The sequence below is a fragment of the Eurosta solidaginis genome, chromosome 1 (assembly GCF_040869045.1).
Source record: "Eurosta solidaginis isolate ZX-2024a chromosome 1, ASM4086904v1, whole genome shotgun sequence".
Taxonomy (NCBI): Eukaryota; Metazoa; Arthropoda; class Insecta; order Diptera; family Tephritidae; genus Eurosta; species Eurosta solidaginis.
The window spans coordinates 336,235,436-336,378,293 of record NC_090319.1 but is presented as its reverse complement, the minus strand read 5'-3'; the positions used below and the strand labels follow the sequence as shown (position 1 = coordinate 336,378,293).

The 142,858-nt window shown below is 37.3% G+C and overlaps 4 protein-coding genes and 1 pseudogene across 7 annotated transcripts in view; 4 read left to right on the top strand and 1 right to left on the bottom strand.

The window, feature by feature from the left end:
• Positions 1 to 21,918: 21,918 nt before the first annotated feature.
• DNAlig3 (DNA ligase 3) lies at positions 21,919 to 86,482 on the bottom strand. 2 transcript variants are annotated; one of them, XM_067762242.1, is made up of 9 exons: positions 86,289 to 86,482; positions 33,452 to 33,775; positions 32,776 to 32,969; positions 32,495 to 32,713; positions 29,336 to 29,575; positions 29,102 to 29,283; positions 28,922 to 29,042; positions 27,767 to 28,851; positions 21,919 to 27,710 (listed from the first exon to the last, which is right to left on the bottom strand). In XM_067762242.1, exons 1-9 carry the CDS (start codon positions 86,335 to 86,337, stop codon positions 27,602 to 27,604), a joined length of 2,523 nt encoding a protein of 840 aa, XP_067618343.1. In that variant the 5' UTR covers positions 86,338 to 86,482; the 3' UTR covers positions 21,919 to 27,601. The 2 variants fall into 2 exon arrangements, with proteins under 2 accessions (XP_067618343.1, XP_067618344.1); XM_067762243.1 differs by lacking the exon at positions 86,289 to 86,482 and adding an exon at positions 33,863 to 33,928 and having other exon boundaries at positions 21,920 to 27,710.
• Sol1 lies at positions 33,816 to 39,865 on the top strand (the record flags this gene model as incomplete). The annotated part of the gene is made up of 4 exons (XM_067784711.1): positions 33,816 to 34,031; positions 38,420 to 38,672; positions 39,240 to 39,444; positions 39,508 to 39,865. Coding segments are annotated over 4 exons (1,032 nt in total), but the record flags the coding sequence as incomplete, so codon positions are not given.
• Positions 46,406 to 121,146, top strand: Men-b (Malic enzyme b). 3 transcript variants are annotated; one of them, XM_067762244.1, is made up of 10 exons: positions 46,406 to 46,696; positions 86,432 to 86,612; positions 88,017 to 88,357; positions 88,417 to 88,972; positions 89,074 to 89,226; positions 89,292 to 89,444; positions 92,567 to 92,861; positions 92,923 to 93,087; positions 101,022 to 101,181; positions 120,698 to 121,146. In XM_067762244.1, exons 1-9 carry the CDS (start codon positions 46,680 to 46,682, stop codon positions 101,081 to 101,083), a joined length of 1,923 nt encoding a protein of 640 aa, XP_067618345.1. In that variant the 5' UTR covers positions 46,406 to 46,679; the 3' UTR covers positions 101,084 to 101,181; positions 120,698 to 121,146. The 3 variants fall into 3 exon arrangements, with proteins under 3 accessions (XP_067618345.1, XP_067618346.1, XP_067618347.1); XM_067762245.1 differs by having other exon boundaries at positions 101,022 to 101,214; XM_067762246.1 differs by lacking the exon at positions 101,022 to 101,181.
• LOC137237894 (zinc finger BED domain-containing protein 6-like) lies at positions 46,656 to 56,122 on the top strand (annotated as a pseudogene).
• Positions 121,147 to 141,674: 20,528 nt separating the features above from the next.
• LOC137244402 (serine protease grass-like) overlaps positions 141,675 to 142,858 on the top strand; it is a 17,342-nt gene continuing 16,158 nt past the window's right edge. Inside the window, exon 1 of the mRNA XM_067773369.1 lies at positions 141,675 to 142,112. Coding sequence (XP_067629470.1) covers positions 142,037 to 142,112 — 76 coding nt within the window. The 5' untranslated portion in view covers positions 141,675 to 142,036. The remainder of the gene's footprint in view (positions 142,113 to 142,858) is intronic.

Genomic DNA, 142,858 nt, shown 5'->3' with positions numbered 1-142,858 from the left:
CAGATATTGTGCTCATCACTGTCTGCGGTGTTTTGTTTTTTTCTTCCATTTTTGTTGTTGTTCTGTTGCTATCATAATGAAAGACATACTCCTCAGCATTGATTCTTTCAAATACCATAGCTACACTTAGTCGTCTTTGTAACTGGGATTTATCGCTAAAAGGAGCCAATCCACGGACTTCCAACTCCTCCTTCAGTTGCTGGACCGTCAATTCACTCAACTTCGCCATGTCCAAGTTGTATTCCCAATCATCAGAATTTATTCAACAATTCCTCTTTTGACACCAATCGTAACGAATTTAGTGCAATTCCCCTTATTTGCAATCTTTTGCTAACGTTCGAATCACTAACTGTTGAATAAATAACTCCACTATTCAATAATGCAAAATGGCCTTTATTAAAATACTTCACAATAACACTTATAATTCGCAACGGTAGCTTTCTTAAACCAAACTGATTCTCTACTGTTGCGGCCTTTTATAGTCTGTGGTTTCTCGGTGCATCTTCTAGGCGCTTCCAGAATTTACTTAGTTACTGCTATAAAATTATAACTACAGATGCACGTGTATAGCTGCTCTTAAACCCCATGCCCTTGTATGTGTGAGCAACATTTGCACAACCATTGCATACTCTCAGGAGTATCTCAAACATATGCATGTCGTTGTGCGTTGCTTCTCCGCTGCGTGTACGTACATATGTGTAGACATAATGATTGATCTATTGATGTGCATACAAGTCAATGCTTAGCATCGCTTAGAGATGACAGTACCCCTTAGTGTTGCTAATATTCGTAACAGTGCATTTGGTTCCAGCCACTTATTTCTTACTTCAAACATTTTCTCTTTCATGTTAATAATTCAAAATAATCATATAAATGGAAATAATTAGATAATTAAAAATAATTAAGTAATTGAATTGGGAGTGTTCGAGAGAAAAGTTCTTCGAAAGATTTATGGACCTCTACGCGTTGGCGATGACGAGTACCGAAGAAGATTTAATGATGAGCTGTACGAGCTATACGCAGACATCAACATAGTCCAGCGAATTAAAACGCAGCGGGTGCGCTGGCTAGGCCATGCTATGCGAATTAATGATGATGCTCCTGCCAAGAAAGTGCTTCTATCGGAACCCGACTATGGAAGCAAAGGTAGAGGGTGGCCCCCACTCCGTTGGAAGGAACAGGTGGAAAACGATTTAAACTCCCTTGGTGTGACCAATTGGCGCCGGTTGGCGGAGCGAAGGAGCGACTGACGCGCCTTATTGGACGGCCATAACCGTTTAGACGGTTAAGCGCCAATTAAGTAAGTAAGTAAGTAATTGACATTAATCAAATAATTAAATTTAATTATTAATTGTTTGATTAATTTTAATTGTTTCATTATTTTTAATTACTTAATTGTTCTTAATCATATGATTGTCTTTAATTTAAAACAATAGAAACATTTTTTAATTATTTTTTAATGGCCAATAATCATGATTATTTTTAATTATTTTTTTAATTAATTAATTATTAATTGCTAGGTGCTGTGCAGAAAATTATTTAATCATTAAAATTAACAAGAGTAACGATTATTAATGATTATTAATGTTAATGGAAATTTAACAAACTTACCATTTTACTACTGGTTGGTACTATTATCGCATGTTTAAGATCTAGACGCATACGAAGTTTTATAAAAATGAAATTAAAAAAAATTATAATTAAATAATTAATTTATAAATATTTACTTACTTACTTAATTGTGTTAAACTGTGTGAACGGTTTTGACCATCGAACAAATTGCGCTAGTCGTTGCCTTGTTTCACCTACTAGCGCGAATGAGAAACACCGAATGATTGCAAAACATTATTCAAGAAAAAGTTCTCTGTCTCTTTCACCTTCTTGATTATCAATGGTTAATTATGAGCATAAAATGATTGAGAAAAGAAAAGCCGCCGTACTTAAGCTTGCTGGGCTATTTCGTTGTGCGGATCAAATGCTTAATAAATACTTTGCGCGATTTACCGTCGAGGAGACTTATCTCGAGCTTTTCTTCCAACTTACCGCGAGCTTCTTTTTAATTTTTCTCACAAATTGGCTGGGCGGGACCAACATGTTTTATGCATACTCCGAACGGCAGCAAGGTAGATTAATGTTCACTGAATTCCTTTTCAAGGAAAAAATACACTCAGAATGTTTGCCACCGAGGGGCGAATTTTCTAATTGAACCCAGGACGGCGGAGCACGCTACCTCCACACCACGCGGCCGCCTTCCCTACTGTTTCTAAAAGCCAAAAGAGCTGAAAATCGTCTAGACGTTAGGGAGCCAATTAATAAATGAATAAAGTAAATTAAATAGTGACGTAAAAATAGCCAAATTTGTTATGTTTTTCTTATTTCCTGTTTTCTTTTATTTCATGTAAAAAAGTTACTCATACGCGACGCCATCCCCTACCAATAGGCGATACATTTAGCGTAATATTTTATTCAATACATTCAATGGTTTATTTTCAAATGTGATTCGCCTATCGACATTATAATATATTAACATATTGTGTTATGTACATACATATGTACCTGCGTAAAATAGTTCATGAATCACATTAAATCCACAGAGATTGCGCTAAATGAAGTGATCCTAATCGTGGAAAAGTCTCTTATGCTGAAACTGTTTACTCTGGATGAGTTTGTGGACATTGAAAGACGCCTTCAATAGCGTAAAGGCGGATTTACACAACCGCTTTGATCGCGTTATTTCGCTTTGAGGCTCTAACATCACCATAAGCTAGAAGTGAAACGCCTTATCGCTTCTTCGTTTTAAAGTGTTCAAAGCATTAACGTATATCCGCCTCAAGAGCTAACTCACTGCGAGATATCTGCAGAGCTAGGAGGAACAATAGTTAGCAAGCAAAAATGTAGACGGATCTCAGCTGTACCTCAGTGCTATAAATGTAAGATATCACAAACATAGTGGTGTGTTTATTATAGCTGACAATTTTGCGATCTTGATTTCGGGTCTCTTCTAAAACAACCTATCTCAGAATTTGTTGAATGCCGTATCTCACGTAAAATGTACTGAAATTGTGATGATAGAGAAACAAGTAAGGAGTTCTTCAACCAATATCTCATATAGGACGTTTTTCAAAACTTTCCTGAGTTTAGTCGTTTTCAAATTATCAGCTCTGAAGTCCAGCGAAGAATCACTCTTGCCAATAAATGGTACTTTGGACTATGTAGGCAACTGAATGTAAAGTCCTCTCTCAGCAAACGAAAATCATGCTCTACAAGTCACTTATCTTATCAGTCCTACTATATGGTGCAGAAGTATGGACCGTGACAGCAGACGAAGCGGCTTTGGAGTGTTCGAGAGAAAAGTTCATCGAAAAATTTACGGGCCTCTTTGCGTTGGTGGTGGCACGTACCGAAGAAGATTTAATGATAAGCTATACGAGCTTACGCAGACATCAACATAGCGAATTGAAAAACAGCGGCTACGCTGGCTAGGCCATGTTTTGAGAATGAAAGATGAAATGGAAAGATTTTCCACCTTTCCAGTCAATGCTATCGATAGTTTGCGATAGTTTTGAACTGACCATATATAGACTGTCGATAGTTTTTTTTTTAATAAGTTAACTGAACTGAGTCACTAGTTTGCAGTTATTACGGAAAAGCAAAGAAACTTCGTTAGGAACAAAAAAGACGATCAGTGTACTGATGGTACACTAAACGTTGCTTCTGTGGTTTCCGGAGGCAAGTACAATCGAAAGGAATTGAAGGTAAAATCCGGTCAGAACACTACTCTACAGACTTAAGTGTCTGTTTTTTTAACCTAACGATGGACGTACTAGTACTATCCGTCATTTTAGCAACTGGCTCGGTGTGGAATTAAAGTACTCATCTCCTATAAAGAACGCAGCATGCTCCAAGAGGCCCTGGCACATTTGGACCTCTTGACCCTAAAAGCTGATATCTATGTCGACAGTCAATTGTTGCTAGGTTATCAGTTTGCTCCTTTTTTTCTCAAACACAAGCCAATATGGCTGCCAGCCAATTAGATATATTTTGGGAACTCAGTGTACCATGCCTCGCTCTGGATGCAAGGCACAAAACAAAATAAAATAACAAAGCACAATGACAGAAAATGGAAAAATTAACAACAAAATTCTTACCAAAAATATTTGCTTGCCCATATAAACAACAAAAAACCATCGATGGTCACACAAAACTATCGACGACGTCGATAGCGCCGGACTGCTATTACTATCGATAGCGTTATCAATACTTTGCCAACACTAGTAAGAGCTCCAAAATATCTGAAGTTATTTAACATTTCACAGCAGCTATGGTTTTCAGTACTTTTGGTAATCTACACACAAATACTCCTCAATTTGAAGAATTTTTCCTCATTTTGAAGAAATTTGGCCATGCGAATGAGGAAAAAATTTCTTAAGCTGCAGACATTGGTGCTTTATCCCTAACCGTATCGGTAACCTTATAACAGCTGATTCGACCAACCTTTTGGAAATCAATGCAATCGATTATTGGTGCCGCTAAGGTCGTAACCGTATCGTAACCAACCAATTTGTTTTTGGTTTACCGTCGTAACGATAAACAGCTGATTACGTGAGGGATACGACTACAGCGATACGACATACGGCACCAATGACTCCCGCTTTAAGTGCCATTTCATTCCCATTTTTCTTCAATCGCGAGACATTTTTTTCTGAGTGTATAAACTTACATAAGTATTTGAACTTGACGAATGCAAAAAAAGTGCAGACACAAAACGCCAAATAATCGATCAGATCTCAGACCAGTTTCTTTTTGTTGTTGCCAGTATATCGACACATAACATATTGTTGACAGCTTCAATTACTTGGCTGACTAATGCGCACTTAAGCGTGGGGAGGAGTGCGCCTTTTATTGATGAGATCAAACCGAACGTATGTCATTTACCAATAAACCAGTTTCAGTAATTACTATTTATAAGTTCTTTAATTATATATTTACCTACTAATATGTTTTATCTTTCGATATTTATGAATATGAACTTTAAGATGATCTTTATCTTTATCGGCGGAATCTTTCTTGACTCCTTCGAACTTTGGTCTATCTGATCTGCTTTCGAAAGCATTTTTGGCTCGCTATGACTATTTAGAAAAGGGAGAAACGTTGGGTCTTCTGGGAACTGTGCGTGATCATGATTGCAAAATTAGACCTAAATACCAAGTATGTACACGTAAAGTTAGATGTATAAGCATACATACATATATACGTCTAGAAGACTGTTCCCGAGTTAACTACAGCTCGCCCAGAGGTTGGTTGGAGTTAAACGACGACAGAGGTAAATTTACCAGCAACAAGCAATGTAGGACTTCTTATTGTTTTATGATCGGCTTATTACACAGCCCCACCGAACAAAAAGTGGGATGTTCAACGGACTAGGTAGTTTACGTTTTTTTTTGGCAAAAACCCATTTTTTGAGGTTAGGAATGAAGTATAAGCTAACTTTTGAATCCTGGCTACTGATTCGTGTTCAGCGACCAGAGGTCCATCAGAACGGACTTATCCTGTTGGACATTCCAGATTTTTTCTGTGAGGATGTGTTATCCATAGTGAATAATTATCGTCGAGTTATAGGTTTGTTATCAAGGAGTCATCGGCTTTTTACTGCTTTCTTATCGGTTTGTTGTCGACGGGTTGCATATGTGAGGTCGATTACATATATCGGTATCTGTTTCATAACAAATCGATGGCTTTCCGATAACAAGACGAATTTTTGAAAACAAATCGATAGCTTTTCTATTACAAATCAATAAAAAATTGGTAACACTCTGATAACAAATCGATAACTTTTCCAAAATAGGCGATAATTCTTTTACAACATATCGATGCATTTTCTATAATGAATCGACTACTTTTCGAAAACATATCGACAATAAATCGGTAACATTTTGATAAAACATCAATAGCAACCGGGTGATAATAAATCGGTAACTTTTCGATAACAAACACTTCGACAACAAATCGATCACTTTATCATAAAACTTCGATAGCAAATCGGTAACTCGTAGATGAAAATTGATAACGTGCCAATCAGATGTCGATAAGAAACCATTAACACTTCGAAAACAAGCCTTTCGGTTTTGATTCCTCTCTTTTTCTTTTTTCTTTTCTTTTTCTTTCCTTTCCGGTCCTTTCCTTTCCCTTCCTTTCCTTGTCTTAAATTTCCTTGATTTTCAACATTCTACATACATATATCCCCCACATACGCTACCATCTACAAAGACTAAGCCTACGCTTACATTTATGATTCCCCCTTACCTCGAGCAAAGGCTCTTGTACATCTTATTGACTGTTTTAAAGGTCACTTACCTGACAGAAGTATATGCGAGTAGGTTTTACATGTCAACATTCATAAGCGAGTTTTAAACCTAAACTTAAGAACAGTAAACAACTTCAAAACAATTTTACGCAATCAACTAAGTTATATAAACAAACAAATATTTAAGTTAAAATTAGATACTTTTTTATTATTCGCCGTAAGCAACTTCAAAATTTACTGGTTATATTCTGACAGCTGACGCTACCGACGCTAGGTTATCAGTTTGCTCCTTTTTTTCTCAAACACAAGCCAATATGGCTGCCAGCCAATTAGATATATTTTGGGAACTCAGTGTACCATGCCTCGCTCTGGATGCAAGGCACAAAACAAAATAAAATAACAAAGCACAATGACAGAAAATGGAAAAATTAACAACAAAATTCTTACCAAAAATATTTGCTTGCCCATATAAACAACAAAAAACCATCGATGGTCACACAAAACTATCGACGACGTCGATAGCGCCGGACTGCTATTACTATCGATAGCGTTATCAATACTTTGCCAACACTAGTAAGAGCTCCAAAATATCTGAAGTTATTTAACATTTCACAGCAGCTATGGTTTTCAGTACTTTTGGTAATCTACACACAAATACTCCTCAATTTGAAGAATTTTTCCTCATTTTGAAGAAATTTGGCCATGCGAATGAGGAAAAAATTTCTTAAGCTGCAGACATTGGTGCTTTATCCCTAACCGTATCGGTAACCTTATAACAGCTGATTCGACCAACCTTTTGGAAATCAATGCAATCGATTATTGGTGCCGCTAAGGTCGTAACCGTATCGTAACCAACCAATTTGTTTTTGGTTTACCGTCGTAACGATAAACAGCTGATTACGTGAGGGATACGACTACAGCGATACGACATACGGCACCAATGACTCCCGCTTTAAGTGCCATTTCATTCCCATTTTTCTTCAATCGCGAGACATTTTTTTCTGAGTGTATAAACTTACATAAGTATTTGAACTTGACGAATGCAAAAAAAGTGCAGACACAAAACGCCAAATAATCGATCAGATCTCAGACCAGTTTCTTTTTGTTGTTGCCAGTATATCGACACATAACATATTGTTGACAGCTTCAATTACTTGGCTGACTAATGCGCACTTAAGCGTGGGGAGGAGTGCGCCTTTTATTGATGAGATCAAACCGAACGTATGTCATTTACCAATAAACCAGTTTCAGTAATTACTATTTATAAGTTCTTTAATTATATATTTACCTACTAATATGTTTTATCTTTCGATATTTATGAATATGAACTTTAAGATGATCTTTATCTTTATCGGCGGAATCTTTCTTGACTCCTTCGAACTTTGGTCTATCTGATCTGCTTTCGAAAGCATTTTTGGCTCGCTATGACTATTTAGAAAAGGGAGAAACGTTGGGTCTTCTGGGAACTGTGCGTGATCATGATTGCAAAATTAGACCTAAATACCAAGTATGTACACGTAAAGTTAGATGTATAAGCATACATACATATATACGTCTAGAAGACTGTTCCCGAGTTAACTACAGCTCGCCCAGAGGTTGGTTGGAGTTAAACGACGACAGAGGTAAATTTACCAGCAACAAGCAATGTAGGACTTCTTATTGTTTTATGATCGGCTTATTACACAGCCCCACCGAACAAAAAGTGGGATGTTCAACGGACTAGGTAGTTTACGTTTTTTTTTGGCAAAAACCCATTTTTTGAGGTTAGGAATGAAGTATAAGCTAACTTTTGAATCCTGGCTACTGATTCGTGTTCAGCGACCAGAGGTCCATCAGAACGGACTTATCCTGTTGGACATTCCAGATTTTTTCTGTGAGGATGTGTTATCCATAGTGAATAATTATCGTCGAGTTATAGGTTTGTTATCAAGGAGTCATCGGCTTTTTACTGCTTTCTTATCGGTTTGTTGTCGACGGGTTGCATATGTGAGGTCGATTACATATATCGGTATCTGTTTCATAACAAATCGATGGCTTTCCGATAACAAGACGAATTTTTGAAAACAAATCGATAGCTTTTCTATTACAAATCAATAAAAAATTGGTAACACTCCGATAACAAATCGATAACTTTTCCAAAATAGGCGATAATTCTTTTACAACATATCGATGCATTTTCTATAATGAATCGACTACTTTTCGAAAACATATCGACAATAAATCGGTAACATTTTGATAAAACATCAATAGCAACCGGGTGATAATAAATCGGTAACTTTTCGATAACAAACACTTCGACAACAAATCGATCACTTTATCATAAAACTTCGATAGCAAATCGGTAACTCGTAGATGAAAATTGATAACGTGCCAATCAGATGTCGATAAGAAACCATTAACACTTCGAAAACAAGCCTTTCGGTTTTGATTCCTCTCTTTTTCTTTTTTCTTTTCTTTTTCTTTCCTTTCCGGTCCTTTCCTTTCCCTTCCTTTCCTTGTCTTAAATTTCCTTGATTTTCAACATTCTACATACATATATCCCCCACATACGCTACCATCTACAAAGACTAAGCCTACGCTTACATTTATGATTCCCCCTTACCTCGAGCAAAGGCTCTTGTACATCTTATTGACTGTTTTAAAGGTCACTTACCTGACAGAAGTATATGCGAGTAGGTTTTACATGTCAACATTCATAAGCGAGTTTTAAACCTAAACTTAAGAACAGTAAACAACTTCAAAACAATTTTACGCAATCAACTAAGTTATATAAACAAACAAATATTTAAGTTAAAATTAGATACTTTTTTATTATTCGCCGTAAGCAACTTCAAAATTTACTGGTTATATTCTGACAGCTGACGCTACCGAAAATTGTCTCTGCCTCTTGTTACCACAGGGACGATTTTCGTAGCCGTAACACTACCATGACTATAGGGCGAATTAATGGTTACTTAGAACCATAAAACCATAACCGGATAAAACAGCTGATCGAACCTACCTTATGGAAATCAATGTAATCGATGAATGGTGCCAAACCATAACGCTAACGCCATAACCATACCATAGCCAACCAATTGGTTTTTGGTTTCTCGCCATATCCATAACTTAAAAATATTTGAGTTGGTGAATTTATAAACTTTTTGTATATTTTGTTTATTCTTTTGGATACGTTTTGACTAAGAGACTTATTGTTTGTGGAATATGTTTGTAATTTTTTGCGTTTTCTTCATTTTTATGAAATTTTCCGATTCTTAGGTTAAGGCACCATTAATCGATCACTCTGGAGATGGATATGGGTATGGTTACGACTATGGCGTTAGGGTTAAGGAAGTTTAATTTGCCGTAGCCGCATTGAAACCTGAAACCTTAGCATAATCGTAACGATAACCCTTGCCGTAATCATAGCTGGAGTATTAGCCATAAGAAACATTATCCAAAAAATATTATGTAAACGAAAAATATTTCCGTAAGTTGAATAAATGAAATTGAGTTTGATTATGATTCCGAAACACTGCGTTCAAAAAGTGTTAACCAGCTAGTTGATCAATAGTTATGTTCTCTGAATGCGCCAATTGTTATGACCTGCCTTAGTTGGTCACGAAGATTGACGAAAAGTTTCTTGTCATTTCTTCAGCGGTAATCAGAATATTATTAACAGGCCAGAATAGGCGCGTTACTTTACTATGCACATATTTTGGAGCTTTCAGCCAACACAACTTTTTTTATACCTTGCAAATATGTTGCCATCAATTTAGCAATGGACGTTCAGTGAATAAAAAATATTCAACAGCGCGTCCACAATGCGACCACTCAACGTTTAATTAGCAGTTGTGTGTACTGAAAGCGCCCATTGACGTTATTTTCCATAAAAAACTTGATTTTGTTAACACAAACAATAACAAGTAAGGAAGTCTAAGTTCGGGTGAAACCGAACATTACATACCCAGCTGTACACTTGAAATGCTGTTGTTGTTTGTTTTGTGTGATTGTCATATGGTTCTATTTTGACCTAATTTTTCTTCGAGTTATGGCTCCCGAAACATAGAAAATTGCTTAGTCATAAAAGGGGGTGCCACGCCCATTTTTTTAAATTTGAAGTTTTTCCTATTTGTTGTTATAAATCCACTTGGGGAAATGAAATATCATTGATATAAAGGTATTTTTTGCAAAGATATAGCTTATTTTATTCGTCCACGACCTTTTTAAAAATCTTTTATTCAAAAGTGGGCGTGGCCCTTAACCGATTTCGTTAATTTTTCTTCAAAGCATTCCTTATAGCAAAGGCAACCTCTCTGCCAAATTTTGTTACGATAGGTTTAACGATTTTTGATTTATGATCAATAATATTTGTTAAATTGATTTTATCACAAGTGGGCGATGCCACGCCCATTTTAAAATTGTTTTCAAATTTGTATCAAAAGTCTCAATATCAGTCCACACGTCAAATTTCAACATTCTAGGTGTATTATTTACTAAATAACCAGGTTTTTTGTGTTTTCTAAAATGTTATATAGGATAGATCTATCTACCAGTAACCGGACACCCCCCAATAACCGGACATTTTTCACTCTAATCGTTTGAAATAAGCAAACCGTTGACTTATTTTAAAATTCGAAAAATTCATTGGAAGAAGCTTCTCATTTATGACCGTTTCGCAATTTGCCTTTTTCTTTATTTTCAAAAGAAGTTTTGTTGTTTCACTTTTAGTTTACGTATGTGAAGTGAAGTGTTAAGACGTGCTACTTTTAAATTTTTTTGCTAGTTGTACTTCAGGTGAGTTTTTACTAATAATTTGGTGACAAAATTTTTTCAAATGACTGTTATTCTATAAATTGATAACAGTTTAAAATTAGTGAAAATATGTATATATTTTTGTAAATGCACCTGTCCGGATACTGGAATAAAAATAATAGTGTTTTCCAGAATCCGGATAAAGTGTCCGGTTACTAGAAATAGTTAACAACCGCACAATTCTAGTATCCGGATATGTTGTTACTTCAGCCCTTTTTTTAATAATATTTGTTTATATTAAAATTGATTATAGTATGTGTGATCATCCCAATTAGACTGGGCGAAATTAAGCGAAGGCGAGAGTTGCACATGATCGACCAAGCAGGAAAGGCGTGGGTTCAAACGCGATGGGCTGTAAAGTGTCGAAGATTATTGTAGGTCTTACAACCTTAGACTAATAAAGTTGCTTCTATCATTAAAAAGGGAAGACTGTAGACTCATGACGGGTATTCTGACTAGACCCTGCCTTCTGGCGTCACATGCCTTTAAATTAGGCTTGGTCAGTGATAGCAGATGTAGGAAGTGCGGGTTGGAGGAGGAAACGTGCTCGTGCCCTGCGCTTGCCAGGCTAAGACTCCAGCTATTAGGAATGATACAGCTGCCAGATATAGAAGCAGCAAGTGGCTTGAGTCCTAGGATGATTCTAGAATTTGCCAAGAGGACGGAGTTATTTTATAACATAGGTACTGGTTTTGATAGGGTTTTTCAGTTTGGTCGTTAAAACAAACTTCTGGTAACACTACGGACTCATTCAGTCTATGTGAGATCCTCATGGACTAGCCAGTTCAACCTAACCTAACCTATGTGTGAAAATCCCTAATCCAGGGTGCAATGCGGACCGTGCCTATTGGACGATTTGCAGCCAGGGGATATATTCGGCTGTATTTGAAAGGAGCCTTCCCGATACTGGGCCGCCTCGGGAAGTAATGATGGCCTTACCACAGCAAGGGGCGCTGTTGTGGCGAACGGTTTTTATCCTCATTTTTAACATTAGACCTCTGAGCCTGTCTTGTGGGCAGGTGGTCGTACGACCAAGATGAAGCCAAAAACTTTAAGAGAGAGTAGGGATGCGAAGGAAAAGGCGATGGCGTCGCAAGCCGGGAAAAACGAAATGTTGTTGTTGTTGTTGTTGCTATCAGCGATGACTAGGATGCGGATAGCGATGATAGTGTGCAGTGAGTGCGCTCGGTAAAGGAGCGGCATACTAGCCTGGACAAAGAATTAAGGTTAGAACGGGAACAACGAGATAGGGAGCTTAAGAGAACCCTCTCAAAATATCGGGCTGCATTAAGAATTATGCACCGCCTGGACCCGTGAGACAGTGGAAGAATGTCGAAGAAAATTCACAGACGAAAGCTTTGCTGCGAACAACCCTCAATTTTGCAACCGCATCGAAGAGGAAGGAGCCCCTAGAGACAAGAGGCAGCTATCGGCTGAACCTGACAAGCATGCTTTTAAGAGGCGTTTACCCTCCCCGTAAACGCTCTAGTGCAAGAAGCAGGAGGCGAATTAGCCAGAATGACAGGAACCAAACCAAAATCTGCAAAGCGGATCGAAGAGGGAAATATAAATACTGGAAAGCCATGTACCTCAAAAGCTATAATACAGGAAGAGGAAGAAAATAATGGCTTGAGAAGCAAAGGCACAAGGTAGATAACAATCAGACTCCAGCTTATTCGATGATACTAAACTTTTTTTTATTTTTTATTAGTTGATTTTGAAATCCCAAATCGTTTCGTTTTTATCTAAGTACTAGAAGAACCGGCAGACGTTGTCCTGCCCTAAATTTGCCCTATCTGCATAAATTTTAATAAGCTTTTTCCGTCTGACTCTGCCCCCCCTCTTCACTTTTTCCTAATCCTTTCACTCCTCCCTCCGTCTTTTTCGCTTCATCTATCTCCATCTTCGTCTCATTCTATCTCTTTTTCAATCTCCTTCTCTCTTTTCTCTTCTCTCAATTTCTTCTCATTCTTCTGTATCCCTTATTGCCTGTCCCAGAGGGTGGTATGTATTTTATTCCAGTCGTAATCCCAGTCCCAGTCCGTCTCTGGATAATATGTTACTCTGTACTAAAGCACTCATCAACAGGTTTCATTAGATATCCATATTTTATAAACACATTCTAGGGGTACTCGGGTCCACGTTTCGGCCTATATCTCGAGACCCTGTACGTTGATCGCAACCAAACCTATGTAGTAACCACCGCGTGAGGTTTACGCAACTTGTGTGAAAGTTTGAACAAAATCGACCGACACATCTCTTCAAACACCGGCGACCAACTAACACACATTTTAACCTTTCTTTTTATATACATATATGATGGTTAGTTGATTTTGAAATCCCAAATCGGTTTAGCCATTCTTGAATTATGATTTTTTTTAGAAAAAATTCAAAATTTGAAAAAAAAATCATAACTCAAGAATGGTTAAACCGATTTGGGATTTCAAACTCAACTAACCATCATCTCTCCTTCCTGTACCTTTCCTAAAAATTTCATGGCAATCTGTCGAGCCGTTCTCGAGTTATGGAGTGACAATCAAAATGTACAGTTCTTTTTATATACATAGATATTTTAACTGAAAATGAAAGAACGTTTTCGTTTGTTTTTCTTAATGTTTAAATAATAAGTACTTATGCAAGATCAATGAAATTAATGAAGAATGTACAAAAGTTTATTTTTTGTTGTTGTATTTATTTATTTGGTTTAAATATTAAATAAAAATAAAAAGAACGTTACCAAACAATTATTTTTATTTTAGATCATAAGCGTCCGGTAACTGGAATTTTACTGTCCGGTTTCTGAAAAAAAATTACGGTTACTGGCAAATTCTGACTTGTATCAAACAATAATTTTTACAAAAAAATAGAGAACTTTCTGTCGAAGTGGCTGATTTTATTAGATTTAGAATTAAGCAAAAGTCATTTGAAAATTCAAAGTTTTGGTGGTTCAAACCGCCCCCCCCCTCCCCATGGGCTTACAACGACTGAATTTTTTTCATAAAAACTGGTAGAGGAAGAGGCCGTTTGTTGACTGATAACTGATAACCAATAACTATGTTATTTTTTGCTTTTTTTCATTTCAGTCAAAAGTAAAGACGTATGCAATTTTTTAATAATAAAAGTTTTTGATTATCCGATTGCTTTTTATCGGTAAATATCATAAATTCTACACAAAAAGCCAATAAATATGGTAAATTTTTCTCTTTACTTAACAGTGAATAAATACGCAATTTCTTACTTCATCTACTTTTTTATTCTTTTATATATGTTTTTCGCTTTATATAGTATATTTTTAAATGAACTTTATGTAATTATTACTTTTCTTGTACTATACAAGATTGCATTGTAATAATGCGTTGCCAATGAAAAATGAAATAAATATAATAATCTTTCATTATCGGATTGCTTCCTGTTTCTATTAAATTTTATCGCAAAGCTAGTCTTGGCAATAACGAATGCTTACTATGAGCTTCCATATGTTGAAAGTACAAAGCCGTGCTGTTGCTGTTGCAGCAGCTCTGGTCCGAGTTTGGCACTACGTTTCTACAAGAATTGCCTTTGAAAGTGCAAAGAAAAAGCACTCCCGTATGAATGGGGCTGTTTCAAAATTTGTATATTGAAGTTCAAATCACAATACGTATACAAAATTATATGTACACTGAAACTTTTTTTAATTGAAAAAAAAATAAAATTTATTTTAAATATTTAAAGAATTCGGATGGTCCCCTTAATGAATAAATTTTGAACTAAAATTTTACTGAGTGCTACAATATTTTTGAAAATTTTTTTACAGTCAATTTGAATATCATTCCGAAGTGCCTTGGCTTCATATGGAAGTGCTTTTCCTTGCACTGAAATTCAGGTACATACTTTCATATGAATCGAATTTTTATGTATGGCCATATGGGAGTGCTATCCAAACTTTTTTTTATATTCAAAGTGTAATTTGTATCTGTGACTACTCTTTAGCGCAAAATAAAAACAAAAGTTCTATAAGTGTATAGGGGTCGAGCAGCTCTGCGTTAGAAGCTCAGGCACTTGTGTATGATAAAAAAATGTACAGTAACAATTTGACAACTAAAAATGATTCAAAAATATAGCACTGAAAACATTTTTTATCAAAATTGATTCATAAATAAGATTCAAATAGATAACTGACCGTCGAGCTGAAATACATATATGGGGCATATGACCAAAGAATGTCAGCAAAGCTGTACCAAAATGAGAGGACCCTACTCAAACTTCATATGATATTAGTTATTTACCCGCAAGGGAGTCAGTAACTAGCGATACAAATTTCTGGTTCGGAACTAGACTTAGGCAAGGTGCACACGAGGCTACGCGTCATAGACGCGTACAAGATATTTTATGTAGCTACAATTCCTCTACGCTTCAAGATCTGCATCGTAGCTACTTACATACAAGCGTCGCTACAAAAATTTATTTATGCTGTATAATTGCCATTATACAAAAGTTGATGTTGTATAAAATTAAAAACAAAAGTTTTCACCACCGCGCATAAGAGAAAAAAAAGAATTTTCAATTCAAAACGGGTTTCAATAACAATTTTTGTTTGTATCGGTCAACATAAACATGTCCAGCGACGAAGAATTGGTATTGCTAAATTTCCTTCGTCGCAGAAAGGAAAAGAAAGCAAAGAGAAAATATTGGGCACATCCATATAATCAGAAAAATGTTAATTGTAGACTGTTTGTATGTGCAAAGGAGTTGTCTCAGGATGATACAAAGTTCCGGACATTTTATCGCATGTCAAAAGCTACATTCAAGGATTTGGTTATGCTCGTTGGTGCTTCCATACAGAAAGAAAACACCAATATGCGTGAAAGTGTGCGGGACCACGTTGGCCATTTTCCATTTTTCGGGTATGACAAAGGTGGAAAGAGACAGGTTGAAGACATGCACTAAATATTTAAAACCCTCTTTCCCTAGGCTTTTAAGCATCGGCATGCCTATGCCGTCTGAGCCCACTGCTTTGGATGGTTTAGCATGACCGATGACATCGCCAACCTTTTTGGCGGTGATGGTAATTGGTGGCGCGCTGAATTTATGTTTATGTGCGTGTCTGTTGGCTCTCCGTCTATCTATGTCGACCGTAGAATGCATTATATATTGTCGGCAGAAAGCGCTCGCGCATTTTTTCGCATCCGACAGCACTTTATCACCAAAGGCGATGGAAACTTTGTCATTGTGCCTAGACGGATTCGACAGGAACTTTACGGTGGACTAAAGTTTACCTACAACGGCAGAGAGGTTACAGCCGCTTAAATGCTCCTCCCATTTCGTCCGCTTGTGTTCATCCACAAGCAATCTGATGCGTTGGTTTATATCCCTTAATTGGTGGTCGCCGGGACCGAGCTGTCTTATAAGGTCACGTTCTCTCGCTAAACTTGCGGCCTCCGCCGGGAAATGGGGCCAAATTTCGGGAATTCTACCGGCGGGAGTTAAACGAGCCGAGGCGGGCATCAGTCGGGATAGGAAGGGCAACAAAGCGGTTGTCTGTAAAGGATTTGTATTCGTCCCACTTTCCTTTTTTAAAGTTAATGAAAGTGCGTTTTTCTGTGACGATGAAGTCAGCTGAACGCTCGAGCGATATAAGTATAGGCAGGTGGTCGGATGCCAATGTTACCATCGGCTACCAGTTGACGCAGTTTACTAATCCTGCGCTCACGATTGATATGTCCGACGAACTGAGACAGCTTCCTACTATACGTGTGGGGGCGTCTCCGTTTATTGTGCAGAACGTCGTTTCTTCTATTTGATCCACCAACATCTCACCCCTACTGTCCACCCGCAAGTTTGAACACTATAGATCGTGATGGGCATTGAAATCGCATAAGATAATGCGATTGTTGCCAGTGAGTAAGTCGCTGATATTAGGGCGGTATCCACTGGGGCAACAGGTGGCAGGAGGTATATAGATGTTGATGATTTCTAGGTTTGCATCGCCTGACCGGACAAATAAGCCTTGGCGTTCTAAGACACTGTCCCTGCGGTCGATTCCGCGATCAAATATATGACATTGCACAGAGTGGTGTATGATAAACTCGAGGCCGCCTCCATTTCCGCTCTCACGATCTTTTCTGTGGACATTATACCCAGAAAACGTCTGCAGTGCAGATCGTCGCGGAGACCAGAACATCTAGGAAAGTGGCACCGTCCATGGCAGGAGCTGCATTGGGCGGATGTCGCAAACGTATATATTCTGTGCTGGCAAACGGTGCAAAGGGAGGTAGGGACTAAGAGTCTGTTTCCCTGACCTACACAATTGCTGTATTCAACTATTGAGCGAGCGATTGGATTTGATTGTGGTGAAAGCTATGAGCTGCCGATATCACTAAATTGCACATAACCGCCTAGGCCATTTAAACTGCTGCGTAGAGATGCGACACAAAATCACTTGCAGCACCTGGGGGAAAGTACAAAGCAACGCCTTTGACGATGTAGAACGGAATTGGCCGCCAGTATGGTCTTCCGATCTACATAACCTCCACTGGATACAGTTGCAGGCCTACCATAATTCTACACTCATAACTGCTATGGAATGCTTGGTTATGACATCTGAATAACACGAACTCCTCCTTGTTGAAGATCGAAATGATATGCTAAACAAGCTGCTTTTGAAATTTTCTAAGCCGGGATTTCCCGACCGAAAACCGTTTTATCCAGATAAATACGCGCTGGCCCGCAAAGGTTTCTAAACACAGTTGGCTTAAACCGCATTTCCATACGTTGAAGATAAGTACGCACATTTCCAGGGCCCGATACCATCTCGCCTTTCATAATCTGGTTAAAGTACTTTCAATAGTGCTTATTACCTCCAAAACCTTCCGGGACCTGGGGTAATTAAACACTTCCCAGTGAGTTCCTTGTCACCTTGTCACTTGCTCAGCTTCGATATTGTTACAGAGTAAATTCTTACTTATCCAGAATCACCCCGGCATGCGTCATGTAATCCGCGTGACATACACCACCGAGTCTATTGTAATGTAGAACCAACAACTCTAGCAGTAATTTCTTTGTCGTCCAACTCTGTTGAAAATCCTAGTATTAGGTGTTGCTACAACAACAGCTACCCTGTTCTGATGACAAATTCGATTTGTTATAGAAATATTTTCTGAGTCGGAGCTTTTCATTAGATATGAGTCTCTTTGAATTGAGGTCACTACTGAGTTGGTGGCGAACATGTTGTTGTGAATGTGCGTGGTCTAAATTCTTTATAACTTTTTGTTTAGGTATCTGGCTACAGGATGCACGTTCAATGCGCTTGCTTTATATTTTCACAGAGGAGAATGTACAATCGGAGTAATTGTTTTAGAAACAACAAAAGCTATATGGAATTCATTAAAAGATTGTTATATGACGTTGCCAAATGAGGAGCGTTGGAAGAGTATTGCGGAACGGTTCTCTGATCTATGGCAGCTGCCAAATTGCTTAGGAGCTATCGACGGAAAGCATGTGCGAATTCAAAAATATCTAAATTCGGGCTCAGCTAATTTCAATTACAAAAACTACCATTCAGTAATATTACTTGCCTGTTGCGATGCGGATTTGCAGGACGAAATAGCGACGGGGGAGTTTTTAAAATTTCGACGCTTGGACGTTGGTTAGAAAGTTACAATAATTTACCATCCCCAAAGGAATTACCGCATGACGACAGTGGAAATAAGTTGCCATATTATTTCGTAGCAGATAACGCCTTTCCTTTAAGGAAAAATGTTATGCGGCCTTATCCGGAAAAAAACATTGTCAACAAGATGCGCATATTTAATTATAGACTAAGTCGCGGTAGGAAGAACATAGAGTGCAGTTTCGGAATGATGGTAAAAAAATTTGGAGTTTTCACAACACCTATACGATGCCAAAAGTACGAAACAATCATTTCAATTATACAAAGTGCTTGTATCCTACATAATTTTATAAGGAAAAAAGATGGCATATCATACACGACCTTCCTTCCCGATATCGAAAACCAGCAACCAGTTCAACGGAACCCAAGTACTCTGCCAGAGTTCGATAATGTAAACATAATGGAAAATTCTGACCCACAAACTTACGACACTATTTAAGCAATTATTTTTTATTACCAAATGTTTCTTTGCCCTGACAGTGGAATTATTGTTTATAAAAACTGTTACAATGTTTTACTTTCCATTTAACAACATTTATTGCAATAAATTTAATTCAAATAGTTGAAAAAAAAGTGAATAATAATTCATATCAAAAAATATTACGAATAGTACTCGATCTGTTCTGTGAATGAGGCTAGTTTGAACTATGTGTACACATGCGAATAAAATTATAGCAGCAAAAATTAATTGCAAGTTGGTTCAGCTACTTCCTTTTTTGTTTTCACTATTTTTAAATAAAACTTAAATGAATTGCAGAACGAAAACTATGCAAACCGATTTCAAAAACATGTTCTAAATTTTGGGAAACATTTTAAGCATGTGATTTTTTAGTCCATCTTATTTATATATATATTTATATAATTATATTTTTCTAAAGCAAAACTAGATGAAAACCGCAAAAAGGCCTTGTGCCAATACTTACTTCCCTGGGTGTACATGTATTCAAACTAGCATCCACTTGTAACACTGGTACTTTTTTCGTTCACTATTGTATCGTCTAATTCATGACTACTTCTATGTAGTAAGATACTTATGAGATCAGCCCACTGAAAACATACCCATTCTAACATCTGTTTATAACTAAATAATAGTATAATTATATAACAAATAATATACAAAAACGCAAGTTTAATCGTTTGTGTAAAAGGCTCTTTCATTTTCACAGTCAATTGTTTCAAATAGTACTGGAGTATAGGTTGGAGTATCATCGGGCGAAGGAGCTGGGGTACAGACTTCTATATTTTGGCCATAAGACGTTGCTGGATCAAATAGTTCCCGCCTGACAGATTGTGCCCTTTTTTCGTTTAAAAGCTCCTCTAGCAGCATCATAGATCGAATTTTAAATGTGCGCAAATTCTCGAGAGAAAGACTTCTTACGTCGGGAAGTAAGCTCATTAGAAACATTTTTTTTGGATCTTCCGAATTTGTATTTCCCTTTTTTGTTTTAAGGTAATTTAGCACCGCCACATCGACTTCATCTCGGGCTGTTTTCTTTCTTTTCTTGGCACTAAATGCAAAATTACTTTCTTTGGCTGGATGTGATTCTAGGTTGTTGCAGATCAAAGACCCTGTCTTCGTGGGGGCACATTCGCTGTAGTTGTCGTCAGCAATTGATCCATTTTCAATTTCATCCAAATATTGTTCTTTCATTTCTGATATTATAATGTTGCTGGTATTTTCAGAATGATGCACTGGGGCCCTATTCAGTAACTGTGAGTTTTAAAATGTACACTTTTTCTTCATATAATTTGTATGAAAGAAAAATGTACATTTCAAAACTCATAGTTACTGAATAGGGCCTCTGGTTTTACATATGGAAGAACGAATTGCATAATGTCGTGCAAATAGTAAGGCCTCTTCGCTTTAGTAGAAGATCCACTAGGAGATGGCTTGAGACTTCTTACAAAGCCATTTCGCAAGTTCTTCCACCTTTCTTTGCAATCAGGCACTGTAAGGAAGAGTGTAATAAATTTAGATCTATTTAGACATATTCTTTGTTTTTATTTATAAAAAGAAACCCAAAATCTACACACCTGACCAATTCATTTCCACACCAATTGCTGCCCAGGCTCTTTCTGTAACATCTTTCTTCGAATATTCTGCTAAATTATTTTTGTATAGGCAAGGATAATTCTCAACCAATTGAACGAATTTAGTCGCGTCAACCATTTTATATTTTTTTATATGAAATAAATTCAATATATATTTATAGCAACAGAAGCACAGCACACAAGTTTGCAAACGAAAAATTGTAAACAAACATCTTCTTCTTGCTCTTTTCTAGGCGTATTTACGCCTAGCGACCAACATTGCTGTACGCCTAGCTACACGAAAATTTCATGCTTTGTCGCTTTCATGCAGCTGATGCCTCGTATGCAGCTCTACATTCAAATACATGTGTTCGGCATCAAAGCGTACGAATTTCGCTTGCAGCGTCTAATACGCGTAGCCTCGTGTGCACTTTGCCTTAGCGTGCCAAATAAATAACAGTTCGTTAATAGCTAGATTTTCAGTTATAAAATCGACAATTTGGATTTTCATATTTCATATTTAGCACATATTTCAGAAATAAGCCACCAACAAAAAACTCCTACTAGCCTTAACGAGCTTCGTCTTAATATGAGTATGCCTTTTTTTAGACACTATTCCACCAGTCCGGAACTATCGAAAAGGGGAAAATATCATACTAGAAGCAACATGCAGAATTTCGCCCCGGTTCGAACTATCGAAAAAGTGCCAATAAAGAACTAGTTCTAAAGTGGAAATTTGTATCTAGTTAGAAATTAGTGAAAAGGTAACACAGCGGGGACATTTCCACCGCCTAGGGCAGCGCCATGCTAAATTCGCCAGCTGAAAGCATGTAAAAGAGATAGATGGCGAACTAGTAGTGGTTCAGAATACAGTAGAAGGGCACTAATTAGAGTACAGGGTAGTTTCTGTGATTTTGTATTTAAATACGGTGTATTATTTTTGCGATTATGAGACATTTTTTGACTGAAAGTGGGGGAGAACCGTTAAGCAACCATGCCTATAATTTACTCGTTGAACATTTTATTAAATTCAGGTGGTATTTCAGCACATCAGTAATCTCTATGGCTAATACATGTAAGTTTTAACACTAATTTTAAACAAAGGGCGCGAGCCCTCTAATCAAGCATTTCGAAAGTTTTCATACTCAATTTTTAAAGCAACCTTCGCGGAAATCTCCACATTCGTTTTAAGTATGATTATTAAAAACCAAATATCGACGATATATATAAAATATTGTAACAAATTTTTGGGGGTTCCTGATAATTATGCGCCTTCTGCCAACGTTCGAATCGCTGAACTGACGAATAAATAACTCCAATATTCAGTATTGCAAAATGGTCTTTATTTGGACTACTTTGGGAGTAGTACTTCACAAATTCAATCATACTTCACAACTAGCGTGTTTAAATCAAGCTTATTACTGATTCCTCAGCTTGCGCTGCTTTTATACTCTCGGTTACCTTGTCTAGTCGTTTCACGAACATGATTTCTAGAACAGTTGTATCTCATGCTTGGTTATTTAGCTATATATGTACATGTATTTCTGTAGTTTATGCTTTTCTTATAGCCATATGCATGTGAGTGTGCGTGTGTAACAACTTCTTCTCTTAGCTGCCGGCTACATAATCTCTCTGCTTCAAGCTACTGGTTATGTGTGTTCCATACATTCTTCGTTGCCTTGTACATAAGTGTAGCTGCTTGCTTTAATTTGTAGATGTACATAAGTGTGGCTGCTTGCTGTTTTTGTTGTTGTGATTATTTACTAACAGCATAGTGATGCTAATATTCGCCACAATATGTTCCGACATAATCTGAGCCTATATGTCAATGTAATTTTTTCACAACTTTCAGAATTTATTGACTCTTGTATGTTGATGGCATAACTATTTACGTAATATTTTAAGTTGTAACTTGAAACCAAATCTTTAACATTTCCTGACCTCAAGCAATTTAAATTTTTTAAATTTATTTTTTTAAATACAAAAAATTTTTTGTATACTGAACTACACCTACAAGTTGAGGTATATTTCGCAGTGTGTTTTTTTATTATCGAACAGTATAATTACAATGCTATTTTCCACTTAATTCACATATTCACGCATTTGTTACAACAATACTTTAATTCATCGTTCCAGAACAAACTGTCTACACATTTTATAATAAACATACATATGTATATAAATGTATTAAATAGCAGTTTGCCGGTTGTTGACATAACAAAACAAATTACAAAATACTACAACAAGTAATAAATAATAAACGTCATCATGGCGTGCAATTGTCTTATGTAAATAGCAAAAATACTTCTCAGATCAATTAAATGCATATAAACACATTAAGATAATGCAATAAAACAAATCAAGGGAATTGAAATCAACGTCGTACTCTTAATACAAAAAAAATTTTTCTAAGCGGGGTCGACCCTCGGCAGTGCCATGAAAAGCTCTTAGTGAAAACTCATCTGCCTTGCAGATGCCGTTCGGAGTCGGCATAAAACATGTAGGTCCCGTCCGGCCAATTTGTAGGGAAAATCAAGAGGAGCACGACGGAAATTGGAAGAGAAGCTCGGCCTTAGATCTCTTTGAAAGTTATCGCGCCTTACATTTTTTATTTTATTTTAACTGATTTATTCAAACCACGGTGTTTTTCCTGCTGCTTGGAAAAATCTTTTCTAATACCCCTCCACAAAAACGGCAGTAGGTCATGTGTAGAAAATTATTGAGGAATTGCAAAATTGTCTGCCATCCCAAAGGTATTTGAAGCTATTGTTACCAATCAGCTAACATTTTCCATTTCTGCATTGATTGCAGACTCTCAACATGGATTCTGTACAGGCACATCTACCATTACCAACTTACTTGAATTCACAACTCATGTTTCTAATGGATTTAGAGAAAATCTTCACACCGATGTTATTCACACTGATTTTAGTAAAGCATTTGACAAAGTTTCCCACTCCTTGGTTAACCACAAGCTGGTTCGAGTTGGCTTCCAATCTGGTCTCATCCAGTGGATATCTTCGTATCTCTGCGGTAGAACGCTACAAGTAATTTTTAAAAATACTCTTTCAGATGTAATTAATGTTTCCTCTGTCGTTCCACAGGGCAGTAATCTCGGTCCAATTCTGTTCTTGCTATTTATTAATGATATATGTACCGCAATAAAATATTCCAAAATTTTAATCTATGCTGATGTTGTGAAACTTTTTAGGTCCTATGCGTCTATTGAAGAACGTCCCTTGCTTCCAGCGGAATTAAACTGCTTAGTTGCTTGGTACAACGCGAATTTAATGCCGCTGAACATCATTAAATGTAAATTCATGTGCCTCTCTCGGAGATCTTTGCCAGCAGCCTCTTACGTAATTGCTAATTTTTATCTTGTATCAGTAAATTATTTTGTGGACTTGGGAGTGACGATGGATGCCAAACTTAGTTTCAACCTTCATATTATGACTACTGCCAATAAGGCTAGAGGTGTTCTATCATTCGTGAAGAGATGGTCTAAAGAATTTAGTGAACCTTATGTAACCAAAGCCCTTTTTACCACATTAGTTAGACCGATACTAGAATACGGATCAATAGTCTGGAATGCGCAATATCAAGTTCATGCAGATAGGCTTGAGTCAATACAGAAGCAATTTTTACTTTTTTCTCTAAGGAATTTTCATTGGGACTCTGTGTATAATCTTCCGCCTTCCACCTTCTTCCAGAACTAATTTCGAATTAAATGAACCTTTTCGGTGTTTGTGTCATGATTTTAACTCTCATTCGAATTCATTTCATATAACGGATTCACTTTTTACTATAAGGAAAACTGTCCTATCCTATCTTAACTCGTAACAAAATAAAAAAAAAAAAATATAAAAATAAAAAACAAAATATAAAAATAAAATCTTTATATGCTAAAAGCGTTAACTTATTTAGCAATTTACTATATGTATAATTTTCAACTGTTACGTGTATAATACTCAGCTGATGATTTTTATTCTGTAGCTGAGCAGTTTTAGATCTCAACGCTTAACAAACCTCCGCCTATCAACAACTCGGCAAAAACAAAATCCGTGCGTTATGCGGATGCGCCCCTCGTGTCGGTTGGGCGGGCTTTGGAGGGAAACAATTGCGATAAAAGCTTCACAAGTTACGGAAAACAATCGCGTTTGGCCTTAACGTAAAATTTACACTTTAGAGTATAGCATTGAATATATTTAAGAAAATTAAGGTAAGGGTTTTAATTTTGCATTTTTGCGGGTTCTGTTCTTTTTTAGAAATAAAACATAAACAGTCCAAAGAGGTTGCCACTATATCACTTTAGTAAATATACTAAAAAGTGTAAAGAAACAGAGCACCTCCCCTAAGTATATCCAGGGCAATATAAAGAAGCCATGGTGTGGTAAGGACCGGAAGCTTCTCTAACCCAGCAGCAGATTTATGTCAATTTGCGTCATGCTACTTTTCAATGTTTTTCCTATAAATTGGCGGGACGCGATCTACATTTTGCATGACGAGTCCGAACGGCATTCAGATGAATTTTCGCTTAGAAATTGTTCATGGCAGAGATAACTTCGAAGTGTTTGCCAACAACTGCCGAGGGGCGACACCGCTTAGAAGCAGGCTAACACCACACCACGGCAGCCGCCATAATTTCTGATTGTACATCGAAAGTTACAGCGAGCGAGCGTGGTTGAGGAAACTCTTATCTAGGGCATATATAGTCCTAAGACTAAGCAAGTGATAGAAAAATCCAGCGTGATTTGTCCCTACATAACAACAACCATATTTTCAATTGTGGAACCTACGCCTCTAACAGCAAGTTCCCTGTATTCCACTCCTGTTGAAAGTGCTAGTTTCCTTGAACTCTCGTTAGAGAACTTTAATGACAATTTGTAAGTGGTCGCACCCATTGAATGAGGCGGAGCACTGTTAACACAACAACAACAAGCGACTAGAGTCGCTTGAAACTTTATGTGGCTTATTAAAGTTATTAAAACTTAATTGAATTATTGTGCGAGAACTAGAAGGTTCATGTAAGCGTTTATTCTTTATGTTAAAACAGTGTGAATACAATTCAAAAGCTTACGGGCAAAAACATACATATGTAAATTGCATATAGGTTGCGGGAACAGAGCCAAAGGGACTTTGGCGTTCGTCAAACGATGGTCTAAAGAATTCGATGATCCATATATTACTAAAACTCTCTTCATATCTATGGTGCGGCCAATAGTAGAATACCCTTCGATAATCTCGAACCCTCCTTACCAGACGCACTGCGACAAATTAGAGTCGGTTCAAAAGCAATTCCTGATTTTTGCGCTAAGGCACTTACCATGGAACCCGTCAAGGATTCTTCCTCCCTACTCCTGCCGTTTAAAACTTATTGAGCTCTCTATGTTACGGAGTCGTAGGGAGATGGTAGGTGTGTTATTTGTAGTAAAACTTATTAGAGGGATGGTAAATAGCCCTTTTCTGCTCGGTGAAATTTTATTTAATGCTCCCTATAGACCATCAGACATTTTCAACCGCTTCATATAAGCACATGCAGATCGAATTTTGAAATGCACGAAACGTTTCGTTGTCTGTGTACTGACTTCAATAAGCACTGCAAAAACATTGATACGTGTGACTCACTCTACGTAATAAAAAAATATCTGCTGACTACCTTGAATACGCAATGATTTGGGTGGGTGGCTTGGAATCACGTCCTTTCCAACCTCCCACTCTTATCACCAGCTACAGTAACTTTGGGCGGGTGGCTTGAATTCACGTCCTTTCCAACCTCCCACACATCGCAGCCCTACTTGTTGTGTGTCAAATATATATATATCAGCTGCTCGAAATCACGTCCAATCCGACAACACTAATAATCAGTTCCCATTGCTCGGCATTACAGTCTATCCCGACAACTTTTTTAATAATGTATATACATATTTTATAATATAATTTTGTTCGATTTGTATGCTTCTGTAACTTATCTGTAATCCGTACTATATTTAGTCTGATTAATTGCTAAATTTGTAGACTAAATAAATAAATCAAATGTACATTTTGATTAACAAAGACAAACACAAGAGTCTCGTATTTATTGTAAAATTTTAAGTGTTCAGTTGTAGCTATGATTTTCAATACAAAATTTAAGACACACCAAATTCTAGGAATAATAGGAGACTTTGGAAATTGCCTAATAATAAGCTGTGTTAATCGTTACAAATATAAATTGTATAAGTTTACTGCTTTACCCCCTTCTTCATACACAACCAAATAGGTTTATAAAGATCTTATAATATGAAATTTGTTTGGAAATGTCATTTTTAACAGCTTTTTAAACTTTTTGTACTTTTTGTGAATAAGAGCGTTGGTCTTAACGGTAAAACTTTGAAAATTTCAACATAAATGTTACAGTATTAATAACATAAATATATGTACGTACATAATGAAAAATTAATACAATATTTAACATTTGGCCTAAATAAATTATTAAAAACAACACTTAAGATTGAGCGTAAACCCGTTGTTATGCTCAGTCAAAATGTTGTTTCCGATACTATAGCTTAATTTTAATATCAACCTAGTAAAAAAAAAACTATATGTAAGGCGCGATAACCTCCGAAGAGATCTAAGGCTGAGCTTCTCTTCCAATTTGCGCCGTGCTCCTGTAGATTTTCTCTACAAATTGCCCGGACGGGACCTACATATTTTATGCCGACTCCGAACGGCATCTGCAAGGCAGATGAATTTTCACTGAGAGCTTTTCATAGCAGAAATACACCCGGAGCGCTTGCCAAACACTGCCGAGGGGCGACCCGATTAGAAAAATTTTCTTCATCATATCAACCTAGTACAACTGCGTAAATTGGATATTCTAAACATTTCTTTTCCCCCAACGAATCGCGCAGCCACTCAACATCCAGATGTCGCGCGATGCGCTTGTAAGAGTTTCTGTAAATAATAATTAAAGATATAATAAAAGCTGAGTTGACAAAATTATCGCTCACCTAAATTCGGCTAAATCTTTATGTGCCATTGTGTCAGCATAAAATATTATATTTGCTTTTTTCGTATTACTTGTTAGCTGGCCACCATTTTCGGTAAATTTTTTCTTAAGCTTATCATCATCTATTTTACCATCAAAGTATGCAATTAAATTCCTAAACAAATCGCTTTCATTCTGCGTATTTTTGATGATGTCAAGATCAATCTTTTCTTTCTTAATATCCTCAGTTTTTATAAGATCATATATTTTATTTTCCTTTTTTTCTACTTTTAACTTAGATTGTAATGTTTCCACGCTCGTATTCGGACTTTGCGTTTTCCTCTTCTTGTTTTTATTGAATTCCTTTTCTTTATCGCTATTTTTACGTTTTATTTGGTTACTACAACCTGGCATATCATCATCCTCATTTTCAATTTTAATCTTTTTCTTTGGTGTCAAATTTATTTTGGATTCGATTTCTCCAATCTTTACATTAACTATGCTGTTCTTATTATCACAATTCGAGAGAAGCAAATCGACGTTGACATCATTTTTTGAAGTATCATACAAATTCTGCAAGTATTTTAAGTCATTAGCCTGCTCTGCTGATTTATCTGCACGAATTTTTGTTATGCGCGGAAATCTTATGGAAATTCCCGCTGCTGTATGGGCTTCAGATTTAGTGAATTCAGCGCCGGTTATTTCCCACACTGGCATCTTTTTTGGTACTTTGGCAATTAAGTCGGGCACCAACGCTTTCTTACATAGTAACCACGTAGGCACTCTATTAGGATCTGCACGTTCCATTAAATTCATAAGTTCTTCGTGAACTTTTTCATTTTGGGCGTCATCTAGACCCGAATGAACTTTTGTCACAGTCTTCCAGAGACCATCTCGACTATCGTAACAACCCATTAGAAATATGCTTAAGACGCCACCTTTTTTACCAGATCCAAACCAAGCGCCAAGTACAACCAGATCTGCAGTATCTGCCATTTTGCCACCAAAGAGATAGTCCTTTTTAACTTTCAGCCAACCACGTTTGCCGGGTTGGTATGTGCCGTTTGGATTTTTCAACACCACACCTTCGAGATTGGCCTTCAAGACCTTTAATATACACAAACAGATTTTTATTTAGTAAGCAAAATAAAACAAAACGAATCATACTCTGCGTCACCTTAGCAGTCATTAGAGATAACTCATCTTTCGTTTTCAGAAATTGGCTTTCAGAGAGTTCTACACAAGATTTGATAGGTTTTATATTTTCCTCCAATATTTTTCGCCGCTTATGGAATGGGCTAATTAAAAAATATGCATATTAGAAATATATAAATTATTACGAAAATTATTTGCATACACATTTGTTAAATCCTCTCCTTTGTAAAGCAAACAGTCAAATGTAAAAATACACACTTCGGCGTTGGCAAATTCTTTCTTTTTGTTAGCGCCTAATGTGCCAAACGGTAGTAAACTTCCAGTTACGGTATCAACTAATATTATTTCTGAATCCAAAATCATATCACCGCCACCGGGAAAAGCCTTAAACGCAGAAATTTATTATTAATTTTTTCGAATAGTAAATTTGTCTTACCTTTGGTATGAGTTCATGAAAGCGTTTAATTTTGTGATTCATAACGGGTTTTAAATTGCGACTAAAAAATTTAAACTCATTACCCTGCTTATGTATCTGTACGCGCTCTCCATCATATTTTATTTCAGTGTACAAGCCGTTTGGACATTTTTTGAATGCCTCTTCCACCGATTTGCATGCATTTGCCAACATTGGTGATATAGGAGTCATTACTTGCACTGAACCATCTTTTGCAGTAATCTAAAGAGAAACATATTTCATTTAAACGTATATATCTACTTATGGTTGCAGACAAGTTCAAGTACCATCGACGAGTTGTTAGAATCAAAGACACCTTAACTGAAAAGTAGTATAATGTTGTTGTAGCGATAAGGTTGCTCCCCGAATGCTTTGGGGAGTGTTATCGATGTGACGGTCCTTTGCCGGATACAGATCCGGTAAACTCCGGTAACACAGCACCATTAAGGTGCTAGCCCGACCATCTCGGGAACGATTTATATGGCCACATCAAACCTTCAGGTCATCCCTCCCTCCCCACCCCCAAGTTTCATGAGGAGCTTGGGGTCGCCAGAGCCTCGCCTGTTAGTGAAACAGGATTCGCCGCGGATAGGTGAGGTTGACAATTGGATTTGGAGAAAACCTGAGGGGTTGCGCTATACAGCCCCTTGAATCTGGTATTTTAGCCGCCTCTTACGACAGGCATACCTACCGCGGGTATTTTCTGACCCCGCGACCCGCTGGGGAATGAAAAGTGGTATCCAAAACTACTCTACAGTTAGGCCCACTTGCATAACGGCAAGTTATTTTTTTTAGCTTGAAGTTAATTTAACAAGCTGTCAAAAATTTATGAGTTTAACCCTTCATGTCAGGTTAAGTCTGAGTTTAAAAGTTAACTTTCCGTTCTGCAAGTAGGCCTTACAGATTAAAAAATTTCTATTTTCGAAATTTCTTCCAGAAAAGGTGGAAAGCAATTATCTTTACATAAGGGATAGTTCGAAGTGTACTTGCACTTGTGCTGGTGCTTCCTAAACCACATAGCTCAGCCAAAAAAACACATTCTTGAGAAAAGTTTTGCAAATGCTTTTCTCGATGAGTCGCTGATAAATTATTGAATCCCATATGCATATTAATTGATACTGTGTTGGGCAACCTATGGTATGTTTATTTATTTATTTATTATTGTCTACCGAATAGTTCTAACAGACTCATTAATTAAAAAGTATAAAGAGACTAGTCTTAAAGCTACTTATCTCTAAACTGAAATTCAAATTTTTAGCATATGTATTGCATATTCGAACGCATCTTGTGAGTGGCTCATTGAAACCATAATTGGTTGCGTGAAAAATTACATCGAATAAACGTGTTGTCCTGAAATTAAGACTTGATGAGTGAACATGTATTAAATTAGAAATGAGTTCACAGTTGATTCTAGAATTCATCACATTATACACAAAAATAATAGAAAAACAGGCTCTTCTCTCTTCCAAACTTTGTAAACCTAGCAACTTGCGTCTGCCAATATAGTTTGGAAGCCCATCAGGCCATGACAGAGGACGCAAAGCCATTCTAGTGAACACCCTTTCCACCTTTTCAATTATAGAAGTAAGATTTTGATAGTAAGGGTTCCAAATTATACAGCAATTTGGACTACGCACTAAAGATATATACAGCGCTTTGAGAGTAAGTGGGTCAACAAAATCCACAGTGTTTCTGCGTATAAAACCAATCATATAAAAAGACTTCAACACCACATAGTCTACATGGTTGGAAAAGGTCAACTTAGAGTCGAAAATAACCCCTAGATCCTTAATAGTATCTTTGCGGCAAAATTTTTGCCCATTTAGTACATAGTCGCAAGTCACTGCCTTAGACTTTTTAGCAAACGTGATGACGCAACATTTACTAACATTTATATGGAGATGATTTAATATACACCAATTAGAGAGATTATTTAGATCAGACTGAAGACTAGAACACACAATTATATTTTGAATTTTTAGGCATAATTTAACATCATTATTAGATTCGAAATTCAAGGTTTTTGAGTTACCTTCCGTTGGATGAAAGTATTTGCTATTAAAAAAAAAATAAACACACTAAAATAAATGCAAGGGGCGATGATCTCCGAAGAGATTTTAGGCCGAGCTTCTTTTCCAATTTGCCTCGTACTACTTTTAATTTTTCCTACTAATTGGCGGTGCCGGACCTACATGTTTTTACACCGACTGCGAACGGCATCTGCAAAGCAGATGAGTTTTCACTGAGAAGGCAGAAATATATTCAGAGTGTTTGCTTTGCCCAGGGATCGGAGCCAGGACCTTCGGTGTGGTAGGCGGAACGCGCTACTAGCACACCAAGGTGGCCGCAAGTGTTATATTATATGTTATAATTGACAATTCACAAAAGTGTAGCATTTAGCATAGATCAAAGCATACCACATACGGTGAATAGGGTACCTTGTAAATTGCCTAACTATTACTGGACGGATTATTTTCGAATTATATTCGAATAAACGAATAAATTTTTTCGTTTCAAATAATACGAATAATATTTATTCCAACTTTTTATTCGTTTATTCGAATTCCTTTCCTCATTATTCGAGTAGTACAATTCGAATAGTACTATTCGAAATAAAATTTTTCCATACAATGGGAAACAAAAATTTCTACCATATTAATCCTATTAAAATACATATAGATTTACACACTTGTTTACTAATAAACAAAGTTCTATAATCAGCGCAGTGGATAACGGCCCCGATATTTCTAGCTTAAGACTCAAGCACAACTTTGGTTACGTATATATAACTAAATAAATGAATATTAACAAAGTAACCCCAAACAAACAAAAATATATACACATATGCATCTATACACACATAAATATATGTATCTATACATACATGTGCATGCTCATATGTACAAGCGATGAGCGTAAGATAAACAGATTTTTTTTATTTTACTATTCGAATAGTATTATTCGAATAGTATTATTCGAGTAATAAGGAAAGGAATTCGAATAAACGAATAAAAAGTTTGAATAAATGTTATGCGAATTACGAATACCTGGCGAATAAAAGAAATTATTATTCGAATAATTTGTATTCGAATAGTCCCACCCCTGCTAATTATATATGTATTATACGATAGGACTAATTACCTTTACTTTTGCTGCTTTTACAGGCGACACTGCCACCTCCTTTGGTTTCGATTTGGCAGCAAACTCCTCCATTTGTTTCGATTTACCAGCGAATTGATTCACAACTGCTGCCAAATCTCGAGACGATTGATACGCTGGATATGCAAATGGACCAAACGCATCAAGTATATGCCTGGCGCCAGCGTTTATGCGCAAATCTTGTTTGATAAGACGAATTACCTGGGAAAAGAGCGAAGAAAGAGTATTCGTATATATGTTAAATGCAAAATTTAACACTATACCATTCGTAAATCCAGAGATGTTGATTGCTTGCATAATTTTCTTAGCAGTTCAGTCTGTTCGTCCTCTTTTGTCCGTCGTATCAGCTCGGTAAGAAACTCGTCAACTTCCTGCAGATAGAGAGTACTTTCCGTTTGAGGTTTTATTTTCTGTGAGGCTTCAAAATATTTGCTGACTGTTTCAGAAACGTCGCCATCTATAATAATAAATTACTTGCGATTAAAAAGAGATAACAAAGAAGGTTAGACGTGAAACTATTAAATCATTCGCACCACGTGTGAGTCAGTACCTGAGAATGCTAGTACCAAATATACCGAATTCTTAACCAGAAAAGCCTAAAATACACCAAAATCTACATAGATTTGTTGTTGTTGTGTAAAACACTACCCAAAAGTTTGCATTAGTTTAGCGGATGTGGGCAGACCTTTGCCGGATATGAAGCACTTCAGAGCTAACACCTTGCGGTACTTCATGGCCCGATTATCTCGGGCCCTTTTTCATATCCTTCAAACCATAAGGTCTGTGGATTTTAGTCGTTTCTTGCGGAAGGGTTGGCGACCCTGGGGATATTTTACGCCAATTCAAGCACGTGTTGATATCGGTTGATATACTGCCCATGTCCGAGACAATGCCTAAAATTTCAAGGAATTTTTGCTGTTACAATAGATCCACACTTACCTTGCTCCAGCTCACGATACATTTCTTGTTGATCACAAACGAATATGCGAGAGAAGAGTTTTAGCATTTGTTTGTTTTTTAAGTTGTACACCCGATGACTAGCGCCTGGGATTAACATTTGAATCCATAGTAGAACATCGCCCTTAAAGCCATTGCCATCTGAGCCCTTTTGTAAAAATGTCTTTAGTATAAGAGCTTTACTGTTGTAGCTGCGCTCTTCGCCAATTTCATCACAAACACGTCGAAATGTTTCCAACCGATTATCCTGATTTTGAAACATTCCGGTTGGTGGAGTAATACTTAACCGTCTCGATATGCAAAAACCTTTAGTCGAACGAATCAAACAAACAATTCTTAGCATTAAACTTCATTCAAAACTAATAAAAATATCAAAAACTTTGTTTATTTCACCACAGAAAATTGCAAGCAAATTTTTGATTCCCGGGTAAACAAATCAGGGCGTTTTGAAACCGCACAGCTGTTTCCAGCAGTGCCAAATGTCAACGTCATTCCAGTGCTGTCGGCGTCTAGAGTTCAATGCCGATTTGAGTTTTATGGCGGCGTCGATGAACGTGTGCAGGTATGTATGTGGCGGTGTAGTTCAAGTTTTCAGAACAAAAGTGTTGCTTAGCAACGAATATTTAAATTTGATATTGTTCAACAAGTTTTCATAGTTCAGTTAGTCATTAAATATTTTTCATTGTGAAATAATAAAAATACTTTTATGTCTAAATTTCAATAGGAAATATTTATTCCTTTTTTCCTATATTGGTGACCCCGATAAAAGTTTATAACGAGTATCTCATAAGATGCTTCGAGATGAAGATCAGCTCTTCGCGGAGAAAATGAGGACCTTCAACGACAGATCGACGAATTACGCCAGCAAGCGCAGCAGCAACATAATCGTCAATTGGAGCATCAGCAGCAGCAGCCACCATCGCCATAACCACGACAACAGCAACAGCAGGCACCATCACCGCAACCAGGACAACAGAGATCACAAATGATGTAACAAAGTTCCATTATGTTGTTTCGCAGCTGGACGCACGTATCGCATTGGAAATCGAGGACGTTATAGAAAATCCTCCTCCGCAGAATCCATAGACATTTTTGAGCACAAAATTGATTGATCGTTTATCTGCGTCTGAAGAACAACGAGTCCGCCAACTTATCAGTGAGGAAGAGCTCGGCGATCGCAAACCATCTGAGTTTCTCCGTCACGCTCTCTCGCTGGTTCAACTATCGTGCAGGATAACCTCCTTCGTCAACTCTGGCTTAAACGTTTTCCGTCCAACGTCCAGGCCATCCTTGTGACACAATCTGAATTGCAGCTCGACAACATTGCGGAGCTTGCTGACAAGATTGTCGAAGTCTCACCGAGCATACCGACTTTCGTTGTAAATGCATCGCTCAGCGATAAAAGTATCGAAAGCAACCTATTAAATACGATTGCTGATGTTCAAAAGCAATCGGCCGAATTGTCTGCTTTTCGTTCGTGCCCTCATCATTCCCATAATTCTTCCAACAGCTTTCGACGTCGTAGCAAATCTCAAAATCGAAGCAACTTTAACCAACAAATTTGTTGGTACCATAAAATTTACAGGACAAAGCGAAAAAATGTGTAAATCCCTGTAATTATTTGGAAAACGGAAAAATCAGTCTGTGACTGCTTGTCAACCAGTTGCCGCCTAATTGTCACTGATAAGATATCTAAACATCGCTTTCTCGTCGATACTGCTTCTGGCTTATGTTGCTTTCCTCGGCGTCTAATACGTGATCGTCGTTCTCCTGTGAATTACGACTTGTGTGCTGAAAATGGAAGCAAAATTAAAACATATAGTTTCCTAACACTGAATCTCAACTTAGGACTTCGTCGTGACTTTCCATGGAGATTTTTCGTCGCTGACGTCGATCTACCAATAATTTAATCGGAATTTCTCGCTTATTATCTTCTTTTACCGGATTGTCGTACAAAACGCATCGTCGACATCACAACTGGTCTTCAAGTACACGGTTTTTCTCAGCCTTCATCGCAAAGCAGTGTTAAAGCAGTTCAGGACTCGTCGACTTTCGGTACTCTCATTTCTCAATTTCCTGAAATTACTCATCCACCTGGTTTACCTCGTAATATAAAACACGAGACTGTTCATCACATTCGTACAACACCTGGACCACCGGTGACAAGCAAAGTACGACGATTAAATCCTGAGAAATTAAAAATAGCTAAACAAGAATTCGACGCTAATTTACAGGCTGGTACAACTCGTCCATCAGAGAGTTCTTGGTCATCGCCTTTACACTTGGCACTAAAAAGTGATTCAACTTGGCGCCCTTGTGAAGATTTTCATGCATTGTATGCTCGAACTATCCCGGATCGGTATCCTGTCCGTCACATTCACGACGTCACTCACTTTATCGATGGTTGTACAGTATTTTCGAAAATTTATCTTGTTAAAGCTTATCAACAAATTCCTGTAGCCGAAGATGAAATTTCCAAAACTGCTATTATTACTCCATTTGGCCTTTTTGAATTTCCATTCATGATGTTTGGACTTCGAAACTTCGAAACGCTGGCCAGACCTTTCAAAGGTTCATGGATGAAGTTTTGCGAAGTTTAGATTTTTGTTTCGATTATATGGATGACATTCCGTTCCAAATAAGAGCACGAACGCCATCTTAAAATCATTTTTGAACGTCTAGCAAAATACGGATTGGTGATCAACGTCAAAAAGTGTACTTTTGGAGTTAATGAAACTCCTTTTATTGGTTATATCATCTCTGCTGCTGGAATACAGGCTCCAGAAGAGCGCGTCCGGGTAATCAAGAACTTTCCATTGTTCCAATGTTAAACTTCTATCACAGATTCATTCCGCATGTTTCTGAATACGAAGCTCCATTGAATAACGCAATCAGCAACTCACTCTTGAAAGGATCTCAACCAATCAACTGGAAGAAGCTTTCAAAACCTGTAAAAACTGTATCTCTTCTGCTTCTTTTCTGGTTCATCCTCGCATTGGTGCGCCTCTTGGTTTGTTTACAATTGCTTCGAACCATTCAGTCGGAGCATGTTTACAACAGCTTGTCGATGGCGTGTGGCAACCTCTTGCATTCTTCTCGAAGAAAATGTCCTCAAAGAATGCTCTTGGCCTGCTTTCTATCGTGAACTTCTTTCGATCTACGCTGCAATCCAGCACTTTCGTCATTTTTTGGAAGGACATTCATTCACGATTTACACCGATCATAAACCATTGATTTACGCTTGTCAAAAAAAACGTGAAAAACTTCCACCAGTTCAACTCAAACAACTCTCATTCATTGCAGAATTTTCAACAGATATCCAGCACATCAAAGAAACTGATAATGTCGTTGCTGATGCACTCTCACGAGTTGAAGCTGTTTCTGCACCATTGGATTACAAGTTGCTGGTTGAATCTCAAGAAGAAGACGATGAACTTAAGAGAATTACCCAAGAAAATTCTTCTTTTTGCATCGAACGTGTGCCAATTCCTGGTTCCTCACTTACTGTGTTTTGTGATACATCAACAGGAAAAGCTCGGCCATTCATCACATCACCGTTTCGTCGTTCTGTTTTTGATCAGCTACATAGCCTGAGCCATCCAGGTGCCAATGCTTCGCTCAAGCTAATCTGCGATCGTTTTGTGTGGCCGTCAATGAATAAAGACTGTCGAAATTGGGTTCGTGCTTGTAATGATTGTCAACGATCAAAAATTTCACGCCATGTTCACGCTTCACTGGAAAATTTTGAAACTCCAACAAAGAGATTTTCCAATATTCACATTGATGTGATTGGTCCACTTCCACTTGCATGTTCTTTTTGATATTGCTTGACTGTCATCGATCGTTTTACTCGATGGCCTGATGTATATCATTTGCAGAACATAACTGCAGTTAATGTGACTCATGCACTTTTGGATTGTTGGATATCTCGTTTTGGCGTTCCTGAAATTATAACCCCAGATCGTGGAGCTCAATTTTCTTCTCATCTTTTCAAAATTTTTGTTAAAAATTCGGAATTCGACATAATTTCACTACAAGTTGGCATCCTGCTGCAAATGGTTTAGTCGAACGATTACATCGTCACTTGAAAGTCGCAATCATGGCTCATTCCGACATTGACTGGGTTCGGTCTTTGCCTCTAGTTCTACTTGGTATTCGCTCAGCTTTTAAAGAAGATATCAAGGCTACATCCTCTGAAATGGTTTATGGTGAGACGATTCGTTTGCCATTTGAATTTCTTTCTTCAAGTCTTGGATACAAAATTTCCGATGATACAAGCAGTTTTCTTTCAAGTTTACATGAATTTATGTCGCGCTTACGTCCACTTCGAGCATCAAGACACTGTCAACCTGAAGTTTTTGTTTTCAAGGAACTTTCGAAATGCAGTCATGCCTTTCTCAAAGTTGGACCATTTCTTAAAGCACTCCAGCCTCCATACAACGGGCCGTATGAAATAATTAATCGTCATAAAAAAACAGTCACACTCAAAATTCGAAATAAATCAACTAAAGTCTCTATTGATCATGTAAATCTAGTTTTTGTTATTCAAGATAACATTGTTTCAACACCTATTCCTACTTCTACATCTGTTCCTGTTTCAACGTCTGTACCTGTTCCTGTTCCTACAAATGCACCAGTTCCAGAATGCGATTCGAGCAATTTTGGATTTGTAGCCAAATTCTCTACCAAGGGGGGTACTGTGGCGGTGCAGTTTAAGTTTTCAGAACAAAAGTGTTGCTTAGCAACGAGCATTTAAATTTTATATTGTTCAACAAGTTTTCATAGTTCAGTTAGTCATTAAATATTTTTCATTGTGAAATAATAAAAATACTTTTATATCTAAATTTCAATAGGAAATATTTATTCTTTTTTTCCTGTGTGTATAGTCAAAGACTAATTTATAAGATTTTCGTCAGTTGATATGAATAACAAAAACTTTCTTGTTTTTAGATCAAATTTATAGATTTTCATATACCAGCGGAAAATAAAAACACGACAGTTTGCAAGCCAAATGATGCATTGCAGTTGCTCACTTTAGTACGAGAAAAATATGAACCTACTGAAACATTTTGTGGTGCATTCCTACCCAAGCCAATTATGTCAAAAGGCTCAAATTTGATTTTACAGTTTGTTGGTCGGTATCCGCCAACTGGACCAAAAATTAACTATTATGGGTTTAAAGCAGAGTACAAGTTTTTGAGAAGTACGTAAGTTTTAAATTTTTAAATCGTACATTGTTTTTTAATTATACCATAAGTAGCAACATTCCGAAAAATAGTTCTCAAAATTTTTGCAAGGATACTAATGCCCGATTTGCATTGCTTTACATAAGAGATGAGTTCCATGTGTGGCCGCATGTATTTACTTCTTACTACACAGTTTGTGTAATGGAAAAGCAAAAGTTTCAGACGGTGTAAACTCGTGGCGCCTAGAAACGGATGCTGCAAGAGTAATGTAAACCGGGGCCCTATTCACTAACTATGAGTTTTGAAATGTACATTTTTCTTTCATACAAATTATATGAAGAAAAAGTGTACATTTTAAAACTCACAGTTACTGAATAGGGCTCCTGGCCTCAGGACATCGCATATCGGTTGAATTTTTGTGATGAAAAAATAATATTTGTTGTTTTTAAAATTACCCCTATATATTTTCTTATTATCTTCCGAGTTTAATTTTATATATGCATATATTTTGAAAAATTTCGAACTGATGTATCCATCATACATTAACCATTCAATAAAAAAAAATGTTTCTCCATTCTTCTTAGATTTTGGTATATCAACGGGAAATCAGATTGATGATAACTGTACATTCACATACAATAGCACACACAGAAAATCTGGGTGGTTTGGTTCTCCAAATTTTCCAGGATACTATCCACAGAATATGATTTGCCATTACTACTTCTATGGGGAACCAGATGAGAGAGTAGTTATACGATTCACCTTCTTTGATGTTGAGGGTATAGATACGTAAGTCTTTCGTATTTTAACATTTAACACAAATAAAAGTACCGTCTTATAATTTTGTTATAGCTGCGAATATCTGACAGCCAGTGATTATGTGGAGTTTTCAAATTTCATGAGCACAGATCGCAAGTATGGCAGATATTGTGGGAAACGTGACAAATTTGAGATACATTCTGATGGACGTTTCTTCCGAGTTTCATTCTATACAAATGATCGTTTTGATAGAACTGGATTTCGCGCATTATATGATTTTGAAGAAAAGAGCTTGCGAGTGGAAAACGCTTCAACGCAAGGCTATGTATCTAGCAGTGACTTTGATCTGCGGTTTCAATTAAGCCTACAAATAACACTTACCTCAGCATTATTATTAAAGCATATGCATATGAATATATTTCGCTTTTTTATAAACTACATAGTTAAGTAAATGTGATTACAAACAAGTTATTTTGTTATACTGGGAGTTTTTTTTATAAATAACAACAGCTTCTGGGGCAGCACAGTGCATGGTTAAGACCCGGGTATTCAGTGTGAGTTTAAAGTTGGTTGTCAAAAATACTAATTTATTTGATTAAACGCCAACCCTTTAAACAAATTCATCGCTCTAATCCCATGACATTGCCTTTTTCGTTATGTGCGCCGACGCCGATTGAAAATATCAAAGGAACTCAAATTTGTTTTCCACTTGCTATTGAAAAAACCCGGCTCCACCTTCTGATTACTTTCACAGGTAAATTAAACTATTCTTCAAAAATGGGAAGCTGTTTCATATGTTTCTGATGCAGTGGCGTAGATTCGGGAGTGGATCAATCCGCCCATGAGCAATTGAAAATATAATTTTTGAAAAAATTTGCTTATACATATTTATGTATGCATTCACTTCTCCTGCCATTAACCTTCTTGCAGTATTAAATCCTTTATATCACTCTAAAATTAGAAATTAGAAAAATCGCTTTATAATAAGAATTTCTTGCATACACCTAAAAGAAAAGCCATTTTGGAAAACACGATTGAAGAATCTGACGAAACTCCGCGAACGAAATCTTTAAAAAGATTAAACCTGACTCGATGGGTTTCGAAATATGAGACCGTCAACGATTTTTATGAGTTATTTTCGTTCGTTTACGAAACTCTAAATGAATGCAATTTCTCAACTTTCGTTGTCTTTGCGTCACGAAATGCAAAAGGTTAATTTAGATTTGGTTCAAGCCATGGGTCTCGCCAAAGATTTGCGCGAGAAAGTACAAAGGATCTGTGCAAAAGAAGACCCTTTGAATGCGCTTGATCATTGTCCAAAAGAAAATTTTCAGAATATCAACGTATTGCTGAGGACATTAGCTGTTTTACCGGTATCGAAATCAACCACGGATCGCACTTTCTCACGTTTGAAACGGATAAAGACGATCCTGACAAAAGAAGTAAGTAATTATAGTTGCTTTAAGATCTATGAATTTTATTCTAAAATTAAAAATTAATTTTTACCTCATTTTTTTATTGTAGAACCGCTTGGCTATTCATCATGACATTGCGACTACAGCTGACGAAGTCATAGATAAGCCATCGAAAAAATTCCGAAAACTTGATTTCCTTCTTTAATTATTGAAAGATTTGAAAATAATCTGTTATACATGAATTTAAACACTGCTCCTACTTTAAAATGTTTTCCCATCAAAAAATTACATGACAAATGAATTGTAGGCTGCCATACCTGAAATATTGTAATGATTGAACAAATAATTGAAGATTTAACTTAAATCTTCTGCGTTTCGGGATTTAATTTTGTATGATAAAACTTGCATGAATCAACGTTAACTCCTTTCAGATGCCTAAGCCTATTATGAGACATATGCGATCTTCGACTGTTGGCGAAGGGCTGATCGAACGAATTTTCATTCGGTATTATGACGCGCGTTCGAGGAAGGCAAGGGTTATTGTGAATTTCGATAAATTCAAAAGCTCAAAATAGCACATTTCCAATACTCTGTCAAATAAAATAAATAAAAAAAGCAGAACTAGTTAATAAATGCAAATATTAAAAATAAAAGTATGACTACGACGGAATTGTGGTTTGATGGTTCGTGAGATGAAGAGGAAAGCTTACTGGAGCTAGCCAGAAATAGAAGATGGATGAGAGATGCTTCAAATCCTTTGGAAATGAATTCCACCACGTAAGTGTAGCTTTCTAAATAAGTTGTTAAATTGTTGAAATTGTAAGTTTTGTTTACAGATTTATTCAAAACTTCAGACTGTCCAAAGAAGCGTTCATGGACTTTTTGTCCAGTACGGATGAACTCTGCATCAATGCACAAGAGCCAAGTCTATTCCTGATATTGTAAAATTGGCAACAGTTCTTCGATTTTGTGCTCAGGGATCCTACCAACGGAGCATTGAAAACGAAAATGCACTCGGAGGTGTTGAATGTCTTGGAAAATAAACATGGTACAATTAACATTGCGATGTCCTAGGAATGGACCATATACTCCAGCTCAGCATTACATCAGAGCAGGGATGCACCTTAACGTTAAGCTAATCATTTATCAAAAAATTTCCACCGTTTCCGTTGAAACACTTCGAAATATTATCGATAAAGAAATTAACAAGATAAATTGTATCTCGTTTTTAACCGAAACGAAAAGCTTTCGTTAACGTTAAAAACGTTAACAAAAACGTGATACTTTATGTTTGAATTGTGCTGGCAATGCTATAGCCATGGTGAAGACGTAAGGTGGTAACAGCGAGCAGGCATACACACAAACTCCAAGTAATTTGTTTGTGTAATTCGTTGATGGTAATGTCAAAAATACTCTGAGAAATGTTCGTACTGTCAAAATTCCTTGAGAAAAGTTGCAATCAGCTTGGCTAATGCTTTCACGTTTAATGACTCCACCATCAATCAGCTTTGCCAGCATAGTTTGAAATTAGTAATCAACATAAACGATTTGATTTCGTTTTGATATGGCACAAAACGAAACAAAATCATTTCGTTAATTTGACGTTCTTAACGTTAATAAACGAAACGAAATTACTTTGTTTCGTTTATTAACGTTAATTATCGTAACGAAATGATATCGGTTCGTTGGTTAAGCATGCCTGCATCAGAGTAATCCATGGAGTACCCAGTATAACACAATTAACGTTGCGATGTCCTAGGACTGGACGATATGCTCCAGCTCAGCATTACATCAGAGTAATCTATGGAGTACTCCAGTATGACACAAATGGACCACATGATTCAACGATTTTTGCAGGAATGAAGCAGCGTCACTTCCTGCAAGACACAAAAGTCAGACTCATCAATACATCAGAAGAAAATTTCTTAAGTAAAAGACACGCATCAAAAAGCAAGTTATCCCTTCAAAAAACGCGAGGACTCCATAAATAGTTTAAGGAATACTCCGTTAGGAGTATAGGAGTATTCCAAAACTAATCTGTATTCAATTAAAAATTGTGCTCCAATTAACATTGCGATGTCCTAGGAGAGGAGTAGGTGATCCCACTCTCGCTTTGTTTGTTGTATTCCAAAGAGTACATACGTGAGAGTTCTTTCCAAAGTACTTTCACTGTAGTACTCCATGGAGCACCCACAGAGGATCATATGCCAAAGTACTAAAAAGGAGTTGTGTCGGAAAGAATTATCGGAGTGAATTTAATTTAAAATGAAAGTAAATAAAGAGGGGCAATACAACTTTTATATTTTATACTACGATTATTCTTATGTTATTTAGCATTTGCGTTAATAAAGAAACTAATGTTTCTCTATACTATAGTATTTATACATAAAACCAGTGCGCGGTTGCATTTTATCAGAGTTTTATTATCAGCCCTACAAGAATATTGACTATCATATGACTATCATCTGATTGTCAGCAATGTCAACCTAACGATCAGCGCCTCATACAAACTTTCTATCACAAACTTAAGGGGACTTGCGCAAATGTGATGTAAACAACTGTGTACGTGGGGTTTTTGTTCCCTTCTTATACACCAACATCGCCTACTGATTAAGTATATAGCCGTACTGCTCACTCTCATTCCTTTTCCTGGATCAGTGCTGACACTCTAACTATCAAAAAGTGTCATAAATGATAGTTTACTGTAGATATCAGGTTTGACTGTTATACTATCATAAATGACCATTGTTATATTCGGCCAAAAATGAAGCAATGCTTTTTGCTTTTTATTTACTTTATTTCATTACTTTTTTAATTTTGTACGTGATAAAATCATACGTGTTTCTTATTTGTTTAAAATAAATAGTTTTATAAGAATCCGAGTTCAGAATGTTCAATTTAAATTCAGAAAATAACAAAACAACAGAAGAGCGCTTTCCTCATGCGGAAACACATTTAAAAATAAATCACCACTAACCACTATTATTTTTCGCGTATCAATTTTTTGAGTGCGCCCCATACATTCCGACAGCTTTTGGTATTTTTTAATATTATTTTCGATTTTTTTTCTTTTAGCATGGAGCTTTGAAATGCTCTCTTTTTCATTTTTTAAACTTATTTTTTATATGGTTTTCGTCGGTTGAAAATGGCGGAATTTAAAAAATAGCAAAACAACCGTGATAATCTTTTGATTGTCATATGACAGTCAGTAGTGACAACATGATTAAACCGGATAAACTGTTCTCGCATACATAAAATTCCGTTGAGAATTATGTATCTGTCTCACATGCATAATGGTATCTGCTGTATGTTCTTTTGTTCTGTACCAGGTGTCCGAAGCTTTCCCAGTTTGAGTCCTTTTTCATGATTATAGGCTGTCGTTGGGAACATGCGGACATGCGTGAGCCACCAAAGGAACATACATAAATTTGAGTATCAATGTTTACGTCATTGCAGGATCAGCATTGTCAATTACAAGTGTGAGTGTATTAGTAAAACTATCAGCGTTTCTTGTAGGGCAGTGCTGGTTCAACTATATACAGCCCTACAAGAAACGCTGATAGTTTTACTAATACACTCACACTTGTAATTGACAATGCTGATCCTGCGATGACGTAAACATTGATACTCAAATTTATGTATGTTCCTTTGTTCGCTCACGCATGTCCGCATGTTCCCAACGACAGCCTATAATCATGAAAAAATGACTCAAACTGGGAAAGCTTCGGACACCTGGTACAGAACAAAAGAACATACAGCAGATACCATTATGCATGTGAGACAGATACATAATTCTCAACGGAATTTTATGTATGCGAGAACAGTTTATCCGATTTAATCATGCTGTCACTACTGACTGTCATATGACAGTCAAATGATTATCACGGTTCTTTTGTTATTTTTTAAATTCCGCCATTTTCAACCGACGAAAACCATTTAAAAAATGAAAAAGAGTCCATTTCAAAGCTCCATACTAAAAGAAAAAAAATCGAAAATAAAATTAAAAAATACCAAAAGCTGTCGGAATGTGTGGGGCGCACTCAAAAAATTGATACGTGAAAAATAATAGTGGTTAGTGGTGATTCATTTTTAAATGTGTTTCCGCATGAGGAAAGCGCTCTTCTGTTGTTTTGTTATTTTCTGAATTTAAATTGAACATTCTGAACTCGAATTCTTATAAAACTATTTATTTTAAACAAATAACAAACATGTATGCTTTTATCACGTACAAAATTAAAAACGTAGAGAAATAAAGTAAATAAAAAGCAAAAAGCATTGTTTCATTTTTGGCGGAATATAACAATGGTCATTTATGATAGTATAACAGTCAAACCTGATATCTACAGTAAACTACCATTTATGACACTTTTTGATAGTTAGAGTGTCAGCACTGATCCAGGAAAAGGAATGAGAGTGAGCAGTACGGCTATATACTTAATCAGTAGGCCATGTTGGTGTATAAGAAGGAGACAAAAACTCACACGTACACAGTTGTTTACATCACATTTGCGCAAGTCCCCTTAAGTTTGTGATAGAAAGTTTGTATGAGGCGCTGATCGTTAGGTTGACATTGCTGGCAATCAGATGATAGTCATATGATTGTCAGTATTCTTGTAGGGAGGTTGGCTCATCTGTAAAGCAACAAAATATGTCTGTTCAAATTGTCAAAATCTGTGCATTGGTGTTGGTGCGAATGGTATGGAATGGAAACATAAAACTTAGCAGTTTTTGTATGCGTAAGTAAAATGTTGCCAATGTGTTGGTTTCATTTTGAGTTTGCCATCTCCTTTTGACAATCCCTTCGACCATGCAATGACATAAATAAACTCAGCTGATGAGATGAGCCAACCTGTACATAATTGAACCATTGGGCAGTGGGAAAAATAATTTCACTTCACGCGTGCCAACGCCCTTAGCCAACGCAAATGTCAAATTCTTCTTCAAATGATTTGCTTGGAACAAAATTGTAGAGTTGGCTACTTTTCAATATCAGATAGCACCAGTGTCGCTCATTCTAGCATTCCCAATAAAAAACGTGCAATCTACACATGATGCATTAGCATGGGTTAAATTCATCTTGATTCATCTGTATGAAAAACTGCTTATATGTCGGAGCCATGGTTCAATTATGTACAGGTTGGCTCATCTCATCAGCTGATTTTATTTATGTCATTGCATGGTCGAAGGGATTGTCAAAAGGAGATGGCAAACTCAAAATGAAACCAACACATTGGCAACATTTTAGTTACACATACAAAAACTGCTAAGTTTTATGTTTCCATTCCATACCATTCGCACCAACACCAATACACAGATTTTGACATTTGAACAGACATATTTTGATGCTTTACAGATGAGCCAACCGGTATATAGTTGAACCATTTGTCGGAGCTATAACAAGCAAATACTGTAACATGGAATGTAAACAAATTCCATCTGTCACATTGGATATATTTCCCACGCTACACTTTCCAAGAAAACAAAATATTTATCAGCTGATAGAGTTTACCACAGCTGAAGTTCATGGTGAATTCTGTCAATTCGCTGTAAACGACGTTTCCAACGATTTTTCATAGTCGTTTTTTGACTTCAAAGCTGTTGTAATATTATTGCCTCCGTTCGCGGGCAGGAAATTCTAGTGATTTGTAAATTAGTGCACTAAAAAATAAGATAAGGCAGATTTAATATCTAAATGAATTATTCGATGCAAAGCTCAACGAATATGAATAAAACTGCCGCTTAATTTTTATAAAAGAGAACAAGAAATTTGTGTAAACGGAAATCGCGTTTATTAATAACAAAACTAAGAAGCTGAAAGTTATTTAAAAGAACCGCTGACCCACTGAAAAAATGTTTTCACGTCCTATGTAAGTTGTATGTAAAGTTTTAAATATTGGTCTTTTAGATGGGTAAGTATAGTTAACTTGGTGTCTACGATTTCAGAGGTTTATTTCTTAAAAGTTAAATTTTCCTATTCATCTTATTGATAACAAATAATAGGATACAAATTTACGTTTCGCTTATGCAACTTTTGCCCAGCAGGTGTGTCAAGGAGTGGGGATATGTGCGCACAATTCTGTAGTACACATTTTTGTATGAAAACTTCTACTTATGTATGTATATCATATACCTGGGTACAACAGACATCATTGACCTAATCTTTGTGAACTTTATGCACAACCTCTGTGTATTAAGTGGAAATCGTGATGAGGTGGCTAGATTTACAAAGCGCTTAATTGCACTAAGCTACTCTGTTCTAGTTTAAAGCGTTTCCTCATTCGCGCTTATTGTTCACAGATGATTTCATATACATACCTAATCGAAATCATATAAACTAATCTCTGTTTATGGCGCCTATTTGTCTGACAAAGTGAATGAATTCCCATCCCACTATATAATCTGCATATAGAAAGCTATTTGATGATGTTTTACTTACTACACACCCTTACGCTTTTGATGATATACGTATTCATGTTTACTTCTGTTGAGGTTCCTGCTTGATATTCAATTGTAGATGGATACCCACCGAAATATTCCATGCGCGTGCATATTAGAAATGAAAATTGCCTAAAATAATTACATAATCACCGAAAAATTTCGTGTTGTTTTTGCATCAGCTGGTATTTAAATGGCATTGAAGGTGAAAGTATGAGAAAATGAACTAGACTAACGCACATCATTCGTTGTCGTATATACTATGTATGTACATATGTATATTAGGCGGTATATTAAATGTATGCAAGAGTATTTTTGAATTGAAACGGTGGAAGCGGCTGTATAAAAAAATCAATAAATACACATTCGCACATTTTAGTTCACATGAATGGTAGTAAACGTAGGTTATATTATCAATACAGGCATTGCTGCCACATTGCAATTGAAGCCTTTCATTAAGATATACTGGGGCCAAATCTCATTGGAGATAGGATTTACTTAACCTTTTACAATATAAAGATAGAAGTTGAGTAGCTGGGATTCAAGGGGTTGATAAGCGCAATACAAAGCTTTATAGCTTCATAGCTTCCGCAACCCAATTGTAAATGGGAAATCTGTTTCAAATATGAATGTGTTATACACATATGTATGTATTTAGCAGGTCTGGCGACCACAAGTTCCTCATGGAACTAGAGGGTGGGGGGTCATTATGACCTAGAAGGTTTAATGTGGTCATATTAATCGTCTCCGAGATGGTCAGGCTAGTACCTTAATTGAGCTTTGTTACCGGAACGTACCGGATCTATATCTGGCAAAGGACCATCAACATCGATAACACTCCCCAAAACTGTCGGGAGTGTCGCTATCGTTAATATCGTTGTAGCTATGTTTCGCCCCACCTAATAGCTGCGACCGATCACAAATTGTCATCAATATCCTCTAACGGGGTCCAAGGAAACTTGCTGTTTCCACAGGGGTGGACTATAATGAAAGGGGTTTTAGAGGCGTTGGTTCCACATTACAATTAAAGAGATGGTTGGTGTCATGTGGGGACACATTGCAAGCGGGGCATACATTTTGTATGTCGGGGTTGATTCTGGATATGTAAGAGTTTAACATGTTACAGTATCCAACGAAGTTGAGCCAGAGTGACTAGCGTTTCCCTGGGGAGTATGCGTTCCTCTTCCGCAAGTTTTGGGTACTGTTCCCCGAGTACTGGATTCACCGAGCAATTCCCGGCATAAAGGCCCGACGCCTGTTTATGGAGTTCACCAAGGACCTGCTTGTGTTTTTTTGCTTCATACGGCTGAGTTTTCAGGTGCCGTATTTCCTCAAAATGCTTACGGAGATGACTCCTTAAGTCCCTAGGCGGTGCTGGCTCATCAATCAAATGTCTGTTGGGATGCCCAGGTTTCAAGGTATTCAACAGGAACTGTTTGGTTAGAGTCTCATTTCTCTCCCTGATGGGGAGTATTCTCGCCTCATTATGATCTGGGGACATAAGGAGACAGCCCGTGGCGAGTCTGAGCCCGTGGCGATTCTGGCTTGGCGACCATATAGGGGACGCGTAGCACGCAAACGACTGCCCAATTGCTTTGTATGTGGTAATGAGCGTTTCTTTGTCTTTTCCCCAAGTACTGCCAGCAAGGGATTTGAGGATTTTATTACGGCTCTGGATTTTCGGAACAATTGCGGCTGCGTGCTCACCAAAATGTAGATCCTGATCAAACGTCACACCCAAGATTTTGGTGTGTAGGACAGTCGGTAGCGTAGTGCCATCGACGTGGATGTTCAAAATGGTCGACATTTGGGACGTCCAAGTTGTAAATAGGGTCGCGGATGATTTAGTCGGTGATAATGCCAGGTTTCGCGAGGCGAAAAAACTGGGGAGATCAGGGAGGTAGCCGTTTATTCAGTTGCAAAGCTCATCGATCTTTGGGCCCGGGCCTGTGGCCATTATTGTGCTGTCATCGGCGTAAGAAACGATAGTAACTACTTCTGGTGGCGAAGGTAGTTTTGATATGTAAAAGTTAAACAAAAGTGGGGATAGGACACCACCCTGAGGCACCTCTTGTTTAATTCTTCTTGGCTTGATATTTCGTTTCTGAATTGCACCGATGCCTGCCGACAAGCTGAGTAGTTGTTGTTATAGAGATAAAGAACTAAAATAATTAGAATAATCTGGGAGGTACATTTCGTTTCAAAGCACCATTAAGGTTTCGGGAGGCATTTCATGTGACCACGTTGAACCACCAAGCCAGGAGAATGTTATCTTAAAAAGTGCTCCATATGCAGAGTATACATACATCGTAAATGTGTAGTTGAGTCTACATAACTAAGAAGTAAGGCCAAAGTCAAGATTAATAGTTTCGATGTAGATAGCCCGCTTAGTCAGAAATAAATAGCGTAAATACAAGTTAAATAACAATCGATTCTCTCATTTGTGACTTCAATCTTATCAATTTGTAATAGCCAAATCACTTTTGTAAATTATAACAGTAAGTTATCTCCTGCAATATATTAACAAGCGTCAAGTATAAATCAAATGCAAATTTCAATTTGTTCTTGATAATAAATAACGCAACTTATTTTTTAAAAAACTTATTTTCTCTGAAGGTAAGAGTTTTGAAGTATGTGAATGAATTTTGGGAGCCATACTTATTGCATCTTATGACAGTTCTTGCTTGGTGGCAGCTACTTAACACGATATAGCGCCGATACTTTGGCAATGTTGTTGCTGTAGCGATAAAGACACTCCTAGAAGGTTTTTGAGAGTGTTGCCCATGTTGATGGTCCTTTGTCGTATATAGATTCAGTACATTCGGATAACAAGTACAATTAAGGAACAAGTCGGACCATCTCGGGAACGATTTAATATGAACACATTGAACCCTCTAGCCAATCCTGCCGCCATCGCTTAGTTCCATTAGGGGGTTAGGGGGTCGCCTGTCGGAAGCGACGACTAAAATACCAAATGGATTCAAGCTCACCTACCCGTGGCGAATCCTGTTTCATTGACAGCCCAGGCTCTGGCAACCCCGAACTCCTTAAGGATCTAGCGGGTGGGAGGGCGGAATGGCCTAGAAGGTTTCGTGTCATACCAAATCGTTCCCAAGATGTACCTTTATAGTACTTGTTACCGGAACGTACCGGACTTGCATCCGACAAAGGACCTTCAACATCGATAGCACTCCTCAAGGGCTTCGGAGAGTGTCCTAATCGCTACAACAACAACATTAGGAACTTGGGGTTACTAGAGCCCCGCCTTCGCGCGGGGGTAGCTGAGGTGGGCAATTGGGTTGGAGAAGCTATAAATTGCGCTGGCAACCCCTTGAATCATTTGGGTATTGCGCCTACTCGTGTAACTAGGGGGTGGGGGCGGGATGGCTTATAAGGTTCAATGTTTCCGAGATAGTCGGGCTTGTCGGATCTACATGTATCCATCAAAGGACCATGAGCATTCGATAACACTCCCCAAAACCTTCGGGGAGTGTCTTTATCACTACAAAAACAATAACAGATCGTTCAAATTTGAGTTATCACCTTGGACTGTTTCAATTTTTTATTTCCGTTGCAAAAATAACTTGAAGATCTACTCCAAATATTTTTATAACTTCACTTTCAATAAAATATAGGCACCGCCGCCTGTGAAGATAACTTCAACAAACTGAAACAGCTCATGATGAGCAGGGGGCTAGATTCAAGGTTCAATGTGTTCATATTAAATCATTCCCGAGAAGGTCTGGTCCCGCCAAAAATTCCGATATGGTCGAACCCATGCCGGGGTTCTTAGATTCCCATTTAGCACATTGTTATGTATACTTTCTTATAAACCCACTCATCAGGCTGGTGAAAATTATGTATGTACCATTTTTTTTCTATATTCGTGAATGTTTAATCATTTGGTTTTTGTTAAGAATTAATTATTATTAATTTTTATTATTCATCATTCCCAAAGCAATGGTTATCCCTAATGAATGTGCAACCTCAATAAGAAATACTATCGAAAAATATATTTATTGTTTTTTATATAAAAGGACAAATAATCAGAAACGATTTTTATAGTAAATCGTTTAAATGTTACGATCCCTGGTACAAACAAATTTACACTTCGGTGGAAATCTCAGCGCAAAACTCAAGTAGCGTAGCGGTATAAACATGCATGCAAACATTGAGACATTTTAAGAATGTATTAGAATAATAAAAAACAAGTAAAGGTGTCTAAGTTCGGGTGTAACTGAACATTATATACACAGCGTGAGCTTCAATTGTACATTTCATTTCCGTTAAATTACTTTTCTACATAATACGTGGCACCGCCCGTTTAAAAAAACATGTCTCCCCATTTCCTCTTACAATAAAACTTGATAAGTGAAATATCATTGATTCAAAACTATTTTTTGCTAAGTTAAAGCTTATTGTTCTAGTCTATGACCCTTTTAAACTTGTTTTATATCTAAGTTGCCGTGGTCTTTAACCGATCCCGTCCATTTTTTCTAGAAATATTTCTTGTTATAGGGAAAATCTGTGTACCCAATTTCATTACGATCCGTTAATTTTTCTTCTTGTTATGGCTCCCGAAACAGAAAATTTCTTAGTCATAAGAGGGGCGGTGCCACGCCCATTTTTTAAAATTTGAAGTTTTTCCTATTTATTGTTATAAATCCACTTGGGAAATGAAATAACATTGATATAAAGCTCTTTTTTGCAAAGATAGAGCTAATTTTATACGTCCCCGACCCTTTTAAAAAAACTTTATATAAAAGTGGGCGTGGTCCTTAACCGATTTCGTTAATTTTTCTTCAAAGCATTCCTTATGGTAAAGGCAACCTCTCTGCCGAAGTTTGTTACGATCGGTTTAACGGTTTTTGATTTATGATTAATAATATTTCTAAAATTGATTTTATCACAAGTAGGCGGTGCCCTGCCCATTTAAAAAAATTTTCAAATTTTTATCAAGAGTCTCAATATCAGTCCACACGTCAAATTTCAACATTCTAGGTGTATTATTTACTAAATAATCAGGTTTTTTGTGTTTTCCAAAATGTTATATATATAAAAAGTGGGCGTGGTTAACATCCGATTTCGCTCATTTTCAATACCAATCTATTCCGGGTCCAGATAAGCTCGTGTACCAAATTTGGTGATGATATCTCAATATTTACTCAAGTTATCGTGTTAACGGACGGACGACCGGACGGACATGGCTCAATCAAATTTTTTTTCGATACTGATGATTTTGATATATGGAAGTCTATATCTATCTCGATTCCTTTATACCTGTACAACCAACTTCATCTAGTTTTTCGATTATTCCGGAGCGTGTTATTGGTCCTTCCGTTGAATTTTCACTTAATATCTGAAATGTACAGCCTCCTATAATTTCATTATATATAAAGAATAAATTCCGATTGCGCATGAAGGAACATTGACATACAAATAAACTGTTCTCCCAGCAAACATTCGGAGTCATAAAAGAGTCAGAAAGATGTCCTTTAAGTAGTCTGAAATGAGCGTATTTCCCTTCTTGCGATGGTCATCCGATATGAGTCTTATTTCATACATTATGTGAGCTTAAATAGGAGTCCGATCAAACTCCTATTACGTTCATAATTTACTTTTTATATGACCCTTTTCGGAGTCATTTGTATGCATTGAATAAGGGATTAGGATTGCCTTGTTCGACACACTTGACACACCAACCGTTGTCGTTGCAACCAAATCAACGTCTATAATACTTACATACATACATTCCTCGTGTTCCAATGGTACATGAACCAGATACCATGTACCATTGGAACACGAGGATTGTTAACATGCGGATAATTACGAAACGATTAGGCGTAGCGTTTATGAAGAAAAAAAAAAACATTTTATACCAAATTAGAAAGGGAACAACAAGAAACCTAATATTAAAATTTAAATCATATTAGATTCCAAAATTATGAGCACTCCGAGAAAGTTTGAGTGGCTCAAATATTTGAGTTTTTGATTTTCTTCGTCGAAACTATAAAAGTAATGCTAGTTTGTGGTCTCTGCTAGAACGCTTGAGTTGGACAGAAAACAAATTTTGCTACTAAATATATTTCACATGCATTTTTGTTATACAGATGCGCTTACATACATTGTTTTGTATGTGTGTATTATCTATATATATAAAAAGAAGTGTACATTTTGATTGTCACTCCATAACTCGAGAACGGATAGAAAGATTGCCATGAAATTTTTAGGAAAGATACAGGACGGAGAGATGATGGTCAGTTGGTTTTGAAATCCCAAATCGGTTTAGCCATTCTTGAGGTATGATTTTTTTAGAAAAATACTATATAAAAGAAAGTCGTGTTAGTTACACTACGCATAACTCAAGAACGGATGAACCAATTTGGCTGAAAATTGGTGGAGAGGTAGCTTATAACCAGGGAACGGACATACGATACTTTTTATCCCGTTCTGGCTAGGGTCTTGAGATCAAAACGTGGACCTGGGTAATCCTGGGATGTGTTTGTACAATATGGGTATCAAATGGAATCTGTTTATGAGTACTTTGATACTGAGTATTTTTCGTACCCCTGGGTGACTCGGGTCTCGAGATATAGGCCAAAACGTGGACCCGGGCACCCCTAGAATATGTTTATACAATATGGATATCAAATGAAAGCTGTTGATGAGTGCTTTAGTACAGGGTAGTTTTCATACCTATTGGTGACTAGGGTCTCGAGATATAGGCCAAAACGTGGACCAGGGCACCCCTAGAATGTTTTTATACAATTAGAGATGGCAAGATTGATCGCAAAGATTGAAATAATCGATTAATTTTGACCAATTAATGATTTAATTGTATCGTAGACTTTCTTTCAATTATTTGCAATTTTAATCGGTTAATTGACAAAATAATTGTTTTTACACACATGTTTTTATCTGTGCTTGGTAGCATTGTTTCTTTGTTTTTTCTTACATCACTAAGATTCTTGTTCACTAACATTGCGCAAAATGGCTCCTATCAAAAGTAAAGCGTGGAAATATTTTATTAAAGAAGAAAACGACCTGGTTGTGTGTAATTTTTGTAAGAAAAAGCTAAAATTTTCAAACAACACATCAAACATGTTCCAGCATTTAAAATTGAAACATGCAGATGAAGTTGATAAGTTTAAGGTAAAATAAAATAGTTAATTTCCTTCATAGAATGGGTGCGTAATGTATTATTTTATAGCATGATTCCAAAACAAACGAGGATGACAGGGAAACCATTGATGAAAATAGTGTGGATACTGTGGTCGATATGACAAATGAATGCGAAGGTAGCACAGATGAAATGCCGAGTAGTAGCGCCAGTCAGCCAAGTAGCCGGCCAAGTCAGTTGAGTAGCACCGTCAGTCAACCATTAATTTTAAAAGCATTTACCAACATTCAAAGCTATTCCTCAGGAAAAAAAAACAAGAAAATTACACATGGGATCATGCACATGATCGTCAAAGATAATTTGCCGTTTACCTTTGTTGAAGGTAGCTTTTGTGTTCATTAATTATTCTATTATTTTATTCTAAGAAATTTAACTTTTATTAAAGGTGCTGGCTTCTTAGACTTTATGAAGCAAAATTTCCCACTTTACAAAGTCCCAACAAAGAACACGATAAATGCTGAAAGTGATAAACTGTATGAAGAGGAAAAAAAATTGTGTGTCCTTGCTTTCAAATCTGCATTGTGTAACCCTGACAACTGATATATGGACTCATATAGACATGAAAAGCATGTTGGGAATAACCGTTCATGGGTTGCTTGAAACAAAGCTATTTAATGGAACAATTGGTGTGAATGAATTGAGTGAGTCCCATACAGCTTCTCATATATCTGAGATTTTGTCCGATGCATTGAAAAATTTTTCTATTGAGGAAGATAACGTTAAGGCTATTGTCACAGACAATGCAAGAAATATTGTCAGTGCAATCTATGAAAAATTCGGAAAAAAACGTCATATTCCATGTTTCGCTCATACGCTGAATTTGGTTTGTTTGAATTCATTAGATTTTTCTGCTGTACAAGGCATTATTTTAAAATGCAAAACAATTGTGAAATGGTTCAAACGCAGCGTTAAAGCCAATGACGACATACGAAAGGTGCAAACAGCCGCTGGCGTACCAGAGGGTAAATTTTTGAAACTTTTACTAGATGTAAATACGCGCTGGAATTCCACGTATTATATGATAGAGCGGTTCATCAAAATTAGCGGCTACGTCAGCCAAATTTTTTTAAATTACCCAGATTATCCGCCCATGATAACGTCAAGAGAAAAGGATGAACTAATGGAAATATGTACAATTTTAAGACCTTTAGAGGCCATGACAGTGCAGATAAGTGGCGAACGACATGGAACTCTCAGCCAAATAATACCTCTAGTTCATTGCGGTCATGAACAAATTTCGAAAATTCACCCATGTCAACCAACAGCACAAAAACTGAAACAAGAAATTTTAAAGCAATTTGATAAAAGATTTGCAACCGTAGAACATTCTTTCCTCTTAGCTGCATCCACTATCTTGGATCCAAGATTTAAAAGAGTTAATTTTAAGGATCCGGTGGCTTTGGCTTCGGTATTAAGATACATTCGTGCTGAAATAACCGAAGAAGATGTCAATATGGAAACAGCAAGTGAGTCATCGGTGGATTCAGAACATGATTTTTACTAATGGGTTCCACACAAAACTCTCGCGTACAACCTCAAGACGAGCTCACTTTTTATTTAAACTCCCAAGTGTTGCCACTTAAATCGAACGTAGTAGATGCTTGGGATGACATGAAAACAGTTTATTGCAAACCCTATGAAGTCTCTAAAAATTATTGCCAATTGATTGGAACATCAGTGCATGCGGAACGGTTGTTTTCCAAGGCTGGATCGACCGCAACATTAAAAAGAAACCGACTAACAACTAAACGGCTGTCAAAACTATTATTTCTACAAACTTGGCTAAATAAAAAATAAAAGAATTTTTTCAAGTAAATTGGTTTTAATTATTTTGATGCATCGTCGTAGCTTTTGAAACAGAGATCTCAATTGTGTTATAAATATATTTTATAAATCGGCAATTAATCGTTAATTCTTATTAATTGCAATTAATGCAATCAATTATTTTACTTTTGCAAATAATCATATGATTAATTAATCGATTTTTTTTTTTTTTGCCATCTCTATATACAATTGGATATCAAATGAAAGCTGTTGATGAGTGCTTTAGTACAGGGTAGTTTTCATACCTATTGGTGACTAAGGTATCGATATATAAGGCCAAAACGTGGACCCGGACACCCCTAGAATGTGTTTATATAATATGATTATCAAATGAAAGCTGTTGATGAGTTGTTGTTGTTGTTGTTGTAGCGACAAGGTTGCTCCCCGAAGACTTTGGGGGAGTGTTATCGATGTGATGGTCCTTTGCCGGATACAGATCCGGTACGCTCCGGTACCACATCACCATTAAGGTGCTAGCCCGACCATCTCGGGAACGATTTATGTGGCCACATTAAACCTTCAGGCCATTCCCTCCCTTCCCATCCTCATGGAGCTTGGGGTCGCCAGAGCCTCGTCTGTTTGTGAAACAGGATTCGCCGCGGACAGGTGAGGTTGACAATTGGGCTTAGAGAAGCTATATATTGAGCTGGCAACCTGAAAGGTTGCGCTACACAGCCCCTTGAATCTGGTATTTTAGTAGCCTCTTACGACAGGCATACCTACCGCGGGTATATTCTGATCCCCTAACCCGCTGGGGTGATGAGTGCTTTAGTACAGTGTAGTTTTCATACCTATTGGTGACTAGGGTCTCGATATATAGGCCAAAACGTGGACCCGGGCACCCCTAAAATGTGTTTATCCAAATGGATATCAAATGAAAGCTGTTGATGAGTGCTTTAGTAGATAGATAGATAGATGTTGTGAGGTTAAGCACTGCGACCTATTGGTCTATTGTGCCCTCATTCTCTTTACAACACTTCATCCAAGCCGAGTTCTCTGAGAAAATCCAGAATAGTTCTCGGCTTCAGAGAGTGTATGTGACTATTTTCTAGTTTGGATGATCCTAGGATCCTAAGCGTTCGTCTCGCGACTGCCTCACATTCCTTCAGGATGTGTTCTGCAGACTCATCTTCGACATCACAGAATCGACAGAGGCTACTAGCTGATATGCCCAATTTATGCATATGGCTCTTCAGCCTACAGTGACCTGTGAGTATACCTGTTAAAATCCTAAGGCTACTTTTTGGGAGGTTAATCATAGCCTTATATCGCTTCGAGTTGTACCCTCCTATTAGTGCCTTTGCCTGCCGAAGTGCTAGACTTTCGCGCCAGTGTTGTTCTCTAAGGCACGCCTCCTTTTGTCTAAAGTCCTCCCTTATTGTATGTGACCCTATTGGCACCATAGGCTCGGGTCCTATTGGCTTTCCGGCCGCTGCCAACCTGGCAAGCTCGTCCGCTCGCTCGTTACCATCTACTCCTCTGTGTCCAGGTACCCATGCCAGAAGGAGGTGTTATTGACTCCTAGATTGTTTAACCTCTCCACGCATTCAAGGACCGTTGATGATGTAATCTCAACTGAAGATAATGCCTTGAGTGCAGCTTGACTGTCGCTGAGTATAGCGATTTTCTCGTTGGTATATCCCCGCTGTAAGTTTATCTCTGCACACCGGCTTATGGCGACAACTTCGGCTTGGAAGATGCTCGGATATTTTCCGAGTGGTAGGGATATTTTGATTCGGGGGCCGATGATCCCCGCTCCTATGCCCTCCGGTGTCTTCGAGCCATCGGTGTACCATATTTTAGTGTGTTCCTGGTGAAGCGCTTCAATCCTGGAGGTGTCCCACGTACATTTGTTCCCCAGCTATTTTGAAGCGCTTTTCAAACTTAATTATCTTCCTCGTATCATCTCTGGGAAGTTGGATAAGTGGAATCTGCTCCTGCAGCTTCGCCATGCTCCGTGACTGTATCACTTTGCTTCTTCCGCATCCCCCTTTAGCTATGTTTACTAAAGTACTCCATACTGCCTACTCAATTATTATATGTAGAGGCGTTAACTCAAGCAGCACTTTTATTGCTGCCGTCGGGCATGTTCGCATGGCTCCCGTGATGCAGACACACGCTAAGCGTTGAAGCTTCGTGAGCGATTTTTGTACGGTCACCATGGTTGTTCTTGATGCCCACGCAACTGCTCCGTACACTATAATAGGTCTCACTATCATAGTGTTGGGCTGCATCCCCAGGATCTTCCTGCAATACGTCTGCACACCATTATTGCTCTTGTGGCCTTTGATATGGTGTTGTCAACGTGTTTCTTCCATAAGAGCTTAGAGTCAAACGTGACTCCCAAGTATTTCACCTCAGACGTGTACTCCATCCATTGTGATTTGCCTAATCCCTTCCAGTTTTCTTCTCCTGGTGAAGGGCACAATGGATGTCTTGTTAGGGTTGATGCTTAGCCCTACCTCAGTACACCATTCTTTCGTTAACCTCAATGCCCTTTGCATTATGTCGCAAAGGGTGCTCTCAAATTTGCCACTTACAATGATAACAATATCATTCGCGTACCCCTGACATCGGATTCCGTTGTCTGAGAGCCTCTGTAGAAGTTCATCTACTACCAGGCTCCACAGCAGGGGTGACAGGACGCCCCCTTGTGGGCATCCTTTCGTTGTTTTAATCTCTACTGTACCGTCCCCACTTGAGGTTTCGGCAATCCTCGTACGCAATAAGGCGTTTATCCACATACAGATTGGACGTTGTATCTCTCTTCTCTCGAGTACCCGATTCACACTTTCGTGTGTCGTGTTGTCGAAAGCCCCCTCTATGTCCAAAAATGCGCATAGAGTTATCTCCCCGCACTCGAGCGCACTGGATTTCTGTGGACAGCTGATACAGTGCAGTTTCTGTCGACCTGCCTGTTCTGTATGTATGCTGATCTTTATGTAGTGGCACTCTATCCAGAGCCTTTGATCTAATCTCGTGGTCTACAATCTTCTCCATTGCTTTGAGAGCAAAGGATGTCAGGCTTATAGGCCTAAAGGACTTAGGATTGGAGTAGTCCTTTTTAGCCACCTTAGGTATAAAGACCACTTCTGCTCTTCTCCACACCGTCGGGATGTACGCCAGTGCGAGACTATCCCTCATAATCCTGACCAGGTGTGGGATCAATTCCTCGTCCTGCTGCAGAAAGGCTGGATATATACCATCCATTCCCGGAGATTTGTAGCTCTGGAAAGACTTTACTGCCCACTTAACTGTGCCATCGTTGAAGAGTTCTTTGGCAAGGTTCCAATCTGTGGGTGTCGGTCTCTCTTCTCGAGCCTCCTCCGTTGAGGTATCCGAGGATGCGTCCGTGAAATGCGCTGCAAACAGGGCACGTGGTCTTTCTTCCTCAGTTCTTGAGTAGGTTCCATCAGGGAGCTTAATCGATAGTCGTGTCTCCCTTTGGTCCTTGGCTAGGGCTTTGTGAAGCCTTGCCGCCTCTGGAACCTCAGAAATACCCTTGCAAAATTTTCTGAAGCTATTTCTTTTAGCTTTTCTAATCTCTTTGTTATATGTTGTTAGATTCGCTGTGTATTGCTCCCAGTTTCCCGTGCGCCTCGCTTGGTTGAAGAGTTTGCGCACGGTTTTCCTCATTTCCGAGAGTTTCCTCGACCACCAGGGGGTTTCATTTCCTGGGACCTTGGATTCTCGACAGCTAGAGTTAAACGCTTCAATAATGACACGGTTGAAGTTATTAACTCTGGTCTCTAATTCCATATAACTTGTTCCTCTGTTCCTACTATCTATAATAGAAAGATTTCCCTGTATTATATTCCTGAACATGTCCCAGTTTGTATTCCTGGGGTTTCGCCTTGGTGGTCCTTCTATGTGTATAGCCCCGATGACGAACTGGATAATAAGATGGTCCGACATTGAGGGTTCAGAGGAAACCCCCCATCCAGAGACCACCTCATCAGCCAGATCGTTACCCAGGGTTATGTCCAGAACTTCTTCTCTAGACCTAGTGATGAAGGTTGGTGAATTCCCAACGTTGTAAATGCTTAGGTCATTACTAATAATAAATTCAAGAACGGACTCACCCCTCGAATTGGTGTTTGTGCTGTTCCATACCTCGTGGTGCGCATTCGCGACGCATCCCATGATCAACGGTAATTTTGCCCATCTGCAATATTCCGTCAGTTTCTTCACACCCTCTGGAGGGACCTCGTAGTTGTCTCCCGCTGCGAAGACGATGTTCGTTGCCTCTCCTTGTATTACCATCGTCGCCTGAACTGCTGCGAGGTCTTGACTCATAAACTCTGTAATGCAGAAATAGTTAATGGAGTTGTTAAGCACTACACACGCTCTTGGTCTTTCTTGAGAAAGATCCCAAATTACCTTATTATTTCTCCCTTTTAGGCCTGACCCTTATACACCCAAGGTTCTTGGATGAGTGCTATGCCCAGATCCTCCGAGGCAAACCTGCGTGCTATTACTGCCGAAGCAGCTTTAGCATGGTGTAGGTTGATCTGGGCAACCATTTTGTGTGGGCCGGTCAGTGCTGAAGCCTTAACGGCTTGTCCTCACCGGACAGCCGCAGATCTTCTACTCCTCTGTCCTCCAACCCTAGGTCTTCTAAGTTTAGACCTTCCAGTAGCTCCTCTGTTGATGGAGCTTGCGTAGGCTCTTGACCGGTGATTAACCCGGTTGTTGACCCTGTGGCTGACGAGACACTGGCTGGGCACTGGTTGGATGTTGCTGCCCTGGATGTTGTTGCTGCCTCCTCGTTTTGCTCCCCAGTGCTCTGGACTTGTCCTGGAGAGTGGGTTTGTTCCACACTGGCTGGGGCTTTTTGCTTCCAAGGTCTGACCGGGACGAAGCTGAACCGGTAGTTCACCTTGAAGCTAGCTTCCTTTATTTTGATGAACGACGCCTCGTCAATTGCCATGTTTACGCGCAAGCCCCACTCCTCAGCACTGCTGCTGATTATACGCCACATCCCAACATTTAAGAAGGTGTTCTGTGCCTTCAGCAGTTTAAGTACGAATTCTTTATCAGTACTTCTGGGGAGATACATGGTGACGGTATGCGTCGGCGGTATATCATCCCCTTTCCTCGTAATAAGGGCAGGGCCCTCCCAACTATGTAGAGTTGGTGTGACTCTGGTCAGCCATTCGGCTGTTTCCTCATCCTTGCAGTCTACAAGGAGTAATCCTGGCCTAAAGTATACGCCGCAGAAAGCCAGAGATTGCTTTCCCCATCCCTTCGATACCTCGACCATTATCGTGTCTTGCAGCCGCGTCAGCTCTTCCTGGCTCAAGACCTCCGCCGGGTATTGCTTTGGAAGCACCGCCATCCGTATGCCCTTTAAGGCATCCGAGTAGCCTTGCATTTTTGGCCTCCCTTGCGCAGTTGATGTACCAGGTGCTGGCAACGGCGCATTCGCTCTTCTCGAGGTAGAAGGTGTGGGGTAAGCTCTCTGTCCCCTGGTCTGTGTTGCGTCCTCCCGTCGTGCCTGACCTCCTCTCCGGTTGTCAGCGGGAGCGCTTTGTTTTTCGTTACGGCTTCCTTGTTGATGCCCGCGGTTATGTCACCCGCGGTGGTGCGATGCGTGCTCGCCTCTTGCCGTTTCCCTCTCACCCCGCCTTGATCTCCAGGCGGATGGGTTCTTCTTGCTCGGCCTCATGTGTTGCAGTGCCTTCTCGCGTGCACTGTCCGGAGTCCCTCCCTGTTCAGGTATCGAAGGTACCACTTCTTCCCTGCTCCACTTAGCCCGATTCTTCTTGGGTCGTCGAAGCCACCTGGCTGTCCCAGTTCGGGCCAGCTCGCACCATGGCGATGCTCCGTGCCAGAGTCCTCGAACGACGATGACCTTGCTTTGGCGTTTGCACTTTCCTTTGGTGATCGTCTTCTGCGTTCTAGACTCAACCTATTTCTTCCTCCGTCACGGTCGGCTTTATCGTCTCTTGGCTTGGAATGTCTTCTTTCTCCTGGGTACTGGCGATCATGCACTTCACCCAGGTGTCTCTTGGCCGTTGACTCCCTACTACTATGGCGGTGTCTCTCCCTTGAGGGTGAGCGTTTGCGATTGCGACTTTCCCGCTGCTCTTCCATCTCCTCTCGGGGTCTCCTTTGCCGGGTTTCGCAAGGGCTGTTGCTGGCTGCGCTTTTTGCCTCTGCCCGGCTTGGCCCACTGGTGGTGATTAACCCACCATGCTGTGGTTTTACGCTGCTCTCCGCTTTCGTGGTGCTTTGCCCACTGTGCTGCTGATTTTTGCTGGCTGTGTTGTTCTTCACGGTGGTGATTAACCCACTGTGAAGTTTGCCTTCGCTATTTGCCTTGGTGGTGCTCTGCCCACTCTGTGCTGGTTCTTGCCTGCCGTGTCCTTTTTGACCTTCTTGACCGTCTCGCTTCCGGACGTTTGGTCATCGTCGTCCCTGGCATGCTCCTCAAAAAGGGCAAGTTCTTCCGCGGTCAAATTTAGGTGGCTTAGGGAGTAGGTTCTCTCGCCATGCTTTTCCCTTCGGCGTTTGTTGTTACCGCCACTCTTTGCGCTCAACTTGTTATCCTTCCCTTCCGTTTGTTTTTGTTGATTTTTGTTATTGTTGTTTTTGTTGATTTTTGTTATTGTTGTTTTTGTTTGTGTTTGTATTCATCATCTTGTTCGTACGATCACATGCCTGGCGTGGCAAGCGTAGTGATCTATTTAGTATAATAGGGGAACTCGGTTCGTCCACCGCGGCAGAGCCCCTTGACGCGGTAAGGCCATAGTTACTCCTCAAGGCGGCCCGGTGTCAGGGAGGCGCCGTTATAATACAGCCGGTGTTGTAAACCTCCTGGCTGCAAACCAGTCCAATGGGCACGGTGTCGCATAACACCCTGGATTAGGAGGTGACAGTTCCTAGTTACCGCTCGCATGCGCGACGGGTCATTCGGATGTGAGTAGCGAGGCTGCTCCCATCCGGCCGGCTCGCAAAACCTTGTGATCGGCGTAAGCCCCTGCACGACTACAAGGTGCCTGTACTCGCAGGAGTGCTTTAGTACAGGGTAATTTTCATATCCCTGGGTGACTAGGGTCTCGAGATAAAGGTCAAAATGTGGATCAGGGTAATACTAGGATGTGTTTTTACATTATGGATATCAAATTGAAGCTGTTGATGTGTGCTTTAGTGCAGAGTAATTTTTATATCGCTGTGTGACTAGGGTCTCGAGATATAGGCCAAAACGTGGACCCGGATGCCCCTAGAAGCTGTGGTAATATGGATATCAAATTGAAGCTGTTGATGTGTGCTTTAGTGCAGAGTAATTTTTATATCGCTGAGTGACAAGGGTCTTGAGATATAGGCCAAAACGTCGACCCTGATACCTGTACAATGTGTGTGTATTATGGATATCAAATGAAAGGTATTGCTGAGAGCTTTAAAGTAATTTCCATTGTAATATTCGATTTAGTAGCATCAACCTGGCAAAACTGATATATAAACATGCGAAGCCGAAATAAAGACATGAATGTATCTAATTCGAGCTAATTGAATATCTAATTGCATTAGCAGAAGTCAATTAAATTTCTAATTGTAAAGGTAAACCAATTTTTTTTGCTAATGGCAACTAAAACAAAATTTCAATTATCTAATGGGAATTAGTTGAACTATTTCTAATTGTTTAATGAATTAGAGAATTTCGCAAATGAAGGTTAATTAGCAATCATTAGCATTATCTAATCATTACTTAACATCTATGGTTATTAGTAAGTATGTATAATAGGGCGGGTCGATTTAAAAATCGCTCATTGTTCTGTGAAAATCGTATTCTGGGGATCAAAATAAGAAACTTTGCCGAAGGAACCATACCTCTAAAACGAATTCTGATGTCCCCCCCTTTGTGCACTATTGCACCATTTACGTTGTTGTTGTTGTTGTAGCGATAAGGTTACTCCCCGAAGGCTTTGGGGAGTGTTGTCGATGTGATAGTCCTTTGCCGGATACAGATCCGGTACGCTCCTGTAACACAGTACCATTAAGATGCTAGCCCGACCATCTCGGGAAAGATTTATATGGCCACATTAAACCTTCAGGCCATACTTCCTTCCCCACCCGCAAGATCCATGAGGAGCTTGGGGTCGCCAGAGCCTCCTCTGTTAGTGAAACGGGATTCGCCGCGGATAGGTGAGGTTGACAATTGGGTTTGGAGAAGCTATATATTGCGCTGGCAACCTGAAGGGTTGCGCTACACAGCCCCTTGAATTTTAGTCGCCTCTTACGACAGGCATACCTACCGCGGGCTTATTCTGACCCCCTAACCCGCTGGTTAAAAAAAAAGATAGAAGGCACGTTCATATCAACTTCAATGAAGTAAGTGTCACCTTTGTCTATGGCGTAAAGGATTATATATTCTTGAACGATTTTTGGACTACTTCGGCACAGTTTCGTGAACATTTGGAGACTATATCGAAACCAATTCAGAACAATTTCAGAGATTGTTTCGGCACAATTTTGGGTCAGTAACATGATCACTTCAGAATAATTTCAAAACTTTTTCAAGACCAATTCGAAACAATTTCAGGATAATTTCGCGACTTTTTTAGGTTTCATTTCGGTAAAACTTCAAAATAATTTCGAATCTGTTCAGGAACAATTTCGGGGCAGTTGTATCATGTTGTTGTTGTTGTTGTTGTTGGTGTAGTACCGATTAAGAACCTCCGCGAAGGGTTTGGAGAGTGTTATCGACGTTGATCGTCCTCTTCCGGGTAAAGATCCGGTACGTTCCGGTAATAAGCACCATTAAGATACCAATTCGACCATATCGGTAACGATGTAATATGACCACATTGGACTACTTCCAAGAGCAACTTTGGGTCACCAGAGCCTAGCCCGCTATATATGTGTGTGATTTATTCATATTTTAAACAGGTTTCACCTCGCGTAGGTGAGGTTGACAATTGGGTTGCGGAAGGTATGTTTGCGGTCATCAACCCCTTGAATCCCGAACCCCTTGAATCCCAAGTTGTAGCATCCTTTCAATGGATTGAATAATGGTTGGCGGTTCTAGGGAAACGTCTATAAAAACTGAACCAGGCGAGATGAAAAGGACTTTTTCGCAATTCTGGTCTACACATACAAAATAACTTAGTGAAAAAATCTCGAATTTCAGTCCGCGTTTTTAATCTGATTGAAAATTTGGTGCACTATGCCAAACATTTAGTGGTAGTGGAGTTGAAAATTTAGTGCACTGTGTCCAAAAATATTGATAACAGAAAAGCAAAATTGGAAAATGAAGAGGGAGGGAAAAGTAAAAGCAAAAAGAATGGAAGAGAAGAAGAGCAGGAAGTTTTCTTTCTTCGTACTATTATGGTGACGATTGTGATGTGATAATGTAGCCTACGGTTAATCGTAACTGTCTCGGAAGGAAAGCAAAAAAAACAAAGGAATGGAAAGAAAAAGGGGGATAGGAGGAAAATAAATGAAAGGAAAGAAAAGAAAAGAAAAGAAAAGAAAAGAAAAGAAAAGAAAAGAAAAGAAAAGAAAAGAGAAGAAAAGAAAAGGAACAAACCGAAAAACCGGAGGCGAAAATGTAACCAAATCCAGAGGCCAAAAAAAACGAAAATGGAACCGCTCCGAAACTGCAATCAGACAGAAACCACAATCGAAACAGGATCTACTCAAGGACCGAAACTGGAACTCAAATCAAACCAGAAATCAAACCCGGATAGAGAACCGACTCAAACCGAAAGTGGAATCGAAACCAGTGCCGAAAGTTGGAACCAAATCGAGAGTGGATGAGTGATATAAGTGATCAATGAAATCAAAAGTAAAACAAAAAGTGAAACGATATCACAATGAGAATCCAAACATCAATCAAAACCAAAACCGAAAGCGAGTTCATTATTCGAAATGAAAAGTTTAGATGCGAATCGATTTCTCACTCGGACAAGAAATCAAAATATTGACCGAAAATCCCTATTCGAAATTGAATTGAAATTTAATATTGAAATTAAAATCAGGCCAAAATGGTGTAGAACTAGGCAGTGCTAAGCTCCGTCAAGTTACTGTGCTTATGTTTGTAACGGTTTTATATAACTTGACTCTGTGTAGCGTTGTTTATGAATTTTTAATTGAAATTTAAGTTACTTCCCGATAAGCTACAAGCTTGAAACTTGGAATATAGTACAGAACCCGTTGACAATGCAATAACAATGTAGTCCGATTTGGCTCATATTTATATCACATAATACATAAATGAATAGAAAGCGACCTATAAAACATCGCCGCTAGGTGGCGCAAGGATCGAGATCGATTTGGCTCATTGAACAAATATTACATACAGTCCGGTAGAAGTGACTTCCATATAATTTGGAGCACATGAGCTTAAATTTTGTAAGTGATATTTAAGTAAAAAATTCAAGTCCCGGAAGAATGGACGTCAAACTACTTTGGAGAACATAAGTTCAAATTCCGTTAGTGAAATTCAAGTAAAAAATTCTAGTTCCAGTAGAAGTGTGTCAAAATACTTTGGAGCACATAAGTTCAAATTCTGTTAGTTAAATTCAAGTAAAAAAAAAATAAAAAAAATAAAAAAATTTTAGTTAAGCGGTTTTATTGAAAACAATACTTATATTAATTAATAATAATTAATTAATAATAAATCTTGAGAATAATTATGTAGGTCCTAGGTACTAACCTTAATTAGGTTATGCTACGCCTCACGTTTTTAGAAAATCTATGCGACCATCGCTTAAAGTGGTTGAATAAATTTAAAAATAACAACAACTTTGGTGCGATATAACTCCTGGAGTCTTAGGCTGAGTTTTACCTTCGACACCTAACGGTACGACGAATTATTGTTAAAAAAGAATTTATAAAAGAAATATTTTCGCATGGTTTACAGTGGCAGCATTGAAACATTCCCGCTCTTTAGAAACTTTTTTTTAGCATTTTAAAATTGATGTTAACTGCATCAGAACTCGAATCATGCTACCTTTGGTACGGCAGGCAAATCAATCTAACCGTTAATATAACAGCGGCAATCATTAAAAAAGAAATTGGAATAAGTATTTGGTCAATTGACATTATCTCAATTGACTGCAGCGTTTTAATGCGCAACAACGAAATAAAGCATCCCAGCAAACACAGTTTTTGTGTCTCGCTTCTCGACTGTCAATTCCGTCGCTGCATTGGCAGTAGACATTTGTCACTTGTGCTCCAGAAGAAATCGTAAGCTCTATATAAAACAGCCAATGAATCGATTAAATTGAATGCCGAGAAGCTCGTGAGCCTTACGAGTAATTCGAGAACCTCGCGAGACGGCGAGACTCGCGAGAAATCTCTTCTCGAACAAGTTCGAGAAATCGTAAGCTCTACAAGAAATGCGATCACTCACAAAATAATTAAAAATCGTTAAAAGTTGTGCCAACTTATTAGTGGTTGCAAAATCAGTAATAGTTAAAAGCAGTAAGTGAAAATTTATAAAAAAAACGTTAAATAGGGATAGTTAGCAACTGTTGGCATGCAATTTGACTGAAATTGTGAGGAAAACGTGCCATCATCCATACTTCAAATACTGAAGGAAAAAGTGACAGAAAATTTCGTTTAAGTTAGGCTTTGAATTATATTCATATCAAGTATATAAGCTTATAATCCATTAAAATTGTTTGATATAATAAAACAATGAAAATTTAATTGATTTGAATTAATCGCATTTAATTGCGTTTCAATCAAAAATTCACATTATAAACCAATTAAAAATTGGCATTGTGATGCGATTAAAATTCTAACTGTTTTCTCGATGTCGAGAATGCTATAATATACCCGCGGCAGGTATGCCTGTCGTAAAAGGCGACTTAAATACCAAATTGTGCAGTGCAACCCTTTCAAGTCCTTATCGCTACAACAACAACAACATTTTCGCAAATCGTCCTCTAACTTTCTGTCTTAGGTAAGTACATTAGAATTCAATTCGTTTTCTAATCGTTCCATAACATAAATGTTTGTTGGGATGCTTTAGTGACTTAGTAAAAAATAAAACTCATTTAAGAGCGATAATATTTTAATATGTAGTGGTAACTACTGTTTTTGCGATTAATCTACGATAAATGTATAATAAGAGTATGCTTAAAATGTGAATCCAAAGTTATATACTAAAACAGTACAATGCCTGATATCATTTAATTCACTCAACTAACTAATCATATTCTACTGATTGATAAAAGGCTAAATACTCCATTGAGTTTCAATTGAATTATATTTGAAAATCAATACTGAGTTGCTATGTTGTATTTCCTGCGTCAATATTAAGCGGTCTCTGCATTGGCATGCGTCATTCAAACGTAAATATTACCAAGAAATATGAGACCCCCCATGATTTCCTGTTAATGACATTGTAGCTATTTTGAAAACTTAACAAAAAAATGTGTGTTTGAAAGTATGTTGTCGATGGAACAATTTAATTTCACCTACTCAACTTATATAAGTAAATTTGTTGACTTTAGTTTGTTACCTCTTTTGTATACCCGCGGAAAAATTGCCACAATTCTTTTCTCCTAGGGAAAACAATAATTGCGGAATAGGAATTCCGAATTTTCAAAGTCAGCTGTTTTGTCAATTAAAATTTTGGTGCGCATTTCTACTTCTGTTTCAGAAATTGAAAAGTTTAATTATTATTGCAAATTTGTTTTAAATTAAGAAATAAAATATGAACACAGTATTGCATTTCATATGGTATTGACTGAAATGAGATAGTGAATTGGTTTCACAGCAACATCAACAGAGGAGCATGAGAAGAAGAAAACAGCACGATAACACAAATCAGCAGGAGTTGCCTGCTTCTGCAAAATCTTCTTACAAATCCTTGCGCAATCAAATTTTGCTGCATCAAATTTACTAAGAGCTGTTCCGTTGCTTATTAATATACTTTTCGACTTAAAATAAAGAGTAGACATTGTTGTAGAATATTAAGAAGAAAAAAAACTCGCAAAGAATTTTTGTTTAGAATTTGGCCGATTAAGTTTGGTCCGCTGTGCGAAAATTTCAAGTATCATTATCAGAGGGCTCAGAGATGCTCTCTAAACATTTGTAGAGCTTACGAAAAGTGTTCGGCGTTCTCCTGTATGTCGTGTTAGCCCAAAAATGCTTTCGTTTAAATAAATAAATGTAAGGCGCGATAACCTCCGAAGAGATCTAAGGCCGAGCTTCTCTTCCAATTTGCGTCGTGCTCCTCTTGATTTTCCCTACAAATTGGCCGGACGGGACCTACATGTTTTATGCCGACTCCGAACGGCATCTGCAAAGCAGATGAGTTTTCACTGAGAGCTTTTCATGGCAGGAATACACCCGGAGTGCTTGCCAAACACTGCCGAGGGGCGACCCCGCTTAGAAAAATTTTCTTCTAATTGAAAAATCTTATTTCTAAAATTTTGATGTTGCTCTGCCCGGGAGTTGAACCCAGGGCATACGGTGTGATAGGCGGAGCACGCTACCATCACACCACGGTGGCCGATATGCTTTCGTTTAGTTGTTTAAAATTTCATATATTCAATATTTTGTCATAAAAATTAAAAAAAAAAATGTGTGTCCTGAAACGTGAATGGGTATGGATTTTTTTCTAGTTCCGTCAAAGAAGAGAAGTGCAAAATATGCGAGCCGCAACTGCTTACAATAAATCCACAACGTATTCACGAATTCCACAACTCATTAAAAATTAAAAAACAAAAACTATTGGAATATCCGAATATGTTATTAATCGAATCCAAAAACTATGCGGTTCGTGATAATCGATTATTTTACTAAACAACTATTGCTATTCCATTATTCGAATAGTCGAAATTTATTAGAAACTTACATTTGTTCTTGGATCTCAGTCATATGGGCTTAAGAAAGAAGCGCAATTCTTAATGCTTATTCGGTCGATTATTAGGGTGAGAAAAAAAGAAAGAAGCGGGATTCTAAAGAGTCGAAGATTATGTATAACTCTGACAACATTAGACTATCAAAGCTTATTTAAAAAAGGTCATGAAGTTAAAAGGCTCACTGTTTTATAGCTTATTGGATACTCAACAAAATTGCCCTTTTTAGGTGAAAAGAATAACGTCTTCCAAAATTATACTTTCTTAAACCTCTTACAGATGAACCTTGAAAAATATCGAAACAGTCTAAAAATACTTAATGAAAGAAATCTTACCAGTAATATGTTGAGGAAGTGAATTTCCCGATTTTTGAATCTTTTTTATTCCTTTGAAATTTATTATATTGAGGCTTTGATGTTTTTTGTATTACAGTTCACTTTTAAAAATAGGTATCTTTATATTAGAGCTTACGATTTCTTCTCGAACACAGGCGAAATTTTCGAGACCCGAGAAATCTCTTCTCGAACATGTTCGAGAAATCGCAAGCTCTACTTTATATGTATACATGTCCGCACGCATTAGGGATGTAACAAAGCTTTGATTGCGATTCCGATACGTCGAAGCGTTTGATAGATTTAGATTTCCAATTTCGGTTCCGACTGCTTACCCGACTAACCCTCAACAGGTTAGGGGGCTTAAAATATATCCGCGGCAGGTATGCCTGTAATAAGAGGCGACTGAAATACCCAAATTATTCAAAGGGATGTCAGCGTAATTTAGTGTTTCCCCAACCCAATTTTCAACCTCACCTACCTGTGTCGAATCCTGTTTCTTTGGCAGTTGAGGCTCTTGCGCCCAAAGTTCCGCATGAAAATAGGGGGTGGCCTAGAAGGCTTAATGTGGTCATATTAAATCGTTCGCAAGACGATTAGGCTTATTCGTGAATGGTGCTGGTTATCGGAACGTGCCAAATATTTATGCGGCAAAAACCATCAACATCGATAACATTTCCAAAAACCTTCGGGGAGTGTCTTTATCGATACAACAAAAACTGTTTCTCACCTGTTAATATTTTTTCCTTTCATTTGGTTCAGCAAAACATGTTTGCAAGCCTACATTAATCAACGCGACTATCGCTTTATATCACGGTGGACTATTCGTTATAGCTCTTATTTCAACAGTTACCGATGATATAACAGAAAATTTCGCTACCGAAAATTTTACCATCTAATATATGTAAGTGCCAAAAACCAGAGTTTGTGAGGATCAAATTAATGACATTTGAGAAACTGCACAAAATTTTGCAAAAGTGAGCCGTGCCACAACCCCTTTGAGGAAATGTTTAAATACAAACTATTCAATAGTTGGTGTACATATGCATAAATGGCGGCCGCCGTAGTGTGATGGTAGCATGCTCCGCCCACTATACCGAAGTTCCTGGGTTCACGCCCCGGCCATAGCAACATCAAAATTTTTGAATCAAGTGTTTTCAATTGGAAGACAATTTTTCTAAGCGGTGTCGCACCTCGGTGTTTGGCAAGCACTCCGACTGTATTTTGCCATGAAAAGCTTCTCAGTGAAAGCTCATCTGCCTTGCAGATGCCGTTCGGAGTCAACATAAAACAATTAGGTCCCGTGCCACCAATTTGTAGGCAAAACTAAAACGAGCATGACGCAAATTGGAAGAGAAGCTTGGCCAAAAATCTCTTCGGAGGTTATCGCGCCTTAAATTTATTTTATTTTGATGTATAAATGGGGATGCATTAGAAGTGAAACCGAAACTGTGAATGGGAGCAGAACTCGACGCAAGATATAATGTTTAAATTTTTTGTAGATTCCTGTAGGTAGTGTAAATACGCCAAAATATTTACTAAACTTCGCTATCTTGCATGGTAATAAGGTGTAACCTTCTGTTCTGATGGTAATGCAATTTTCGAAGCTTTTGCTAGCAAAATACCAGAATTGTGCAAAATTTACTTGTCATTATCGTTACCGGTTATAAAATTGTTCTTACCAGGCTGAAATATATTCACTTTAATTTTAAAAAATACGCAATTTCATTAATAATATGGCTATTATTCCGCTATTCCATGAACCTTATTTATTGTATACATCTGCACCCACATACTTACATACCTACGAGTTTTGAATGATCACATTTTGGTTACTTCACTAAAGTGCCAATATCGTCATACTCGTTTTTATGACGAGCACGTGACTGCGGTCAGTTATCTTTGTATAATTGTTATGATATTTATAGGCCATTAGCAATAGTATCGCAAATGAGTCGATATAACATAGCAACAACTTTTTACGAAGTCAGAGAATGAGATATACTATAGAGAAGGTCCACCAGTGAATGCGAGGGAACATTATATAACCACTGTAGGTAATTCACTGCTTTATCTACGTGAAGAATATTAAACATTTACCATGTTTTGATGACAGATTATATTGTATGAAAGTAAAAGGGCCTTTTTCTCATGTAAGCTTTAATGTTTTTCCGTCCGATAAAAATATTTTGTGTGAACAAAGTTTGGGTTTATAGGAAAGATAAATTTTAAAGTTCACATCATAATCATTGCCGTTGTCTTCTGCCGTTTATAAAGACACCCAATACAAATGTTTTATTAGCCACGTACTGGTCGCAATGGTATATAAGGTAATAACAAGTAAGGAAGGCTAAGATCGGGTGTAACCGAACATTACGTACTCAGCTGAGAGCTTTGGAGACAAAATAAGGGAAAATCACCATGTAGGAAAATGAACATATGGCAATCCTGGAATGTGTTTGTATGACATGCGTATCAAATTAAAAGTATTAATGAGGGTTTTAAAAGGAAGTGGCCCTTAGTTGTATATGTGAAGGCGTTTTCGGAATATCGATTAAAATGTGGACCAGGGTGACCCAGAACATCATCTACCATATATTTATTTATATATGTAATAGCACGAACAGTATTCCTGCCAAGATGCCAAGGGCTTTTGATTTTGCCCTGCAGCATTTTTTCATTTTCTTCTACTTAATATGGTAGGTGTCACACCCATTTTACATAGTTTTTTCTAAAGTTATATTTTGCGTCAATAAACCAATGCAATTACCATGGTCCATCCCTTTTTTTGTATATGGTATAGAGTTATGGCATTTTTTTCATTTTTCGTAATTTTCGATATCGAAAAAGTGGGCGTGGTCATGGTCGGATTTCGGCCATTTTTTATACCAAGATAAAGTGAGTTCAGATAAGTACGTGAACTAAGTTTAGTAAAGATATATCGATTTTTGCTCAAGTTATCGTGTTAACGGCCGAGCGGAAGGACAGACGGTCGACTGTGTATAAAAACTGGGCGTGGCTTCAACCGAGTTCGCCCATTTTCATTGGGTTATCGTCATAGAATCTTTGCCCCTACCAAATTTCACAAGGATTGGTAAATTTTTGTTCGACTAAAAACTATTCTAGACAAATTAAATGAAAAAGGGTGGATCCACGCCCATTTTGAAATTTTTGTATTTTGTTGCACCATATCATTACTGGAGTTGAATGTTGACGTAATTTACTTATATACTGTAAAGATATTACATTTTTTGTTAAAATTTGACTTAAAATTTTTTTTTTAATTGGGCTTGTTCGTCATCTGATTTTGCTAATTTTTATTTAGCACACATATAGTAATAGGAGTAACGTTCCTGCCAAATTTCATCATGATATCTTCAACGACTGCCAAATTACAGCTTGCCAACGTTTTAAATTACCTTCTTTTAAAAGTGGGCGGTGCCACGCCCATTGTCCAAAATTTTACTAATTTTCTATTCTGCGTCATAAGTTCAACTCATCTACCAAGTTTCATCGCTTTTTCCGTCTTTGGTAATGAATTATCGCACTTTTTCGGTTTTTCGAAATTTTCGATATCGAAAAAGTGTGCGTGGTTATAGTTCGATTTTGTTCATTTTAAATAGCGATCTGAGATGAGTGCCCAGGAACCTACATACCAAATTTCATCAAGATACCTCAAAATTTACTCAAGTTATCGTGTTAACGGACAGACGGACGGACTTACAAAGTTAGCCTTAACGCCCAAAAAAAGGAATGGGAGCCCTTACGGTGGACTGTTTTTTGATATCGCAAGCATATCAGCTAGATCTGATCAGTGATTGCAAATGAAACAAGTTTGGGCTGCAGGATGAACCCGTTGAGCACATGTCATTTGTTTTCGTATCCTGCGCTCGCCAGGTTGAGACTCCAGCTACTAGAAGTGAAAAAATGTCGCGATTAGTGGTCGCACTAGTGTCGCGATGTGTGGTCCTTATGACCCGGTCAGTTAAACGAAACCAATCCCGCAGTTTCATAATTTTTCAGATATTTAATCTGATTTTAATCTAAATTTTGATTTATAATTCAAGTTCGTCTAAGACTCCTATGCAGTTTTTAATCATGATTTTGATTTTGTTTCCGACTGCTATATCGAATCTCACTGACACATTTATTTCGGTTAATCGGCCCAGCTCTGATTTTGATTTGGTGCCATTTGCATTATCAGTTTCGATTTAAGTTTCGATAGTAGCCGCAGTTTCGACTTTGGTTTTGGTTGTGGTTCGAGTTTCTGCTCTAGCCTCGATTTCACTTTTGGATTCGGTTATGTCTGGTTTCTTCTTTCGACTCTGGCTCTTACTTTGTCCCGACTTCTATCTCGATTTTGATCCGTGGTGTGCTCCGGTTAGGTGCCGGTTTTGAGTACGGTTCCTGATTCATTTGCAGGTTCACTTCCGGTTTGGGTCCCAAAGTCCGTGGTTTCGTTTCGACGTTCGGACTCGTAATCAGTTTTGGTTTTGGTTCTCGGTTTATGTTATGGACTCAGATTTCGGTTTCATCCTGAGTAAGCTGTAAATAAAGATGTTATTACATCACAAATGTAACTTCCCTAGTGCTAACGCGGGGAAATCTAACATCAAAGTTTTTGGTGTATTTGTTTTTAGTCGGAAGCCTTATGAATTCTTATGCGCGTAATTCGTTATAGATTTTGATCCCATTTGCCTTCTCACACTAACTACAGTTATTGATTAATAGATTAGGGGAATGAAATTATGCTAATAAATGTCAAACAAATTAAGTAAACTAATTAGGACGGACAAATTTGTCGCGATAAGCGCTTTAGTCACATTCAAGATTTTGATAGCCGATGAATAAGCCAACGCTTGCAATGCGGTGCTTAAAAGAAGTGTGATGTTATCAAATATTGGATCACCAAACCGTCAAAATTATTACAAATTATTATAATTTTATTATACTCAGCGTGCTTAGCACACAGAGTATATTAACTTTGGTAATAGCGATTGATCGTAACGGCATAAAAGAATCGAGACAAATATAGACTTTCATATATCAAAATGCTGTGGATGAAAAAAGGAACTGATTTGGCCATGCCCGTCCGTCCGTCCGCCTGTCCGTGCACACGACAACTCGAGTAAATATTGAGATAGCTTTTTGAAATTTGATATACGGGTTCCTTGGCACTCATATCCCATCACTATTTAAAATGAGCGAAACCGGATGATAACCACATATACAAAATTTTGCAAAACACAAAAACCTGATTATTTAGTAAATAATACGCCTAGAATGTTGAAATTTGAGGGTTGGGCTGATATTGAGACTCTTGATAAAAATTTGAAAAACATTTTTGAAAATGGGCGTGTCACCGCCCACTTGTGGTAAAATAATTTTTACAAATATTATTAATCATAAATCAAAAACCGTTAAACCTACCATAACAAAATTCGACAGGGAGGTTGCCTTTACTATAAAGAATGCTTCGAAGGAAAATTTACGAAATCGGTTAAGGACCACGCCCACTTTTATATAAAAGATTTTCAGAAGGGTCGTGGATGAATAAAATAAGCTATATATTTGCAAAAAAGAACTTTATATCAATGGTGTTTCATTTTCCAAGTGGAACTACAACAAAAAAAGGAAAAAATTTAAATTTTTGAAAATGGGTGTGGCACCGCCCCTTTTATGACCAAGCAATTTTCTATGTTTCGGGAGTCATAACTCAAAGAAAAATTAACGGATTATTACAAGATTGGCTACACATATTTTTGTTATAGCAGGAAATATTTATATAAAAGGCTTTTGAAAGGTCTGTAGACGAATATAATAAGCTATACCTTTGCGAAAAGGAGCTTAATATCAATTGCGTTTTGTTGTTGATGTTGTTTTAATTGTTTTGTTTTTTTTTTCTAAATGGAATTATAACAAAAAGTTAGAAAATGTTAAAAATTTTGAAAATGGACGTGGCACTGCCCCTTTTTTGGCTAAGCAATTTACTGTTTCGGGAGCCATAACTCGAAAAAAAATTAACATATCGTAATAAAATTGGGAATACGTACTTTCCTTGTAGCAGGAGGTATTTCTAGTAAAAATGGACGGGATAGGTTAAAGACCCCGTCCACTTTTATATAAAAGATGTTTAATAGGGTCGTAGACTAGAATAATAGGCTATATCTTAGCGAAAAATAGTTTTGTATCAATGGTATTTCACTTACCAAGTTTTATTGTAATAGGATATTGGACATGTCTCTATTCCGAACAGGCATTACACAACAATTCTAGAGGCCCAAAAAAATAAAAATGAACTGTACAGTTGAAACTCAGACTGAGTGTATAACGTCCGGTTACACCCGAACTTAGACATCCTTATTTGTTTTGTTATCAATGTTGTTCACTTAAAAAAATGCCGCTAGTAAAATCAACCCGTCGAGCTTTTTGTTCTTGAACTGACAGACATTCTGTAGAATTGATCGCGTTATTGTTAATTTAACTGAGATTTTCGTAAAGGGAACAAATGTGTTTAGTCATTTCAATAAAGGAGAAACAGTTGGTCTCAAGTTAACAATATGCTGTATAAATGACAGATTCTCTATCAGTCTCACTGATTTTTCTGTTAAAAGAAATGATTTTCGTGCTCATTTCAACATCAGCTAAATTTAGAGAGAAACTTACGCTTACAGCATTCTCTTCCTTCTTCTCATAGGCATGGTGCCACAGAAATAACTGTCTGTTATTCTAATGTGTACGGAAATCTGTTATTTTAACAGTTTTCATTGGTGTTCTTCGGGTGACAGTAATAAGATTAAGTTACCAGAGCTGTGGCTTACTTATGATAAATTTATTTAGTTGAAACGGTCAATCCAATATCAAAAATTGTGCGAAGTTGAATCAGCAGTTATTTGTAATGTATAACAAGTAAGGAAGGTTAAGTTCGGGTGTAACCGAACATTACATACTCAGTTGAGAGCTATGGTGACAACATAAGGGAAAATAACCATGTAGGAAAATGAACCGAGGGAAACCTTGGAATGTGTTTGTATGACATGTATATCAAATGAAAGGCATTAAAGAGTATTTTATGAGGGAGTGGGCCATAGTTTTATAGGTGGACGCCATTTAGGGATATAGCCATAAAGGTGGATCAGGGTTGACTCTAGAATGCGTTTGTACGATATGGGTATCAAATTAAAGGTTTTAATGAGTATTTTAAAAGGGAGTAATCCTTAATTCCATAGGTGGACGCCGTTTCCAGATATCGCCACAAAGGTGGAACAGGGGTGACCCTAGAATTTGTTTGTACAATATGGGCATCAAACGAATGGTGTTAATGAGTATTTTAAAAGGGAGTGGGCCTTAGTTCTATAGGTGGACGCCGTTTCGAAATATCGCCATAAAGGTGGGCCAGGGGTGACTCTAGAATGTGTTTGTACGATATGGGTATCAAATTAAAGGTATTAATGAGGGTTTTAAAAGGGAGTGGTGGTTGTTGTATAGGTGGTCGAATTTTCGAAATATCGCCATAAAGATGGACCAGGGGTGACTCTAGAATGTGTTTGTACGATATGGGTATCAAATTAAAGGTATTAATGAGGGTTTTAAAAGGAAGTGGTGGTTGTTGTATAGGTGGTCGCCTTTTCGAGATATCGCCATAAAGGTGGACCAGGGGTGACTCTAGAATGCGTTTGTACGATATGGGTATCAAATAAAAGGTGCTAATGAGTATTTTAAAAGGGAATAATCCTTAGTTCCATAGGTGGACGCCGTTTCGAGATATCACCATAAAGGTGGACCAGGGGTGACCCTAGAATTTGTTTGTTCAATATGGCTATCAAAAGAAAGGTGTTAATAAGTATTTTAAAAGGGAGTAATCCTTAGTCCCAAAGGTGGACGCCGTTTCGAGATATCGGCATAAAGGTGGACCAGGGGTGACCCTAGAATTTGTTTGTACAATATGGGCATCAAACGAAAGGTGTTAATGGGTATTTTATAAGGGAGTGGGCCTTAGTTCTATAGGTGGACGCCGTTTCGAAATATCGCCATAAAGGTGGGCCAGGGGTGACTCTAGAATGTGTTTGTACGATATGGGTATCAAATTAAAGGTATTAATGAGGGTTTTAAAAGGGAGTGGTGGTTGTTGTATAGGTGGTCGAATTTTCGAAATATCGCCATAAAGATGGACCAGGGGTGACTCTAGAATTTGTTTGTACAATATGGGTATCAAAAGAAAGGTGTTAATGAGTATTTTAAAAGGGAGTAATCCTTAGTTCCATAGGTGGACGCCGTTTCGAGATATCGCCATAAAGGTGGGCCAGGGGTGACTCTAGAATTCGTTTGTGCAATATGGGTATCAAACGAAAGGAGTTAATGAATATTTTAAAAGGGAGTGGGCCTTAGTTCTATAGGTGGACGCCTTTTCGTGGTATCGCAATAAATGTGGACCAGGGGTGACTCTAGACTTTGTTAGTACGATATGGGTATCAAATGAAAGGTGTTAATGAATATTTTTAAAAGGGAGTGGGCCTTCGTTCTATAGGTGTTCGCCTTTTCGAGATATCGCCATAAAGGTGGACCAGGGGTGACTTTAGAATATGTTTGTACGATATGGGTATCAAATGAAAGGTGTTAATGAGTATTTTAAAAGGGAGTAGGCCTTAGTTCTATAGGTGGACGCCGTTTCGAAATATCGCCATAAAGGTGGACCAGGGGTGACTCTAGAATGTGTTTGTACGATATGGGTATCAAATTAAAGGTATTAATGACGGTTTTAAAAGGGAGTGGTGGTTGTTGTATAGGTGGTCGCATTTTCGAAATATCGCCATAAAGGTGGGCCAGGGGTGACTCTAGAATTCGTTTGTGCAATATGGGTATCAAACGAAAGGAGTTAATAAGTATTTTAAAAGGAATTGGCCTTAGTTCTATAGGTGGACGCCTTTTCGAGATATCGCCATAAAGGTGGACCAGGGGTGACTCTAGAATGAGTTTGTACGATATGGGTATCAAATTAAACGTATTAATGAGAGTTTTAAAAGGAAGTGGTGGTAGTTGTATATGTGAAGGCGTTTTCCAGATATCGACCAAAATGTGGACCAGGGTGACTCAGAACATCATCTGTTGGATTCCGCTAATTTATTATACTCAGTTGAGCAGAGCTCACAGAGTATATTAAGTTTGATTGGATAACGGTTGGTTGTACATATATAAAGGAATCGAGATAGATATAGACTTCCATATATCAAAATAATCAGGATCGAAAAAAAATTTGATTGAGCCATGTCCGTCCGTCCGTCCGTTAACACGATAACTTGAGTAAATTTTGAGGTATCTTGATGAAATTTGGTGTGTAGGTTCCTGAGCACTCATCTCAGATCGCTATTTAAAATGAACGATATCGGACTATAACCACGCCCACTTTCTCGATATCGAAAATTTCGAAAAACCGAAAAATTTCGATAATTCATTACAAAAGAGAGATAAAGCGACGAAACTTGGTAGATGAGTTGAACTTATGACGCAGAATAGAAAATTAGTAAAATTTTGGACAATGGGCGTGGCACCGCCCACTTTTAAAAGAAGGTAATTTAAAACTTTTGCAAGCTGTAATTTGGCAGTCGTTGAAGATATCATGATGAAATTTGGCAGGAACGTTACTCCTATTACTATATGTACGCTTAATAAAAATTAGCAAAATCGGGAAGGACCACGCCAACTTTTAAAAAAAAATTTTTTTAAAGTAAAATTTTAACAAAAAATTTAATATCTTTACAGTATATAAGTAAATTATGTCAACATTTAACTCCAGTAATGATATAGTGCAACAAAATACAAAAATAAAAGAAAATTTCAAAATGGGCGTGGCTCCGCCCTTTTTCATTTAATTTGTCTAGGATACTTTTAACGCCATAAGTCGAACAAAAATTAACCAATCCTTTTGAAATTTGGTAGGGCATAGATTTTATGACGTTAACTCTTTTCTGTGAAAATGGGCGAAATCGGTTGATGCCACGCCCAGTTTTTATACACAGTCGTCCGTCTGTCCTTCCGCATGGCCGTTAACACGATAACTTGAGCAAAAATCGACATATCTTTAATGAACTTAGTTCACGTGCTTACTTGAACTCACTTTATCTTGGTATGAAAAATTAACGAAATCCGACTATGACCACGCCCACTTTTTCGATATCGAAAATTACGAAAAATGAAAAAAATGCCATAATTCTATACCAAATACGAAAAAAGGGATGAAACATGGTAAGGTAATTGGATTGTTTTATCGAAGCGAAATATAACTTTAGAAAAAACTTTATAAAATGGTTGTGACACCTACCATATTAAGTAGAAGAAAATGAAAAAGTTCTGCAGGGCGAAATAAAAAACCCTTAAAATCTTGGCAGGTATTACATATATAAATAAATTATCGGAATCCAACAGATGATGTTCTGGGTCACCCTGGTCCACATTTTGGTCGATATCTGGAAAACGCCTTCACATATACAACTACCACCACTTCCTTTTAAAACTCTCATTAATACGTTTAATTTGATACCCATATCGTACAAACTCATTCTAGAGTCACCCCTGGTCCACCTTTATGGCGATATCTCGAAAAGGCGTCCACCTATAGAACTAAGGCCCACTCCCTTTTAAAATACTTATTAACTCCTTTCGTTTGATACCCATATTGCACAAACGAATTCTAGAGTCACCCCTGGCCCACCTTTATGGCGATATCTCGAAACGGCGTCCACCTATGGAACTAAGGATTACTCCCTTTTAAAATACTCATTAACACCTTTCTTTTGATACCCATATTGTACAAACAAATTCTAGAGTCACCCCTGGTCCACCTTTATGGCGATATTTCGAAAATTCGACCACCTATACAACAACCACCACTCCCTTTTAAAACCCTCATTAATACCTTTAATTTGATACCCATATCGTACAAACACATTCTAGAGTCAACCCTGGTCCACCTTTATGGCGATATTTCGAAACGGCATCCACCTATAGAACTAAGGCCCACTCCCTTTTAAAATACTCATTAACACCATTCGTTTGATGTCCATATTGTACAAACAAATTCTAGCGTCACCCCTGTTCCACCTTTGTGGCGATATCTCGAAACGGCGTCCACCTATGGAACTAAGGATTACTCCCTTTTAAAATACTCATTAACACCTTTCATTTGATACCCATATCGTACAAACGCATTCTAGAGTCAACCCTGATCCACCTTTATGGCTATATCCCTAAATGGCGTCCACCTTTAAAACTATGGCCCACTCCCTCATAAAATACTCTTTAATGCCTTTCATTTGATATACATGTCATACAAACACATTCCAGGGTTACCCTCGGTTCATTTTCCTACATGGTTATTTTCCCTTATGTTGTCACCATAGCTCTCAACTGAGTATGTAATGTTCGGTTACACCCGAACTTAACCTTCCTTACTTGTTTATATATGTAATACCTGCCAAGATTTTAAGGGTTTTTTATTTCGCCCTGCAGAACTTTTTCATTTTCTTCTACTTAATATGGTAGGTGTCACAACCATTTTATACAGTTTTTTCTAAAGTTATATTTCGCTTCAATAAAACAATCCAATTAGCTTACCATGTTTCATCCCTTTTTTCGTATTTGGTATAGAATTATGGCATTTTTTTCATTTTTCGTATTTTTCGATATCGAAAGAGTGGGCGTGGTCATAGTCGGATTTCGTTCATTTTTCATACCAAGATAAAGTGAGTTCAAGTAAGCACGTGAACTAAGTTCATTAAAGATATGTCGATTTTTGCTCAAGTTATCGTGTTAACGGCCATGCGGAAGGACAGACGGACGACTGTGTATAAAAACTGGGCGTGGCATCAACCGATTTCGCCCATTTTCACAGAAAAGAGTTAACGTCATAAAATCTATGCCCCTACCAAATTTCAAAAGGATTGGTTAATTTTTTTTCGGCTTATGGCGTTAAAAGTATCCTAGACAAATTAAATGAAAAAGGGCGGAGCCACGCCCATTTTGAAATTTTCTTTTATTTTTGTATTTTGTTGCACTATATCATTACTGGAGTTGAATGTTGACATAATTTACTTATATACTGTAAAGATATTAAATTTTTTGTTAAAATTTTAGTTAAAAAAAAATTTTTTTTAAAAGTGGGCGTGGTCCTTCTCCGATTTTGCTAATTTTTATTAAGCGTACATATAGTAATAGGAGTAACGTTCCTGCCAAATTTCATTATGATATCTTCAACGACTGCCAAATTACAGCTTGCAAAAGTTTTAAATTACCTTCTTTTAAAAGTGGGCGGTGCCACGCCCATTGTCCACAATTTTACTAATTTTCTATTCTGCGTCATAAGTTCAACTCATCTACCAAGTTTCGTCGCTTTATCTCTCTTTTGTAATGAATTATCGCAATTTTTCAGTTTTTCGAAATTTTCGATATCGAAAAAGTGGGCGTGGTTATAGTCCGATATCGTTCATTTTAAATAGCGATCTGAGATGAGTGCTCAGGAACCTACACACCAAATTTCATCAAGATACCTCAAAATTTACTCAAGTTATCGTGTTAACGGACGGACGGACGGACGGACCGACGGACATGGCTCAATCAAATTTTTTTTCGATCCTGATTATTTTGATATATGGAAGTCTATATCTATCTCGATTCCTTTATATATGTACAACCAACCGTTATCCAATCAAACTTAATATACTCTGTGAGCTCTGCTCAACTGAGTATAAAAATTAACGGAAACTTCGGTTGTACCGAGTTCGGTTGAATGCCCAGCTCTTTTCTTTCAGTGTTTTATTGTATAAATAATTGTGTTTATGTCGTTTACTTTTTAACATCATGTTCTGGCACAACAATTTTTTTTAGTGTTTCACACTCTAAATATTTCCTAGCCTTTACCACGAGCTTTGACTTTCAAAACTGATTAGAATTTCAGGTCATATTCAGTCTGTTTACAGAAAATGATTCAGGTGGATATTGAAACGATTTTCGTCATCCAAATATGACAAAGGTTTAGAGACAAACCAGTTGTAGCGTTGTGCCATCTTCAGTGATATTTGTCGTGCTCGGAAACCCCCTTTCGGAAAACCAACAAAAGAAAATTAAAAAGGAATTATTCTGAATCGATCGATTTTTCACTAACGACCTTATAAAATTTGTTTCTTAATTCCTTCAAAAATATGTTTCACCCACTCTGTGTAGGTTTTCTATCAGGTCTAAAATTTTCATTAATGCTTAAATTAACACCTAAAAGTTTTCTAGAATACAGAGCCCCGCTTGGCGTTCATATGAGGCAATTTTCGGGTTTGTTTCAAAATTTTACAAAATGGTTATACGATTTTAATACTATAGAAAAATTGTAAGTCTTTTCTCGCTAATTAGTGGAGGTATAAATAAATCGAGTACACAGTATTGGATTGGGAAGCGTGGAGGCATTCATTAATTCGAAATTTACAATTTTTTAGTTAGCTGCCTATTGATCTAGGTGTGCGGTATGAAGAAAGCTCACTGCTCCAAATACAATTACTTACTAATCTCGAATAACTTGATATGATATTGCTAACAAACATATATTATTGGCTGTGGTCATGGTTTTATAAATAATGTACATAAAGCTTATACATTTGTATATACTACGCTGCAAGGTTTTTGCTTTGAACTTGAATTTAGATATAAATGTATAATATTTCCTGCAGAATTCAAATTTGCATTAAAAATATAAATCATTGAAACGCGATTATGCAGTTCTATACGCAAAATTTTGTTGGATTTGTGACAACTTCAAATGAGAGGTCGAAATATTTTCATAAATTGGCAGGGTAGTGTAACCTATCACACAAAAGCTTCGCAAAAAGCATGCCCATATTTTATCAGCTGATATCGTATTTTGAGATTTAAAACAATCAAAACAAAAAGCGTAATTGTTGTTTGTGCTATGATAAGTGTTTTTGTCGTATGATTTTGATTGACAACTCTAAAAAATTCAACAGCTGATATGAATAATGGCAATACCTTTTTTGTGAGTACATTGAAGGGCCTCCAATAGGTTAATGATTTTGCAGTCAATTAAATATTTGTCCTTAAATCTTAACAATTTTGCAGCGATTGGAATCTTATTTAATAGATATTTTTTGTTTTTTTTGAGTCAAAAAGTCCCTTTCAAAAAATTTTCCCAGCCGAAAATTGTTACAAATCCTGCATCCTTCTTATAATGTGTCAATTCTTTATCTGTATCTTAAAAACGAAAGCCCGATCTTTAAGCTATATATTTTTTAATTCTAGATGCCAAAGTCAATCGATTAGTACCATAGTTATATATACAGACTCAATGATTTGATCACAGTTGGAAACGCCTTTTATATTTGAAAAAATTCAGTTTTTGTATGTAACAATTTTACAGCAGAACAAGTATGGAAGGATAAGTTCAGGCGTAACCGAACATTGCATAATCAGCTGCCAAATTACAGCTTGCAAAACTCTTAAATTATCTTCTTTTAAAAGTGGGCGGTGCGACGCCCATTTTCCAAAATTTTACAAATTTTCTATTCTGCATCATAAGGTCAACCCACCTACCAACTTTCATCGCTTCATCCGTCTTTGGACTTTTTCGGTTTTTCGAAATTTTCAATATCGAAAAAGTGGGCGTGGTTATAGTCCGATTTCGTTCATTTTCAATAGCGATCTAAGATGATTGCCCAGGAATTTACATACAAAATTTCATTAAAATACCTCAAAATTTACTCAATGTATCGTGTTAACGGACAGACGGACGGACGGACGGACGGACGGACATGGCTAAATGAATCTCTTTTTTCGCCCAGATCTCGCTTAGAAAAACTTTGCCCGGGAGTTGAACCCAAGACCTGCGGTGTGGTAGGCGGAACACGCTACCATCACCCCACGTCGGCCACGTGCACCATTCCTATACTAGTAACTACACATGCTGTACTCTCCCTTCAACCTACCACCTCCGAAAACTACCTTTACACCCCTACCGGGTTAGGGGGCTTAGAATATACCTGCGGCAGGTATGCCTGTCTAAGATGCGACTAAAGTACCAAATTGATTCAAGGGGTCGTGTAGCGCAACCCTTTCAAGGTGTTGCCAGCGCAAAATATAGATTCTCCAACCCAATTGTCAACCTCATCTACCCATGGCGAAATCCGTTACTTTAACAGCCGAGGCTCTGGCGACCCCAAGTTCCGCAAGGATCTAGGGCGTGGGTGGGCGGTATGGCCTTTCATGGGGTCATACTAAATCGTTCCCGAGATGGCCGGGTTAATGGTGCTTGTTACCGGAACGTACCCTATCTGCATGCGCCAAAAGACCATCAACATCGATAACACTCCCCAAGGCCTTCGGAAGTGTCCTCATCGCTACAACAACAACAACTACGTTTACACTTACTTTAAACTTACATTCTGGACTCCCCCATACCGTGAAAAAAATGTTTACACATTAAAAAAATATATGTTTCTTTTATTATAAATTTTATTATAACTGGTTCGGTCTCTGCATGTATGTATTTGATCTAAGAATCGCACGTAAGATAAGATATATGAGCCTATCAGCACAACATTAGCGTCACCCGCAAATAATGCTCATTACGGTTACCGTGTTAAGTACTTTCTCTGGTATAACATTCCAAATGCAGTAATTGTAGAACCCTATACATTCTTATATCAAGTCATGACAAAGTAGTTGATTCGAAAGCTAATCAACAGTAAATTATTAAAATCCATTAGGATTACACTCCCTTGTTTCAAGGCGTGTGTCTCCCGCCTTGCTCAAGTAGGTAAACTATTTTTTTTACCTCTTCGTCATAATATTTGCATTCGCTTAACATGAATCTTACCAATCAGTTTGTAAGAAATATCGCCAAAAGACGTAAAAGGTGATAGCATTTCTTAGCAGGTTTCGTTCATTTCTTACATTTTAAATTTATGATGATAATAAACTTTGACTAATTTTTTTTTTTTTAACATATTTCTTTTTCAGTTTATGTGGAAATTTGACGAAAATATGTGCTGCATCGCGTCCTGCAGCAGCCGCAACTACACCCATCGCACAGCAAATAGCAACGACTGATATTAGACATTTTCATGATGTTGTCGGCGATGTTCTCTGCCCCTCTGGAGTACGTGGTATTGATCATTTGAGAGATCCTCGTTTAAATAAGGTAAGCACAAATAAGTGAAACAATATGTGGAATATAAAGAGTGAAGAGGTCGTAAGTGGCACGGTTCTCAAATAAGCAAAAGATATGTGTGCAAATTACGTTAAAGAAAAATTTATTTATTTCCGTATTAGCCAGTTTGAGTCGGTTATAATTGATAAATAGAAATATATTTGTATAACATTGCATTCGAAAAAATGTATGATTCGATTTGTTGGAGTTTCATACATACAGTGTTGTGCAAATTTATAGCAACAATTTCAATGCAAATATACAATTGGTTATATTTTTCATGCCAATCGATTTACCGAAATGATGGTTCAAAAATGTGAAATACCTAGCCGTTGTGTGCTTTCAACAATCCCAACAGTGTATCAACCGTTGAGTGATCACTTTTTGTGGAGCATTTTCGATCTACTCAATGGTTTCGATTTAACGACAAATCGCACAAGTTGTGAACTATTCGCATTAAGAGACGGTATTAGTCCTAATCCTATCCCATCGCAGTGCTTTCAACTGGCACTTTTAACAATGTGATGTCCTACGAAACGGCAGTTGCCCCCTTCGCCCTTTGAACACGTTCTTAAAAGGTTCAGTCCTAGGTGGTTCTGAAATGGTCGCAGCCTTTAATTATTTCATTTAAACATATATAGCTCAGAGTTGAGCGCTAGTGCTGCAAGTGCGGCTTATAACTGTTCCGATATGCATCTGGTAAGCACCGGTTCGAAGGTAGTCATTAAATCTGTATGGAGAAACAGTCGCTTTGCATTACTCTCTCACTCGCTGCAGGGTAGATTGAAGTATAGAACGCTTTTTGTGGATAGTGGAGCTGAGATTATGGCTCGAGAGGGAGAGTAAAAAGGGAATAAAGGATTTGTAACGAAAGGAAGAGTAAGAACGAAAGGTAGGGGAGAACAAAAGGGAGAGGAAGATAGTGGTGGACAAGGACACAGGGATTTAGAGGAAATGTTTTGAGAGGAAGAGAGTAAGAGCGGAATAGTGATAACAACAGAGTCAGAAAGAAATGAAGAGCGGGATGGGAAAAAAGGACAGCGTTAGGGAGCAGAAAAGGAAGATAGAGCGTGAGCTGCAGAGGTAGTGTTGCTAGGAAGAGGGAGAATGAAATAAAGTAGGAAAATGGTCGAAGGGGACCAGTGAGGGAGTTCGAGGAAACGAGTAGGGGTATTGCAAAAAAAGCCACAAGGTTGGTTGGCATGGCTACATTATAAACAGCAACGAAACACTGCTTTTCGAAATATTAAGCAATGTAGCCGAAAATCGGTCTGACCAACCCTCTATTTTTAAGGCTAAACAATTTATTTTGTCGTACTATTATTTTTATTATAAAGTACTATAAACGTTATTATGTATTAATATTTTAATCGGTGAGTTTTGAAATGTTTCTAGGGTCTAGCCTTCACACTCGAGGAACGTCAAACCTTGGGTATACATGGCCTGCAACCTGCACGCTTCAAGACACAGGAAGAGCAACTGGAACTATGTAAAATGGCCGTTAGCCGATATTCAGAGCCATTGAACAAATATCTTTACTTGGCTGATTTACAAGACCGTAATGAACGCTTATTCTATCGTTTCCTCGCCGAAAACATTGAACATCTCATGCCAATTGTATATACGCCAACCGTAGGTTTAGCATGTCAACGTTTTGGTTTAATTTACCGTAGGCCACGTGGTCTTTTTATAAGCTTCAATGATCGTGGTTATGTTTTTGATGTTATAAAAAATTGGTAAGTCCATAAGGTCTGAGCTACATTGAATTAACCATTTCTTGCAACTTCTTTTCCAGGCCTGAGTCCGATGTGCGTGCCGTCTGCGTGACAGATGGTGAACGCATTCTGGGCTTAGGAGACTTAGGTGCCAATGGTATGGGTATATGCGTTGGCAAGCTAGCACTTTATACTGCCTTGGCTGGCATTAAACCTCACAATTGTTTGCCTATTTTGATAGACGTTGGCACGAATAATATCGATTTACTTGAAGATCCACTGTATGTGGGGTTGAGACAGAAGCGTGTAGTTGGCAAAGAATATGATGATTTCTTAGATGAATTTATGCAAGCCGTTGTAAAACGTTATGGCCAAAATACTTTGATTCAATTTGAAGATTTTGGCAATCACAATGCATTTAGGTTCCTCGATAGATACCGTAATACGTATTGTACATTTAACGATGATATTCAGGGTACAGCCGCTGTGGCTCTCGGTGGCATTTATGCATCCACACGTATTACGGGCAAGAATATAACACAATATACCTTCCTGTTTGCTGGCGCTGGTGAAGCAGCTGTAGGAATTGCGGATCTTGTGACGAAAGCTATGATGGCAGAAGGTGTTACCAAAGAGGTAAGTCAAAAATTTAATTTTAATGGGGCTGGGACAGCTTTATAAGTGTTTTTGTCTGCTTAATTAATTTGAAATGTGCTATACAAGAAATTTATTGACAGGAAGCCAAACAAAAAATATGGATGGTTGATATTAACGGTCTTTTGACAACAACACGCAAGGAGGGCTCCTTGTCGTCCCACCAGCAAAAGTATGCCAAGGATCATGAACCCATCAAGGATTTGCAACAGATTGTCGAGAAAGTGAAACCAAGTGTTAGTTGGATAATACATTTTAACGTATACATTTTCGATAGGTTTTTTGTTTATTATGTTTTCAGGTGCTTATTGGGGCTTCTGCAGCTGCTGGCATTTTTACTCCAGAGATTTTACGTGTTATGGCTACAAATAATGAACGTCCTGTCGTATTTGCACTTTCAAACCCAACTGACAAAGCTGAATGTACAGCGGAACAGGCGTATACCAATACGGATGTAAGTGAACTTCAAAAAACATCTAAGGGAGGGACGCAAGCCTTGAGGCAGCTTCACAATGAAACATTTGAAGCGGACTGCGACTTAGAGCTATTTTACACATACGAGATTATATATGTTTTCGTAATTACCTCCAAAACTTTAATTAACTAGATTTCCCATATACATTTTTGCCTTTGGTAATCGGTAATTATGAACAAATTTTAGGAATGCCAATTTTTTTTTATTAAGAAGTACCACCTGTAGAGTTTAATCTCTAATCGGAAGCCGACAAAATTTAACCAACATTCAGACCCAGAAACCAGACTATATATTTCCGAAGGTTTATGATGCGCTGAATCCAAATCTGGCCTCAGAATTGCTCTATCAACTCTGGTTTTCGAGGTATCCTAACCTAAAAGTGCAAAAAGCACCGTTTTTACCCATATTTTAAGTTATGTAGCCTTGCAGATGTTTTCTTTCACCAAAATTAAAGGATGGCATCTTTAAATACAAATCTTCTTCTCTCAAATGGCGTTGAGTTTGCTCAAATATCATTTTTTTTCGCTGAGATATCGCATTTTAAAATTTTCATGTTTCTAAATTTTCCTACACCTGAAAATCGATTGAGGTAACATAGACATGATATAGTCGATGACTAATTTTCTGAATTGAGTCTTATTTTTCATAAAATTTTGTCTCACACCATAAGTGTGCTAACTCACCACACCCCTACACTATATAACCCTCGTGTACCGAGCCACACACAGCCCTAACCCATAGAAACCAACCCTATCTTACCGCAAGCATGCTAAGCAACTTAACCCGGGGGACAGCGTTTACTCCCATATTTTTTAAGATCCAATTCAAGAAAATTAGTAATCGACTATACCATGTCTATGTTATCTCAATCGATTTTCAGGTGCAGAAAAATTTTGAAATTTGAAAATTTCAATATGCAATATCTCAGCGAAAAAAAATTATGTTTGAGCGAACTCAACGCCATTTGAAAGTAGAAGACTTGTGTTTAAAGATGCCTTCCTTTAATTTGGTGAAAGAAAACATCTGCAAGGCTACATAACCTCAAATATGGGCAAAAACGGTGTTTTTTGCACTTTTAAGTTAGGATATCCAGAAAATCAGAGCTGATAGAGCAATTCTGAGGCCAGATTTGGATTCAGCGCATCATAAACTTTCGAAAATATATAGTCCGGTTTCTGGGTCTGAGATGCTGTCGGTCTGTGTTATCTATTGAGGATTTATTGTAGAGTGGTCTTAGACAAATAAGCGGATCACATGTTAAAAATATTAGAACTTTATATTCCACAAACTCTTTACGTTTCACGAACTCTGCCTGTTACATAAGTCAAAGACAAATATTAGCAAAGGATTCTATACATCTAAATAAATCGCATCGTACATTTCGTATCGAGGAATAAAATACACTGCATGATAAATTTGTTTCTCGGGGTTGGGCCAAACTAATTTTTGAAGATACCGATCTATAAGCATACAAATCATTTCCTCGTGCGTTACGCACGAACATATCAACTTTTTTGGCCCAAACCTGAATGTAACGCGGAAGAAAAATTGAAAACCTACTTCTGCCAATTTCACACAGAGGCTTAATGAAATAATTAGTCAAGTTTACTACATTAAAGCCCTAATTAAACTCGATCTTCCATACAAAATACAAATCCTTAATTATCTCATTATAGCTTTATTCAATGCCCAATCGAGTGAAAAATCCAGTCGGTTTTGCTTGGTGCTTCGAATTTCATTGTCAATGTAGCAAATGACAATCAAAAATAAATTATTGTCAATAATTTTCGAAAAATAGAAGAACACGGAAAATTCAGAATCTATTTTTCGCTGCATTTGCAGCAAAAGATAATATGGCTTTTTCGAAAATAGGCACCTATTTGGTTAGATGCAACAACTACGGATAGTTCCGCATGCATTTTATTTTGATTGTATTTATAGTTAAGAAGGAAACGGCTGCTATCCATTTTAACTATTTTTTGTAAAAACGAAATATTTTTTTGATGTTCGCTTAATGAAGCAAAATATCCTGTATGAAAAGGGAAACTTAATTATTTCATTAAATGTGACCCGGCCTATGAAAAGGTGGCTTATGACTCAAAAAAGAAATTGCGAGAAACAGCTGTTAAAGATAAACAATGCATTTCTTCAGTTTCTTAGTAGTTTTTCTTTTGCATTATGAACAGTCATGCCCAAAAGGCAAAGCACAAACCAGTTTCTGACCGATATTTTGGCTCCATTGCCATCGAAAAAAATGCTATCAAAAAAATCTGAGGATGCTTCACCAGCCACCAAAGTGGCATCGAAGGAACCAAAGGCTTCATCGTCTTTCCTTTGTGCTCTTCTTTCTCTACATTTTTAGTACACCTCTAAGCAAGTTAGGACTTTCTAATTTTCACCACGTGAAAGAGCGTCTCAAAAACTATCGAAACCAGAAAAAGTGGAAATTTTTTTTTGAGTCATAAGCTACCTTTTCATAGACCAGGGGACAAATACAATTGTGATTCGATTAAGTTTCTGTGTGAAAACAGTATTAGATTTTTATGCAGTAAATTCAATTTCGGTTGCTCTAATACAATTCGTTTTTATTAGGTTGGCCTGTCAAAAACAGATCTTCCATAAAAATTAAAAACAATAAATTACACAAGAGAACACAAATTAGGGAAGGTCTAATTTCGAACATCGAAAACAAATATCTAAGATTAAAGATAACTTTGAAAGCAAGGAAATACCTTTTTTGCTTATGGATCAATCTATAATAAGGCTATTTTTTCGTAGTGTTCTATATAGGATACCGATTTTGGCGGTGTTTTGATAAAAGCTCAACTGCCGCTCACGACTGCCGATCCAAAATCGTCCTTTCTCAGTATTTTTACGAAACATATCTCAGAATTTGTGGCATAAAGTGTTAAGTTCTGCTAGGGCAGTTTTCAACCGAATTTGAACGAATGTGACGTTTTTCGGCAACCGTGAAAAGGTAATCTTTCACAAAACTAACGATATACAAATTGTGTTTATAGAATATGACTATAATGCCTTTTAAACTCCTAAAGTATAAATATTATATTTGTACGCATATCTTTACGTTTTATTCTACTTAGGCTCGCGTTATCTTTTCTTCCGGTTCACCATTTCCACCAGTGGAAATGATCGGTAAAACGTTCAACCCCGGCCAAGGCAACAATGCTTACATTTTTCCAGGTGTAGCGTTGGGTGTAATTGCAACTGGTACTCATCATATAGCTGATGATATGTTCCTTATTGCTGCACGAGAATTGGCTAAGTTTGTTGAGGAAACCGATTTGGAACGCGGTTCACTCTACCCACCTTTGAAAGCTGTGCGCGAAGTATCGATGCGCATTGCGGAGGGCGTAACTAAGTGTGCTTATGACAAAGGTATGTGTGTTTTAAAATATTTATTTTCAAAAATGTGTGATTATATATTCTTATAATTAAGGCTTGGCTTCGACTTATCCCGAACCATCCGATAAACGTAAATGGTTGGAAGATCAACTCTATAACTTTAACTATGAATCGTCTATGCCAGTGACGTGGCCATGGCCAAGAATGCCGTATGTAAAAACTCGCCCATTGGAACCAACCATACTCTTCAGTGACTCAAGTAAGTGATCTTTTTATTTTTATTATGTTATGTTTATTCAAGGTATCATGTGCGAACTATTTTTGTTTGTGAACTAACAAAGACACATATTCTCTAATAACGTAGTTGCATTATTTTTAAATCTTAGTGGATAACCCTTTTATTAGATTAGCTACTCATCATACAAACTTTTGTGACTAATATACATATGTGACCTGGAATAATGAAACAACCCTATTGTGCGAAAACAAGTTTTCGAGAAAAACGCGTTTAAAGTTTTTATTTAGCTTGACTCTGTGTAGCGGCCGTCCGTTGTGAACGAATTTTGTAATTATAATTTAAGTAACTTCCCGATAAGCTACAAGCTTGAAACTTGGAACATAGTTCAGAACCCCATGACAATGCAATAATAAGAAAAAACTCCGATAGATGGCGCATGGATCGAAATATTTCAAAAAATCGTATATGTGGTCCGATTTGGCTTTAAATGCGATTTTTGAAAAACTAAGAAAGATAGAGAACTGCGGTTTGTTCCATTGAAGAATTGCTTAAAAAGTAAAGAACGGTATTTTCGCACAATAGGTCGTTTCATGATTCCAGGTCACATATACTTTTTTTTAATATATGTTTCTAAGTATGCACTTACGTAATGAGTTCCGAAAAATATTTAAGACTGAGTTTGCTGCGGAAGAAAATTTCTTTTGGATGTTTTTTTTTAGAAAATTAAAACATAATTAATAAAAGATATTTTTTTCCGGTAGCTTCTAAAACGTTATTGGGGATTTATTCATGAAGATTTAGAACTCTGTTCAGTACTCGGCTGGTTATTGGACCAAACCATCTTTTTGAAGAGATTGAGCCATGAAAATAAAGAAATTTCTCAATTTTTCGAAATTGGCCTCCAAACCATAGTTCTGGGCTTTCGAAGCTTTGCCCTTCGTAATATAATTTTAGAAATTTTATATTTTAAGATTTAAAAAAGTAAAAATTTATGCGTGTTCTGGCTTCTTTTATCTTTAAATTTGTAGATATTATTTTCCTTTCAAGTTTAAATAACAAGTAGACAAAAACTAGTAATATTATGTACTAATTCTTTGAAGATTAGACTTTCGAACCCATATAATATCTGTTAAATAAACCTGCAAAGAAAAAAATTATTTAAATTTTTCTTTTCGTAATACGTTGCTTATGGCTCAAGCTCTTCCAAAATATTGGCTTCGTCCAAACCCGAGAGAAATAAAATTTATTTTTTTTTTGTATGGTGCATTGTAGTTTCGTTGTAGAAATTTTAACCACTTATACATACATATTAATGTAATGCCTTCCTAAATCATTACATTTTATTGTACGTATTTTTGTGTTATTTTTTATGTTTGATTTTTTTTTTAAGTTTTAGTTATAAATTAAAAACTAATGATTTAGTATTGAATAACCGAGGCAGACATTAGGTAACGTTAGTTCGAAATTCAGTGGTGATTGTGAATTTAACCATTCCTATTTAAATTTCGTTGGATTTAGTGGAAAAGTGTAGATATATATGTATGTAAATAACACAAAAGGTTTCGATCCAGAAAACAAACTATGTATACTTTATAAAATGTCCTAATCTGAATATGGAGTTGGTTAAGTTTCAACTGGTTCCGGTTTTTGAAATATTCGCGTCTAATGGCGAAATAGTCTAGGTAATGACGCTTTCAGCAAGCACAAATGTTGATTAACAGTTGATTGATTACTTTCGCAATACAGCGTTGCGTATTTTTGACCAACTGATCGCTTTGGTTTTTACATTAAATTACCGAGCATAAATTGTCTTTTTCCTTAAAATTTCAGAAGCTCAAATCGCCGTTTATAAAACAAAATTTCTATAAGTCAACTGACGGAAACGTGTTCGCAACATGTGGACAAAACTTGTGTTCGCGGAAAGCGCCAAATTTGGCATAAATTTTCGAAATAGAAATTACGCTAAGCGAGTTATATTTGGCTACTCATATCATCTCACAATTCTTCGTGAAATAAACGAGGAAAGCTACTACATTGCTAAATGTTTTAAAGTTAACAGGTGGCAAGGTTTGCTCCAATAATGATTTAAAAACATTGCACTAGCAGATACAGTAGTGAATACTAGGGTTATTGTTTACAATGGATTATTCGACTAATCGACTTTTGGATTGAATGAAAATCGATTAGCTGGTATTAAATTTCAACATTGAATATTGACGGTTTCGTAAATTAAATTTTTTTTAATAAAAAAAAAATTAACAATTTCCTCATTTAAATTTTTTGTCTTACAAACTAAAAAAAAAATTGCTGTAAAATAAGTTTTCGGAAATATAGCTGGGTATGGAATTTCTAGTTCCGAGGATGCCAAAGAAGCAAAGTACAAAATATGTTAGCTGCGGATATCCCACTAAAACTCTACAACGTATTTACGAATCAGAGAACTCATTGAAAAATTACAAAAACAAAAACACTTCGAATAGTCGAATCTGTCACTAAACGAATGCAAACAATTAGTCGATTAGTTTACTTAACAGGGTTTTCTTATTAACTAATCCAATATTCGAATAGTCGATTATCAGGAGATAAATCAGCTACTACATATTTCTTAGTGTCTCTCAATTTTGCCGTTAGATCTTTATAGCTACATAGATTATCAGATGTTTGCAGAAATGCGCGTTATGCCCTAATTAACCACCAATATTTTTCGCATTTATTCGATGTTTGCTTGCAGGTATCTTTTATATACATAAGTTGTTATTAGCCTTTCCATGTCTGTCGATTTTGTCCATTTCCTTTTTGTCAAAATTGAGCTCCCTAGCGATTCTACTTAAACTTAGGATAAAATTCATGTCACTTGTAATTAGCGATTAGATTCTATCCAATTTCGGTTTATGTAGAATTTCGTACACTCTGCTGAAGCGTTATGTATGTAATATCATGTTTCAGACGAGCCAATGAATTTTTAGTATAACAAAGATAATAATTATGCTTAGACCTTAGGTTGAACATAAGCTTCTCGGATGGGCTAAGAAAATCAGGCTGGATAAATTTGTTTCTGAAAGAAAAAAAGGCATTCATTATATCACATACATACATACATTTATACCACTAGATCGACTTGCTTGCATGGAAATGCATGATCGACTAATCAGGTGTTTGAACAAAAAAATATAATAGGCAGAAGGTGGAAAAAAGGAAAGTAAACAATTAGAGTACCGCAAATATAAACAAATTTTAAGGAACCGTATAAGTAAACAAAATTACACAACAAATACACAGAGAATTTTTAAGAATAACAAGACAAAATGTAACAGAGCAAAATGTGCATAATATCATCCCCCTTTTTCATTATTTGTTGGCATCAATCGCGTTCGTAGCGGAATTTTTGTTAGGCTGTGGCGCTCTCGATGAGCCTCTTGTGATTTGCCGTGTGTGTTATTGCTGCTTTGAAACTAAGTTGCGATACGCGTAGGCACATTGGTCTACGTCTGACTTATAATTCATTCCATTAGGGGTGTTCATAATATGGAGCATCTCCAAAATATATCGTTTATTGTAATGTTTTTCTTTATCGAGAATTGTAACATTTTCAAAATCGGGATAATGTCCAGTATAAGCACAATGAGATGACAAGGTATAATCGAAACAGCTGTCGCCTTTTCCGTCCTGATGTCACGTTGTTTAAATTTTTCCCAAATTATTACATAAATTATAAAATTAAAAATTGCTTCAAATAAATGTTTTCATACATTTAAAAAAAGCAATACGGGCCATCCCGATTAAATCATACAAACAGACAAAATTGGTTAATTCGTTGTAGTTCTATAAATAGAACAAAAACAGCAACAATCTGCTTTAGATATACTTTACCAAAATGTTAGAGGCTTAAACACCAAGTTAACAGAACTGTTTTTAAAATCATTTAACTCAAGCTACGATATAATTGCTTTAACCGAAACCTGGCTGAAACCTCATGTTTTTAACTCAGAGATCCTCTGTAATGACTACCAGATATATCGAAATGACCGCCTGAACAGGGTTGGAGGTGGGGTTCTGCTTGCTGTACACTCTTCAATACCATCTGAAGAGATTTGCGTAACCGCCACCGATACAACTGAGTTCTTGTGCATACGCACACAACTAGCAAATATCCACATTTATTTGGCCATCTGTTATATCCCGCCATCTTCTGAACTGTCCGTTTATATGAATCACATTTCCTTGCTAAGAACTGTTAATTCGATGCTAAAGCCTTCCGATTCCATTATTGTCTTGGGTGACTTCAATATGCCACACATATCATGGTGCATCTCTGACTTTAATATCGTACCAGTTTCGTCAAAGTCTTCCAACAATGAATTTCTAGACGGAATGTCTGAGCTGTGCCTTCAACAAATCAACATCCAATCGAATAAATTCGGAAGAGTGTTGGATTTAGCCTTTGTGGATGATGAATCTAAATATTCCATTAGTCGATGCGAACCCATTATTGAACCTGAAGATGCTTACCACCCTTCCCTCAAAATAGTTTACGAAGTTGTAAATTATGCTTGTAACAGCGGAAATAAACGATACGACTCCAGTTATCGCTTCGACTTTGCGAAGGCCAATTTTAAAAAATTAAATCGTGATCTATCTCGAATAGTGTGGCCAACATTTAATGCTGATGTGGAGCAAAGCGTTTCTCACTTTTACAATACCGTTTACTGTCTTTTTGAAAAATACGTACCTAAGCGGATTTGTGTACATTCCGATACAAGCCAAGTATGGTTCACTAAAGAGCTGAAAATTTTAAAGAATAAAAAGTCTCGATCTTTCAAGTTGTTCAAAAAGACGGGTTTACATAACCATTACTTACAGTACTCGATTCTACGCTGCAAGTATTTTCAATTGAACAAAAAGTGTTACAAAGCTTATCTTTGTAAAATGAAAAGAAATATAACTTGCAACCCGAAGGCATTTTACGGATTCGTAAATTCTAAACGCAGGGTGAAAGGGTTTCCATCATCCATGAAATTCCAAGATAATATTTCCAGCGATGATCAAGAGATCGCCGACTTCTTTGCGGAATTTTTCAAATCAAATTACTCTATTGAGACCAACGTTCCACCTAATGAATACCCATACCATATTGATTCATGTTATTCAATCAGAGCTCCATTTATATCTTCAGAAGATGTATTATCTTATTTAAAAACTTTAAAAGTATCATATTCATACGGCCCCGACAGGATCCCGACACACTTTCTTAAAAAATGTGCCGCAAACATCTATCAGCCGCTAACAGATTTATTTAATTTATCTTTAATTTATGGCGTTTTCCCAACAATATGGAAGGAATCTTTTCTTATTCCGCTTCATAAAAATGGAAGCAGGTCTTCAATAGAAAACTACCGGGGCATAGCAAAGTTATCCGCTATCCCAAAGTTATTTGAGGCTATTGTTACCCACCACCTAACATTCCCTATTTCCCCCATAATTGCAAGCTCGCAGCATGGGTTCTGTAAGGGCAAATCACCTATCACCAATTTACTAGAATTTACCACCCACGTTTCTAATGGATTTAGAAAAGGCCTTCACACTGATGTAATTTACACCGATTTCAGTAAAGCTTTCGACAAAGTATCACACCCATTACTTATTCATAAGCTCAGTCAACTCGGTTTTCAACCCCGTCTTATATGTTGGATTTCTTCGTATCTTGGTTATCGTACGCAAAAAGTAATCTTTAAAAATACACTTTCTGGGGTCATCAATGTTTCTTCTGGTGTTCCTCAGTGCAGCCATCTTGGTCCGATTCTGTTCTTGTTGTTCATAAACGATATATCTGGTACAATTAAATACTCAAAAATCTTGATGTACGCAGACGATGTAAAACTTTTCAAATCATGTGCCTCGGTTGAGGAACATTCCTTGCTTCAAATGGATTTAAATCACTTGGTTACCTGGTGCAATGTAAATTATATGCCGCTCAATCTCAAAAAATGTAAATTCATGTGTTTTTCTCGGAGAGTTTCGCCACCAGCTTCATATACAATTAACAACTATAGTCTAGAAACTGTAAATAATTTTATTGACTTGGGAGTCATGATGGATTCCAAACTTAGTTTCAATCTTCATATTAATGCTACAGTGAATAAAGGCAAAGGTGTTTTTGCATTTGTTAAACGGTGGTCAAAAGAATTTAACGACCCTTACATAACTAAAGCACTTTTTACAACATTAGTTAGGCCAATATTAGAATACGGCTCGATAATTTGGAATCCGCGTTATCAAGTCCATGCAGACAGTCTCGAATCAATACAAAAACAATTTTTACTATTTGCCTTAAGAAATTTCCAATGGGACTCTTTAACTAATCTTCCACCTTATACTAATCGATTAAAGCTTATCAATCTTCCAACTCTTGCTAGTCGAAGGGAAATGCTTGGTGTGATATTTATGACAAAACTTTTAAATGGATCAATTTCGAGCCCATTCCTTCTGAATGAAGTGAACTTTTGGTTCCCTCTCGGACATCGAGACACTTCAAACCTCTTCTGCTGAAACAATGTAGAACGAATTTCGAACAAAATGAACCTTTTCGGCGTTTATGCCAAGATTATAACTCTCACTCAAACACATTTGATAGCTCGGACTCCCTTTTTTCTATAAAAAAGATTGTTCTCACCTCTCTAAATTAATGTATAATACGTTTGCTTCTGTTCTCTTTAAGTATTACGCTTGGCTGATGAAATTTCTTCTGTAGCTGAGCAGTCTCAGATCGTGACGCTTGACAAACCGCTGCCCATCAAAGACTCGGCAAAATAAAAAAAAAAAAAAAAAAAAGTTATTATATATATATATAAATCGATCGCGTGAACAGGATTAGCCTGGTTTCATTGGGCCACTTGAGGGCAGCGCGCTGCCACAACGTCCATTAAAAAAAAAAAAAAAAAAAAAAAAAAAAAAAATACCAAAGTTTCTTTGAAAACCGCCGTACCAACAAGCATAGCTTTAACACATAATTGCATACGAAGTATGCAATGTGTAAAAGATTAAAATATGCAAAAGAAGGCAATTGGGAAACACTTTACAACAACTAAGGCATGACGTAGCTGAATGCGTTTGTAACCATTTCAACTATCGTAGGAGTGCGGGTTCGACTCCCACTCCCGGGAGAAAAGGCTTTGGAGAGATTTACAAGGTATAATCGAAACAGCTGTCGCCTTGTCCGTCCTGGTGTCACGTTGTTTAAATTTTTCCCAAATTATTAAATAAAGCAGTCTTGTTGTCCGACGAATTGTTTCTTAGCTTGATATTGGACCTGTGCCCGGAAACCCTTGTCTTCAGTTTTTGTTTTGTTGTCCCCACATGTACCTTCCCGCATACGTGGGAACCGTCACCATTACATGGAATTTCATATATTAAATTAGATTTCTCTAACTTTAGAATCGGTTCTTCATATTGTTAAATACTTGTCGGAGTGAGTTGTTGTTTGTGAACGCTATTGTGTCTTTTTCTTTGTCAAATAGGTTCGAACTTTTCATTCTTTCTGCCAATCCGGGAATATGGAATATAAGATACTGACTTATATAATTTATCCTTTTTCTCATAAGTTTTAATTTTTGGCTCCTGCGTAAAAGTTGTGAATAAGTTTGTTAATCAATTCTCTGGGGAATTCGTTCTGTTCTAACGTCTTCTTTATTATGGCAATATTCTTTTTGTGAAATACTTTCTCACTTATCGTGAGAACTCTACTTATAAAATATAACTACTCACTTGTATTGCCTAACACTTTGTTTTTATTTATACTACTATTTATTTAGTGAAAACTTGATTAGTCGTTTGGGTTTTATGTAAAAAATGGTATAATGGTGTAAAAGCGTTTTAACGTTTGAAATTAGTTTCTTAAACTATGCAAATTTTAATTTAAAAATATATTTATTTTTATTATTTAATATTCGCATTAATAGAGGTGCACAAAACAAATGAAGAGAAAAGGACAAAAGATGAAGCAGCGAAATCAAAAAAATAAGAACTTAAGCTGTCTTGCAAACCCTTAAAAATGAAATCAAAACTAGTTTGTCCATGAATACATATATGATGTGCTTTTGAATATAAAATATTATGCTGGTAAGGTATATTCATTTACCGAAATACATCGAGGTAATTTCAATGTAATACAGACAATTTAAAGTACTTACATATGTACATATATCCAAAAAATAATACAACGTAATTGAACATATGTACATATCACAAATTAAGACTTTAAATTCAGTAACAATTAATACTTAGGGCTTCATTCTGCATTGCGAACTATAGCTCAGACGAACGATTCGCCTCCAAATGATTTCCTCTGGCAATACTTATTATTAAGAATTCATGAACTTATCACCGGCTTATAATAATTGAATATTCAATTGTTATGTTTTTATAAGAGAAACTGAAAAGAAAGAAAGAAACATTTACTGGCATATTCCGATGGTACCATTTCGAAAACCGCCACCGTAATAATCATCAGGCAAAATCCTCTAACAATGGTATTATTTATCTTTTTCGTTCGGCCTTTACGTTTCTTACTTTATGTCAAACAGGAAGGTGAAATCAATAATCAAATGATATGTTACCATCGTTTAACATAGTGCAAATACACTATCGATTCGTATCTGAGGCGACACGAATGTTCGTTTCGTAATAGAGAATGAGGCCCTTAATTTCGGAAACAAAACGAAAAAATTCAAAAAATTTATGACTAACGTTTTCATAATTTAAAAATATGTAATTGTGATCAAAGTACTTGTAATCGTAGATGAAGTCTATTAAACATGTAATCGTTAACGCCCACCACTGGTTGAAAGCAACTCAACGCCTTCTAGTCATATTTAAAAAAATAGGAAATTTCGAAAATACTTTTATTTTATAACGCATACATTTAATTTGTAACTTCAAGTATATTTAAGTATATGTACTAACTTATTTGAAATGTAGCTCACATCACGTGCGTAGGTACATTAGATTGAATCTAAAAACAAAAAAATTACAAAGCCCGCCAAAATTTGAAGCGTGTGTTGAGAGGCTCTTTGAACAAATCTTTTAAATTTTTGATCCTCCCAAATATAGCCGAAATTTCTATGGTTTCTATTACAACACCGGATTCCTTTGAACGTTATTTTAAAACCCGAATTTCGTCTAACCGAGTTTTAGCCCCTTAAAGTATGCTTCTTGTTGTAGCAAAGGCTGAAAAAGGCCAACAATTATGGCAGCGCTCAAAAGAACATGAGATGTATATTGGGACGATTTTCGATCATCTCTTGTCAAATTTGGTTTCGAGACAGAACGAAAATCGATACTTATGATGGCACAACGCCGACACCGGTTTGTTTCGAAGCCAAATTTGACAAGGGATGGCGGAAAATCGTTCCAATACACATCATTTATCCACCCTGTCAACAAAACAGAATAAGTCAATCATAGAGATGTTCAAGAACAAAATATTAATAAAGCAATATAAAAAATTTATATATAATGACCTAAGTAGTTAAAATGAGAAAACAATTTCAGCTGCTTTTGATGGAAAAAATTTAAAATTTATTCCTTGATCTCAATTTTAAGAGTAGCCTATTTGAAAAACATTGTATTTCATGTGGGGGCAAACCCTCACCTAGGTTTGCTTAAAAAAATTTATTTCGCTGTTTTTTTTTATAAAATTATGTACAAATATGTAAAATATGTAAATACAGATATGTACAAATATGTAAATAAAATCAAATTATAATAAAGTTCAAGATCTTAAGCCAACTTCGCATTAGAAACACTAATTTTAAACAAAATTAAAAATTTTTTAAGAATTTCATAATTTTTTGTGAGTGGGCCGTTTCATAGCTCATTGAATTTTGATATAATAAATTCTTAATTTTAATCCCCTAACAAATTCCTCCTTTTTGGCAATTTTTGTTTTTTTAGCATTTTCCTCCTTATAAAAAAATTTCATTTGAAAGTTTGTATGAAAGAAAATGCTCAACTCAGTTGACAAAAAAAAATTGGCAAAAAACAGGAAATTTTTTAAGGAATTCAGATTAATACTTTATTATACTAAAATTCAATGAGACATAAAACTGCATAGAAAAATTTCAAAAAGTTCTTAGTTTAAATTTTTTAGTTTTACCTCAGTTTCGAATTCTAATTTTCGCCAAATTAGCGTAAAATAATGGACATAAGTTTAGATTGATTTAATTACATATTTGGTGGTGTTTAAAAAAAAAAAAAACAAATAGTGAGAATTATTTTTCTTAGACTAAAATAGCTGAAAACCGCAAAACAGTCCTTATGCCTTATATCCGTGAGCTGCGAACACAAAACAACAATGGCAATTTTCAACGATATTTCGTCAATTAAATTTTTTTTATTGTTTTTGATAATTTAAGAAACAATTTCTATAAATATTGTAACCTCAACTATGCAAACCAATCTCAGAAAAGGTTTCGAAAATTCGAGAAAATTAAAAAAAATATCGAGTCTTGTATTTAATATTCAGAATTTTTTTGAGTAAGCAGTTTTGTAACCCAGTCAATTTAGTTAGATCATTGAAAATTCGCATTGATTTTTGAAAAATTTTTCCGAAGGGTGTTCTCGTGAGAAGGTTTGCATAGCTTCAGTCAAAAAATTAAATAATAAGTAAAAAAAAATTTTTAGTTAGACGGTTTTATTGAAAACAATACTTACATTAAGTAATAATAATACTAAAAGCTAGAAAATAATTAGGTAGGTTGTTGTTGTTGTTGTTGTTGTTGTTGTTGTTGTAGCGATTAGGTTACTCCCCGAAGGCTTTGGGGAGTGTTATCGATGTGATGGTCCTTTGTCGGATACAGATCCGATACGCTCCGGTAACACAGCACCATTAAGGTGCTGGCCCGACCATCTCGGGAACGATTTATATGGCCACATTGAACCTTCAGGCCATCCCTCCCTCCCCACCCCAAGTTCCATGAGGAGCTTGGTGTCGCCAGAGCCTCGTCTGTTAGTGAAACGGGATTCGCCGCTCGAAGGTGAGGTTGACAATTGGGTTGGAGAAGCTATATATTGCGCTACACAACCCCTTGAATCCCAATTAGGTAGGTAGTAGGTACTAGTCATCACACTCCTCATCAATCTAGGGCATTGATCAGACAATTAAATAAAAGCATTGGACGCGTCAATAGTCATAAGCAGAGCTGCTCAACCCTTATACACTTGTAACACTTTTGTTTTTGTTTTGCCCTGAATCATAGGCACAGATTCAAATTCACACTTTGAATATAAAAAAAAATTTTCATACCACTCTCATATGCCCTCACATATAATTTCGAATCATATGCAAATGCTTGAATTTCTTATGAAAGTGCCAAAAAAGCACTTCCGTATGAAGCTCAGGCACTTGTGTATGATAAAAAAATTTACACTAATAATTTGACAACTAAAAATTATTCAAAAACATTATAGCACTGACAAAATTTTGTAATCAAAATTGATTCATAAATAAAATTAAAATAGATAATTGACTGCGGAGCTGATATATGTATGTATATGAGGCATATGACCAAAGAATATAAGCAAAAATGTACCAAAACAAGAGGAGCCTATTCTAACTTCATATGATATTAGTTAATTACCCTCAAGGGAAGTCAGTAACTAGTGATACAAAATTCTAGTTCAGAACTAGACCTAGAGTGCCAAATAAGTATTAGTTCGTTAATAGCTACATTTTCAGTTATAAAATCGACAAAAAAACTGCTACCAGCTTTAACGAGATGCGGCTACATATAAAAAGTGCCAAAAAGAAATTTGTATATACATACTAGCAGACCTGGCAGACGTTGTTCTGCCCTAAATTTGGCCTATCTGCGTTTTTTAATAAGCTTTTTCCGTCTAACTCTGCACTCCTTTTATTCACTCCTCTTTCCGTCTTTTTCGCTTCATCTATCTCCATATTCGTCTCATTCTATTTCTTTCTCAGTATCCTTCTACTTCTCTCTTTTCTCTTCTCTCACCTTCTGTTGTTGTTGTTGTTGTAGCGATAAGGTTGCTCCCCGAAGGCTTTGGGGAGTGTTATCGATGTGATGGTCCTTTGCCGGATACAAATCCGGTACGCTCCGGTACCATAGCACCATTAAGGTGCTAGCCCGACCATCTCGGGAACGATTTATGTAGCCACATTAAACCTTCAGGCCATTCCCTCCCTCCCTACCCCTAAGTTCCAGAGAAGCTTGGGGTCGCCAGAGCCTCGTCTGTTAGTGAAACAGGATTCGCCGCGGATAGGTGAGGTTGACAATTGGGTTTGGAGAAGCTATATATTGCGCTGGCAACCTGAAAGGTTACGCTACACAGCCCCTTGAATCTGGTATTTTAGTCGCCTCTTACGACAGGCATACCTACCGCGGGTATAATCTGATCCCCTAACCCGCTGGGGTACACTAACCTCTATCAAGTACAGTTGTAAATCGTTGTAATTGTGTACAGTTGTAAAAGACGATCGAGTGCTGGGACCTTTGGTCCTGTGGTCAAAACAGTATCTCCCTTTGGGAATAAATACGTTCCTATGCAGAACATGGTTTCATCATAAGAAAATTTATCAAGCAAGTCCATTGTATCGTGATCAACGACCAACTTTACTCCAGCAAGCTGGATTTCGCGAATTTTTGAAGTAAAAATAAGGATTCGAACCACAATCTGAGTCTCCCGTATCATACTTGATCAATATCCGACAAAGAACTATCAACATCGATAAAACTCATCAAAAAAATTGTTTTTGTTTTATCGGCCTATTGATAAAGTATTCAAGGTTCGAAACGAGCTCAAGGCCAGAACAATAATTTTTTGTAATGATTATTGTTTTTTTAATTTTTCTATAATTGGCAAAGATTGGTGGTATATATAGTATATATATGGTGGTATATATAGTATATATATATATATTTTCGCAATTTTAGCCCCATTTTAACAGCTAGAAGCTTCAAATTTCACCGAATGCTTACTTATATAGCATATATTGTTGTCTGAAAAAATCATAGAGATCGGTTGTATATATAGTATATATCTCATTCAATCGATTGTTCAGATAAGAAACCTTTCGCAATTTCTACCCCATTTTAACAGCTATAAGCTTCAAATTTCACCGATTGCTTACGTATATAGTATATATTGTTGCGTCAAAAAATCATAGAGATCGGTGATATATATAATATATATATAATGGTATATATAGTATATATATTTTTTTTTTTTGCGATTTCGGCCCCATTTTAACAGCTAGAAGCTTCAAATTTCACCAAATGCTTACGTGTATAGCATATATTGATGTCTGAAAAAATCATTGAGATCGGTGGTATACATAGTATATATCTCATACAACCGATTGTTCAGATAAGAAACTTTGCGCAATTTCTGCCCCGTTTTAACAGCTAGAAGCTTCAAATTTCACCAAATGCTTAGGTATATAGCATATATTGTTGTCTGAAAAAATCATAGAGATCGGTGGTATATATATTATATACTTCATATAAACTCTCATTTTTGCCCCTTTTTTACGGCTAGAAGCTTCAAAATTCATCAAATTTCATCAAATGGCGAAAACCCTCTTATTGAACAATCGATTGTATGGGAGGTATATGCTATAGTGGTCCGATTCGGTCGATTCCGACAAATGTCAAATCCCCCATCAAAATATGCCTGCTTACCAAATTTCATCAAGATACCTCAAAAATTGAGGGACTAGTTTGCGTTCAAACAAACGGACAGACGGACAGACGGACATGGCTAAATCAACTCAGCTCGTCCCCTGATCGTTTTTGTGGGTCTAACGGAAACATATATGTACATAAAAATGATTTTGAGCCTTGAAAATGAAAAAAATCGATTTCGACCAAAACAAGTCCCAAAAACCGGAAAAAAAAATTTTTTTTAACTGTTAATGCCAACGTTTTTATCGCATAATTTTAAGTGGGACAGGAACTATGAGACAAATTCGTTTACATCGGCAACACTTTTGCACGTTTCTGAAGAAACCCTTAGGATAGGATAGGTTAGGTGGTAGCTGCCCTGATAAGGATAGCTCACTTGGACAACACGAAGGTCCGTTGTGATACCACATACACCAAAAATAACGGTGACCTAGATCCAGCTACTTAGAGAATCGTTGGGTAGCAACGATAAAGCTCCGAATGATACCGATCTCAACTTTGGATATATCCTCGGGAGATCCAAGTGAGTCGCGACCGAAGTACTTTCGCCTAATTCTGGCAAAAGCTGGACAATCAAGCATAAAGTGATTTGGTGATTCCACCTCATCATCCTCCATACAGCTGCAGCAGGATGGAGTTTCCAGTATATTGAGACGTACCGCATGGATACCCATGGGACAGTGCCCTGTCAAAACCCCAATGACCATTGATAGGTGAGCCTTAGTGAACCCAATTATTTCAGCAGACCTCCTGCCATCCACTTTCGGCCAGAAAGATCTTGCTACCCTGCAAGACGTGGTATCCGCCCAACGTTTGCTGAGCTGATTCGAGGCCCAGCTATGGAGGAGCAATCCACAGGTGGCCAGCGGGATCCCGAAGTCCCTACAGCCATCTTCATCCGGTTCAGTTGTACCGATGCGGGCTAAGAGATCCGCTTGACAGTTACCCGGGATATCACTATGGCCCGGGACCCAGATAATCTTAATTGTAAAATAATTCGATGCAATCGCAAGCGAGGTCAGGCACTCCCAGACCACCCTCGATCGCACTGTAGTTGAGCTCAAGGCCTTGATAGCCGATTGGCTATCAGAGTAGATGTTAAATTCCCTAACCGTGGTAGCACTGGATAGCATTCCATCCACCGCATCCTTAATCGCAGCAATTTCCGCTTGGAATACACTGCAGTGATCAGCGAACTTAAACTTGCGGCTTAAATTTAGCTCTTGACAAAAGACCCCCCCACCAACCTTTCCATCCAGCTTTGACCCATCCGTGAACAAGTTAACCGGTCCCATGCCCCAGATAATTCCTCTTCCCCAATCCTCTCTCTCTGGAAAAACTGGGGTGAAGGTTGTATAGGGAGCTGTTATCGGCATACAGTAGTCCGTTCTGTCCGGGATGAAGTCGAAACTGGTAAGAAGGCTAGAGTGTCCGCGGTCAGAAAGTCTATATCCCATATCACGAAGCCTGACCAACGACCTTGCCGCGGCCGCCTTTCCCGCAATATCTACTGGGTATATGTTCAGCATGACGTTCAGTGCCAAGGTAGGCGTTGTTCTGAGAGCGCCACTGATACCGATCAGCGCCGTCCGTTGCACTGACACTAACATTTTGGAGGTGCTCGCCGTGTCCAGTGCTTTCCACCAGACCAGCACCCCATATAGCAGAATCGGTTTGACCACCATCTCATAAAGCCAGTGTACTATTCTTGGCGAGAGTCCCCATCTCTTTCCGATAGCTCCTCTGCAGCAGTACAAGGCAATGGCGGCCTTCCTGGCCCGATCTTCCACATTGGGTCTCCAGGACAGTTTCTTGTCCAAAACAATCCCCAAATATTTAACCCTATCAGAAAGTACCAACGGTACCCCTCCAATCGAGGGAGTTCTGAAATCGGGCACCTTGTATCTTCTTGTGAAAAGGACCAATTCCGTTTTTCCCGGGTTGACCGCCAATCCACATGATTCAGCCCACCTAGCCACAGTATCCAGGTAGCCCTGAAGAACATCGCGCAGGGCGCCCAGAAATTTTCCTCTGACTAGGATAGCGAGGTCATCTGCATAGGCAACCACCCGACAACCATTGGCTTCCAGCTCCACAAGAAGCTCGTTGACTACCACAACCCAGAGGAGAGGAGATAGGACACCCCCCTGTGGCGTGCCCCTGCACACCTTCCTCTTAATTATGGCCCCTCCCCACTCCGCTGCGACAATTCTGCCGCATAGAAGTTTGCTAATAAATTCAACCAGAGCCGCCTCGACTCCTAAACCCACCAGAGCTCTTTCGATTGACCCCGGTAAGACATTGTTAAAAGCTCCCTCGATGTCTAGAAAGGCACCCAGAGCATACTCTTTGTGTTCTAGGGACCCCTCTATTTGCTTTACAATCGAATGGAGAGCCGTTTCCGTCGATCTGCCCTTGCAGTACGCATGTTGTGAAGCCGACAGTAACCCCCGAGGTATCCTTTCCCGTAGGTACAGGTCAGTCAACCGCTCAAACGTCTTAAGAAGAAACGACGAGAGACTGATTGGCCTGAAATCCTTAGGTGATACATGAGAGCTTCTGCCGGCCTTCGGAATGAAAATAACCCTAACCGTGTGCCACGACTTCGGGATATAGTTAAGCCTGAGGCAGTTAGTATATATGATGGCCAACCAGCGGCAGGAAATCCCCAAAGACCTTTGAAGCTGCGCAGGAATGATTCCATCCGGGCCCGGAGACTTATAGGGCTTGAACGACCCTATAGCCCAGGTTATCTGACTTTCCCGTATTGGAATGGCAGGCACTTCTGCATGGCCAACGACCGCCGACCATGCAGGCGAAGATCCCTGCGCAACTGGGACATCGGGAAAATGATTGTCCAGTAAAAGCCTTGGGACTCCTCGCTACTCATCGACCAGTCCCCACCATCATCTCTCAGATACCCCAGAGGAGCGGGGTTCCTAGAGAGTATTTTTCTAAATCTCGCGGATTCATTGCAGCCTTCTACGTTTTCGCAGAAGCTTCGCCATGCATCTCGCTTGGCTATCCTTATTTCATATTTATAAATCCCCAGACTCACCTTATAGAGCTCCCAGTCCGAGGGTAATTTACTCCTCCTGGCTCTGTTGAAGAGCCGCCGACTGGACGCTCTTAGGTCGTCAAGAGAATCCGACCACCAGGGCGGCTTGCCCTTCCCCCTGTAAGTTTTCAATGGGCAGGACAGCTGAAAGGCGCTATTGCTTGCCGAGGTGAAGTTTTCCACCAGAACGTCTATCTCAGATTCGGACAGGCCCGAACTAATGATAGGCACCGCAGGCAGTAGCTCTCCCAGCTTCCTACAATACAAGTCCCAGTTAGTACTTTTAGGGTTCCTAAAAGATATTTTACCGGGACGTTCTTCGTTCACTGAGAACTGAATATATCGGTGATCAGAGAAGGAGTGCTCGTTGAGAACCCTCCATCCAGATATCCGACCTTCCAGTTCTCTACTAACCAGGGTGAGGTCCAGGACCTCCTCCCTTAACGCAGTAATAAAAGTCGGGTCATTCCCCCTATTACATATACAAAGTCCCTCATCTACAATAAAAGTAAATAAAGACTCACCTCTAGTGTTGGTATCCGAGCTTCCCCAAATGCTATGATGGGCATTTGCATCGGCACCGATGATCACGCCAACACCTCTCCGGCTTGCTTCAGCGGTGATTTCACCCAGTATCGCAGGTGGTGGTCCCACTACGTCCCCGTGGGGCATGTACGCTGAGACCACCCACATTTCATTACTTCCTCGCTCGAGGCAGACCGTGGTTACGTCAGCATTGCTGAAATTAGAGAGAATAAAAGCTTTAATCTCTTTTTTAACAAGCACACAGGATCTAGGCCTACTTGCCTCCCCATGCACCAAGGTGTTGAATTTTCCAGTCCTTAATCCAGAAATCTTACTGCCGTTACTACTCAGCCACGGCTCCTGGACAAGGACTATATCCACTCCGCCTTTTTCAAGGCAGAGCAACAAATTTGCGGAAGCCGCCTTAGAGTGCTGAAGATTGATTTGACGGATTTCCATCAAAAGCGCTCTTCTTCCGCACCCCATCCTTGGCGGATTCGTATTAGTATTGTCCATTCTAAAAAAGTCCCCCCTCAAGGCCGCTATCCGGAGCCGATTGTGTAGTCGCCCTTTAACGATCTCGTGGTTATCTATGCTACGCAGGGAGGCCACGCGAGGGTTGACGCATTACCTTATGAGTAATGCGTTCAGAGCCAGACCGGACGCGAAGCGGGAAAATCTTCAACCGCACCTACACCACCAACTTAACGGCGACGGAGCCGGAACGTACCTTGAGGCCCGCCACGGTTTTAACGGGACGTGGGCAGGTGCAGCATTAGCCTACCAGCCATTTTGGTAGGGTTTCACCCCGACCTACTAAAGTGGCAGAATACCGCACCTACCAGCCCAATGTCATCAAGTCAAAATGTGATGTGAAATCAAAGTCCTAAAACAGTCCAGTTCGTCACCGTTGTGTACCGATCTTGACTCTCCCTCCCCTGAGCTCGGCACAATGACTCAAGGGGTGCGGGTTTTATCGAGTTGTCCTCTCTAGATCCGCCATTATCAGTAGAAGCAGGGGCACCTCGTGCAGGACGTGATAACTAATCACGCGTGACATTCGTCACTATGGCCGGTCTAAGACTGATATCAGTCCCTGATCCAGAGCCTGAAACCACTTATGATATCCAAGCCAAGTATCTTAGCCCCCGAAGAAACCCTTAAAAAAAGGCGAAAAAAATAAATTTTTTCACCAAAACACTCCTCAAAACCCAAAAAATATTTTTTTTTTTTGCCAAAAACTGGTATCGCCAAAGTTTTTAGCGGACAATTTTGAGTCGGACAGGGTATACACATGAACATTTTAAAATCAAATGAAAATTTTTTAAGTAGGTCATGAAAAAAACCTTAAAAATCAAAGAAAAAAAGTCAAAAAACTCAAATTTTGCAGGCTCGAATGTTCCCACAAAACTTGAGGCAATTTTTCGCTACTATCAGAATTAAATTTATTGGCTCTTGTGTGTTGGTGATATAATTACTGACGTAATATTTTAAGCAAATATTTTGTAACTTGAAACCAAATGTTCAACTTTTTCCGACCTCAAAATATTAAAATTTTTCAAATATATTTTTTTAAATACAAAAGAAATTTTAGTGCACTTACAATTTTATACCTGTATTGTGATTCGCACTTCCATATAAAAAATTTTGAGCAGCACTGGTCATAAGTAAGACCAACTGACCCTTATTTAGGTTATGTTACGCCTCCCATTTTTAGAAATTTCACGTGCCCAATGCTTTTATTTAATTATTTGATCAATGCCCTAGATTGATGAGGAGTGTGATGACTAGTACCTAGGACCTACCTAATTAGTTTTTAGCTTTTAGTATTATTATAAAACCGTATAACTAAACATTTTTTTTAAATTATTTTATTTTCAAGTCTTTAGTCTTAATTGCCTATTATTTCTCATTATATTTACATAGTTCATTTAGTGACTCATTATTACAAGGAATCTTTCCTGACAATTTGTTACAATCTAAGTCCTCGAACTCCAAAGTATTTTGATGTCACTTCTATTTGTAATATTTGTTCCAAATATGACCCAATCCGACCATAGATGAGTATTTTTAATATCTCGATCCTTGCACCACCTGACGGCGATTTTTTTTTTATCGCTTTCTATTCCCGTATGTAATATGTGTTCCACATATGAGCCTAATCGGAACACAAATACGACTTCTTTGAATATCTCGATACCTGCGCCACCTAGCGGGATTTTTTTTCATAAAGCGATTTCTATTTCTGTATGTAATATTTATTCCAAATATGAGCCAAATCGGACCACAAATACGAATTTTTTATTATCTCGATCCTTGCGCCACCTAGCGGCAATTTTTCATATGTCGCTTTCTATTCATGTATGTAATATGTGTTCCAAATATGAGCCTAATCGGAGCACAAATACGATTTTTTTGAATATCTCGATACCTGCGCCACCTAGCGGCAATTTTTTCATAGTTCGCTTTCTATTCATGGATGTATTATGTGTTCCAAATATGAGCCAAATCGGACCACAAATACGATTTTTTGAAAATTTTCGATCCATGCGCCACCTATCGGAGTTTGTTTTCTTATTATTGCATTGTCATCGGGTTCTGAACTATATTCCAAGTTTGAAGCTTGTAGCTTATAAATAAATTTTAATTACAAAATTCGTGTCGGCCGACCGGCCGGCCGCTACACTGAGTCAAGCTAAATAAAACAGAATTTAGTTGACGAAGTTTGATAAAAATTGGTACTGCTAGTTTCATATTCGCAACTGTATATATCGTCACCGCAGCGGTAAAACGGCTAAGTCCACTTTTCACTTCATATACAGCCCAATTCCAAACGAAAATTCCGTGTGAGTTTTTTCCCTTCTCCCATTCCTCGTATTCTAAATAAAAATTCCTTGTGAGTTTTTTCACTTCTCCCTTTCCTCCTATTCTGAACAATGTTCGAAAAAGAGGAAACCGGTTATGGGAGAAAAGTAGGTATTATGAATGTGAGGGAGAGGGAGATTTCTTTACCATTTCATAGGAGTTTTTTCACGAGTTAAATTAAAGGAAATGCATCAAAATAGTTAAAGGAAATTCGTTCTTTTAAGAAAGAACACTTATTTGTACAAATTTGTGCTAAAATATGTATTTACATTCTACCACAATATTCTCACTGTTAATACAACAACAACAACAACAACCACAATATTCTTTATTTTAAGTCGAAAAGTATATCATAAGCAACGGAAGAGCTTTTTGTATATTTGATGCAGTCATCCAGAAATTGCGCAAGGATTTTTTAAGAAGGCTTAATTAGATTTTGGCATATGGCGAAAGGCGAACTCAACTCGACGTGGCCGCCAGAAAATTGCTTTGCAGAATGAAAGCAGGCAACTCCGACGGATTTGTGTTATCCCGCCGTCTTCTTCTTATGCTCCTCTGTTGATGTTGCTGTGACACTAATTCATTACTCATTTCAGTGAATACCACATGAAATGCAATAATGTGCATTGTTTATACCTTATTTCTTAATTTCAAACAAATTCGGAACAATAATTAAACTTTTCGATTTTTTAAACAAAATAAGAAATGCGCAACGAAATTTCAATTGACAAAACAGCTGACTTCGAAAATTCGAAATTCCTATTCCCCAATTTTTTCTTCTCCCTAGGAGAAAAGAATTGGAGGAATTTTTCCGCGGGAATAAAAAAATCCGCGAGAACAAAATTCCGCGAGAATATTTAGAATTGGTCTGTTAGCTTTTTTATATGTACTGATGGAGAGATTATTTTCTAATTTACAAAATCCTTAAAAAAATTATTAAACAGAAAATCTAACCCCATCTCTAAAATATAATTATGAACGGCTACTAACTCAATACAAGCTTTCTTCGCATGGCAAGCTTTCTGTATGGCAAAACACGGAAGGTATCTCCCAAAATGGTATACTGGACATTTAATACTGTTTTAAAGTCACCTATGCTTTCTTAGTTTGATGACCGTAGACCAGACAAATAACAGCAATACCAAAATTAAGCAAACTGCATCGACTAGTTTGTGTTGGCATAACGAGTATGTTGGGAACAGCCCCTGCATAGTGCCTTTCGTTATTCTATTAGAGCAGCGATGTGCAAAACGGCTCGTATGAGCCCTTTGCTCATAGGGGCACGCTTTACACATTTAGGTGCTAGGTGAGGGACGATCAAGTGGGGCGAAGAACACAGGAAGAGAATAATATACAAACACACATAAGATTGATAAAGAGAGAGGCGCATAATCATAGTCAAAATAAAATAGTTTTAAATTTAGTTTCAGCGTTTTTGACAGATAGCTCATAGAAAATTATGTCAAAAAGCTGCAACTAAATTTAAAATATATTTTATTTTGACTATGATTATGCGCCAGAGTATTTGGCCTTATACATATGTGGAATATAGAGCTGCCACCGCTCTTATTATGTTCAAATTATTAAGCGTTTTAGGATAAACTAGCGTTTAGGCGGCTTCGCTTGCACTAAAGGCCACAAATATGTAATGTCGCTTTTGTGATTCACAACTGGAACTGAATTTTCAGTTGTAATTTCAAAAGTTCTTTTATGATTCAAATCATAAACAAAGCAAGTTTTAAAATTAAAAAAATGGTCGCCGCAAATTAAACACACATGCAATATATGCTCCAACAATTTTTGCAATGTGGATTTAACGATATATGTATGTGAGCCGAAGAAATTTGAAAATTCCTCCTAATTTGAAATTTATAAATGAAAGTAGTTATGTTTATAATAAAACTGATAAAATTAGTTGTTGTTTATGCGATTGGTACCTTTTTTATTTGTAAACTGATACATTTCTCTCTAGGCTCACGGCAACACTGCAAACAAGTCTGAAAATGGTTTAGTTTTCCAACGATTGTATACGAAACGTGCATTAGTACGTTTTTCTACTACTACTTCCTCTAATGCTACTACTTTAAAAATACTTTTTTAAATACTTTTATGTATATATTGCAAAATGAATCGGCTTGCATATAATTAAATGTATGTGAAGGCGAAATGAATGTCAATAATGCGCTGCTTAACATAAAGTCGACTTCAGTCTATGGTTATTCCGTTTTTCGTTTTTTTTGCCAAAAAATGTATGTTTTTGTTTTCGTACTATTGCAACACACTTTGGGAATTGGTTTTCGAGGTTGAGAGAGAAGATTTTCATTTCAGTTTTTTAGTGTTTCCGCAACCATTGTAAAGGTCTACAAGTAGGATATGTAGCAGAGCGCACATACACAGCCACGTTCACCTGATAAAATGCTTGTTCTTGTTCGTTTTTTTGTGGATACTATGTGGCACTGTTGTACTTCTTAGGTCCAAAAAAAGTGTAGTAGCTGCTAACGAAAACTGCGTAAAATTTTTATTGTAAAATTACTAAGAAATATCCTCATTTACTTTCAACCGATCACTTAATTACATCTCTCTTTAAAATCCATATGTTTTGGACAATTTTAATTAACAAATTGTGATACTTTATTACCGGGGACGATTGCTAAAACAAGACTACAACCGTCGGGGGAGGTATTAATAGACGCGTTTTTGCCTCGCTTCCAATAATTCGAATACTTTTTCGTCTTTGGGCTATTGATAACAGAACAAAACTCGTCTTTTCATTTCTCTTTCCACATTTTTGGACGGGTTATTGCAGTCGACCTCGGTTTCAAACTGTTTTTCGCGGAGAACTTTTGAACGTGTAGAAAAACTTAGCACCCGTGTTTGTATTCTTACACAATCCATATCTGATATTCCGTTCCTTTTTTTGTTTCCCTGCGTCGCTTTCCACGACAGCAACCCCGGTAATTTTGACACTTCGTTCAGTCTCAAACGCATGTTCCACGCAGGTTCCACGCTAGTTTGACACTGACCGAAGTGGTCTTGTTCACGGACGAGAAAATGGGCATTTATGGGCCTACTTTCAAGAAATCGAATTTGCTGTTTCTAATAAAAATATATGACAATATTTGGGACCAGTAACAATGTACAACAAGCGGCTGGTATTAGACCAAACCATTTTTAAACGGTTTTATTTAGCTTGACTTGACAGGCTGGTTGGTAGGCTGGCTGGTTGACTGGTTGGCTGGCTGGCACGAATTTTGTAATTGAAATTGAAGTAACTTCCCGATAAGCTACAAGCTTGAAACTTGGAATATAGTTCAGAACCCGATAAAAATGCAATAATAAGAAAAAAATCGCCGCTATGTGGCGCAAAGATCAAGATATTCACAAAAATCGTATTTGTGGTTCGATTTGGCTCATATTTGGAACACATAATACATAAAAGAATAGAAAGCGACCTATGAAAAAAATTGCCACTAGGTGGCGCAAGGATCGAGATATTCACAAAAATCGTATTTGTGGTCCGATTTGGCTCATATTTGGAACACATAATACATACAAGAATAGAAAGCTACCTATGAAAAAAATCGCCGCTAGGTGGCGCAAGGATCGAGATATTCACAAAAATCACATTTGTGGTCCGATTTGGCTCATATTTGAAACACTTAATACATACAAGAGTAGAAAGCGACCTATGAAAAAAATCGCCGCTAGATGGCGCAAGGATCGAGATGTTCACAAAAATCGTATTTGTGGTCCGATTTGGCTCATATTTGGAACACATAATACATACAGGAATAGAAAGCTACCTATGAAAAAAATCGCCGCTAGGTGGCGCAAAGATCGAGATATTCAAAAAAATCGTATTTGTGGTCCGATTTGGTCCATATTTGGAACACATAATACATACATGAATAGAAAGCGGCCTATGATGTCCGATTTGGCTCATATTTGGAGCAAATGTTACATACAGACCGGTAGAAGTGACATCAAAATATTTTGAAGTTGGAGGTGGGACAAGCATACGTGGGGCAGAGTCGAGTAAAGTCTTTGGAAGGATTATATATTGAGGACTTAGATTGTAACAAAGTGTCAGGAAAGAGTCCTTGTGAATCACTAAATGAACTAAATAGAATGAGAAATAATAGGCAGTTAAATAAAGACTAAAAACTTGAAAATAAAACAATTAAAAAAAATGTTTAAGTTAAACGGTTTTATTGAAAACAATACTTGCATGAAGTAATAATAATAATAATAAAAGCTAGAAAATAATTAGGTAGGTCCTAGGTACAATTCATCACACTCCTCATCAATCTAGGGCGTTGATCAGACAATTAAATAAAAGCGTTGGACGCGTAAAATTTCTATTGATAGTTATATATAAGACCAACTGAACCTTAATCAGGTTATGCTATACATCACATTTTTAGAAATTTCACAAGCCCAACGCATTTATTTAATTGTCTGATCAACGCCCTAGATTGATGAGGAGTGTGATGACTAGTACCTAGGACCTACCTAATTATTTTCTAGCTTTTATTATTATTATTACTTCATGTAAGTATTGTTTTCAATAAAACCGTTTAACTTAAATTTTTTTATACCTTTCATGACCATGAAATGGTATATTAACTTTGGTTCGATGTTTCTAAGGTTGAGAAATATAGAAGATAGACTTACCATTAAGTATACCGAATTGATCAGGGTGACGAACTGAGTTGATTTAGCCATGTCCGCCTGTCCGTCCGTCCGTCCGTCTGTCTGTTTGAACGAAAACTAGTCCCTCAAATTTTGAGATATCTCAATGAAATTTGGCACAAGGATGTATTTTTTATTATATTAGACATTTCTGTCGGATCCGGTAGGATCGGACCACTATAACATATATCTCCCATGCAACCGATCGCTCAGATAAGACGATTTTGGTCATTCCTGCCGCAATTAAGAAAGTATAAACGTGAAACTCGGTGAAATATATTCTAGTATATCATAGAAGATATCCTGAAAAAATTACTTTGATCGGAGCTATATATAGTATATATCCCATATAACCGATCGTTCAGATAGAAAGATTTTTTGCAAATTCTCCCTTAATTTCCAATATAAAAACGTTAAACTTGGTGATATTTATTCTAATATATCATAGAATATTTCCTGAAAAAATCACTTTGATCGGAGGTATATGTATATAGTATATACCTATACCAGACAACCGATCGTTCAGATAGAAAGATTTTTGGTAATTTCTCCCTTAGTTTCCAATAAAAAAGCCTAAAACTTGGTGATATATATACTCTAGTATATCATAGAAGATTTCCTGTAAGAATCATTTCGATCGGAGCTATATATAATATATATCCCATACAACCGATCGTTCAGATAAGGGGGTTTTTTGCCATTTTTTATTTTATATTTATTTTAAAAATCGTTTAGGTACATATGTAAATCTGTTGACTATATATTTCTTATCTTATACATCCGATTATTTGGAGATTACGAACGGGATAAGATTATTGTTCAGCCCAATTCATGAAAGGTATGAAGTCTTCGGCACAGCCGAAGACAGTCCCGTACTTACTTGTTTTTAATTGTTTTATTTATTTAACAGACTGATCCATGTACAAGAAAGCTATTTCCACATTTTACGTAGTTAGGCGCTTGCCAGGCTAAGACTCCAGCTATTAGGAGTGATACAGCTGTCAGATCTAGAAGCAGCAAGTGGCATAACATAGGTCCTGGTTTTTGATAGGGTTTTTCAGTTTGGTCGTTAAAACAAACTTCTGGTAACACTACGGACTTATTCAGCCTATGTGAGGTCCTCATGGACCGGCCAGTTCAACCTAACCTAACCTAGGCTCTAAAACATACATAGTTATGGACTTTCGAAATTTGCGATTGGCCACTTTCTAATATATTTTATATATTTATTGTATTCAAAACATTAAAAAGGGACAAATATAGGTGGGATCTGTCTTCCTTTATTACATTAATTATATAAGTACATTTTTTCTTTTCCTGCTTATATAAGAAATTTATAAGGGTCAGAAGGCTGTAACTTAAAAAACGAAAAAAATCATTGTTTATTGAATGGGAATACAATCCAATATTTATGTTTTCAAGGCTTGCTTCTCCATTGCCAAGAAAAAGTGATTTTGTAGTATAGTGCTGAAATTGGTTGACGAATTTTCATAGAAATATTTAAGTACATATTTACTAAGAATTTAAGATTTTTTTGAGTATGCAATTTGGTTGCTTAGACCGAGTTTGCTAACGATAATCTTTGTTCTTTTTTGGTGTTGCGCATTCCATTTACACACGGCAACTCTTCTCATGGAACTTTTTGACTTTTCCTTTAAATTTTTTTCTTCATTCAAAAACTTTGTAAAAGTTTACAAGTAAGATATGTATCAGCTGTTCATTCACAGCTGCGCTCACCTGACCATAATGCTTGTTGTATCTCCTTTTAGGTGGAGGCTACTCGGCAGCGTTTTACTACTTTCGTACAAAATAATGTAGTAACTTGTATGTAGTAGTGTGTGGAGTAGCTATAATACTGTTTTTCGCGGATAACTTTTGAACGGATGGATAAAATTTACTTCCGTGTCTACATTCGTAATGTTGATATAACTACGCGTCTTTGGATATCTCATTCTTCTACTTTATTAAAATTTTCAAGTGGTCAAATATAATGCACCACATATTTCATACTAAATCTGTCCGTGACAGCAACCCATATCTGAAGGTTCGCTCCTTTTCCCCTTTATCGATACCGATCGCTGCAGCCCGAGTAGTTTTGACACTTCGTTCAGTGTCAAACGCCCGTTCCACCACGATCGACACTGTTTTGACACTACGGCCAGTGTCAAACGGCAGTGTGTTAGAAAGAGAAGGAAACAAACATATCTATCGCAAAACGAGTGGCCGAACACAAGTGACGCGGTGCCCGCCCGCTTTCTTCGTCATCACCTCTTCCTGAGTAACGAGTTGCAGCAACAAAAGTATCTGCTTGTGAACATATACTTATTAAATTTTATCATAGTTGGGTTAACCTCAGGCCACTCAAAACTTTCATTAAACAATTCCAAAAAGTCAGGACAATTTTTTAGCGGCTTAGGTACTTATTATATTATAATGCAATGACACATAAAAGTACATACTCAGAAAAATCTAAAAATTCGAAGTAAAAACTTGCAAATTTTATATAAATTCACCACGAAGCTTGCAAAAGCTTTAAGTCATAACGTGGAAATTTTTTTCAAGACTTTGTGAAAACTGCAGAAAGCTCGTCGAAACTAACTCGGCTTTATTTCGACTAGTAGGGAATTCCTCTCTTTAAAGGCTTTGACAATTCAAACTACATTAACCTAACAAAACTGATTTAGTTTAACATTACCTTAAGGTTCAGTTTTAAAATACCCCCACCGTCTCCGATTTTCTCTATATATTAATATATCTCACAATATTTTATCCTTATTTTTCGTTCATTTAGAGTAAGCTGAAGATCTCTGAACAATGCATGATTTTTACCAAATTCTCCAGACAAGGACACCATCAATAGCTGCCACTATTCACCCACCACAAAGAACATCAAATTGTTTTATTATTCCCGAACGTATTAAAATAAATTGTATCTAAATATTGTACAATTGCCGAGTCAACATCAGAGAGGCTAAAAGATCAATTAATTTTATTTATTAAAAAATCGACGACGCCATCAGCTAAGAACGGACGAAACAAACAAAATTTATGACCTACATATAAACATGATTATTATGTTGAAAATTGATGTATTTCATTGTATTGTTAAATCATTGTTTACTCTAATTTATAATTATACAGCTTTACTACTTTGTAATGCAGCTTTAATTTAACTTAGTTTAATTAAACAAAAAAAAAAAAAAATACTACTATAAAAATAAACTATTTATTTTGAGAATATTCGAAGTATGTTTGCGAAGAAGAGTTGAAAACTACAGCTCATTTCAAAACTAAAAAATATTGTTTTATTTAAAATAATTAATTTTCAGAGACTATCTCCTACGAATGAATGAATTAAATTAAAGAAGCAAGCCATACAGTATTCTACGCGGGTTGTAGGGGCGCTACGAACACAGTCCGTAAATAGTACCCAACATAATTCCGAAAGGATTTCGAAATAGTGCTGAAACAATGACGAAACGTAGACATATCGAAATAGTTTCGGAACGAAAGCATTACCAAAATGATCGCAAGATTATCTCGAAAATATCCGGAGAGTACCAGTATCAGGCAAGTCAGAATGGACTGTCAAATTTTCGGACAGTAATATAATTCAATCAGCCCACTTGCAGAACGGCAAGTGCTTTGTCAAGTTATATCTGTCTTTAAAATTTAACTTGTCGTTCTGCAAGTGGGACTCACCAAGCAAAAATGTTTTGAATTTATTGCAGCAATATTCATTCACCCCTATTCTGCATTTTGATTGCGTTCCCGTTCTACGCTCCGCTTTAATCGAAGTTGGGTATTCTGCATTACTACGGAATCGTAACGAGAAGGGGAAGAGCAAATGATTTTTCGAATTCAGCTGTTTGTACGGAATGTGTGAACATTGGAACAAAATAAATTAAAGAAAATTTGTAAAAAACACTGAAAAACGTTTATATTTTATTATCCACGCCATTTTGTACAAAAAAAAAGCAATAGAATATATTGCCGCAGTGTTATATTTTTTGAGTGAAGTGCTTTCATAATTGTAAGTGTGTTTTTGTCGTTCTTTTGGCCAATTCCCTGCCGTGGCCACCAAGTTTTGTTAAAACGGATTCCTGTACGAATATAGTTGACATTTTCTGAATTTTATGGATGCTAATTTCATTGCACTGGTCTAAAATACTTTATAAAGACTTATTTATTTATTTATTCTTTCCGCAATACCTTATAAAGATTTATTTATTCTTTTCGCAAGCATTGTTTACGTTCTTCACTTTCCTCTACTCCGGCAGCTTGCTTTGGCATATAACTGGACCCAACGAACAGACACAAATTCTAGCTGTCTATTATAATGGAATCAATAGCCGCGACATTATTTGTGGAGTTGGAAAGCAACGCATACGAAAATGGCCAGGCGAGAATGGAAAGGCAAATATTGCGAGATTTGTGTAATCCGTTTGAGATGAGTGACGAATTGTAAGAAATTGAACTTAAAAGTGGTAAAGTTTAATGACTTATTTTCTTATTTAGGTTCAAAAAAATTTTCGACTTAATAAGGATGCTTTCAAGTATGTGGTAGATACTTTTGCGGGGCAAATACATCCAAGGACTTCGACATGTTGTTTTTGACCAGGAAACATATAAAAAACAATCATCATCTTGCCTTCTACGTTTCTTCACAAGTCTTACTTACATTTTTGTTAAAATTCTGTTATAAATTAATACAAAAATAAAAAGAAAATATTTTTCCGCCAACTAATTTGCAACTTAGAAAAGCGGAACTACGATCGAAATGCAGAATACACAAAATCGAACGATTCGAAGTTGGATCGAAAGAGATTGGAACACAGAATACCAATATTGCCAAATCTAAAAAATTCCAATCCAAGTCGAAATGCAGAATAGGGCTGATTGGTTTCAATTCTGATTCCCATAACAATCGCATTCCATTACATCCCTGATTATCTTAATATTGTAACGAATTTAGTGAAATTCCACTTATTCCAAACCTGCTAACGTTCAAATCGCTAAGTTGTCGAAAAAATATTCCAATATTTAGTTTTGCAAACTGGTCTTTATTAAGATTACTTTGAGAGTAGTACTTCACAATTATACTTCACAACCAATAGCGTGTTTAAATAAAAACTGTTACTGACTACTCAGCTTGCGCTGCTTTTATACTCTCCGTCGCTTCATTCGCATATTTCTACTAAAGTCTAGACGTTTCGCCTTCTGCTGTATCTCCTGCTTGGTAATTGAGCTACATATATGTGTTTGTGAGTATCTCTTCGTTGCCTTGTATGTATGTGTGTAAATGATGATTGATTTGTTTACGTACATTTCGTGGCTGCTTAGTATTAGCTTAGTGATGCTAGTATCAGCTTTGTGCTGCTAATATTCGTCACAATATTATCACGAAGGTGTCGAAACTATACCGAAATGGTTCTGATAAAGACTCGATATTGTTTCGAAATAAAAACGAAATGATTCCGAAATAACATCTGGAAACAATTCTGAAATTATCTGTAGGGTGTCCTGAAACTATTCCGAAAGAGACCCACAATGATCTGGAAATAGTCCCGTAACTATCCCGAAATGGTTCTGGTCGAAGGTAAGTTTTCGCTGGGAAGCTTTTCATTGCATAAACTCTTGTTTGCCACACCACTATAACAATACTTTGAAATAGAGCTTACGATTTCCTCTCGAACACAAGCGGGATTTTCGAGAGCCGAGAAATCGTGTAATCGACTTCTCGCGAGATTCTCGTAAATCTCGCGAGCTTCTCGATATAAACTTGGTTGCTGTATGGACAGTATTTATACACTTGGGTTTTTTCCTTGTGATTTTTTTTTATTAAATTGCTTTTCAATGACATTTAGAGACATTGAGAACAAGGCTTCTCGCGAGATTCTCGAATCTCGAAATACTCGTAATACTCGCGAGCTTCTCGACTTTCAATTCAGACGCTGCATTGGCAGTATTCTATACATTTCGGTGTTTTTTAGTTGTGGTTTTGTAGAAATTTTCGCTTGTGCTCCAGAAGAAATTGTAAGTTCTATATAAAAGAGCCAATGAATTGATTAAATTGAATGTCGAGAAGCTCGCGAGTATTACGAGTATTTCGAGATTCAAGAATCTCGCGAGAATTGAAAGTCGAGAAGCTCGCGAGCCTTACGAGTAATTCGAGATTCGAGAATGTCGCGAGAAGGCGAGACTTGCGAGAAATCTCTTCATAAATTGTGCGAGAGCGTGAAAATGGGATAAAACTGAAATAAGCCAAGAAAGCAAATACCACACAATAGCCCAATGGTTAGGCGATTGTGATTTCAGCAGTTTGACCGCGTTTCGATTCCCGGTAAAACCTGTTGAAATAAATAAACATTACGAAATTGCCTGACGGTGATGACGTGGCGGTTTTCGAAATGGTACCATCGCAATATACCAGTAAATGGACTTCTCAGCAGGACAATGCACCCATACATGTCAGTCGCTAGACAAACAACTTTTTTCAGAAAATAGCATTAATGTTTTGGACTGGTCAGCTTGTTCGTCCGTTTAATGGGGATTATTAGCCCGTAGAGCAAATGCCAAAAACCACCAATATAAACCCACAGGCGAACTGGCGTGTGCCATTGTGGATTAATTGGAGCAACTGGAGGATAATTTACTTTTAAATTTAGTAAATTCTATGGATAATAGAATTTTTAATTAAAAAAAAAAAAAATAAATGTAAGGCGCGATAACCTCCGAAGAGATCTAAGGCCGAGCTTCTCTTCCAATTTGCGTCGTGCTCCTCTTGATTTTTCCCTACAAATTGGCCGGACGGGACCTACATGTTTTATGCCGACTCCGAACGGCATCTGCAAAGCAGATGAGTTTTCAATGAGAGCTTTTCATGGCAGAAATACAATCGGAGCGCTTGCCAGACACTGCCGAGGGGCGACCCCGCTTAGAAAAATTTTCTTCTAATTGAAAAATCTTATTTCTAAAATTTTGATGTTGCTTTGCCCGGGAGTTGAACCCAGGGCATACGGTGTGATAGGCGGAGCACGCTACCATCACACCACGGTGGCCGCCACCGGAAATCTAATATATTGAAGATATCAATGAAAAAACTCGAATTTTAGACAATTCATTAAATGTGATGTAGTTATGAAACGATTACATATACCCAATAAGGGATCTGTTTTGCTTTTGTTTGACGTTAACATTAACGGAAGAGAGTGATTCGAAAAAATCAGTTGCTGAAGTGAAAGAGGATATAAAACTGTACTTTTCCTCATTTTTATTTTGCTTCTATTGCGTATCCTAAAAATTTCCCAGCAACTAGTTCTCTAAGGATAATTGTGTGCCATAGCTATGAGTCGCACTTTAGTATTTGCCAAGAGGACGGAGTTATTCTATAACATAAGTCCTGGTACCTTATTGGCTGTCTTCCGTTTTGTCGTCAAACAAGGATTGGTAACACCATGGACACATTCAGTCTATGATAGGTCTTTATTGACCGGCCAGTTCAACTTAACCTTCTATTCCAATTTGCGTAGTGCAACTTTTCAATTTGTCCTGCAAAATGCCGACTCCGAACGGTTTATGCAAAGTAGATGAATTAAAGCGTAAAAGCTTTTCATTGCATCAATACACTCCGAGTGCTTGTCCAACCACTTCCGAGGAGTAATCGCAATTAGAACAACTTTTTCTGAAGTATTTTTATGTAACTTTTCCTGGGACTTGAGAGAGACTCAAGAGCTGATGAGAAACTCAAAGTCGGACCCATACAGCTGACTAACTTCCATTTTCCCAATTCACAGGCAAAGGCAAAGAAACCAACATAAACAGAATTCAAACTTACCATTCCATTTAAATTTTTTGCATTTCAGTTTTAAAATATTGTTACGAATATTAGCAACACTAAGGGGTACTGCCATCTCTAAGCCGATGCCAAGCAGTGACTTGATGCACATCAATAATTCAATCATTATGTCTACACATATGTACGTACACGCAGGGAGAAGCAACGCACAAACACATGCAGATATCTTATCTGAGATATGCAATATAATTGCGGAAGTGTCGCTCACAAACACACGCGCATGAGCTGTGAGAGAAGCTATAAAAATTGTACATCTGTAGTTATAGCTGAGAAATTTATATCAGATAACCAACTAGTAGATTCTAGAACAGAACCGCCTAGAAATGTCAACGAGTAAACCGAACAGTATAAAAGGCGACACCAGTAGAGGCGCGAGAATGAGTTTTGATTAAGCACGCTATCTGTCGAGCAATAGTAGAGTTATTGAAAGTAGTCTAATAAAGACCATTTTGCATTACTAAATAGTGGTGTTATTTATTCAACAGTTTAGTGATTCGAACTTAGCAGAAGGTTGCAAATAAGAGGATTTGCACAAAATTCGTTACAATATATTTGTTTTCAAATTAAACAAGTATGGAAGGTTAAGTTCGGGTGTAACCGAACATTACATACTCAGTTGAGAGCTATGGTGGCAACATAAGGGAAAATAACCATGTAGGAAAATGAACCGAGGGTTTCCCTGGAATGTGTTTGTATGACGTGTATCAAATGAAAGGTATTAAAGAGTATTTTAAGAGGGAGTGGGCCATAGTTCTATAGGTGGACGCCATTTAGGGATATCGCCATAAAGGTGGATCAGAGTTGACTCTAGAATTTGTTTGTACGATATGGGTATCAAATGAAAGGTGTTAATGAGTATTTTAAAAGGGAGTGGTCCTTAGTTCTATAGGTGGACGCCTTTTCGGAATATCGTTATAAAAGTGGACCAGGGTTGACTCTAGAATGCGTTTGTACAATATGGGTATCAAACGAAAGGTGTTAATAAGTGTTTTAAAAGGGAGTGGGCCTTAGTTCTATGGGTGGACGCCTTCCATAGGTGGACGCCGTTTCGTGATATTGCCATAAAGGGGACCAGGGGTGACTCTAGAATGCGTTTGTACAATATGGGTGTCAAACGAAAGGTATTAATGAGTATTTTAAGAGGGCGTGGGCCCTAGTTCTATATGTGGACGCCTTTTCGAGATATCGCCATAAAGGTGGACCAGGGGTGACTCTAGAATTTGTTTGTACTATATGGGTATCAAATGAAAGGTGTTAATGAGTATTTTAAAAGGGAGTGGGCCTTAGTTCTATAGGTGGACGCCTTTTCGGAATATCGTTATAAAAGTGGACCAGGGTTGACTCTAGAATGCGTTTGTACAATATGGGTATCAAACGAAAGGTGTTAATAAGTGTTTTAAAAGGGAGTGGGCCTTAGTTCTATGGGTGGACGCCTTTTCGGGATATCGCCATAAACGTGGACCAGGGGTGACTCTAGAATGCGTTTGTACAATATGGGTATCAAATGAAAGGTGTTAATGAGTATTTTAAAAGGGCGTGGGCCTTAGTTCTATAGGTGGACGCCTTTTCGAGATATCGCCATAAAGGTGGACCAGGGGTGACTCTAGAACTTGTTTGTACGATATGGGTATCAAATGAAAGGTGTTAATGAGTATTTTAAAAGGGAGTGGGCCTTAGTTCCATAGGTGGATGCCTTTTCGAGATATCGCCATAAAGGTGGGCCAGGGGTGACTCCAGAATTTTTTTGTACGATATGGGTATCAAATGAAAGGTGTTAATGAGTATTTTAAAAAGCAGTGGGCGTTAGTTCTTATGTGGACGCCTTTTCGAGATATCGCTATAAACGTGGACCAGGGGTGACTCTAGAATGTGTTTGTATGATATGGGTATCAAATTAAAGGTATTAATGAGGGTTTTAAAAGGGAGTGGCCCTTAGTTGTATATGTGAAGGCGTTTTCGAGATATCGACCAAAATGTAAACCAGGGTGATCCAGAACTTCATCTGTCGGGTACCGTTAATTTATTTATATATGTAATACCACGAACAGTATTCTTTCCAAGATTCCAAGGGCTTTTGATTTCGCCCTGCAAAACTTTTTCATTTTCTTCTACTTAATATGGTAGGTGTCACTCCCATTTTACCAAGTTTTTTTCTAAAGTTATATTTTGCGTCAATAGACCAATACAATTACCATGTTTCATCCCTTTTTTCATATTTGGTATATTTATTTATTTATTTATTTATTATTTAAAGTCGACGACAAACTATGGTCGACTGCATAATATAAAAGATATATAAATATACAACTCAAAAGATAAAATTTAAGATATATCGAGCTTTCAACAATGTTATATTACAAACAAAGAAATATTAATGAACATTACTATTTAATTTCAGAATATAATAATAATAAGAAATATGAGCAGAAATAAGATCTTATGCCGAAATCTTATACTGGCGGAATGCATCAGATTCCGCTCAGCATGATTTCGGAATGCAGTGGATTCCAATCTCCCTGTTGGAATGCAACAAGATTCCAATCAGCATGTCATGGGAATCCGGCAGTGCTAAGAGTAGTGTAATGAGGATACGCCATCACAAGGCATAAAAAAGTAACATGACCTGTGTTGTTGGAATGCACCGGATTCCAATCAGCTCGATGCCTGACCCATAAGATTATACTGCCGGAATGCATACGATTCCGGTCAGTGACTCATGAAAAAGCATGTTTTTTACGTTGTTGGAATGCACCAGATTCCAATCAACACAGTACTGTCTTGTTCCTTCTTAATGATACATGTTGATAAATGTTCCTCCATCCTTAAGCGAGACAGTTCCTGTTTTTTTATCGAAGTAATAAAATGCCGGCAAATTAAATTAGCTTGTATCTCTTAAATTAGATAGGCAAGTATTGCATTACGTATAGTGGCAAAAGTACATTCAAGACTGATGCAGCTATACAAGTCATTGTAGTGCGCGCACCAGATAAGAAGATGATTATTTTTAGCAAAGTTTCGTCGACAAAGGGGTAAATAGAAAGGAACGTAGTGTCTGGATACTCTAGGGGGAACCGCAAAAAACAAGCGGCATGGAGGTCCGCGGAATCAATTTCTCCAATAATGAGCTTATGGATGAACAATACCCCCCGTAATATTCTCCGATTTTCCAGAGTGGGTAAGTTAATAAGAAGAAGTCTACTTCTGTATGGAGGAAGGTGGAGACTTGAGTCCCAATTAAGCCCGCGCAATGCAAATATCAAAAATTGCTTTTGAACTGACTCAAGACGCTTTATATGCTTTTGAGAAACAGGGGACCAAACGCATGAGCAATACTCGAGTATTGGACGAACCAGCGATGTGTAAAGAACCTTAGTGAGGTACGGATCATCGAACTCTTTAGCCCATCTTTTAACAAATCCAAGTAAACCCAACGCTTTGTTGGCTATAGATGAAATATGCATGTTAAAATTCAATTTCGGATCAAAAAGGACACCTAGATCATTTGCAATAGATATACGCTCCAAAGGCGTACCATCTATTACATAAGAGTTCAATGCTGGCTTCACTCGGTGAAATGTCATATGCTTACATTTAGAGCAATTTAAAGCTGGTAAATTTGTTGTGCACCAACATTGGAATGAGTCCAAGTCGGCCTGAAGAAGATCCAAGGAACTCAAATCGGTAGGACAGTAAGTGTAGCAAAGTTTTACATCATCCGCATACATTATAGTATGGGAATATAATATTGTCTGTGGCAAGTCATTAATGAAAAGGGCAAAGAGCAAAGGGCCTAGATGACTTCCCTGGGGTACGCCGGAGGAAACTCCGAACGATTCCGACAGATTGCACTTGAACAGGACTTTTTGGGTCCGGTTAGAAAGATAGCTTTTCAGCCACATTAATAGGTGAAACGGAAAGCCCAGTAAATCAAGCTTATGAATAAGCAACTCGTGGTTGACGGTATCAAATGCTTTGCTGAAGTCCGTGTAGATGACATCCGTTTGCTTGTTCGCTAAAAATCCTTCCATAACTATAGAGGTGAATACAAGCAAATTTGTAGTGGTAGACCTTTGACGAATAAAACCGTGGTGGCATGGAGATAAAATACTAGAACACTGATATTGGAGTTGACTAGTAACAATCTGTTCAAAGACTTTAGGAATGACTGAAAGTTTAGCAATACCCCTGTGGTTTTCAACTTTTGACCTACTACCTTTTTTATGCAGGGGTATAATAAAAGACTGTTTCCAAAGTTCCGGGAATGACGCAGATCCCAGAGATAGCTCAAATAATTTTAAAATAGGCTCATACATGTTTTCGGCGCAGTACCTAAGCACGCAACTAGGAACACCGTCCGGTCCCGGAGAAAAGGTGGGCTTCGAAGATTGAAGACTCTGAAGAACAATATTACCATCAATAGCAGGATTCCTAATGTAATTCGAGCTATCTAAGCGATAGGGATATTGACATAATTATGTCATTTTTCGTAATTTTCGATATCGAAAAAGTGGGCGTGGTCATAGTCGGATTTCGGCCATTTTTTACACCAATACAAAGTGAGTTCAGATAAATACGTGAACTGAGTTTAGTAAAGATATATCGATTTTTGCTCAAGTTATCGTGTTAAAGGCCGAGCGGAAGGACATACGGCCGACTGTGTATAAAAACTGGGCGCGGCTTCAACCGATTTCGCCCTTTTTCACAGAAAACAGTTATCGTCGTAGAATCTAAGCCTCTACCAAATTTCACAAGGATTGGTAAATTTTTGTTCGACTTATGGCATTAAAAGTATCCTAGACAAATTAAATGAAAAAGGGCGGAGCCACGCCCATTTTAAAATTTTCTTTTATTTTTGCATTTTGTTGCACCATATCATTACTGGAGTTGAATGTTGGTATAATTTACTTATATACTGTAAAGATATTAACTTTTCTTTTAAAATTTGAATTTAAAAAAAATTTTTTTAAAAAGTGGGCGTGGTCCTTCTCCGATTTTGCTAATTTTAGTAAGCAGACATATAGTTATAAGAGTAACGTTCCTGCCAAATTTCATCATGATATCTCCAACGACTGCCAAATAACAGCTTGCAAAACTTCTAAATTACCTTCTTTTAAAAGTGGGCGGTGCCACGCCCATTGTCCAAAATTTTACTATTTTTCTATTCTGCGTCATAAGTTCAACTAACTTACCAAGTTTCATCGCTTAATCCGTATTTGGTAATGAATTATCGCACTTTTTCGATTTTTCGAAATTTTCGATATCGAAAAAGTGGGCGTGGTTATTGTCCGATATCGTTCATTTTAAATAGCGATCTGAGATGAGTGCCCAGGAACCTACATACCAAATTTCATCAAGATACCTCAAAATTTACTCAAGTTAGTTAACGAACAGACGGACGGACGGACATGGCTCAATCGAATATTTTTTCGATACTGATGATTTTGATATATGGAAGTCTATATCTATCTCGATTCCTTTATACCTGTACAACCAACCGTTATCCAATCAAAGTTAATATACTCTGTGAGCTCTGCTCAACTGAGTATAAAAATATGTTATTTAGGCCCGCTTTTTAGTGCGAATTTAAGTTAACTAGAGTTTAAATCTACTCTTTTGGTCCCTTTAACTGCGCAGAGCATGACAATTTTTTGAAAACGCAGATAGCGACATATTTAGATTGAGATTAACTTTAACAACAGCTTCAAGCATTAAAAATGTATTGTTAGATTATAGTCAAGTTAACTGTAGTTTAAGCTCGCACTGAAAACTGAGCCTTACAGCTTTTTTCAGGGAGCAATTTTAATAGTAATTTTATTAAATTTTTTTTTTTTTTTTTTTGAGTCGAAAAAGTGCGGTTAAAAAATTTTCCTAGATGCAACTTTTTGAGATCCCTCGGATTTACATAGCATTTTCATGAGGAATCATGCATCCTTTTTATTTTTTGGACTTTTTGAAAAAAGAAGAAAAATCCCACAAATAAAAGTAAAATCAGCAGTTTTACTTTATACATCCGAACTTTTATTTTTTAAGGACATAATAAAAGTCCGGCCGCATAACAAATTTCATTTGAATAAGCCGTTCCATAGTTATAGGGCTGAACTTTTTTCTAACCTTAAAAATTAACAGTCTGGATTTAGCTTTTATTTTCGGACTAAAAAAATTACGATTTTTCCATATTTAAGCAAAATTTTGTCCTCGGTATGATATAAAACCAGTTTTTTTCTGTAATTAGGTATATACACCCATCTTTTATACTAATGCCCGGTTCAGTTGGTCTTACTTATGACTATCAATAGAAATTTCACACGCCCAACGTTTTTATTTAATTGTCTGATCAACGCCCTAGATTGGTGAGGAGTGTGATGGATAGTACCTAGGACCTACCTAATTATGTTCTAGCTTTTAGTGTTATTATTAATATGAGCCAAATCCAACCAAGTGGCGGCCACCGTGGTGTGATGGTAGCGTGCTCCGCCTATCACACGGTATGCCCTGGGTTCAACTCCCGGGCAAAGCAACATCAAAATCTTAGAAATAAGGTTTTTCAATTAGAAGAAAATGTTTCTAAGCGGGGTCGCCCCTCGGCAGTGTTTGGCAAGCGCTCCGGGTGTATTTCTGCCATGAAAAGCTTTCAGTGAAAACTCATCTGCCTTGCAGATGCCGTTCGGAGTCGGCATAAAACATGTAGGTCCCGTCCGGTCAATTTGTAGGGAAAATCAAGAGGAGCACGACGCAAATTGGAAGAGAAGCTCGGCCTTAGATCTCTTCGGAGGTTATCGCGCCTTAAATTTATTTATTTAAATCCAACCACAAACACGATTTTTTGAAATATTTCGATCCATGCGCCACCTATCGCAGTTTTTATACTCAGTTGAGCAGAGCTCACAGAGTATATTAACTTTGATTGGATAACGGTTGGTTGTAAAGGTATAAAGGAATGGAGATATATATGGACTTCCATATATCAAAATCATTAGGATCGAAAAAAAAATTGATTGAGCCATGTCCGTCCGTCCGTTAACACGATAACTTGAGTAAATTTTGAGGTATCTTGATGAAATTTGGTATGTAGGTTGCTGAGCACTCATCTCAGATCGCTATTTAAAATGAACGATATCGGACTATAACCACGCCCACTTTTTCGATATCGAAAATTTCGAAAATCCGAAAAAGTGCAATAATTCATTACCAAAGACAGATAAAGCGATGAAATTTGGTAGGTGAGTTGAACTTAACACGCAGAATAGAAAATTAGTAAAATTTTGGACAATGGGCGTAGCACTTCCCACTTTTAAAAGAAGGCAATTTAAAAGTTTTGCAAGCTTAATTTGGCATTCGTTGAAGATATCATGATGAAATTTGGCAGGAACGTTACTCTTATAACTATATGTCTGCTTACTAAAAATTAGCAAAATCGGAGAAGGACCACGCCCACTTTTTAAAAAATTTTTTTTTTTAATTCAAATTTTAAAAGAAAAGTTAATATCTTTACAGTATATAAGTAAATTATACCAACATTCAACTCCAGTAATGATATGGTGCAACAAAATGCAAAAATAAAAGAAAATTTCAAAATGGGCGTGGCTCCGCCCTTTTTCATTTAATTTGTCTAGGATACTTTTAATGCCATAAGTCGAACAAAAATTTACCAATCCTTTTGAAATTTGATAGGGGCATAGATTTTATGACGTTAACTGTTTTCTGTGAAAATGGACGAAATCGGTTGAAGCCACGCCCAGTTTTTATACACAGTCCGTCCGCCTGCCCTTCCACGTGGCCGTTAACACGATAACTAGAGCAAAAATCGACATATCTTTACTGAACTTAGTTCACATACTTATCTGAACGCACTTTATCTTGGTGTAAAAAATAAACGAAATCCGACTATGACCACGCCCAATTTTTCGATATCGAAAATTACGAAAAATGAAAAAAATGCCAAAACTCTATACCAAATACGAAAAAAGGGATGAAACATGGTAATTGGATTGGTTTATTGACGCGAAACATAACTTTAGAAAAAACTTTGTAAAATGGTTGTGACACCTACCATATTAAGTAGAAGAAAATGAAAGAGTTCTGCAGGGCGAAATAAAAAACATATAAAAATAAATTCGCGGTATCCAACAGATGATGTTCTGGGTCACCCTGGTCCACATTTTGGTCGATATCTGGAAAACGCCTTCACATATACAACTACCACCACTCCCTTTTAAAACTCTCATTAATACCTTTATTCTAGAGTCACCCCTGGTCCACCTTTATGGCGATATCTCGAAAAGGCGTCCACCTATAGAACTAAGCTCTTTTAAAATACTCATTAACACCTTTCATTTGATAGCCATATCGTACAAACATATTCTAGAGTCACCACTGGTCCACCTTTATGGTGATATCTCGGAAAGGCGTTCACCTATAGAACGAAGGCCCACTCCCTTTTAAAAATACTCATTAACACCTTTCATTTCATACATATATCTTACAAACAAAGTCTAGAGTCACCCCTGGTCCACCTTTATTGCGATACCTCGAAAAGGCGTCCACCTATAGAACTAAGGCCCACTCCCTTTTAAAATACTCATTAACACCTTTCGTTTGATACTCATATTGTACAAATGTATTCTGGAGTCACCCCTGGTCCACCTTTATGGCGATATCTCGAAAAAGCGACCACCGATACAACTACCACCACTCTCTTTTAAAACCCTCATTAATACCTTTAATTTGATACCCATATCGTACAAACACATTCTAGAGTCACCCCTGGTCCACGTTTATGGCGATATTTCGAAACGGCGTCCACCTATAGAACTAAGGCCCACTCCGTTTTAAAATACTCATTAACACCTTTCGTTTGATACCCATATTGTACAAACGCATTCTAGAGTCACCCCTGGTCCACCTTTATGGCGATATCTCGAAAAAGCGACCACCTATATAACTACTACCACTCCCTTTTAAAACCCTCATTAATACCTTTAATTTGATACCCATATCGTACAAACAAATTCTAGGGTCACTCCTGGTCCACCTTTATGGCGATATCTCGAAACGGCGTCCACCTATGGAACTAAGGATCACTCCCTCTTAAAATACTCATTAGCACCTTTTTTTTGATACCCATATAGTACAAACAAATTCTAAACCCTGGTCCACCTTTATGGAGATATCTCGAAACGGCGTCCACCTATGGAACTAAGTATTACTCCCTTTTAAAATACTCATTAACGCCTTTCATTTGATACCCATATCGTACAAACAAATTCTAGAGGCAACCCTGATCCACCTTTATGGCGATATCCCTAAATGGCGTCCACCTATAGAACTATGGCCCACTCCCTCTTAAAATACTCTTTAATGCCTTTCATTTGATATACATGTCATACAAACACATTCCAGGGTTTCCCTCGGTTCATTTTATTACATGGTTATTTTCCCTTATGTTGTCACCATAGCTCTCAACTGAGTATGTAATGTTCGGTTACACCCGAACTTAACCTTCCTTACTTGTTTTTCTTATTATTGCATTGTCATCGGGTTCTGAACTATATTCCAAGTTTCAAGCTTGTAGCTTATCGGGAAGTTAATTAAATTTTAATTACAAAATTTGTAAACAACGGCCGGCCGGCCGCTACACAGATTAAAGCTACATAAAACCGTTTAAAAATAACTCGCTGCGCTATACATAATTTGCTTTTAATACTGTCTCTGGAAGTTAAAGATTAAAACCATAACGATTATTTCTTTTATCGAAACTCATAACCGTTATAAGACCCATATCAAGTCAACAGCACTGGAATTAAAATGTTGTATGCTATTTTCATCGTTAAATGAATCAGAGGCTTCCTTAGTTGTTTATATCTATACAAAAATTTATTAAGAACTCATATCTTGGGTTATAATCTGTCACACTCATAATACATCAGAGCTCGGGTATTCACAGAAACATTTCGTTTTATTGTTTAAGTTAAGTTGATCAGCTATCAAAATTGAAATATTATGAAATTCATTGTTGTTGCCAGGGGCGGATTAAAGGAGGGGCAAGCAGGGGCTATAGCCCCGGGCCCCACCATCGGGAGGGCCCCGCGAGCTCGAATAAATAATATATTACGTATTTGCGTACACATAATTTAATTTTGCACCTCAAAATTTATATACAATAGTAACATGGAAAAGAATACACGCACTCGTTAAGAATAAGATAATATAAGCAAGCACGTTCAGAGTTCGGACTATAGTAAGTATATCGTGACATATACTCATTGTGATCTGAAACATCAGATGAATTGGAAACTAAAGCAACAAATTTGATAAAAGTTTGTTCGGATGATTTGCAAAATGACTTATTATTAGAACTCAAACAGTTTATACCCTGCTTGAAACTACAGCCAAAAGGTTTTTTCTCTAATAGAACAGAAAAATTATATAACGAAACAGAACAAATGCTGTGTCCTTTGCAAGTTCTTAATGGGATTGTAAATGTGAACATTATCGAAGTATTCCCGAATATCTACATCGCTTACAGGATTTTGGTTATGATTCCAATAGCAAACTGCGAATCTGAAAGGTCATTCTCGGTTTTAAAAAGAATAAAAAATATGTATCGATCAACTATGTTAGATAAACGGTTGGCCGCATTGATGAAGTTAAGCATTGAAGTTGATTTACTTCGATCGATTGATTTTGACGATTTGATAAGTGACTTCGCCAGAGCAAAATCAAGAAGAATTTAATTTAATTGTATAATAATTTATAGTTTTTAATATATAAGTACCAAAGAAAAAATATTTGCGAGAATAAATTATAAAAATAATTATACCAGTTTTTATTTATTTAAAAAATAAAATAATAAAAAAATTTTTTAAGTTAAACGGTTTTATTGAAAACAATACTTACATGAAGTAATAGTAATACTAAAAGCTAGAAAATAATTAGGTAGGTCCTAGGTACTATCCATCACACTCCTCATCAATCTAGGGCGTTGATCAGACAATTAAATAAAAGCGTTGGGCGAGTGAAATTTCTAAAAATGTAAGGCGTGGCATAACCTGATTAAGGTTCAGTTGGTCTTATATATGACTATCAATAGAAATTTGACGCGTCCAACGCTTTTATTTAATTGTCTGATCAACGCCCTAGATTGATGAGGAGTGTGATGGATAGTACCCAGGACCAATCTAATTATGTTTTAAAAAAATTAATAAATGTAAGGCGCGATAACCTCCGAAGAGATCTAAGGCCGAGCTTCCCTTCCAATTTGCGTCGTGCTCCTATTGATTTTCCCTACAAATCGGCCGGACGGGTCCTGCGTGTTTTATGCCGACTCCGAACGGCATCTGCAAGGCAGATGAGTTTTCCCTGAGAGCTTTTCATGGCAGGAATACACCCGGAGCGCTTGCCAAACACTGCCGAGGGGCGACCTAGCTTAGAAAAATTTTCTTCTAATTGAAAAACCTTATTTCTAAAATTTTGATGTTGCTTTGCCCGGGGTGTGAACCCAGGGCATACGGTGTGGTAGACGGAGCACGCTACCATCACACCACGGTGGCCGTTTTAGCTTTTAATATTATTATTACTTCATGTAAGTATTGTTTTCAATAAAACTGTTTGACTTAAACATTTTTTTTTTATTATTTTTTTTTTTTCAGGTTGTTAGTCTTTATTAAATTGTCTATTATTTCTCATTCTATTTGGTTCATTTAGTGACTCATTATTACAAGGACTCTTTCCTGACAATTTGTTACAATCTAAGTCCTCAATACATAATCCTTCCAAAGACTTTACTCGACTCTGCGCCACGTATGCTTGCCGCTCCTCCAACTCCAAAATATTTTGATGTCACTTCTACCGGACTGTATGTAATATGTGTTCCAAATATGAGCCAAATCGGACCACAAATACGATTTTTGTGAATATCTCTATCCTTGCGCCACCTAGCTGCGCTTTTTTTCTTATTATTGAATTGTCATCGGGTTCTGAACTATATTCCAAGTTTCAAGCTTATAGCTTATCGGGAAGTTACTTAAATTTCAATTACAAAATTCGTTCACAACGGCCGTGCATGCGGCCGTGCGGCCTGCCTGTCAAGTCAAGCTAAATAAAACCGTTTAAAAATGATCGGCGCATAATCATAGTCAAAATAAAATAGGTTTTAAATTTAGTTTCAGCTTTTTTGACAGATAGCTCAGAGAAAATTATGTCAAAAAGCTACAACTAAATTTAAAATCTTTTTTATTTTGACTATGATTATGCGCCATCATATTTTGTTCCCTTAAGTGGGCCCCATATTCATTTTAGTCCCTGGCCTCGTAAATCTTTAATCCGCCCCTGGTTGTTGCAGTTGGGGTAAATGGATAATTGGTTGGCTGCTTGTTGCATCTGTATACCTACAAACATACATTCTAGGGCTGTTACGAATTTCTTATATTCGAAATTCGAAAGTATGATTGGTTAGAATAACTTAACATTAACTTAAGTTGTAAGCTAACTTACTTAAAAACTGTAAAATAGCATATTATACATGTTTACAATTTTATTAATAAAAACTGATCCAATGTCGAAACTACAGCCATCTAATTTTCAAAATCCGAGAGAGGAATATTATATTCCCGTAAAAGCCTTGAGAGGTGCATTTCTAAAGGTAGGTAGTAAAAAAATAAATAAATAAATACTTGGCGCCATGTACCTCCAAGGATACTTAGGCTGGGGTTCTCCACCAATTTGCGTTGTGCTCCTTTTAATTTGTCTTACGAATTGGCGGGTCGGGACCTACATGTTTTATGCCGACTCCGAACGGCAGCTGGAAGGCAAGATGAATTTTCACTCCGAAGCTCTTCATGACAGAAGTACACTCGAAGTGTTTGCCAGCCACTGTCTCTAAATTTTTGCTGTTTGTTTAATCGGGGCTTGAACCCAGGACCTTCGATGTGTTAGGCGGAGCACGCTACCACACTATTTCACCGGGGTATTGAACCATAGTGGCAAAAATACAATTAATTTGTAGATAGATCCATTATTACAAAATAAAATAAAAACAATTAAGGACCTGACTACCTTTCATGAATGGAGCTGAGCAATAATCGTATCCCATTCGTAATATCCGAATTATCGGCAGTTTAAAAATAAATAAATGCAAGGCGTGATAACCTCCGAAAAGATTTTAAGCCGAGCTTCTTTTCCAATTTGCGTTGTGCTCCTTTAAATTTGTCCTACGAATTGGTGAAGTACACTCCAAGTGTTTTCCAGCCACTGCGGAGAGGCGACCCTGCTTAGCAAAACTTTTTTTCTAACTGAAAAAAATTTTTTTTTAAATATTCGATGTTGCTTTGATCGGGAGTTGAACCCGCGATCCCATTTCTAGAGAAAATGGACGAGATCGGTTAAGGACCACGCCCACATTTATATAAAAGACTTTTAAAAGGGTCGTATACTAGAATACTAAGCTATATTTCAGCGAAAAGTAGTTATGTAATAATGATATTTCACTTACCAAGTTTTATTGTAAGAGGAAATTGGGAGCCATTTTTTTTTAATGGGCGGTGCCACGCCCCTATTTCGATCAAGCATTACGCAACATTTCTAGAGCCTCAAAAAAAAGATGTTGGGCTTATAACAAGAAATACTTCTAGTAAAAACGGCCTAGATCAAATTTCAATATTCTAGGTGTATTATTTACTAAAATATAGGGTTTTTTGTGTTTTCCAAAATGTTACATATATAAAAGTGGGCGTGGTTAACATCCGATTTCACTCATTTTAAATAGCTATAAGGAGTATATAGCTATGAGGAGTATATAAACCAAATTTCAATAAGATATCTCAATATTTACTATCGTGATCACAAGACAGATGGACAGACGGACATGACTTTATCAATTCCTTTTGTCATCCTGAGCATTTTGAAATATGGATGTCTATTTATCTCGATTAGTTATATGGATGTCTATATATATCTCGATTCCGTTATGATGTTACGATCAACCATTATGTTACCAAAGTTCATAATATTGAAACATATCGAAAGCTTCAAGTTTTAGGTGTGTTTCCTTAAAATGCAGATGTGTAAATAAATATGTACAACAAACAGCAGCGCAAATCCAACTTCGGTTCGTAGACTTCCTTACTTTCTTGGGAAAAGTTAGAAAAGTAATTTATCTGAAATGAACTGTACAATTAAAACTCACGCTGAGTACACCCGAACTTAGACGCACTTACTTGTTTTATAAACGTCTGGTTTAAAAAGGTGGAGCAAGCTGCTGGAAGCCGTGGCACGTCGGTTCGAATCCTGTTCACCACCCGCAACTTTTTTTTATACTTGCAAGTGTAAACTTCTCTAGTTTCAAATTGAAACCCAGATCGGTTCACTCATCTTCAGGAATTCCGGTATAATCCATATTTGAAACCGAATTTGGTTTGGTCATATATTTATGTACAAAATACAAAAAAGTTTCATAATAAAGGGCCAATTAAACTTCCTTAACCCTAACGCCATTGTCGTAACGATACCCATATCCATTAAAATCTCCAATGTGATTGATTAATGGTGCCTTAACCTAAAAATCGTGAAAATTTCATAAAAATGAAGAAAACGCAAGAAATTACAAACATATTCCACAAAAAAAAAAAGTCTCTTAGTCATAGCGTATCCAAAGCAATGAATAAAATCTACAAAAAGTTATTAAATTAACCAACTCAAATATTTTTGGGGTTATGGATATGGTGAAAAACCAAAAACCAATTGGTTGTTATGGCTTTAGCGTTAATCGATTACATAGATTTCCATAAAGTTGGTTCGATCAGTTGTTTTATGTGGTTATGGATAAGCCACCATTAATTGGCCCTTAAGTCTCCAACATTTAACGGTGTAATTTTAGAGTTCAATGTTGCATACTTTTCTGCGCACTTGTTACTGTTTTAGATATTTATAGCGATGGAGTTTTAGCGTTAGCGAATGATGGAATTCGGGTACTGGTATCCTTTTCAAAACCGATATCTTTCTGGAACCGATTAATTTAACAGATCCAACTACCTTTTGGAAGCGGTGACGTTTTTAGAACCGCTTACTCTCTCAGAGACTGTTACTTTTTCAAAACGAGTTACCTTTTCAGAATCAATTTCTTCTTTGGAAGTGGTTACTTTTTCGAACGCTAACTTTTTCGGAACTGGCTACTTATTCCGAGCTCGTTACTTTTTGTGACCCGTTTACTTTTCTGAGCCGGTAAGATTTTTGGAAGCGACTACTTTTTCGGAACACGTTATTTTTTGGAACCGATAACTTTAAGAAAAAGTTATTGTTTCGGAACCGGTTACTTTTTCAAAAACAACTTCGGTCAATATTAAATAATGTCTGTTAGCGTTAATCAAAGATGGTTAAAACGACAGTTGAAGTCTGTTACCGTTAATACCATATCTCTTTTACTTTTTGTTCCAGTTTGAAATAGCTTGGGAACACCTTGTTAAAAAAAGGTTTTAAAATATAAACCGGTAGAGTTGTTTTCAAAACAAGTACGGTAGTAAAAACATAATAAGCATAGCGCGTTTAAATTTAACGATTATTTTTAACAATCTTAGCGACGATTTCCTGTTAGCTTTACACCTCCCTACGTCAAATTTCTTCCCATATCGCCCTTTCTTTAAATCTGAAATTACTGGCAACAGCTGTTTGGAGGCATAACTGAGAAGAACAAATAACTAAAGAAACGAACGCGATTCATTATCACATCAAAATAAATAATCTTACATACATATATGTACGTACACTAGGCCAGAATATGTACATCTCTGAATGAAGCGAAGATCGAGCATAGAGCATTAAAAACAACAATATATATGAATTGTGAGCTTGAAAAGAAATGCGAGTAAAAGTCAAGTTTAAAACCGCTACTAAGCTCAGTTCTGATTTGATCGTTACAGGGACATGGTGTAGTTGTGGTCATATAAAAAATTGATCGAATTGATCGCTAAGGCACGCAAATATCCGCTGTAACCTAAGTTAACATAATAAGAACTAAACTAAAAGAAGTGTGAATAAATTGTTAATGATATTTATATGTATGTAATTGAACAAGAGTTTCATAAATAATTTAATAGTGATTCAATACGAAGCACAAATAATATTAAAACAAACAAGTAAAAGCAAGAAATTTAATAAAAAGAAAAACTTACAGCCAACCAAAAATCCCCCTTCTGTGCATAATCACGTTTTGTTAACAAGAATCACACAAGTTATTTACCTACCTACATACATAATTCTCAAGAGGTTTGATTAAAATTTATGAAAATGCATTGTAACACCACTTTGATTTTCGGGCTGCTATTGATAGCCATTTCATTGCAAGTGATAAACGCACGTAAGTTTCAAGAAAGTAGGTATTTTAACAAAACTCAGCTAATTGAAAACTTGTAATAAAAAAACACTATACGACAAAATCAAGTTCTTTTTCTGGGTATTGGACCAAACCAACTTTTTGCGAAACTCAGCTAATTGAAAACTTGTAATAAAAACAACACTATACGACAAAATCAAGTTCTTTTTCTGGGTATTGGACCAAACCAACTTTTTGCGACTTACACAAAAACTAATTTCTTCGTTTGCCGATATGGTTTCGAAGTTCGATAACTAACCTTCCGCATATACATTATTTTTTATTGTAAATAAAAAATTAAAAAGGTAGAAATGTACGTGTGGTCTAGCTTCTCTTCTTATTAATTAAACGGTTTTATTTAGCCTGACTCTGTGTAACGAACAGAATTTTGTAATTGAAATTTAAGTAACTTCCCGCTAAGCTACAAGCTTCAAACTTGGAATATAGTTCAGAACCCGATGACAATGCAATAATAAGAAAACAACTCATGGATCGAAATATTTCAAAAAATCGTATTTGTGGTCGGATTTGGCTTATATTTGGAACACATAATACATACATAAATAGAAAGCGACTTATGAAAAAAATCTCCGGCTAGGTGACGCAAGGATCGAGACATTCAAAAAAAATCTTATTTGTGCTCCGATTAGGCTCATATTTGGAACACATATTACATACGGGAATAGAAATTGCTTTGTGAAAAAAACTGCCGCTAGGTGGAGCAAGGATCG

Excerpts from the sequence above, each read along its gene's own strand:
- Men-b (XM_067762244.1), top strand. Across the intron at positions 86,613-88,016 it reads GAGATCCTCGTTTAAATAAG|GGTCTAGCCTTCACACTCGA; the intron begins GTAAGCACAAAT and ends AAATGTTTCTAG. Across the intron at positions 88,973-89,073 it reads CAGAAGGTGTTACCAAAGAG|GAAGCCAAACAAAAAATATG; the intron begins GTAAGTCAAAAA and ends ATTTATTGACAG.
- DNAlig3 (XM_067762242.1), bottom strand. The coding sequence starts at position 86,337 with ATGCTATCACCTTTTACGTCTTTTGGCGATATTTCTTACAAACTGATT. Across the intron at positions 33,776-86,288 it reads TATTTCTTACAAACTGATTG|GTTTTTGCATATCGAGACGG; the intron begins GTAAGATTCATG and ends GTTCGACTAAAG. Across the intron at positions 32,714-32,775 it reads CATCTCTGGATTTACGAATG|GTAATTCGTCTTATCAAACA; the intron begins GTATAGTGTTAA and ends CTCTTTTCCCAG.